At 41.6% G+C, this 144,179-nt stretch overlaps 5 protein-coding genes and 1 pseudogene across 14 annotated transcripts; 2 read left to right on the forward strand and 4 right to left on the reverse strand.

The window, feature by feature from the left end:
• Positions 1-667: 667 nt before the first annotated feature.
• On the reverse strand, positions 668-9,339 carry LOC117462552 (ATP-dependent zinc metalloprotease YME1L1-like; annotated as a pseudogene).
• A 258-nt stretch (positions 9,340-9,597) lies between these two features.
• Positions 9,598-19,029, reverse strand: LOC117462113 (acyl-CoA-binding domain-containing protein 5A-like). 4 transcript variants are annotated; one of them, XM_034104177.2, is made up of 14 exons: positions 18,953-19,029; positions 17,439-17,557; positions 16,324-16,447; positions 15,924-15,996; positions 15,474-15,624; positions 15,273-15,311; positions 14,722-14,916; positions 13,326-13,541; positions 13,057-13,148; positions 11,395-11,578; positions 11,054-11,268; positions 10,874-10,924; positions 10,370-10,485; positions 9,598-10,287 (listed from the first exon to the last, which is right to left on the reverse strand). In XM_034104177.2, the coding sequence occupies exons 1-14, from the start codon at positions 18,958-18,960 to the stop codon at positions 10,275-10,277; spliced, it is 1,596 nt and encodes a 531-aa protein (XP_033960068.1). In that variant the 5' UTR covers positions 18,961-19,029; the 3' UTR covers positions 9,598-10,274. The 4 variants fall into 4 exon arrangements, with proteins under 4 accessions (XP_033960068.1, XP_033960070.1, XP_033960069.1 ...); XM_034104179.2 differs by lacking the exon at positions 18,953-19,029 and adding an exon at positions 17,816-17,914; XM_034104178.2 differs by lacking the exon at positions 15,273-15,311.
• Positions 19,030-19,177: 148 nt separating this feature from the next.
• Positions 19,178-59,434, forward strand: LOC117462115 (abl interactor 1-like). Of its 4 annotated transcripts, XM_034104181.2 has the most exons (11): positions 19,178-19,294; positions 27,623-27,790; positions 41,221-41,397; positions 46,895-46,909; positions 47,376-47,479; positions 47,971-48,111; positions 49,118-49,218; positions 50,115-50,330; positions 52,553-52,642; positions 55,916-56,104; positions 56,335-59,434. In XM_034104181.2, the coding sequence occupies exons 1-11, from the start codon at positions 19,178-19,180 to the stop codon at positions 56,508-56,510; spliced, it is 1,494 nt and encodes a 497-aa protein (XP_033960072.1). In that variant the 3' UTR covers positions 56,511-59,434. The 4 variants fall into 4 exon arrangements, with proteins under 4 accessions (XP_033960072.1, XP_033960074.1, XP_033960073.1 ...); XM_034104183.2 differs by lacking the exon at positions 52,553-52,642; XM_034104182.2 differs by lacking the exon at positions 46,895-46,909.
• A 91-nt stretch (positions 59,435-59,525) lies between these two features.
• On the reverse strand, positions 59,526-88,527 carry LOC117462784 (amyloid beta A4 precursor protein-binding family B member 1-interacting protein-like). Of its 3 annotated transcripts, none has more exons than XM_034105103.2 (13): positions 88,499-88,527; positions 81,041-81,100; positions 77,764-77,851; positions 76,695-76,882; positions 76,539-76,601; positions 76,289-76,448; positions 76,079-76,200; positions 75,914-75,988; positions 75,110-75,253; positions 73,749-73,859; positions 69,896-69,994; positions 69,664-69,733; positions 59,526-59,781 (listed from the first exon to the last, which is right to left on the reverse strand). In XM_034105103.2, the coding sequence occupies exons 2-13, from the start codon at positions 81,098-81,100 to the stop codon at positions 59,657-59,659; spliced, it is 1,305 nt and encodes a 434-aa protein (XP_033960994.1). In that variant the 5' UTR covers positions 88,499-88,527; the 3' UTR covers positions 59,526-59,656. The 3 variants fall into 3 exon arrangements, with proteins under 3 accessions (XP_033960994.1, XP_033960993.1, XP_071062405.1); XM_034105102.2 differs by having other exon boundaries at positions 76,530-76,601; XM_071206304.1 differs by lacking the exons at positions 81,041-81,100; positions 88,499-88,527 and having other exon boundaries at positions 76,530-76,601; positions 76,695-76,907; positions 77,764-77,814.
• A 22,748-nt stretch (positions 88,528-111,275) lies between these two features.
• Positions 111,276-120,336, forward strand: LOC117462732 (uncharacterized). The gene is made up of 6 exons (XM_034105026.2): positions 111,276-111,810; positions 112,177-112,382; positions 112,740-112,910; positions 116,102-116,254; positions 117,220-117,286; positions 117,735-120,336. The coding sequence occupies exons 1-6, from the start codon at positions 111,627-111,629 to the stop codon at positions 119,309-119,311; spliced, it is 2,358 nt and encodes a 785-aa protein (XP_033960917.2). The 5' UTR covers positions 111,276-111,626; the 3' UTR covers positions 119,312-120,336.
• Positions 120,337-123,601: 3,265 nt separating this feature from the next.
• On the reverse strand, positions 123,602-132,767 carry LOC117462260 (annexin A13-like). Of its 2 annotated transcripts, XM_034104399.2 has the most exons (11): positions 132,602-132,767; positions 130,504-130,579; positions 129,336-129,430; positions 129,082-129,252; positions 128,597-128,630; positions 127,690-127,769; positions 127,078-127,146; positions 125,766-125,867; positions 125,582-125,657; positions 125,371-125,483; positions 123,602-125,276 (listed from the first exon to the last, which is right to left on the reverse strand). In XM_034104399.2, the coding sequence occupies exons 1-11, from the start codon at positions 132,614-132,616 to the stop codon at positions 125,157-125,159; spliced, it is 951 nt and encodes a 316-aa protein (XP_033960290.1). In that variant the 5' UTR covers positions 132,617-132,767; the 3' UTR covers positions 123,602-125,156. The 2 variants fall into 2 exon arrangements, with proteins under 2 accessions (XP_033960290.1, XP_033960292.2); XM_034104401.2 differs by lacking the exon at positions 123,602-125,276 and having other exon boundaries at positions 125,314-125,483; positions 129,082-129,249.
• Positions 132,768-144,179: the final 11,412 nt, after the last annotated feature.

The following is a 144,179-nucleotide window of genomic DNA, read 5'->3' on the forward strand; positions in this document are numbered from 1 at the left end:
GAGAGTTGCCCATATAGGGGAGCACCCCGTTTCTGACGTCAGAACAATTTAAAATCTGTATCAGTCTGTATCAGCTCCGAATAATTGTTATACATTAAGTTGTGCATACCATGAACGGAACAAATACAAATGAAATGAAATGAGAAAGAGAAAAAGAGAAAAATTCCTCAAAGTTTGGCGCTAATAATCGTGGGCTAACCCTAATTTCCCCCTCATACATTTTGATACAACAAATTGCTACAGCTAGCGCTAGGTAAAGCTAGCATGGAGCTAACGGCTAGCTTTAACGGAGGTTCCATTAAGATACACACTGATGCATATATATTTTTTTATTCTAAGCAAATATTTAAACAAAATTCATTATTTATTTACTTATCATTTTAACTGTTTGTTTTACAATGACTTCACGACAGTTTAAAATATGTTTGGACAATTGTGAAAAGGTTAGCCTTGAGCCTTGCATGTATGTACTCTTTTTCAACACAACAATTAATCAGGAATCAATAAAGAAATTGATGAAGAATCTAATTTGTAAGAGGAAAGATAATGGAATCGGTATCAATAAAACGTTATCGATTCAAATCCTTAGCTGTGTTCTGTCCGTTCAGGGTGTCAGGACAACCAAACCAAGGCATACAAACAATCTATCTTCAAATAACATAGACCATCATTTGACCAAAATAATGTTTTGATAAGCAGATGCTGCTTCCACACCTGGATCCACTTTGATCTTCCTCAGATACCAGTTGATGATCTCCGTGCGTCCTTTCACGTCTGGTTTGGGGACGGTCACCTGCATGTCAAAGCGCCCCGGGCGGATCAGAGCGCTAAAAAAGAATCAGCTTGTCAGTAAAATACTGAAACTGTGTTAGCATAGCAGCTCTATTTTTTTTTACTTTTATGTATGCACCATGACATAAAGTCAAATTCCTCATACGTGTCAACCCACCTGGTAATAAACCTGATTCTGATTCTAGCAGGAGACACAGAAGTAAACATACTTATCCAAAGCCTCCGGAAGTTGGTTGCTCCGATGATGATCACACCTTCATTTGGTTTAAACCTACAAAATAATATGACATGGAGGTCAGTGTCTGGAGCACAGTAGCTCTCCCTCTTGCTTTGTGTTCACCACAGCAATTTATAACTCTCACCAATTATATATTTAACAACATGAACTACTAACTAACTACATTTATTCCCATGGAAACCAAACATGTAATGTAACGTGTGCACTTGTGATTATAAATGTTTATAGTGTTTTTTTGTATAAATTGTTAATTTACATACATTGCTATATATAAAACTACTTATGACACGGGTAGCTCGAATCAAGCAATCTGATTGGTTCCAAGTCATGGTATAATAACCATATACCACAGCTATGACGTCTAATTCCTTTTCACAGTATCTTTGCGTGAGGAAAAAAAACACGAGGCTAACGAAATGAGATGTGTTGTCAAGGTGCATAGCAACAGGTGTAAGGGGGGGGCGGGAGGGACTCACTTTCTGCCAACATGAACAAGTTACAGATACGATGCAACATAGTGACATAGTTGCTAGCTTAAATGCTTTAAAACTTCTTTTGCCGAGTGGTATGGGATAAAGCTGTTGTTATAGACGTCCAGACAGTGACAGACGAGCATGGTCATATTGTTCTTTAAAGATGCAATTGACAGAGTACATGTACACTGAAACCAACTCTGTATGTCCAGGCAGGGAGGGCCTATATGTTGTGAACATTACAATATCAATAAAACATATTTTAGATTGGATGTTTCTATATATTTGATGTTTGAAGACTCTATGCATATCAACCTCTACTGCATACACAAGCCTTGCAAAAACACCATCTGGTCAAATTTAGCTTGATTTGTTATTTAACAATGTCAAACTGTAAAGATTCCTCAGATAATGTAAGTATAGTCACCCATCCATCTCAGCAAGCAGTTGGTTAATAGTCTGTCTAGAGTAAGGGTGCATGGAGACTCGATCCTCTTCCCCCCCACGCTGTCCAGCTCATCGATGAAGATCACACAGGGAGCGTTGGCTTTAGCCTCCCCTGGAAACAAGCAGTGAGACAAATATTGAAATCAACACATGTCTCACAATTCAAAGCAGTCTTTTGCTTGTGTTTTGTTTAAGATGGCAGAATAAGTCATGTGTAGTTTTGTTATTTCGTCTAGCACGATCACCTTGTCCCTTCTTCAACTTCACTTGGTAATTTCTGTGGACATTTGCATTTTATCTGAGAAAAAAAACATGCACATTTCAAATCTGAGTCGCTAAAATAAATGGTTTCTTGTGCTATTGCAGCGTTTACGCCAGGGGGGCATCTTGCTGTCATTTGAATTAATAATTCGAGAGAAGATCGAGAGTTTTTTATCGGTTGAAATGAAGAAAAGGACATCCCTCTGTTGGAGGGGCAAAGGAGGTCTGGTGGGATTCTTTCGGAGTATTGAAGATCGTTTCCCCGACATCGGCGGTGCCTGCCACAGGACAACACGGAACGTGCGCGATTTGGTGGAGCACGGCGCGTGAAGCAACGGCGCGTGAACTGCGAGCGCCGGAGCCTCGCAGCAGGCAAAACTGAGGCTCCGTGGTTAACTGTGGTAACATTGAAGAGCCGCTTGGGAGCCGAAAGAGCCGGCGCTTTAAAGAGAGCCGAGCCAAATGATCCGGCTCACTAACGTAAAGAGATGGTATCTATACGGGACGGCTCCATTCCAAATTCAAGCCCTCCCCCGCTCTCCGGGTGGATTCTCCTCTCAGCCCTGGTCTGGCGGAAACACTGTTATCGTCTCCGTTCTCTCCGACTGACACAACAGGAGCATAACCTAGCACATTAATACAAATGTATGGCCTCAATAAAGCTGCCCTTACTGAAAAGATTCCTGATGCGGCTGGCTCCCACTCCAACGAACATCTCGTCAAATTCGGACCCAGAGGCGTAGTAGAACGGCACATCGGCCTCTCCAGCCACCGCTCTGGCCAGGAGAGTCTTTCCAGTCCCAGGAGGGCCGACCAGAAGAACACCTGAAGAAGAAACAAAGAGGAGGAGGGAAGAATGAGAGAAAGGACCACAGGAATGTTGCCCTAAATTGACACCACACTCTCATAGAGATAAGAAAGGACAAAGGTGGCCAGTACCTTTTGGCAGCTTTCCTCCCAAGACCGTGAACTTATCGGGGTTTTTCAGGAACTCCACACCTCCTGCAGCTCGTTCTTAGCTTCCTCGATCCCTTTGACGTGCTCGAACGTCACGTTCTTCACCGCGACCGGGTCCACAGCCGAGTCCAAGCCTGCTGTGGTTCGGAACCGTACTGTCAAAAACGGTTAGATTAAAGTTTGAAATCACACTGCATGACAGGGTTAATGAGGTCACACACCACACTCGCTGGCTCTCACTGAGGGTTCATTGGGAATAGTAGTGCCTAATGCTGCAGATTAGAATGTGTTGGCGTCTGCATCGAGCATGACTCGCTCATACCAAGCCTTCTTGTAGGGGATGATACACGCTCGATGCATAGATGAGTTAGTGGAAATTATGAGCTTTAAAATAAAGATCATATTTAAATAGCGATGCAACAAATGTCTCAATCTGCAGCAATACTGATGTTTGGAATAACAATTTGACCGATGTCAATTGTGCCGCCTATGGGGTGGCCAGTGGTCCAATTCATTTTGGCCTCAGAGTGAGTGCTCTTTGATTTGTTGCTACTTTGTGGGTGTGTCAGAGTGCTCTTTGTTTTTTTTGGGAGCTTTGCGTAAGGAGTTTAAAAATGTTTGTTCCCTGCAGTGAGAAGCTGCGGCAACAGTCAAATATGCACCATGCAAACTTGGATTTGTTTCCCTTCAAAATGACTCATTGGGAGTAGATTTCATGCATTTTAAAAACGGAGCATTTACCCGATACGAAGGGGGTCTTGGAGAGACCGTAAAGCCAGCAAAAAGCAGCACCAGCAGGATGAGACGAGTCCTCTTGAGGGAGTCTGAAAAGAGAGGAGAGAGAGAAAAACTGTTTTAATGGTTCATAATAAAAACGTTTAAGTGACTTAATGCGGGCCTGTGTATGTTGAACTTGCTTGTGAGCGTTGTGTCAGGGTTTTGGGCTTTCAGGAAACCCTCAGCGAAGCCTCTCTTGAAAGAATCCTGCTGTCCATCCGGTATGTTCTTTATCTTAACCAGGCTGTCTAGACTCTCAATTTCAACCCCCTTGTCTCGTGTCAGGAAACCCTGTAGTACAAAGTAGGGTTGGTTTGCAGCATTCCCAAAGCCCGAATACTGTACCATTATTACACTTTAGCTCTCAAGGCTATGACACTGGACTCACTCTTCAGGCCTGAACACTTTAAGGGCACCCTCTATGCCTTTATGTTTTAAATATAGAACTGCTGGAGGCTTCTTAAACAGGCAGCTGCTATCAATATCTTAGCTATTATATGATAGTTGTTTAAAGAAATGTTGGTGCTGATTAAAGCAGAGGCCCTATTATACTCATTTTGAGGTTCGTATTTTGTTACTCTACTGTGACATGTTTCCATGCTTTCATGTTCAAAAAATGTCTTTACTTTTGCCCTCTTTTCACCCTCTGTCTGAAACCAGAGCCCAGTCTGCTCTGATTGGTTAGCTGGCCGGCTCTGTTGTGATTGGTCAAGCACTTAGAGAGGTCCCTCCCCTAAGCACGTACAATGTGTTGGAGCGATAGCCAATAGCAGCGCGAGTGTGACATAGTGATTTCACTATTTTACAGAAGTAAACAAAGGCATCCAATAGAGGCGATTCAGGCTGGGGGGTGGGAGAGGAACTCCCCCTGGAGGGAACTTTGGTAATTCAGCCTTTGCAGACTATTTGCATACACAAACTACAACACATTACAGGAAAAGGGAAAAACACAAAAAGCATAATAGAGCCTCTTTAAATGATATCGATAGCATGTTTAAGGACTTGCTTAATCTTCTTAACAACAACTCTATGTACATACCTTCATAAAGGTGGGAGTGAACCCCTCAGACTCCAGGGGCCGGTCTAGGCCTGACTGCAGTCGTCTGGTTTTGCTCTTTAATGTTTTAAAGCCTCTGGTGGGGACCCACACTGAAATATACAGTAAGCATGAGCCAATAATTTCAACAGCAGATATATATAACTTAGATGAGCGTAAACATTGTAAATATACATTTAAAATATACAATAAAAATAAGTAACAATAGATAACATTGATGATTAACTGGAATATGAGTTTTTCTCTCAGTAACACTTAGCAACTGAATGCAACGTTTTCGATTATTAATAAACATATTGATCCATAGTTACCTGGCCAGTTTTTCAGCTCTAAGCAGACAGACTGGAGAGGTGAAGTGTGCTGCCTGGAATAAGACATGGGCATTGCACCACCTGAGAAGCCTGCAAACAGAGGTTGAACTGTTATCCCTGGCATACTTAACCTTTAAGAAAAAGTGGTAACAGAGGCCCTGGTTGCTTGTTAAAACGACTAACTAGTATCTAAGCTAAAGCTTCACTCACTAGAACTCTGATATTCTAGCAATCATAGAGTTTGTGAGGTCCTGGCATGTTGTTTGAAAAGCACCAGCCACAACCGTTTAAAGGGTCCAGTGTGTGAGATTTAGTGGCATCTAGCAGTGAGGTGGTATATTGTGAGCAACTGTATACCCGTCAGCTCACCATCTCTATCCAATCAGAAAGAGAACCATAAGTGGCCTTCAGGTAACATCAAAACATAAAAGGCCCTTTCTAGAGCCAGAACAATGTTTGTCCTTTCTGGGCTACTGTAGAATCATCTCGTAGCAACATGGGGGAATCCATAAAGAAAACCATATGCAGACTTGAGGGCTCTTTGTAAGCTAACAAGACCATTTAGGTGCATAGTTGCAGCTAAATATATACACTAATGAAAACTAATTTAGGAATAGACCCCCCCTAAATGCGACATACTTTTCCTGTGGGTGGTGCATTGTACACTATAGGAGGCCTGTTTGTGACAAAAGATGAGCATTCTCACCATGTTTGTTGTGGTAAAATGAGTGTGTAGAGAGATGTGACGTCCTCCACGCCGTCTGTCCGTCCAATGGAAGTGGCGCCTCCTGTGGACTCAGGCGTGGTAACACACTGTTCACCAGCTCCTCCAGCTGCTGCGCCCCCAGGTCTGATAGGCCGAGCTCACGCAGGTTCAACATGGGCTGCAAACATAGACACATTATACACTTTGGAGGATGAGATTGGATCTTGCTCTGCTGTCATAAGGACCGATCCATGAAATCTATTATGGAAGCTATGCTATTGCTATGCTAACAGCTATTTTTTTTAACCGGTCTCTACTGTCAATCACCCTAAATCATTCATGTATTGAATATATACATATAGATTTTGTATAAATGTATATACATATAAATATGTAATGAAAAATATATACATTTAATTAAAACACTGAAGTTACATAGCTGACTTGCATAAAGTAAGTAGTAGGGGTGCTCGATTATGGCAAAAGTCATAATCTCGATTATTTGGGTCAATAATTGATATCACGATTATTAAAAAAACGATCCTATCCTAAACGATCCTTTTACTTTGAAAACATCCATTTATTGAAAAAAAATGTGAACAGTATGTTTTTTAACAGGACACCTTATTTCAGGGTGTCATTTCTTAAAGCGTAAACAACAATTTTCGCAACGCTTTCAAACGCCAAAAGGCATGGGACTCATTAAAGGAGTTTCCCTAGCAGACATAGAAATGTCCCAGGAAGATGATGTACCTGATCCCTGTTTCAAACCCTTTATTTCCAAGGGCTTTGTTTCTTTAACAGGGGATCCTAAAGACCAGCTGCCAGTACAGGTACTTAGGGACACAGGAGGTTCTCAGTCCATTATTAGGGAAGGCATCTTACCTTTAACCTCCAGATCATCATGTGGATCAAGTGCTGTTGTTCAAGGGGTAGGCATGACACTAGTTGCGGCTCCTTTGCACAATGTTTATATTCACTCATCTCTTGTCAAAGGATTCTTTAAAGTAGCTGTCCTCCCTGCCTTGCCCATCAAAGGTGTTGATTTCATCCTCAGTAATGACTTGGCTGGGGGCAAAGTTAAGCCAGTACCTGAGGTCATTGATTCTCCTGATCTAAGTTTAGATGCAGAGAAATCAGCTGAAGTACCTCCCGAAAACGTTCCTGCTTGTGTTGTTACAAGGGCACAGTCAAAGAAATACGGAGAGGACTTGTCTGATTCTTTTCTTGCTACAGGGCAGTTTCTTGAAGACATGACAGTGTCGGACCGACTGCCAGAGGAGGCCCGGTCTGCTGGTGCTGGATCACCCAGTAACAGCTCAGAGCTTGTACAACTGCCTGCCACTCGGGAAGAATTCATGGCAGCCCAGTTAAGTGATGAAACACTTTCTAAATGTCTCTCTTCTGTTATCAGTCAGGAAGAGGCCAAGTCAAAGAAGATGGCCTACATTATGGAAGATCACCTATTAATGCGTCGCTGGATTAGTGATGCCTGTGAGGAGTCAGACTCCTTAGCAATTTATCAAGTTGTCGTGCCAACAACCTATCGTTCTCAGGTAATGTCCTCGGCTCATGATCATCCGTGGTCAGGTCACATGGGGGTAACAAAAACGTATCGAAGAGTTTTAAAACACGTCTTTTGACCAGGACTTAAGTCTGATGTAGTTCTTTATTGTCGAACATGTCATGTGTGCCAAGTTGTTGGTAAACCGAATCAGGTGATTCACCCTGCTCCTCTGAAAGGGTGCTTGTGGATTGTGTGGGACCCTTACCTAAAACTAAAACCAGTTCCTCTTAACTGTCATGTGTTCTTCCACTAGGTTCCCAGAAGCCACCCCACTACGGAAAATTATTTTTTTATTTCGATTACGTTGTTTTCGTAATCGTTGCAAGCCATAATCGTAATTGCGATTAAAATACGGTTAATTGAGCAGCCCTAGTAATTAGTACCCTAAGTTAAAATGTTTGTGGTCGAATATAGTGTTTACTAACTTGTTCTGTATATTTATATTGCGTATTATATTGAGATAGTGTATTCTATTGAGATATATTCTTCAGATATATATCTTTCCCTGTTAATATATATTTACTTGTTATGTTTATTTTTAATTCATGTGCAATGCCTTGTTTACATGCTGCTGTAACATAACAATTTCCTAAATTGAGATCAATAAAGTTATGTAATTGAATCCAATGATATTCCTCTCAAAGTTATTCAGGAACAGGCTTTTGTTAAAAATGTGTACTCTTCTTCTTGTATCTTGGTTGAGATTTGCCTATAGGATATGTACAAAATATGAGTGTATACTTTGAGCAAAGTGCATTATGTGAATGAAATAAAAAGTATTGAAAAAGGGGGGACAGGAAACAATGCTTTACCTCTGTGCCCCGTAGCTCTGAGTCTGAGGCATGCTCCTTGTGAGTGCTGGGTCTGCACGAGGCACTGAGGCTGCTCCCCACTGAGCTCTTCATGGAGTGGAGGACATTGATGAGGTGGCTTAGAGGTAATGTCACCTGTCATCACATGTAATCCAACGGTCAGAAAAGGTGGACTATTATACATGTGCAAAACATCATCACACACACTTAGGTTAGGTAGATCAATGACTTAGACAGTAGGTATGCACACAGGTCAAGTACATCAGCTTGATGGCGTTATAAAACCAACATGACCAAAAGCATACACTAGCTTAGGTTAGTTCTAAATAAGGTAACGTTAGCCGTATAAAGGTGATTATCACGAATCAGTAGATATGTTGATTGAACTGCTGATTTAATAGATTATAAAATCACCAGTAGTCAAACATGTCGCTCATTGACGCAGTTTCTCCATCTGGCAGCTAAGGACACACATCAGAACTGAAGTGTTAGCTAGCTAAAACTTCTCTCAACCGACCTCATAGTCTTTACTTCAGTTTATTTTAGGTAAATATACAGAAAACAATAGTGACACAATGTCCCCTGACGATAAAGTATCTCTTTAAAACAACATGAGGTCGAGAGCAGTCTGGCTAATGAGAGAACAAGCTAAGGTTAATTTAGCTCGCTAGCATGCTCAACTCCACAACCAAAACAACAACAATGCTAACGTTAGCTTGGCCTAAAGCTTCCTGCTTTCTTACCTGTGGTTGGACTGTCATTGATAGAGAAAACATGTTTGAATTCTCGCTGGTACACGATGCCTGTTATGCTACACAAGGTATTCCTCTGTCCCCGAGTTAAATGGCCGTATTATTTTACTTCACAGGCATAACAAATCAAACTGCGAACTTTAGGGACAGAGCCGAAAATAAACCGGATATGACGTCTCACGTGTTGTGACGACCTATGGTTGTGACCAGTGACCTATAGTTTGCATCCCTGTTGACATCTTGCTTATTCTCCTTTAGTTTATCTACAATTTTAATGATGCAATTATTTTTTAATGTAAAAAAATATGCTATATATTCAATCTCAGTTTATACAGACAGTCAACTCCACCTTTTCATAAGTAGCAACAACTTATGCTCCAAATTTAACATATAATAACATCAAAGATCGACTCTGCTTTTTCATATAATGATTTTATTGCATTAAAATGTTCTATGTACAGTATATTTAAAAAGCACCACATCTTTGCTTTAACAGAGAATGTTTCATTTTCAGTTTACAGCTGACAAGTAACACAAATAAATATATGGATTGTCCTTACTCTGTTCCTCACTTTATGTGTATGATAGTATTACACTGAAGCGATAAAATAAATATAGAATTTTACAAATGAATATGTCAATTTGGTCTAAAAAGAACAATACATATAAAAGTCCTTAGAAATTAGGAAAAAAAACAGTTTGACAAAAACATGAAAAAATGTGCAATAAATAAAATAACTGGCATGACAATGTGTCACAGATGACTGTCCACAGCTACTGTATGATCATGTTGATGCAAGTTATTTATATGTTGAGTTATTGGTGATCTGAGCTACATTTCATAAATAAGATCATTGCCTAATGCTACGCTCACTGTTAATGTGCCAGTTTTATAATGCACACATTTTAAACACCTCAACAGTATCCAGGAAGTCAAAATGCTACACTAAATTGCAGTTTCCTTTTACATCCATACCTGACCATTCATTTATCCAAGGTGGCTTTCCATTTCTAATGCTGCCCTCATTATACCCTGTCTGTTGTGGTGGCTTACAAAGCCACAACGCATGAAAAGTGCAACGATTTCATCCCAGCGTCATGTTGTGTGATTGAGGTCAGAGAATTCAGGCGATTTTCCTGTGAGGAGAAAAGATAAAACATTTAAAATGCCTATAAAGCAAAAGTAATTTGCGATGATTTTGATCAGCATTTTCCTCACCTTCTCCTCCGTTGTAAGTAAACCTGGACGAGCCAATGAGCAACCACAGGCCAGAGTGTAGTAAACACCACAGTGAGTGGAGAGAAGTCAAAAGGCCACCAAGCTGGTCTTAAGAACTGTAAATAGAAAAAATCCAATGTTTTCTGATTGGATACAACTTTGTCATAAAAAGGGCCCTTTTGTGCTAATTTTCAGGTTGATATTTGCATTTTGTGTCTCTACTGTGACATGTTTACAATGTTCAAAAAGCTCTTTATTTTTCTCATATGCTGCTGCATTTTTTGATTGGTCAACTGCTTGGAGATGTCCCGCTCGCCAATAGAAGTGTGAGTGTTACAAAGTGATGGCATTATGTTACGTAAACAAAGGAGTCCAGTGGAGTGTGTCACTTTGTGATTTTAGCCTTTGCAGACAAGCACACAAACCTATACACACTACAGGATAGTAAAACCTCCAAAAGCATAATAGGGCCCCCATTAAAATACAATGTTAAAAAAAAAAAACCTTTTGTGCTACAGCCAGGGCGTCCTCCTGCTTTGGCGAAGATGATCTTGACTTTAAAATGCAAGAACAAGAAAACATTGACATCCATGAATACATCTATGATAAATTGTCATGGAGACAGTCATAAACAATGATACATTTCAGTACACACTGTGGGTAACACCCACAGTGGTTTCTCACCTGTGACACCGTCAGCGCCTCCAGAGCGTGCAGCCTGTGCAACACCCTGGACATGTCATGCTGCAGCCTCAGCAGAGCGGTAGCTATTTGCTCGTTGATGTTTTCCCTGGCAACGCTGACAGGATATCTGCTATGTGACACACAACAACAAACAGCATCTACACTGGCAGAACGCTGAGAATCGCAGGGAGTCCCTGGCAACGGTGAACCTGGAACTGGAGTAAAAAAAAGATATCTTAATGCTTGTGAATGAGCGCTTAATTTGATGGTGTCTTATGCGTTGACATTTTAGGAGGAAGGTATGTGACAGTGTAAGTATGAATCACAGTCGACAGGCTCACCTCTCCCTCTTCTTGACAAGGAGCTGTTGTTGCTTACACTAATCCCTTCTTTAAAGTAAGAATCTCCCATGAGCACTTGATCCTCTCCTGCATTCAGGGTAGTGTTGCTCTCAAACCAATGATCCCTTTGCCTCACTGAGACAGCTGCTGATCCAGGGGAGCGTATTCTTGACGTTGACAGGCCCTTAGTGGGAACAAATAAAGGTCAGGCACGGTTTGAGTAGTCTTAATAATAATAATAATAATAATAATACTAATAATAGTAAAAGTTCAGAACCAAGCGGCACACTCTTGGTCTGAAAAGTGAAGCCAATGTTCCCTAACCATGTGTGTTTCTAATAGCCAGCAGGGGGCAGCTCCTCTGATTTTTGTGTAGAAGTCTATGAGAAAATGGCCCTACTTCTGACTTGATTTATTACCTCAGTCAATGTTTTCCTAATGAGTTAATAGTCTCAATTGATCGTTTTAAGACTTAGATAATACAGCAGGATGTTTATTTTATAAATAATGGTCTCATTTAGAGTAGAAAAGAAGATAAAGTAGCATATGCTTTAGGGTGGGGCAGGCATTTATTTACAACACTGTTGTCCGGTCTGTGTTCTCTTGTTTTCGTCTAACCACTTTAACATTTTCCTACCGTGTTTTTATTTATAAGAGTTCATTTTAACATTATGGTTGCCTTAAAAACTTCAGCGTTTATTTGTTTTCAGCTAAAAAAACATATGGCATTGGCAAACTAGAGGGCCAAATCTCAATGATCAGCCCTAAAGCATTAAGCCCTGAACCCTAAGGAACTTAAAGTGGACCTATCATGCTATATTTGAATAATATATTGTAGGGCCATACCTATATAAAACATGTCTGTGAAGTGTTTTTTTCAGATTACCAAACAGATCATGCATTTTAGCCATGCCTCATTTCGCTCCATTTGCTGTATTCCAGCCCTGTTTTTGCAAGGGCTGATTCTGTGGCAAATGAGCTGCAGCTGACCACGCCCCCCTGCAAAGGAGGGGGGCGAGGCATGAGCATCATGTTACCATGCTGTTACCATGCTGTTACCATGCTGTTACCATGCCACGCAACCTCGTATTCCCCTGATAGGTGGAGAGTTGCCCATATAGGCGGAGCACCCCGTTTCTGACGTCAGAACAATTTAAAATCTGTATCAGTCTGTATCAGCTCCGTTGCAGCCCCGTTTTTAGAGATTTGGGTACGGAGGAAAAGAGAGAGGGTTGTGTTTTCTGACACTTGGTGAGTTCCCTGGAACACCGGGGACACATATTCATGTATAAAAGACGTCGTACAAAAGTGCATTTTGCATGATAGGTCCCCTTTAACTTACTCCACCTGGTAAATGCCTCAGTGTTGACATCTTTCAGGGTCTTGCCTTACTAAGGGAACACAATGTAATTGTCAAATTATCAAGTATCCTTAAGCATCCTTATAGATACATTTCTCTGTTTTTTTGTACTGGACTATTACTTCAGATTGTTTCCATTTCACAATGATTTCCTGTAGTCATGTGTTGAGCCGAGGTACTGATAGATGAGCTCATTGGTTTTGATCATCTAGATTTTGTAAAGAAAGAGAATAGGCACATTTTCTAAAATGGTAAAAGTAATTATTTAATGTGGTGCATGCTATTGAGAAGGGACACCTCACCTCTTCCATGGCCAGATGCTCCATCGAGTCACAGAATTCCTCGTCCGAGTCTGTTGACCGGCGGTTCTTCTCAGGAACTACTTCACTATGACCTGAACATGGAAAATATATCAAATAATATAATTGTTCACTGTTCATCTACATCAAAAACATAATGTTTATAATAATAATCATATTTTTTGTAATTGTACTTTTGCTGCTGCCACAGGTTGAAATGTATAGTATTATTAAAAAATATGTACACCTTTTGCATTAGAGTTTCATCTTACCACTCGGGTGTCCATTAAAGTGCATGTAGGAGTTATACTGTTCAATGGAGGGCTCTATGGAGCAGGCCAGCTCCTCCTCCTCCACCTCGCTGTTGAGGGAGCTGTGCGTCCCGTTGGTGAAGGAGCACACGCTGGGCTCCATGCTGCTGCTGGAACCCCTGGCGTCAGACCGCCACCTCTTGTTCACCATCAGCAGCGTCGGGTCAGGCCTCCAACCTTAGACAGTAAAGAAAGAGAGAGAGAGAGAGTATGACGCATGCAGTGAGAAAAAGGTGCAGTTCTTTTTTTAATGAGCCCTGTGTCTTGCCATAACTTGCCGTGGATGTATTTGGTAAAAAATGTTCTTGTTTATATGAATGTATACACAGGGATAATACATCACATTCATTTGCTTTCAAAGGACACTATGTACATCTTACACCCTTGAAATGCATTCAAAGGTGTCACTGTCATTGTAGACAAAATGTTATAAAAAAGGTTCAAAAGAGTTTTTGGTAAACTGAAGAACACAGCACAAAAGCACAATAAAAAAGTTATTTTGCTACCACTACTTAAACTAAGAATAAAGAGGACAATTAAAAGAAAGTAGTGCATACGTTAATAATTCAAATGTGCTATAAAAACGTAGCATTCTTCAGAGATTGTTTAAGGTTGCAAATAGCTCACAAATATTCAAATGACTTTCACAACAAGGCGAAGTAGATTGCTAAAACAATCGAGGTCAGACATTTGTATTTGTTACTCATACAAGAGTAAACTGTATAATTGTAAGGGACTATTTTCCGCTGCGGCGTGATACACACATTTGGGTACATTTGTGAGTATTTCTGGTAGTAACGATGAATGTGGGATACACTTGCCTATTTCTGCACAAAATAAGTTGTTCTGAAATGGCACAACCCTTTGATCTTAATTCAGATATTAAACTTATTTGATAAAGTATGTCTTTGTAATTCCTTTCAGAATGTGTGAAAGAGAAACTTTGGGATTCTGGCCTTTGCAGATCATTGACATACACAAACAACTTTACAACACACTACAGGAAAGGGACAATTCAAAAAGCATAATAGGGCCCCTTTAATTTATCTTTCTTTGTTTAAGTGCTGTAAAAAAAAAAGGACATTTCTTGTTTGTGAAAATCGAATCAACAATAAAACGGATTTTGATTTATCCGATTCTATATCTGTACGAGTTAATGAAGAAACATGTTACCCAGTCCAACATGGATGTGATTTTGGTAGACTCATTGGAGCTCTAAAGAACAGATATTTATCAGGCATTGCGTTCGTAAAGGGAAATATTAAAAAACAGAGAATATCTCCACCCATAACGTAAAAACGACTCACTACGAACACATCACATTTCACATCACAACAACGCTACAGCTAAACAGTACCTTTTTCCTCCTGCCCCTCCTCGTCTTCGTCCTCTGTATTGTCTTCTTCATCTCCATTATCCTCTTCCTCACTTTTCCTCCAATCACTACTTTCCTCATTTCTCTCCACTTCACTATTTTCCTTGCTTCCCCATGCCTCCTCGCTACTGACATTTTCATGGACGTTCTGTATATCATCCCACAGATCCCCATAGCCTGAACGATGAGGGAAACACTATTGATTAACTCTTTATCAAAGTATTACATCACACAATGTTACTCTACACCAAACAGAGACAGTACACACAGTCGATGGACCACGGCTCCGACACACAACATCTACACCAAGCAAAAAGCCAACACACTGACCAACTACAGCACATACGTCACAAATTACACACTCCTTTCATTTAAAAAAAAGGTATTTCTTACATTTCCTCAGGTTGAATCCAAGGACAATGTACACTTTTGAGCTATTATATTAAACAATGAAAGCAACTTAATTAGGTTAAAATATCCTTGTACTATGGGATCTATCAACTCTAGAGCTACTGCGAACACCAAAGACTTGCCTTCCATTGCCGGTTTCTTAAGCTGCCTGTTCAGCTCATCTAGTGATAAAACACAAGTAAGACAGGCTCAGAATTTAAAAAGATGTCATCTGTGTGTCTAACAAAGAGGATGAACAGCAGTGCTACGTATCACTCGAGCAGCAGTGCTCTCCATGGATGGTATTCTGCTTTCATCGCGGCATGGCTGATTTTGTACACTACCTGCATGATTTGCAAAAGGCCTGGTGAAGGGTTTGCTGTCCACCTCATGATCTTCGGCTTCTCCTTCTTCTCTTTCTCCGTCTGTGTAGAAGTTGCCCAGCTTCTGCACCAGGTCGGACACTTCATCTGAGATTGGGATGGTCTCCAAAATCTGAAAACACACAAAAGTAATAACGGTAAAGCTCAACTAAGCAGTTTCAAGTTGTCACAAAAACACAAGCAAGATTTTCAATAAGGCAGCAGAAAAAAGTAAGGAAGAGAAGGAAAAGTAGCCTTATAGACCCAGAGAAATGGTCCGCCTATATACACATTATAAATAGACATACAGGGTGATAGGGCCGCACACTTTTCCCACTACAATATGTACAGACGTACAACGTAAAGAGAGGTGTGTACAGTAATGAATGTTGCCTTTTTTCAATTTGAGTTTTTTTTTTTTAATGGACTTACCATCTGGATATCCTCAATATAATTCTTCATGGCTTCCTCCTTAGTCATATTTCCTAAAGAGCTCCATGCATCCCTGGTAACACAAAGTGAACACTGAAAGACTATACATATGCAGTTGCAGCGATGTTCAATTTTGGAAAAAACTCACTAAGCTGTATTTTACTGCATCTCATGGATTATCCATGAGATATACCCACACCATTTTGCAGTAGCAAATGGTTTTCTAAATGAGCTATGACATTGGAAAATTGGTATTGCAGGCTTGTTAAACCCCTTTGCAAATACACAGGAAGTGAGACTCTGATAGTATAAACTGATAGTGTATAACATGCAAAATACACAAACTGTCATTCTACTATGTGGCATGAGCAGTACCTCTTAATTAAATCAAGATAAGTACCATTTTTCTTTTCCATGAGAGTCCCAGAATCCATTAGGCCTGGGGATCTCGCATGGCCCTAAGGTGGCCTGCTTATAGTAACTGCAGAACATCAGCAACATGTCATCAGAGGGCTGGAATGGACCTGAGAAATGAAGAGAATTATAAAAGATGTTAATTCATGTTTTTAGCTTATTCCTATCTATTAGAATATACATACATTAATATATTCAAACATTAGACTTTAGTGTGTTAAATAGGTTTTTGTGCATGTAAATGGTCTGCAAAGGCTAAAATCCCTAAAGTTCCCTCCAGAGGGAGTTTCTCTCCCACATACTCCCCCCCTGCATGAAACATCTCCATTTTACTTGTTTGTTTTCCTCTGTAACATAGTGACATCATAACACTCACACTTCTATTGGCTAGCGCTCCAACACATTGTACTCGATAGCCTATGGCGGGACATCTCTAAGTGTTTGACCAATCACAACAGACTGGTCTAACCAATCAGAGTCGACTGGGCTCTGGTTTCACACAGAGGGTGAAAAAAGGTGCTGCAGTACAGGCAGTTTGAGAAAAATAAAGACCTTTTAGAAAATGTAAGCATGTAAACATGTCATAGTAGAGGCACAACATACAAATTAGCATATGGTAGTTGAGTAAGTGTACTAATCAGGTAAATATGCAGATCCAGGAAAGGTTGGGCAGAACTCATGGCATACAGCCTATACACTTGTTCCCTTGAACAACCTTTTCATTAAAACCAACCAGCGTCGTAAGACATTAGTTCCGTCTTCCAGCATCCCTTTTTTTCTTCTGTCCAGTAATATTGCTCAAAAATTATTTCCAACACAAAAGGAAAAATAGATTTGCAAGGCAGCTTGACTTTTTTTTTCTTCTGAGACACAACATGAGCTACAGGAGTTGTTATTAGACTTGAGAAACTACATGTACAGTTAATCAGCTCTTATCCTTATAGCAGCTTTGTCAATAGAGGGCCAGACAGGAGCTCTGCATGTAGGTCAATCACCTGTAGTGTTTACACACAAACAAGCACCGACACAACATACAGCAAATAACTCAAAGGAGAACCCTTCATTCATAGAATTGGATACAGTGACAAAATAAGTCCTCACCATCTTCAGGCAAACTCCGGATCACTTTAACTGCTGCAACAAATTTCGCCTCCAGGCTGTGTCTGTCCTCCTCCGCCATGCTGAGTCCCAATACGGAGGAAATTAAGGAGTCCTCACATCTTGAACATAAATATAAAGCAATTAATGAGGAAATAGTGCAAAAGGTCTACAGGGAGGGACACTTGCACACAATGTGCCATCACTGCAGCTGGTTGCCACTTGTGTTATCTAAGGAGGAAGACTGTTTCCTCTGTAACCTCGGAGATGTTCGGATACATCTGGTCTATATAATTAGCCCTTGTCGGTTCAGCAAGAATACACTATATTATGCTTTAACATGAAGGATTCCTGATGTGTTTGATTTGATAGATACTCACCACAAAGTTCATATTCGCCGGTGCTCTAATTATTCCATTAGCCCGGTGTTTGTCTGCAATATGTAGCAGAAAGCCAATTCCGACTCGGGTCAAGGATGAGCCAAGCTGTCAACGTCATGAATACTGAAGATATCTGGGACATGTAGTTTTTATGAAACAAAGCTTCGGTGAATTGTGTTTAAAACGTGACGTTGAATCCTTCATGTCCCACAAACCCCTCTGTACCAGGATTTAAACCGCGGTGGTTTATGGGAAATGTAGTGTCGTGAGGTTTTTTCTTGTAGAGTAAGCATAATAGTAAAATATTTTAACACAACATATGTTGAAATACTCTACACGGACTTAAGTACATATTTCAATTTTAATTGTGCACTTTGAATGTTATAATTATCGAAATAAATCACATGAGTCTTCTGTGGGTATTATGTAGGTTGATATATAAACGGTAGTGTAGAAGTTTTATTGTAAAATGTTATATTTTTATTTGATACAAATTACCACAGTTTAAAAATAGTCATTCATAATTTAATAGGCTAGTACTGTTCTGTTTATACCATGTTCAAGGCTTCCAAAATGTTATTAGGATATATATATATATATATTCAACTTAAGTTTATTAATTGTGATGACTATTTAAAGGACATATGTGATGATAATGTTGGTGTAAGTTATTACATTACATTACATTACATTGCATTTAGCTGACGCTTTTATCCAAAGCGACTTACAATAAGTACATTCGACCAGGAAGACACAACCTTGAAGAAAACAGAATCATATAAGTACATCAGGTTTCATAGAGCCAAACATTTCAAGTGCTACTCAACTGGCTTTAGATAAGCCAGTCCTTTATTAGTATATAAGTGCTCTGTTAGCAGTTCTTTGTTAGTAATTATTAGTTATCGTTGTGTTGCTATGAAATTATCTTCAATTTACCAGATATACACTTTTCCTCAGTGCCACAATGCAACATACAATATAATTAAGCCATGAAAAGAAAGATACATAGAGTTCTGCAAGAAATAATTTTACACAATTTATATTTAAATAATTATATGAAAAATGTCATGCCAATAATAGAAAAACACATCGTTAATTAATGCCATTATTATAACATTATTTGTTATGGACTCATACGTCATCATGGTGAAATGTCATTGGTCTGTTGCTCTTCTCCTCGGCCTCTCGGCCAATCACCGGCCGACGTTTGTGACGTAGCTGCCATTTGTCACAGGCTGTTGTGAATCGAGGCCAGCGGCCCCACAATGCCAGGCGGGGGAGCCCCTCTCGACACACCAGAGCATCACCGCCTCGCCTCAATGAAAAGGACAGAGAGAGGAGAGAAATGCAAAGGGATGTAAGATGGCAGAACTACAAATGCTATTAGAGGAGGAAATCCCTGCCGGCAAAAGAGCGCTTGTGGAAAGCTACCAGAACCTGTCCAAGGTTGCGGAATACTGTGAAAACAATTATGTTCAGGTAAGAGATGCCTAACCACCGTTAAATGTGGTAATTGTATCCGCTCTCTCCGTCGTGTCTGCGGTGCTGTAGTAGAAGTGAGTAAAACCACAGGGACAGGAAATGCTGGTCGTAACGAAAGGGATCCTTAAAACAGCTAACTACACGTAGTGGCCTTTTTTCCCGGTATAATAATTCAGTCGTGGCTTAGTGCAGTGTTACCAGGCATGGCTGCATTTCGGTATTTTCTCTTTTTTAGCTAGTCCTTGCGGTTTACCGGAGACGTGCTCACATTTAAAGGCTGTGTGTTGAAGGCTGCTGGTGGCTTACAGAGGGTGTGTCGTTGTTATGACCAAGTGGTTTTGTCACATTCTCTGATAGGTACATCTGACAAAATAATATTCCCCCCTGCATTTTTATACAGTTCGACATTAGCGTTCATTTTCCTTTTTTGCATGACAGGCGTTTGGTCCACATAAGGGCGTTATAAAGCAAACACCGCCAATGCCATCTTTAAAGAGACATTTTTACTCGTGAAAAATGTAAAAACTAACACTTCCAACACTGTAAGTAACATGTTGTGTGTGTTATTAGGTTATTACCCTCGAAAAGCATTTACCATACCATTAGTCCCGATAAACTGGTTTGAACTGTAGCATGTTTAGTACAGACCATACTACCCTACTCACTAGTCATGCTATAACGATTTCCCATGAGCCATTAACATTAGCATCTGTGAGTTGTTTATTATTAGTGTATATCATTATGTGGGCCAAGTCCTAATAGACTTCTAGGGGGGGGGGGGGGGGGGAAAGACCTATGTGTAGTAAAGCTGCTCATGATGCAGACATATCATGTGTTTGCTGCTACAGTGCTGAAAACATGGCTCCAGATCATGTTAATGGATCATTTGCTTGTAATCAAATGCATTGAGGTGCAGGTGTCTGCTGCTTTTTGCATATTAGGATTGAATGCTAAATCAGGGTTAGGGAAAGTATGAATCAGAAGCACAGTGTGAACACGTTTGATTAATGATCTATTTATTTAATGCAAGTAACTGTTTTAAAGAGTGTAATACACCTTCAAAAATAATGTTGTGTAGCAGCAAACACCAACATTGTCCAGTCTTCTTGGGACAAAATCTCAATGATCCATGGCCTAGCGCGTATACAATATTGAAACAATTTGGAAGATTTCTAGCCAGAAGAGTTCCTCACGATAAATCTCATCGCTCTGTTACATTGCCACAGTGAGAATGTGTTCAGTTAAAGTGGAGTGTGAGCTAACATGTATCATCATCACTAGGTTAAATGATGCGGTGTGAAGTTGTGAACAGCAGCGTCTGTTGACAGAAACCCTACTGTGCTCCAGCATGGTCTTTTTGCATGGTCTGGTGGTGAGAAAGCAATGTAGGTTACACTGCTTATATACTGTATTATTGTGCAGAAAGTTATCCGAGAACTTTAATATTAAGCTCAAAGGTATTGCTGTTATGACATTTTATTTAGGTCTCACAGTTACTTCCTTTGTGGTTAGTTCGGTGGAAATGTCACATCTTCTGTTGCTAAACGTGTCTATTATTAGAAGCAGTGGGAGGTTAAACCATATGGCTGATGTATTGATTTTTTGTTTACATGTTCCCTAGGGAATGTTTAACATTTCAGTCATTTTGATGATTGGATGGAAATTCAATTATAATCTTGGTTGACTACATCTTGTGAAAACACCTGGTGAATAGCTGACCCTAGGGGGTTAGCACAACTGTCCAAAAAAAGGATGGCTTTCCGTCGTAGCATCCTGACACAATGTCTCTTCTCATGACATCTGATTACCCATGTCTGTAACCCAACATGTCATAAAGCCATACATGATACTGTGTATATTGTATGAGTGCCATGATATTATTAAAGGTCCAGAATATCCAGTTAAAAAAAAAAGAAGAGCTGCACTCATGCAAATAATTCCAAATAAGTTTAATTAACCCCATTTAAATCTTGTAAGATTTGTCAGGAAGATATACATTTGGGGATTGCCCACAGTGTTGAGTATGTAAGTCGCTTTGGATAAAAGCGTTGAACACGTGTCATGTAATGTAATGCATCTCTGGTGATTTCCAATACCATGTAATGTAGTCTCATTCACGTTCTGCAATATTTACAATATTGCCTGGAATATTGAAGATGCTTGTATGTTAGTGCTGCAGCATGACAATTTCTTCAGGGATAGTAAAAACATTAACTCGGATTGTGCATGCATAAGAACACACTGGACCATCACAACAGGGAGTTAAGAGTGAGGAAGCGGTACATTAGTGCACTATTGGATGTATGTAACTATATTCTAAACACTCTTCTTAGTTTAACATTTAAAAAACGCAGTTTATGCATTCACCATTGACCTGCATATCAAAAATTGCTCAAAATAACACCCAGGCCGCGCATGCCTTGATATGTAAATAAAAAAAAAAAGACGAGTTTTATTCTTAGATTAGATATTTGAAGTAATCCATTTGAAAAGCTGTCGCCGACAAAATGATTGGTGGCATGAAAGAAGAACTCTGCTTTGTTAGTACCCTTCGAAATGCCTTTGTATACCAAAATAACACCTCTTAGATGATATCTGGTGTAACATTGAACAGTGCTGTTTTCTGACTCGTTCAAAAATGCTAGATCTTAAAATGAACACCACTTTAATGTTATTCAAGTATGAGCTTTGCATATCAAAACCACAAACGTGCAAATCAATATGTATGAGTGGCACTTTTTAGATGGACCAGCCAGTATCAGTTTTGGTTTCCAAGTTAAAGAATACAGTTGTTCCTCTCAATTTAGTGCTTCAGGGATGATGTATTTCTGTTGGCAGTTCAAGTCCTCTTCCATTGGCTTTTGAATTTTATCAGAAAAATAGCTCAATAGCAAACAAGTATTCATACTTACACTTTTTGATCGGCACGATAATCTCAACATATTAACAATACCTTATGATTTTTTTAAACGAAAATGCAATTTTCAGAAGTAAAAGGCTAACGTTTCAAGACAGTCACATGACTTCACGTCACCGCTGAGCTAAATGCTGCTAAGGTTCATCTTTATGACCTTTAGTGGTCTCACTTGGCACATGTTAGCAACCATAGTTTTTTATGAAACATAGGCTTTGGATATTGTCGTAAAACAAAAACATGAACATCTTGTAAGCTTGTAAAACATTATTTTAGGAATCTAACCAAAATCTTTTTAAAAAACAGTTGACAGTTCGGGACCAGGGAACCTGAAGTGCCAACATTCCAACATATGTCCGCATTATATTCCTACACCACTCTATAAAAAGTTGTATGAGTAAAGGGGTGTTAGATGGAAACCCATGGATGTGCTTAATAATTCCCTGATGTTGACCCCCTCAGAATTCCTCACCCCCGACCGGCTGCTCACATGATACCCCTCTGACTCACAGCCATTCATCATGACTCATGAGGTTCAGGAAGGTGTCAAACCTGGAGCTCAGTGTGACCTGGCACCCAGACATTGCATTACTTCAGTGCACTGTTAAAGTTGAGTCTCACAAAAAAGAAGTTCCAAGTGAAGCTCTAAGAAGAAGCCTTTTGTGAGCTTAATATGAAACCTAATATCTGAAAGCAGGAGAGAGAATCAGTATGCAGAATCAAGTATTCACCTAAGCCGTGTAATAAGCATGTTTATATCCTTCAGTCAAGGGCTCCTTGCAATCAGTTTCAGTAGTCTGTGTACATGGCTTTGGAAACATTACTCAGCATACCTGGGGATTTCTGCAAACCACACTAAAGCTGGTACATTTGTGTATTTTTTCCCCCTAATTTTAGTATGCGATGGCAAATAAGTCAGGATAAGGTGGCACAGTGAGCATATTTACTACATTATACAATAAACAGGCATTGTGAAAGACGTCACATTCAGTAATATTTACGATACTAACGACTTCTGGGCTGCAGGTGGTTTCCAGGTGGGCAAATGGCCCTTTTTGGTGACATGATGCAGGCTGGTAACCTCCTGTTACCACACACGGACCAAATTGTTGCTAGGTAACAGCTGGTAGATCATGGTTGATGTCTTTGTGGCATTCATATGATTTCAGTTTAGAGCCTATGGATATGAAAATATTCAAAGTGACTGATAAGCAGTTATAGATCAAACTATGTGCAGGCTTTTAAAGGAATAGCTTGACATTTACATTTGTATTGACACGGCATCGGTCCATTAAGTATTAAACTACAGCCAAGAGATAATTAGATAAGCTTAGCATAAGAACAGGAAATAGTAAGAATTATTCAATTATTATTAGAAATTAGTAGCTGCCATGTGTCAAATACAGAGTAGGCTATATGGCATATATATGTTTTCCTTATGTTGAAAATATCAATTAAAAAGTATAGATTATAAAAGGTTGGGGATTACATACATGACATACACATTCCATACAACTTGATTAAAATGAATACATTTTAACATACTTTGTTAACTTTTTTTTTTATTATTAAAAACACGTAATGAGGAATTTATCAATGAAAAAACTAAATTTATGGAATTATTCATATTGAAAATAATAAGTAGGGTGCTAGTGGAGCCTCGCAGATGGGGGTGCTGCAGCCCCCCTCAGCATCCCCCCCTTCCCGCGTTCATTCGCGATGTCTCGCTGTCTCGCAGACCCCACGCAGCAAGCAGGAAATGAACCCAGCTCACATTGTCCGCTCCGCGCAGCAGCGAGCCTCGCAGCGTCCCGCCAACACGGCACCCAGACCCCACGCAGCATTCTCATTTGTTTGTCATTACTGGTGTCATTTTATGTTTGCCAACGCCATTGTAACACATAAACACTGATGTTCCGCTGTAACGGTGGTAGACCATAGTGGTGGACTCATCAGAACAGAGTGGGCGAGCTGACCACTCTGTTCTGATGAACAGAGTGGTCTCACAGGGAGGGCGGGGCAGGAGTGAATACACATAGTATACAGAGATACTGTTTGAGAAACCAATGTGATTTTGGAACATTGAACAATTTATATCTATTCTAGTAGACCTCAACAATGGAATTATGATCAGTAGAAATGGCCATGACATGGGACCTTTAAAACAAATACAAATAATAATTTGAACAGTATATTTTTAACTGTTGATTACCCTGAACGTATAATTCAACTGAAAAACCAATACAAAAATAAAATAAATAAATGAGATATTGACATTTAAATAAATAATATCAAAATAATAAATACCAATAAACAAGATCAACAAATATTTTGGAGCGCATTTCCACAAGCTACTAAACACATATAAATATGATAAATACAAATAAATTAGATCAAATATGTTGCAGTGCACAACCTAGCAAAGCAAAATTATTGTTTGTTTTTTTCGATTATGTTGTTTTCATAATTGTGGCAGGCCAAAATCGTAATTGCGATTAAAATACGATTAATTGCACAGCCCTAGTTGTAATACTGCTTCATGTTTTTTGCAAAAGACCAACTGTACCCTGTTGGTGTGGCTCCATTTGCTCCATTATCACTGTTTTGTTTCCAAACTATAAATATGTCCATTCGGTCCCTTCGCTATTTAAAGGCCTCCAGAAACAGATGGTTCACGCAGCCGGGTGGAGATTTGGGATCCTAGGAAATGTCTTGGCATTCCTGCTCACTGGGCACAGCTCCCACCGTGCACCTGTCCCATGTTGCCCATCTGGGTTATTCAAAAGTTATTGTTGTCCAATTTAAGGCTGCTTTGCTTCCACAAAGAATCCTTTGAGAATCGTGAACTCTTGTACATTTTCCCTTCAGATCTTCGCAGTTCAAATACAGCTGAGAATAAACATGTCAAATATAGTTCTCTGTGGAAATCTGCCCTCTCAATCACTGCTCACACAACTGATTGGGATGATATTGTAGCATTTCCTTTTGAGCTTGATAGAGTGGTGCAGTTTTGTAGGCAAACACATTTATGATACTTACATGTTTTGTTTAATAATAATAATAATAATAATAATAGCTTGGATTTATATAGCGCCTTTCAAGGGACCCAAGTTCGCTTTACAAGTAATAGGGCAAAAACAAACATAACAAAACAAAAGTCAGACAGACAAAACAACAGATCGATTTAGGGGCCGAAAGCCTTGGCAAACAGATGGAACTTGAGGGCCCTTTTGAAGGCTTCAAGTGTGGGGATGTTGCGAATCTCCGCAGGGAGAGCGTTCCAGAGGGTGGGGGCTGCCACACTGAAGGCTCTGTCCCCGAAGGTTCGCAGTTTGGTGCGGGGGGTGGTAAGCAGGCCAGAGTCTGAGGACCGCAGGTTCCGGGGTGGGGCATGTGGGTGAAGGATGTCCGATAGGTACTGGGGGGCAAGGGCATGGAGGGACTTGTAGGTAAGGAGGAGGACTTTGTAGGATATGCGGGACTTGACCGGCAACCAGTGTAGGTGGATGAGGGTGGGAGTGATGTGCTGCCACGGCTTTGTGTGGGTGAGTACCCAAGCAGCACCGTTTTGGACATACTGGAGCCTGTCCGGGGTTTTGTTGAGTCCAAGTGGGTGGTGACAAACGCATGCACTAGGGTTTCGGCAACCGACTCCGAGAGTGACGGTCGGAGTCTGGCAATGTTCCTTAGGTGGTAGTGGGAATGGAAGGAAAGGGTGGAGTCGAGGATGACACCCAGGTTGCGGGCTTCAGGAGATGGGGAGATGGAGCACAACCTTCTGGAGCAGGACCTTGGGTGCCACAACCATGAGCTCTGTTTTATTGCTTAAGATAGTTGGAAGACATCCATGTTTTGATGTCATGCAGGCAGTTGATGAGAGACTGAGGGGGGAGCTGGGAGGATGGAGTGGTGCTGAGATACAGTTGGGTATCATCAGCGTAGCAGTGGAAATTGAGTCCATGATGTCGGATGATTTGGCCGAGGGGGAGCATGTAAATGGTGAACAGGAGGGGGCCAAGCACAGAGCCCTGGGGTACACCGTGGTGGACTGGGGCCGGGGATGAGTTTGAGCCACTGATGGAGACAAACTGTTTCCTGTTGTGTCGGTAGGATGTCAACCAGGACAGCGCTGTGCCAGTGACACCTAGGAGGTCTGAGAGGCGGGTGAGGAGGATGTTGTGAGAGATGGTGTCAAATGCTGCAGAGAGGTCCAGGAGGATGCTGAGGCGGCCAGAGTCAGCAGCAATGAGGAGATCATTGATGATCTTGATGAGGGCGTTCTCAGTGCTGTGTTGCTGTCTGAAGCCGGATTGGAAGTGCTCATAGAGCTCATGGTTGGACATGTACAGATGGAGTTGGCCGACGACCACTCTTTCCAGAGTTTTGCTGAGGAAGGGAAGGTTGGAGATCGGCCGGTGGTTCTGGAGGTCGTCGGGGTCCAGGCCAGGTTTTTTGAGTATGGGGGTGACTGAGGCCGTTTTGAAGCTGGTGGGGACTATACCAGGAGCCAGAGAAGCGTTGATGATGACCACCATGTAGGGACAGAGGATGGGTAGGCAGTCCTTGACCAGAGCTGTGGGCATGGGGTCCAAGGAGCAGGTGGAGGTCTTGGCCGAGCTGACCAGTTTGGCCACTTGGAGAGCATCCACAGGGGAGAAGGAGGAGAGGTTGGCGTGGGAGAGGCGCGGCGCTTGGGGTGCGTTACCAGGTGGCTGTGGTGCAGGTAGGGGGGAAGGGCCAGTCACCAGGAGCTGCTGATGGATGGCCTTGACTTTCGCCTGGAAGAAGTCGAGGAATTTGGAGCACAGATCGGGAGCCCCTGAGGGCTGGGGGGCGTCAGGGGGCCGTAGTAGGCGGTTGATGGTGGAGAACAGTCTTCGAAACCAATTCAAAAATATATTTAAAAAAATAATAATTAAAAAAAAAAAAAAAAGAAATAATCGCTTTATTTAGATTATGTTGTTTTCATAATCGTTGCAAGCCAAAATCATAATTGCGATTAAAATACGATTAATTGAGCAGCCCTAGCTTAAGGTGGACTTGTGTTCAGCGTGATGACGTTATCTCATTTAGTCATGCATTTTTATACGACACGTAGTAGCTTTGGACATTAACGAGTGGGGTATTTAACGAAACGTAAAAGTCTATGAAGCTTGTGTCAACAACATTTGAAAAACACGTTCAATAAAACGTTGACTTCAAGACGAGGTAACTGAATGTGGTAAAAAGCTAACTCCCATGCTAAATCATTTCTTGGTTTTAGGGCTCATTCCTGCACTACTCTAATGGAGCTTATACCTTACTTCCCTCTGCCAACTCCCTGCCAACTTCCCTCTACTCCTTTCTTCCACCAACACATCCCTTTACATATTTTTCCAACTTTCTGTGTTTTTGTTTCCTCTCTCCGCCAGGCTCAAGACAAGAAGAAGGCCCTGGAGGAGACCAAGGCGTACACCACCCAGTCTCTGGCCAGTGTGGCCTACCAGATCAATGCCTTAGCTAACAATGTGCTGCAGCTGCTGGACATTCAGGCCTCCCAACTGCGACGCATGGAGTCCTCCATCAACCACATCTCCCAGGTATGGGTGTCACAGTAAAGGATTTCCCCCCTGAGATGAAAGATATTGATTGATTTTAACAGTATTGGTTTTGTTTTTGGATATACTTTTCAGATTTGTGTTTAATATAATAAGGTTTGTTGTTAGGCTATTGGTATGTATATTGATGACATTTAAACGACAAGTAGACACAGTTTTAAGATCGATTGAAGAGTTGTGTATTGTTAAATGCAGAAAACAGAAGAGAATTAAAGGTGCAGTGTTTTTCTTTTTCAGCTTAGATGCTTTAAATGTTCCATACTTGCTTTGGCCCTTGTTTGGACATAAAAGTCCGAAGTTCATAGGTTTAGACAGAGGTGCCCAGTACGTCGATGCAGTACGGGGCAATGCTGGTAGATCGCGAGTCATTAAAAAAAAAAAAAAATCCAGCTCCGTTAAAATAGACAAAACAGGTTTTGATCCCTCCTCCCTTGGCCTCCCTGCCACTTAATTCAGGAGTTTACTTGATGGACAGAAAAAGCGACCTATCGCTTTCCAGTCTGTTAACCCAGAATGCAAAGTGATACAAAATCAGTCAAGTGCCGGGAAAACTATAGGTTACGTAACCCCAGTACTCAGAGTAACATGAAGTGAGATGTCTCACTATGGGATGCGCCTCATCGCGGAGCAAACCGAAGCATCAATCTCATTACGTCAATCCTGATTGGCTGGTGATCTTGACGTCAGGGTCAGGGAAATCACCCCCTATAAGTAGCTTGCGCCACAACGCATGCGTCATTCAAAATAAGCACCTCTTCTCGCTTCACCATAGCAAGGAGGGCCGTCTGGTGAGACATCTCACTTCATGTTACTCTGAGGCCTGGGGTTACGTAAGTAACCTATAGTTCTCATTCATAACACTCCGTTCGATGTCTCACTATGGGAAATTGTAGCTCCCGTATTGCCAGACGAGCTTATCTCGAAAATCACCGATCAACCAGAATTTAACAGGTAGAGTCCCGACTCAACAAGGTGCCCAGCACTGCTCGGGCCACGCTTGGAGCGGAGACGTCTAGCCTGTAAAAGCGGACAAAAGTGAGCGGCAAGGACCAGCTCGCCGCTGCACAGATGTCTTGGATGGAAACACCCTTGAACAAAGCCCAGGATGTAGCCAGGCCCCGAGTCGAGTGAGCCCGCAGACCCGAAGGTGCTTGCAAATTCTGACTCGTATAGGCCAAAGCAATTGCCTCCACAATCCAGTGGGAGAGCCGTTGCTTAGTAACAGGCTTGCCCTTGTGAGGGTTAGCCCAGGACACGAAGAGTTGGTCATTAAGACGAAGCTCCTTTGATCTGTCCATATATGTGTGTAAAGCCCGGACTGGACACAACAGATCCTGCTGCTGCTCCCCGGAGGAAACCAGCGGCGGAGGAAATGCCTCAATGTCAATTGGGGTACACGAACCAACCACCTTTGGTGTAAAGGCAGGGCTGGGCTTCAACAACACTCTCGTTTGCCCTGGGGCGAACTTAGTGCATGAGGGATGTACAGACAGTGCATGAATATCGCTGACCCGCTTGGCGGATGCCAGGGCCAGTAACAGCACTGTCTTGAGTGACAGATGTTTCATGTCAGCTCCTTCCAGGGGTTCAAATGGGGTCATTCTGAGCCCATTCAAAACCACTGCCAAGTCCCATAAGGGCACCAGCGACCTGGAGACAGGGAGGAGCCTGCGAGCTCCCTTCATAAAACGGCAGACCAACGGATGTTGGCTAGCCGTCTTACCCTCAAAGCCCACATGGCATGCAGCAGTAGCAGCCAGGTACACCTTGATCGTGGAGAAAGCTCTGTGTTTATCGATCAAGTCCTGTAGGAATGATAAAATCACCCCGACAGGACATTGAAAAGAGATGTGTCCTTCTTGAAGGCACCACTCCTCAAACACCCTCCACTTACAGTCGTAAAGAGACCTGGTGGAGGAAGCTCTCGCACTCTGAATAGTGTTTATCACCTTCTGAGGGAGTCCCACTGTATTCAGATTGTACCACTCACGGGTCAGGCCCATAGTGCCCCGCGCTCTGGGCGTGGGTGAAGGATCGCCCCCCACCCCGCCTGGGACAATCTGTCCCTGCGTGGTGGAGGCTGCCATGGCTGCCCGCACAACAGCTGATATATCTCCGCCAGCCCGTACTTTGCGGGCTAGGGCGGAACCATCAGGATAAGTGTGTGGCTTTGCTCCTTCACTCTGGCCAGAGTTGGGGGTAACAGAGCCAGAGGACCCGGAGGTCAATCGTGTACGAGTGCGCCCCCGCCTAACAGTGCGTTTTAAATCGTGCATTAAAGAGAACAGCTGTCATTGAGCATTTTTTCTTTATGCGAACAGATTTAACGCGGCTCTGCCGTAACGCACCCACAGCGGACTCACGATCCTTGGATGTGGAGTCCAGTCTGCATAGAGTGGTGCACCTCTGGACAGTAGTTCTGTCCCGAGGTGCATCACTCCCGGTACCTGTGTCGCTCTCAGAGAGAGGAGACGTCTGCCGCTCCAAGGGATCAGTTTGTGTGCCAGTGTGTGTGACTGGAGACAACGCAACCTCCCTTGGCAGTTCATACACGATATCGTGTTGTCTGTCCTCACGAGGACATGGTGTCCTCTGAGAGAAGGCAGGAAGCGTTTTAGGGTGGGGAGTCGACCACCACTAAAAGCTCCGGGTGATTTACATGCGCCCGCTGGAGGTCTCTGCTCTGGAGACCTCTCACCGGACGGCCTTCGTAAATACCCTATCAGCCTGTCTGACATGCGTCCGTGGTGACCACCTTCCGTGAAAGGACAGCACCCGTAGGCGCTTCCCGTACTAGAAAAGTCGGGTGGAGTGCCACTACGCATGACATAATAACCAATACTCTCCGCACGCCGTGGCGCGCGGGGTTTAGTTTTATGATGAGACCCATGTTGAGCGGGTGCTTTACGAGGACATTTGTCTGCGTAATCTGACTCTGCTCGGCAGGCATTATAGATAAAACCCTTCTTTCTAGGAGAGAGTGAACCTCTCTCTCCAGAATATGGGTTGACTCTCACTGGGCTTGTGAAAACAGATAATGTGTAGCTGTTTTGAGAAGCCCAGGCAGATGTCGTGAGTATCTCCTGCTGTATGCTCCTTAGAGCGAGCTGAGATGTCACGCTTACGGCTCCAGCCGGCACTGCGCATGCGTGTGACGGTGGTGCCTTCACAGCCCCAGCCGGCACTGCGCCTGCGCGTGACGGTGGTGCCTTTACAGCTCCAGCCGGCACAGCGCATGCACGTGACGGTAGTGCCTTCACGACCCCAGCCGGCACTGCGCATGCGCGTGACGGTGGTGCCTTCACAGACCCGTCAGTAATCCGCCTTTTGAGAGATGCCGTAGCTGCTCTCAGAAGGGGAACAATTGACGGGCTGTTTAATGGCTTTATTGATTTTCTTTTCATGTTTTTGGAGCTGCGCCCTCGGCCTGAAGCCTGGATGCGTCAGCGGAAAATGTTTTATGACAGAGGAATCAATCAATGTGTGACATGTGTTTGTGCGGACTTGAGGATGGTGTTTAGGCATCTCTCGAGGCGGCGGGAACACATTCACGGAGGGGAGAAGGAGGGGCTGTCACGCCGCTCGCTTCTTCTTCCTCGACTGCTGGCCGAAATTCTGGGTTGGCTGAGCCTGAGCTGCAGCCGGAACCGGAGATTTTCTCGGCCAACTTGCCCTTGTCTCCAGCCTGTGTCCAGAGTGGCTGCTCCCGGGCTACCCGACAGGTCCTCGCAGAGCTCCGCTTGGTAGGCGGTTAGCAGCGAGGACACGTTCAGGGCCCTGGCGGACAGCGCTGCAGCTTTATAGGACTTTTCAGTCATTGTAGACTGAAAGCGGTCAGCCTTTGCTGGCAGCGTGGGGTTCCTGCTCGGTGAGGGGCCCACCTTTGGTAGAAGGTGGGCCGCTACCAGCGGTTCCATGGGCGGTATGCGGAGCAGGCCGAGCCTCTCCATTCCGTCGCAGTCCAGGGAGGAGGCACCCTGGATTGGGCCCTTGTTGCTGAAGGGCCGGTTTCTCCACGAGACCGACACTTCATCCAACATTTCTGGGAAGACCGGAAGGAGTTGCCTCCTTTTGCCCGCTGTTTGGGGAAGATGTTTCCCCTCGTAGCGGGACCTGAAGGTCTCCTTGGCCATTTCAGGCCACGGGACGTTGAGTCTGACCGCAGCGCGTTTGCACACGGCCTGCAGGTCCATGCTCAGACCGGGCGAAGCTGGTGTGCTGTCGCCCGGGAGAGCAGCCCTCACTCCAGGCTTTGCAGCCTGGGCCGATGACATGAAGGTGTCCTCTTCTTGTTCATCTGACTCGGACAGGAACGCCAGGGCGTCCTCCTCATAGTCCAGCTCGAGGACATCCTCCGCGGGTGAGACCATGGTGAGCTCTAACCGGGAGCCCCAGCTTGGTAAAGCGCGGGAATCCGTTCCCACGTGTCTTGTCGTCACCGGGTCCCGGCCTGCCAGGGCGCGGGATTCCGGTTCTGTGGCCATAGCGGATAATGAGCCCCAGACCGACACGGAGAGGGGTTCGCTCTCTGTGGCGGACGCCCCCGTCTCCTGACTGCCGGCCGGCGGGTCCATGGATACGGGGGGGTCCTGTTCCGACAGGCTAGCTTGTCTTGCTAACCTTCGGCGGAGGCTCTTGACGGTGAAGCGGACACAATGTCCGCATGAGCCGGGGTTGTCGATAGCGCCTCGGGCGTGTTCCAGCCCGAGGCAGGACGAACAGACCTGGTGTGTGTCTGTGCCCGAGATCTTCAACCCGCAGCCGCAGAGTCGAGCCACCGAGTACCTGACTCCTCTGGTGTGAGGGAGAGGGGCGTCCATCTTTGTCGCCTCGTGGCGTGGAGAGGGCCCGCTCTCGACAGGTGGGACGGGAAAAAAGGTAAAACCACCTTGTCCTTAATCCGGAGAAAAAAGGAAGGTGTGGGTCTTTTATTCCCGGAAAATACTGACTGGTGTGGCAGTATGCTCCTTTTTAATCCTTTTCCCCTCCGTGGGGAAGAGAAAAGAAAAACGTCCTCGCTACCGTGGTGTCGGTAGAGAGGGAGCGAGCTAGTAACAGGTGTGTTGCTAGCTTGAAAAAATCGGACCTACCTTACTTTCTCGTGTAGAGAAGGGCGAGGTCGATTTTAAATACTAACGGCGTTAGTACTACCGTCTTCCTGCGAAGCAGAAGGAGTAGCCGGCGAGCGCCGGTGACCGAAATGGGTATTTGGGTTCAGTCTGTGGACAGTGAAGCTTGCCCGGCTACTGTAGAGATGTGCTCTGAAGCGAGAAGAGGTGTTTGAATGACGCATGCGTTGTGGCGCAAGCTACTTATAGGGGGTGATTTCCCTGACGCTGACGTCAAGATCACCAGCCAATCAGGATTGGCGTAATGAGATTGATGCTTCTGTTTGCTCCGCGATGAGGCGCATCCCATAGTGAGACATCGAACGGAGTGTTATGAATGAGAAATTAAGTTAAAGAGACAAACAAGAGACAAACAACAAAATGAGTGCGGGACCGAGCAAAAAGCTAAAAACATACCACTTCCACCCAGAATGGGAGGAAGAATATTTGCCTTATTTGTAAAGCAAGCGTCGCTCTGCCAAAGAAAGGTAACGTGCATTATCGGAGTGTTCACAAGGCATATGACAGCGACTTCCCTCCGAGTAGCGAGTTGAGAAAGAGAAAGGTCATGTATTATTGCTACAAAAACATTATATCGCAGTCTGAGTGTCGCCAACTCGTTTCTAACATGCAAAAAGACAAAAAATGCATCTATGGTGTCGATCTTTCCAATCGAGACGAGATCTCTCCCCCCTGTCTGTGTGCGAGGGGGCGGGGCAGTTTACACACACACAGCTGCTACATGCAGCAACACACGGAGGAGATGGCGGAGAGAAGCGCTCCAAGGTGTGGTTAAATGTTACCCGTCTTGAGGTGGACAATGCTCGTTGTCAAGAGTGCAATAAGAGTTTAGCATGTAAGGGCGGTAACACGAGCAATTTGTCTAAACATTTAGCAAAAGTGCTCCACATTCAGACGGAGGAATGCACCGGGTTCGACTGTCTTTCTAGTAGCTCTGTAGCCCCGTCCACGAGTAACGTTTCCACGTCAGGTGTTATGTATGCTAGCAGCAACACACCGAGTTAACTCAATTATACAAACATGGGTTAATGATGAGAGGTAACAGAGTTACTCTTTAGTTTGTTAAAGTTTCAGCTATTCTGTTTACAGTTCTGTCATCAGATTATTTAATACGGTTTGTTAAAACATTGTTGTTTCTTTTGATGTGAAATATATATTTATTTTTTTGCAGGTCACCCTTGAAAAAGAGATCTTTTGATCTCAAGGGGCTTTCACCTGGTTAAATAAAGGCTACAAACAAACAAACAATTTATTTTATTTAAATAAAAAGCAATGTTAATTTTGTTCACAATTTGTTAAGTTAATTTAATAATATATGTATTTTGAATCAAGTATTCATCTTTATTGTCTTCATTGTTAGTTTCCACATGCCTAAAACAACCTCAAGCTAAATCTAAAAGTTGATGGCTAAATAAGAGCGTTTGAGAAATTGTGCAAGGCATACAGTAATAGTCCGAATAGTCGATTAATCGTTTCATTAATCGATAGATTAATCGGTTATCAAATCAGTCGTTTGTTGCAGCCCTATTATCCCATGTATAAATAAAACGTGTTATTCAGCAACCCTTGCCATTTGGGATTTTATTTTTGGTTGGTAGACCTCGGTGAGCTGGTCATTTCAAAAGTAGCTCACCAGCCAAAACAGTGTGGGCACCCCTGGTTTAGAGGAAGTAACTGCCAATCTGTGTGTTCGTTCCTCCACCAACGAGGATTAGGGTTAGAATGCGATCCTCCACTGTGATAAGAAGGCTGGGTAAACGGGGCAGTAGCAAATACAGTGTTTTACCTAAGTTCAAACAATTTCTAACTCTTGGCAACCAGAAAATAAAAATGTCAACCTCGTCTGCTAGATCAAAAAGGAAAAAATAAACTTGAAATTAGTAGTTGTGGTGAGTGCTTGTCATCCCTTCCTGTTGGCTTGTCAATCAATAACGTGGTATTGCAATATCGAGGTTATTGCGTCTGCATTAATGCATCATTTCCAGGGTCTTTATTTATCTCATCTGCCTATAGAACAAGGCCTTTATTCCAAACAAGCCTACAATAGAGGCAGGCCATTTTAGTTTGACATCCGTATCCGTATGAAATCTCCCTGTGTTTGCGACTTTACTTTGAATTGGCTTCTTGATGCGGTTGGATGTTACTGCAAACACAAAACCTCCTCTATTTTTACCTGTTATCCATAAATCATAAAGTACATTTCCATACCAGTCATCATGTCACACTGACCACCAGTTCCTCATCTCTGACAGAAATACTTTTTTTATTCACACACGATTTCCATTCCTTCCATGGGGGATATTGCTGGATCAAGGTGTGGGCTTTGGGGATTGTCATCTCCAAATGAAACCCATTCGAGTACAATCAAATACAAACCTGCTGGCATTAATCCGTGTCATAACACCAAAGAGCACAATGGCACATTCACGCTTTATAAAGACAGACAGGGGCATGGATCATGCTGGAGCTCCACAGCCGCTCTTCAGTCGCTCTTGCTTCATCAGCAGTCCTCTCTCTTTCTCTCTATGTGCGGCCACCCTGCCTGTCAGCCAGTGAATGTCCCGGTCCCCCCCCCCGTGTGCTTCATTAAGCCTGTGAAGTAAAATTCTGATGCCAGCTCCCTTTTGCCTGGTTAGCATTTCTAGCTCCTGCTTTACTCCACAGACTGCAGGATGGAGTACAATTAGGTGCAGAAGGATACCGAAGATAAAGTATTTTATTGATCCTTTAGATGGCCTTTTGATATTTCTGCTTCAGATCCTATAGCTCTATAGGGCTATGTATAATATCGCAGAACATAAACGGTTTAGTCAGTATTTGAATTGAAATTTGAAAATACACAGCCGGAAAAAATCTACCTCTTCCTTCAGACTTCCTTACAGAGCCCCTCCTCCAACACACACAAACGCGCACATGACCAATGAGGGCACGAGATAAGTTTGTGCACAGGTGGAAGGCTGACAGGCAGGTAGGCCATCCAGTTATTTTAGCCGGGCCGGCTAAAATGATTGGTCGTGCTTTTTACAGTACTACGGCTTCCACAGATTACATTTTTTATTTATTTATTGTCAAAACATTTAATATATTCATTGCTATCGGGATGTTAAGAGCATTCCATGGAATATAACAAAAAGTGTTTCTGAAATAAATTACATAGTTTTCTATGACCTCACTTTCTTTCTACTTTCTTTTTTAACTTATCCTTAGAGAGACTTACAGTACATCAAACAAGCAGCCATTTTAACTTGCCATAGCAGTAAAAGTAGAACTATACATTTACAATGTCTCCTTTCCATATGACTGTTCCAGTGAAGCTAAATTGCACAATACTAGAGCAGTATGAAAGCTAACAGGATGCATCATCAAAGTTTATTTTCTATTTTATTTTCCTTTCCGGATTTCCATCAACGCTTTGCACAAGGCAATCCAATAGATATGGTTCAATGAGCTTCGATAAACGCTGGCTGTCAAACCCATTCAGAATTGCATTGATTGCAAAGATAGGGGACATCTTCAGTGAAAATGTAATTAAAATAATAATAATTTAAATAAGCTTTGCAGACTATATAGGCTTAAACACACAAGAAACAATCATTTTGTCTCAAATTTGATCCTTCACACAGATGCGTTGGAATCAAGTTTTTAAATCAAGGGAAAAGTGAATTGACTTTAACATGCATTTCATAAAGGGCTTGAATGTATTATTCTAGTAGGGATATGTCCAAGGGAATGCATTCTAACTCTCGTGCTTGTGCCAGGTGTTTTCTTTAGCCTGGGTTAGTTCAAATGGGATTAGAGAGCGAAGGTAGCAGCCAAACCTTGCTGCCACATCCAAGCCCCATCTCTGTAGGATTTAAAAGCCTAAAGCAAAGGAGGCTGTCACAAACTCCTCCAAGAAATGTGACTAAATGCAAAACAACGTGTTTAATCAAAGCAGAGAAATGATTCTCCTCTCCGTGTGACCGACAAAAGTGCTTGGGATTCAGTTGCGATACCTTCCCCTGAGTCTCTTTTGGTCTTTTCCATTTCCTCCTTGCTGTTTGCCAGTTTGCTTTCTGATTCATCTGTTCACTTATTTCTCAGAAGTTGTCATCCATCAACTCAATGACCCACTTGTGCCTCTTTTTGCTTCATTTCAGCCCGCTAAATCCTCTCAAGTGCAGAATGTACCTAGAATAACATCCGAACGTTCACAAAACGATAATAGCACAGATGCGGACACTTGCGATTCATAACTAGGGAATATGATGTCTGCTGGCTGACTTGGTAGACTTGTTACAGAGCCACATGTGAGATCATTGATGTATGAAATCACACACATCTGCTGACAGTCTGACACATATAGACTGCATCATCATTTCCACTCAAAAAACACTCCAACAAGAGTAAACAAACTTGTTCCGACTCTACTGCAGAGACATACTATTTGCTGAAACACAGATTTATTTGGATGAAACTTCGATGTAGATCCAGCAGTACAAATAACAGATGTAGCATCTGCTCTCACAAATACAGTTCAGAGGTTGAGCAGATGTTTATTAGAGTAAAGATATTGCAAACAAATTAGATTGAGTGCAGAGGAAGGGCATAGAGAGGTCTGCCGTCCATGATTAGGTAACAGTTATTGCGTCCGATTCATTCATAAAGATTACCTCATTTTGATAACTTCCTTTTTCATAATGTACGTTAAAAGGAAATTCTGAAATAAAGCTGCCATGCTGCAGTCATCCCCAAAGAAATGTTCCACGCCTCCTGAAACGCTGCTTCAATTTCTCCTCAAGAGTCATTTGAGATGGTACTTTAATGGTATTTCAGTATTGACATAGGATGGGCAATGACACATTTTTGCATTAAAATGTCAAAAAACAACAAGACCTATGTTATATATTTGTTGAGTTTTGTACTTCCATTATCCCAAACTTTAGAATCATGGCGTCATATGCCATTGGTCTGCGCGAAGTGGTAATAAACGGACTCTTTATACTTTTTTAAAGCCAGCTTTTTGACAATACACATAGATTTGTTTGTGTTTTTTGACTTCATGTTCAGGATACACGTCATCTGACTTCTAGATCTTATCTTAATTTCTCGAAGAAACGATTAAAGCAAACATTGACATCTGCCAAAGTAGGTTTGATAAACATTGATTTGAAACATAACATGTTTTTAATCAGTGTATTTCATTGGTATAATCACCCATTATGTTTGTTTTAAGAGAAAAATACTTCTGTGGATAATTCAGCTCATAGAAAAAATATCCTCGAGGATAAACAATCAAATAATTCGCAAGGGAATCTGACTACTGTGACAAACTTCCATTATTCAACGCTACTTCACAAAGTCACCAAACTCAATTTCTTCAATTGAAAATTAGATGTGTGCATAGAAAGATGTCGTCTTAAAATTAAGCCCTAAAATGTTCTACTTTTTTCCTTTTTGATCATGACAGCCCACACAAATCAGATTCTAGTTTTACATTTCTCCATTTTGTCTTTAAATGTTCTCGTCCATTTCAAACAGTCAGTGCCTTTCTATCCTTTCCGGGTTTTGTTCTTCTCGCTTTCTCTAATCGGCACTCCACCTCTTCTCGCCTCTCAATGGCAGGAAATAGGCGGGTCTTTTATTTACTTCCCAGCTGAAGTTGGGCGTGTGTCGCTTCAGTTTCCTCTCCTTAAAAAAGAGCCTAGCATGTTCTCCATATATATCTCTCACATGCGGCACACAGACCTCACGTCACACCTACAGAGAGAGTCAACTAAGAGCAGGTCAACTTCACAACACCTGATTTGACCACATCAGACTTTCAATTTCTCCGTTGGACTCTTCGTCTCCAGCAGTGAAGCTGTCGGGTCGGCTGAATAAGATGTCTGAGTGGTGATTGATTTGTGACCTTGTTGCTGTGTGTGGGTCTCGCACTCACACACAGAAATACCCCCAGATACATTCACACACAGACTCATATGTTTCATTTCAATGAGTCTCTTACAATCATACAACCCAGTGTACACCAATTGTACTGCATGATTTGTAACAGTATGTGGTAAATGGTGTACATTTATATAGCGATATTCCAGTTTTGGTGACCCCTTAAATCGCTTTGAAATACGAATTACCATTCACATACTTTATTCTATAGAGGCAGAACCTGCCCTACGGTGCCATCTCAGTAATACTAACATTTACATACACTCACACACATTTACTCATCATTGGCATCAGGAGAAATGTAGGCTTAATTATCTTGTCCAATGACACTGCAACATTTTGACTTGACAGGGACCAAACTACCTACCTCCCGAACCAAACCCGCACCTTCACTATAATGGATTTATATTAGGACTGGGCAATATATTAGTATTATATTTATTTATTTATAAAATACGTTATATCATTTTTGATTTTGGGTGTCCTCAGTGTTGTCTTTCCTTGTTTAATGCAGCAATACAGTTAAGTGATGTAATTTTCTCTATTTACCAGCATTATCTGTTACATTCCCCAAATTCTAGGGGATAAAGGAAGTAACAAATAGTATATTAAATCAGGGGGAAAAAGAAAGAGAGGAGACTGAATTGTGAAAACCAGAAGATGTTGTCTAATAACTCTGAATATTCCATTATCTGTAGATTTCATCAAAAATACCACCATATATGATTTTCTTCATATTCACCCATCCCTAATTCTTATATGTCTCACATGAGCCTTAGGAACACTTGCACTCGTCAGCACACTTCTCCCAAGGGTGACCTCGTAGTCCAGATATGAAGCCGCCCGTAGTCCTTCATTCTAGCCCACCCTCTTTGCTCGGGTTCCCCTCCCTCCATTCCGTCATCCCTCACTTCTTCCTGTCTCATCTATCATTCATAAATTGAATGCCGGTCCGCAGTGCGCCTGCTGTGAATGGGTGCTGTGAGCAATAATGACAGTAATCCTAGAAGAAATGGAGGTCACTGGTATTTCCAAGTGCGCCCAGTGCGAGGGGTTAAAGGGGAGCCTCGTCAAATGGGCCCCAGGGTGTAGGCCAATAGAGCAGAGTAGTGAGTCAGTACAAGTTCAAAGGATGAACCCAGAGTGTGTGTTCGGACAGTGGGTGGCCAGGAATTTAAAGGCCATAGTGGAATAAACTGTGTGACATTCATAAAGCATAATTATCTTTTTTTAATACACAGTAAATACATGTTCTGATGCCAATTTCCAACAAAGACTAGAAGGGTCAAAGTATAAATGCTTAACTGTAATTGCAGAGTGCAGCAGATATTAAATATAGATTAGTTGTGCACAGGCCAACATCATTTTGCCCATGAACAGTAATTCAAGCAAATATGTGCTTGAAAATATAGGGAATATTGTAATAATAAATATGTTTGAATATATTAGAAAGGTAGCAATAAATATACAGCGAAAATAGTAAATATATCAGTAATAATAATGTGACGATGATGGGCCTGAAACAGAGCCCTGAGGGACCCCAAAGCTGTTTTTAATTTCAAATGTGACCATATTGTTGCCCCTAGCAAGCATTTTAAATTGGGTTTTGAAAAAATGTTAAACATAAAAACATGCTGTTCTTCTAATTTGTGAGGTTTTTTTTCACCAGTGTTGAAGTAAGGGGAGGGAGAGAGAGAGATAGAGAAGAGAGAGAGAGATATAAAGAGAGAAGAGAGAGAGAGAGATATTTGCGAGTTGCATAAGAACTGGTAAGATAGCAGGGTTTCCCACATAGACTCGGGCGGGCCGCCCAGGAATATTAACGGCCGCCAAAGTATAATTCGCGAGCCATTTAGGTTTAATTTTTTTAATCCGTCCGCGAGCTCTACCCCTCGTTATCGTGTGAAGGGTCTGCTTTATGCGCTCGGTACAGTAACCCTGCTGCGAGGCATGGGCGAACAGTTCATGAGCCTGCTCACTAGCGCACCCCCCCCAAAGGTCTGGTTTATTTCATTTTAAGGATGCGCACCAAGCAACATCTCCAGGTGCTCCTTTGAGAACTAGGGCAAAAAAGTTATGTGCACCCCTGATTATGACCCTGGGAGGCTTGTCATGCAAATCAGATGGCGGAAGTATGGGTATTCAACAAAAGCAAATCAGTGTAATACTCACTGGGGATGACATTTCATATAATTAATCCAATCTCTACAAAACAGGGAAAGGTTCTAAATCATGCATGTCCCTTATCAAAACCTTTTGCAATACATTTAGAGAATGTTGTGCAATATGAGGAATACACCCAAAAAGGTCTGTTTACCCAACCACTCATGTTTCCCTTTGTTTCTCTTTCTCCTGCAGACGGTGGATATCCACAAGGAGAAGGTGGCACGTCGAGAGATCGGCATCCTGACCACAAATAAGAACACAGCCCGCACCCACAAGATCATTGCCCCGGGTAACATGGAGCGGCCGGTGCGCTATATTCGAAAGCCCATCGACTACACGCTGCTGGACGATGTGGGACATGGCGTCAAAGTAGGACATTTATTGGTCATTATGTCGTGAAAAATCTATTGTTCCTGTATAAAAAACGGATTTCCGTGCAAGCAAACTTAATCTCAATGCATTCATTGACTTATATTTAAAGCAACCCTAACCCTAGTTTCTTTTTACTATTAAGCTACTGGTTTTCTAAAAGGCACCTCCACATTATTCCAGCATCACCACAAGCAGAGTGTTGCAGCCAAATACCAAAGTCATTACTTTGATGTATCGTCCTGATTTCCACTGTAAATCTATTTTGCTGGACGGGTAAACACACACTTAGTCGAGTCCACACTCGCCACTTCCATGTGAACAAGCCGACCGTCTCCTTTCATAATTCACTCACCCTGCAGGCCGATCAATACAATGGCCTTTTAGTTAATTAAGTACCGAAACACCTAGAAATGTTTCAAGCCCTCGTCCGAGTATTAGACCTGAAGTCTGAACCTGACTGGGGCTGAGCTTTTGTTCATGCCTAGTGCCTAATGTGTGGTATAGAACCAAGAGGGTGAGAGATCTTGGCCTCTTTGTAGCCCAACTCTCTCTATTGAATTGTGGGAACATTTTCTTTCAACCTTTTTCCGGCTCTTTCTTAAATGTTTTATTCTCTCTCCCCATGATCCATCTCGCCACCTCCCCTCTTCTTCTTCTTCTCCTCTTTCATACTACAGTCTGTGTGTTGTTGCATGTGCAGACACACCATAATGCGCATTGATTGCTGCTGTCACACATTTCCGCAGTTTGTTTGAGTCGCACTCCTCGTCCCACTGTCTGTCTCTATTGAGATAGTGGCTGTCCGCCAATGTTCAGACATCCGCTGATTTAATTCAAAAAGCCAGTGTTCCCTCCTCAGAGAGCTGGCTCACACTGAGGCGGGTTTGGCATGGCCCACTATGCAAATGAAGCATCATTCATGGAGCTGCAGATGATGGATCTGTGCAGAAATCAGAGCAGATCAGACCAGAAGCTGGAAAATATACACATGCTTAGAAAACAGCCGGTCATGCTGCCAATCCTTAAGAAAAACATGACTTAGACATCTGTGAAGTGACTTCTTTTGAGTCTGGGATAGAGTGGTGAAGAAATTAGTTCTTAACTTGAAAATAAGTTAGCATTTTCGCACTTCCAAGCTTCCTTATCTGTAAGTGAATGGTTTTTTGAATGGGTTTTTAGTTAGAGGCCGGTCTGTGGTTAACGCAAGCCAACAAGATTTTCATGTTTTTCTCTACTCTCCGGTTATCAAATGAAGTCAATGCGACCGTTAACTATTTACTTCCGACAAGTGTCATAAACGTGTTTGTGAAAAATATTGTAATCTGCTAAATCCAATGGAAAAATCCCATTTATTTTTGTCAAGATAACCCTTGCGATTCTAACTATTGGGTCAGCCCACATACGGAAGTCATCACTGCACCACTCTATTCAGTGTGCGAAAAAGTACACGTCCCACCGTCCGGGACGTGTTATTTACAATATCGGACAAGTAGATCTTTCAATTGACTTGTCCGGTGGACAAGTGACGTTTTTCGCCCCGATTTATTGACAAATGATTGATACATTCAGTTTACAAAAGGCAGAACTCATTCGCAAATTGTCCGTGTCCGCCATTGTTCGTTTAGAAATGTTAGTTTCGGTTCTGCTTGTCGATTCCTAAGGAAATGCATCTCGCCGCTTTCTGTACAGTTAGACGGGGGCGGGGCGGAGCGGGGCGGGAAGTGTAGCACCGTGGCAGGGTTGGGAAGCAAAACTCGGTTCCGAGTAGGAACAAATAACAATTGTCCGGTACCGGGATTAATAAGAGTTGTGAGGACAGGAGGCCGAGCCCCGCGGACTGCAGCTCTCTCTCTATGCTCCGTATCAGCTGATCGCTGCACGTTGCAGCTCAGCGTCTCTCTATCTCTCTCTTTCTACACACAGCGGATCTGCTGCCCGTTAACAGCCTCATCTTTGTCAAACGTTCTTATGTTCTCTCTCTAACACGTAATGAAGGTTATTAAGCGTTTTAGCTCCTGTGTTGTTAATATTGACCACCATTTCCTTTATGAAGTGAAGCAGCCTCCCTGTCTGTGTCCTCGCGCTGTCCTCACATCCCCGGACCCCCAGGCTCGGAGGAGCACAGGGATGTCAGTATTGTTTATGAAGCAGGGTATAGAAAGTACATTATTGAAATGCTATTTATACTATTTATTAACTTTTACAAACAGTGAGTAGCTGGGCAGCTGCAGCATGTGTATTGCAGGACATGTGTAAGCGTGCAAGTGTCTTTGAGTTGTAGAAAAGCGCTAGGCCTATAGGCTATAAATATAATAATAATAATAATAATAACTTTATTTGTATAGCACCTTTCATACAGGGGATTGCAGTTCAAAGTGCTTTACATCAGTAAAAAACAAGACATAAAATCAGTGTAAAACAAGCAGCAAGAGCAAAGCATAAAGTGGGATAAAATAATTAAAAATAAAAACATGGGGAATAAAACAGAGAAATAGTGCAATGTCAATCACAGAGAATAGTGCAGTATAATAGTGTAAAATCAGTCAAATGCTTTGGTAAAGATATAGGTTTTAAGCTGCCTTTTAAAAATGCCTAATGTATTGGCTTCCCTAATATTGTTGGGTAACATGTTCCACAGTTTTGGGGCGTAGTTTACAAAGGCTGCATCACCGATCTTCTTTTATGACTCTTTCTGGTGACCTCTAATAGACCTGCATCTGATGATCGCAGTGTTCTGGCAGGTGTGTAGTTCATTAGAGAGTCAGCAATGTAGCTGGGTCCTTGTCCATTTTTAGAGCCTTGTATATGAGGAGAAGTACCTTAAAATCAATTCTAAAAGTTACAGGAAGCCAGTGTAGAGTAGCTAAGACAGGACTAACGTGTTCCCTCCTTTTGGTATTAGTCAGTAGTCTAGCTGCAGAGTTTTGAATGAGCTGGAGTCTTTGTACATTCTCAAACTGCACCACTTAGAACTAACTAAACAATGCAGAGATTATTTTTATATAATTGTATTCAATAACCGTAAGAAATTCAACAGTATGAAGTGATTTGTAAATAGGAATACAGATTTGACTTAATGTTTTCATAAATATATTTTTCTCCCAGTTTGTCATGGGACTGATTTACCCTCTCAAAGAACCGGAATCGAGAACCGAAAATAACCAGAATCGAAAAGCAGAACCGGAATCGTTAAAATCCAAACAATACCCAACCCTATGTGTGATGCAGTAAAATGTTACCGCTCACTTACGTTAGCGGTGTTGTAAAAACTGTGGGAAAATGTAAAAAATACGATGAGGAAGAAGATTCCAGTGGCCCCAATTTTTGTCAATTCTGGACAAGTGAAAAATGTATTCGGACAAGTAAATTGCCAAACTCACTTGTCCATGGACAAGTACTCTCTAAAAACTTTTTCTCACACTATAGGACAGCACCTTACATTTGACCAAGTTTGGTAGTTTTTTGATGAAGGTCAGATCATCATTTTAGCCAGGAAGAACACATCTGAGGACTTGTGGTTGGTTCCTTTGAAGTTCTCTGTGATGTTCTGTCTGGCTTTGTATGTGTCTGTGGCTGAATTTCTGTTCATGGATGTGCATTTTCTGGCGGAAATGCATATCCATATTTCCCCCCAGAACACTTTCTCTCTCACACATGTCAGTGAATAATTCACAAGGACTGATATTATTTCATACTCACGACTGCATAAGACCCTAGTGAGAAGAGTACAATATTCTGAGAAGTATATTAAAGCGTTGTGCGTGGGAATGTTTGTCTGTGTTGTTGCTTTAGTGTGCAAGTTCAATACCATCTTATTAGAAGTCTATTTCCTCCTGGCATTTGTGGATTTCCCTCGATGCGTGACTCCCTCCCCTTTTGCCTTTCGTCAACATTACCAGGGGAACTCGCCCATGGATAGATGGGAAGTCCATCGAGCAGGGGAAAGACCCATTCACACATGTACGGATGACTGTGCTCACCCGCTCCACCTTAACAGCCTTTATTGGCATTACTGGCAGTTACCTAGGCGACATGGTTTCAGCTCCATTACAGCCTGAACACCTCACTGCTGTTATTTATGACCTCGTCATACTTTACTGCCCTTTAAGACACTTTAAGCCTCAGCACAACCACTTGCAGGTCAGGTACTGCTCATTATATCTAGTGTGTGTTGCTATTTAAGGGATTCTTATTCTGATTACAGTCTATAACGCAAGTCTAGACACTGACACAGAGTAAGGTCACACACACACAACATGCAGATGTCAGAGTTTGAATCGGAAACATAGACACATAATTATGAGCCCAGACCGAGTTTGTTTTTACAGATAATATGACAAATATTGAGTTTGGTAAACAAAGACTTTTTTTACAGACTGTTTTTCACTCTCTTTGTTGTTTATTAAGCTTCTTTAACTTTTGTTGTAACTGTATACAGTTGCAAGAAAAAGTATGTGAACCCTTTGGAATGACCTGGATTTCTGCATAAGTTGGTCATAAAATGTGTTCTGATCTTCATCTAAGTCACAACAATAGACAAACACAGTCTGCTTAAACTAATACCACACAAACAATTATATGTTTTCATGTTTTTATTGAACACACCACGTACACATTCACAGTGCAGGGTGGAAGAAGTATATGACCCCTAGGCTAAAGACTTCTTCAAGAGCTAATTGGAGTCAGGAGTCAGCCAACCTGGAGTCCAATCAATGAGACGAGATTGGAGGTGTTGGTTAAAGCTGCCCTGCCCTATAAAAAATACACACCAGTTTTGAATTTGCTATTCTTAAGAAGCATTGCCAGATGTGAACCATGCCTCGCACAGAAGAGCTCTCAGAAGACCTACGATTGACCTATTGTTGACTTGCATAAAGCTGGAAAGGGTTACAACAGTATCTCTGAAAGCCTTGATGTTCATCAGTCAGACACATTGTCTATACATGGAGAAAGTTCAGCACTGTTGCTACTCTCCCTAGGAGTGGCCGTCCTGTAAAGAGGACTGCAAGAGCACAGCGCAGAATGCTCAATGAGGTGAAGAAGAATCCTAGAGTGTCAGATAGAGACTTAAAGAAATCTCTGGCTCATGCCAACATCTCTGTTGAGGAATCTACGATACGCAAAACACTGAACAAGAATGGAGTTCATGGGAGGACACCACGGAGGAAGCCACTGCTGTCCAGAAAAAACATTGCTGCACGTTTGAAGTTTGCAAAAGAGCACCTGGATGTTCCACAGCACTACTGGCAAAATATTCTGTGGACCGATGAAACCAAAGCTGAGTTGTTTGGAAGGAACACACAACGCTATGTGTGGAGAATCCAAAGGGTTCACATACTTTTTCTTGCAACTGTATAAAAATGTTATAATGAAAAATAGGTTCATGCATACTGCTTACAATGGCCACTTCCTTTATATTAACTAAAGTTTACTAAACCATTAACCAATGAGCATGTCTTGTTTTCTGTCTTCCCTTTTACCCGCTTGCACTCAGTGGCTTAAGGCCAAGGTAAGATATAGTTATGTTTATCTTCTTGTGTTCGTCATGATACAACTCCTGCTAGTCTTTCATTTATACAAAAATAAACAATTATATCAAATGTTAAAAACAGTAGTTAAGGTTTCAATGATTCCAGAAAAGGCACATTTATTACGAGGAAACAAAGCATAGGATTATACAGAATCTCAATTTTTCCCATTTCACTTTAACAAGGTCACAAACTTGATGTGAACATTTACCATAAGTGTACTATAGGTTCAACTATACATATTTCTATGTCCTTTTTATATTTTCATCTATATACCAATTTACATCCTATTTTCCATGTACAATTTCTCCATGATACTCTTGTAACACAAATTGAAGTTTGGCTAGCTAGGCCATTAAAGGTTTAAGTGACTCCTCTTACAGTGATGTAATCATTGGCATGGTAAACATACAATATCAATGTTTTAACTTGTCTTTGCTCCTCTAGCAACATGGGAACAATGCAGCAGGACGAGGAGGGACACTTTCCAGGACCACCCCACCCACACAGAAACCCCCGAGCCCCCCCATGGCTGGTCGTGGTACACTAGGGTAAGAACATACAGCTAGCTAGGGGCAGGCAGTACTTCAGTCTTGAGGGACTTGGTTTGGGAACTGGATGGTCATAGGATGATCAAATGAAAAAATGTTTTCACCTGCCTAGGTGTCCTTGAGCAAGGCACCAAATCCCAAGTACTCCAGGGTGTCAACTATGGCAGCCACTTAACTCTAACACCTCTCTAATCAAGTATTTTGGGCCTTATGTGTGTACTTTAGTGTTTTGTAGATATGTGCAAGAATACTAAATATATTCCTTCACATAACGAAACATTTGTTATTTATTTCTTCTTCATTCTACCTCTTATAAATTATGTTAATACTGTCAGTTTAAGACAATTCTTACATTTCACAATGGTTGTTTATAACACCAGGACCACCTGACATAAACAGTGTCTGTAAAAGCCAGAAGTGGACCCTCTCAACTCATGGAAACATTGAGAATAAACGGTGTCCTCTTTGGCTCTGTTTATATCTGTTTCCAGGCGTAACACTCCCTACAAGACCCTGGAGCCAGTAAAGCCTCCAGTGGTGCCCAACGACTACATGACGAGCCCCGCCAGACTGGGCAACCAGAACAGCCCTGCACGCACAGCCTCGCTCAACCAGAGGCCCCGGACCCACAGGTAGCACACACACTCTGTCCTTATACCTGCATTTAACACAGAGTTAATGTACCTGGGAAAAACATTTATTATCACTAGGTATTTGGACAACTTTCTACTCTGATGAAAGCAACGCCATACACGCCAATAAGTGAATATCAGGGATGTAATGCAACTTATTACATTGGCTTAACTACTGCACTTAGGTAACATAGTTATTTTCAATTATTGACTTGATTATTGTCTTTTCATGTCATTGTATACCTCTTAGAAGACGCTTTTATCCAAAGCAACTTACATACACTTCAATACAGTAGTCGTGCTTATGGAAGCAATTTAGAGTTAAGGAACTTGCCCAAGAACACTTTGAATAAACTACCAAGCCATTCTACACCCTGCATTTGCAAACTATCCCACAGCTGTTTTCAATAATGCCTTACTATTAATTAGGGATAAACGTCCCTAAAAATGCAAAGGACTCCATTGCACACATTATATCTTACGGGATTTTATTGTGAAAGCATCGTTTTTTCTTGTATCTGTATTGCTTGTGATAAATACACTAATCCATCCATCTTCTCCCGCTTATCCGTGGTCGGGTCGCGGGGGTAGCAGTTCCAGCAGAGAGCCCCAAACTTTCTTTTCACTAATACACTAATATGTAACTCAAAAGCATAAATAAAATAAAAAAATTGCATTTAAAGGCAAAGTGTAATTACTCCCGCAGTTGTAGTTTTTGGGTTTGGAACTTGATTCCTCCAAACACGCCTTGGCTCTCGTGGTGTTTTTGTTACACTGTGTAACTGCAAATGTGACTCCCAGATCTGTGCCCAGTACTCATGTGTGAATGTGCCAGACGGTGCATTCACAGGAACTGCAAATCTGTTGCCACAGTGACAAGAGTACGAGACAGAATGACATATGAGAGAGTAATGGTATTATGTATAACGCTGTCATGTAATTAGGTTTGTCTCGCACATAATGATCACCACATTGACTCTTCTTAAATGTGTCTTTCTCCCTGCAGTGGCAGCAGTGGCGGCAGTGGGGGCAGGGAGAACAGTGGAAGCAGTTTAGTCGGTATCCCTATAGCAGTTCCCACCCCCTCCCCGCCCAGTATGGGGCAAGGTGAGTCCCAGCAGCCAGACACATTCATTTGTCCTCTAATGGCCTCAGTTGTCCACTCTGGTCTATTCTTGTCCTGAGCATTTTCTCTCACTCGAACATGATCTCATTTATCAGGTCAAACAGAAGGGAATCAATTCTGGACTGACAACACTATTAATAATACAATAAAATGTCACACAAATGTACCTCTATCAAATATTTAATTAATAAAGACATTCATTTAGGGAATTCAGGTCGGTAGATTATAGGCAGATAATAGCAATAGTTGTTGTTATTATAAGTAGTGTTAGTATTATTATATCCGATAAATGTTAGCTATTAGCTGTCATGGGCAAACAAGTATATTATCTCAACACAATAACAGTTTGCAAATCAAGGTTTTTTTATGTATTTGAGTCAAAACTGTTCCTTATGTTTGTTCTTAAAAGTTAGATGTGGTTAGTAGTATTAAATCATCCATCTTTGTTAACTACATCTTACTATCAGTAGTGCATTAACTAAGTTATTAGATGGTTTAAAATACAAACATAAAAAAAACCGTGTGATCTCATCTGGAAAACATTTCTTAATCTTTATATTTATGTAACTCCTTGAAATATGGACTGAATTTACCTTAAATTAATGTGTACCCTTTGCAGGAAGATAAGGAAGAAAATTAGAGCAGTGCATATATATATTTTTTTTAATTTAATTTTTTTTATATCTCTTAAGCCCTGTAGTGTTTGCAACCTGAATTTAAATGCTCTTATCATTCCAGCAGCCGCTTATTATTTTACTCCCAGTCTGCATGGAAATAAAGTGAAAATGTATGTGCAAACTACTGATAACCTTCTAAGTAAGTTGGCACTTAAAACGACTTATCATAATGAGTTTTTTTTTAACGTCCTCTCCTGCAGTGGTGACATCCTCGGCCTCAGTGCCTCAGGGCCCCGGCCTGGGCCCCATTCCAATGTCCCAGTTCGGCACCATCTCCCGCCAAATTTCCCGCCACAACTCTTCCACCACCTCCTCGGCCTCCATGGTGTCGGCCACCGGCACTTATCGACGTGCACCATCCGTCTCCTCCCAGCAGCCCCACATCAACGGGGGCCCCGCCTACCCTCAGAATCCAGGTAACTAGGATTAAATACCTTCTTTCTTCATGTATGTAATAAATGGTCTGCTTTACTAGATGGTTTGTATTTTGGAATAGTTCTATCTATCTAATTTGATCAAATTGGTCAATGTGTCGTTATTATATAGATATAGTGATATGAGTCTTATTATCATCTTAAAATGTTGATATCCAAATTTTGCATTAAGTGTAATTTCTTTTTAAACTTATTTGAACTCATTGTTGTTTTTTGTTATCTCTTGTTTTGTTAAGCACTTTGGGCTGCACAAAATGTGCTTTACAAATAAAGTTATTATCATCATTATTATTACAAATAATAATGTTATACAGTCCATTCTTGGCATCTTTCAGTTTCACTCCACGGCTTAAATCTCAATCTCTGGGTCTAAAAGATATTGCATGGGGCTAGCTCTTCCAGAAGCTAATGAAAAAGAATTATGAACCATAATTAATGAAGTCGGGGTTGCTGAACCCTCCTCACCTCAGCACTGCCTGCAGAGTCTTTCATTAGCATCTGTAATGGAGTTATCACTTTTGGCAGCTGCAGAAGGCTTCTTGTCCGGGAGAGACAGGCAGGCAGGAGACACAGAAGTAGCTGCTAGACGAGGGGAAACCCAGGACACGGGCATACTTTCTGTCAGAATGTATTTTGGCAGGCATCACTCTGAGACATTCTCCTCTAATGGCTTCTCCCTCTCAAAGGACAAGCGTCTTGCCTGGCACAGAAAGAAGAGGCTGTTTGTCTGAGAGTAGACAATAATGCAGAGGACTTTAACTAGGACAGCAAGTTATCTCTGTGATGTCTACTCATTGGAAATGTATCCAAAGAGCCAAGATATGTTTTGGGTTAGGAGTTGTTACAACACAAACGGGTAGTTCTGGTACACGAGGGAGCTCATTGATGGATGGATGGATGGATGGATGGATGGATGGATGGATGGGACTCTGCGTTGAGAGCAGGGTGGAATAATAAAACATGACTGCCCAGCCAGATTAGAGACGCCCTTCCATTACGTGTGATTTATGAGTCAGACCTGCCCTGTGTGTGTGTGACGAGGACAGCTGTGTTTCTCTTTGTTTGTCTGTTCTAAGGCTGGGCGATAGAGTGGTGCAGTGATGAAACATTTGTGTAGGCCAAATTGGAAGCAATGAGATTTTTTCCATTTCCGAATATTGCAGGTAATAAGATAAGTGGCAAACACAGGTTCATGTTACCTACATGGTTTTTTCAGCATGACAATCTCATGATCCTTGAAGCATAAATGTAATCCCCAGACGTCAAAAGCTAACGTTGGGCTATAAACAAAATACATCACTGCTGCATGTGAAAACCGCTAAGCTAAAGGCAGCTAATATTTAGCATGACAACGCTAATTATTCTCACTGGTCGGCCACCGCCATTTTTACATAAACCTGAAAACACCTTAAAAAAAACGTTGACTTTCAAAACCAAAAAACAGAAACTGTAAAAAGCGAACTAATTTCATGGTTTTAGAACTCATTCCTGAAAAACTATTATATATCGATATGGTGATAGGAGGCTAGATATCGTCTTAGATATTGGGTTTGTGTGGATCAACTTTACAACTTGTTCTACTTTACCTGTTTTATAATCTGCTTTTCCCACTAAGTCATTCAATCCATATTGCGGGTAATTATTAATAAAAAGTGTTATTATGTTATTATTTTGGGGAAAAACGAATATTAATTCCTGGAATATTGCAGCGGTATTTGGTTAAAAATTGAAAATAGTGATACTTCATTTTTCATATAGCATTAAATCAGATTAGCAGAGCTCTACCTGGAAATCCTTTTTCCCCTTAAAAGAGCACATGTTTCTGCTTTGTTATTCCTACCACACACCTACTACGCTGTCCGCTTGCTTTGCAGTCCTTCCACTGCAGCAGACACCTATTACTAGCTAAAGCGTTTTGCTTTTGACATCAAAAACGGCTGCTGATGAGGTGGATTCTCAGACGGAGATGAGACGAATGCCTCTTTAGCCCAGCTTGAAGAAGGCATCACAAAAGAACACTGATTGGAAATGTGTAAATGAGTTGCTCAGCAATGCTTCCTGCACTGTTTCGCTCACTCACAAGCTTTTTGTGTCTTTTTCCATCCTCATTTCTATCCCCGTTTGGACTTGATCTCTTCTCTATAATGTCTATTTGCTCTATCCCTCCATCGCTCTCTGTCTCTGCTGCTTTGTTGCTGCTCCAGTGTCTGTGGCTCCTCCCCCTCCTCCTCCCATGGTGCAGCTGACCCCACAGATCCCTCTGACTGGCTTTGTGGCCAGAATGCAGGAGAGCAGTAAGTAGAACTAAATCCATACGGACAACATGTGCATGCACTTTGAGATATGCATGCAGATATATGCACACTCACTGGTGGAAAATAACTGCTGTGCATTTCAGGAAATCTCATAGTTTACACTTCACACAATTTCAGGATCAAATAATAATAGGCAAATTCACAAGAAATGTATTGTGGATGCTTATAGCACTATGAATTGAATAAGTCGTATACATTATATTATATATAGGCATGTTTGAGCTCTCTTACTACTGAGAGCTCAAACATGCCTATAAAGTTTTGCAGCCAAGTGCAATTTGTACCCTTTGTTATTCTAATGGCATTATGCAAGTGGAACACAGAAGTAGGCAAACAAATGTTATCAGACTCAGAGCACAGGATTTGACTAAGAGGTGCAGAGGCATTCTTTTAAAGTTCAGTAAATGAGTTTGAAATAGAAGGGATACATTTTTTTTTTTTAAATAAATAAACCTCTGTCCATGCTGTTGGTATTTTTTATTTAAAGAGCCCTTTTCAAGCCAAATTCAAGTGCTTTCCAAGGTTAATAAATCCAAAACACATAAGCAATACTTTTGTGACAATTGCAAGTGTAAAATAACTTCATCACAGTAGATTGCATAATTAAAAGCGTGACTTCCCTTGCAAAGGTGCCAACGTCACCTCAAACTCTCCGGAGACGCTTATCATTTCTGCGTGTTGCAATTAGTGAGAATAGTGCTGTTTCTGAAATGAGGCTCATTTCCATAGAAAGGGGTGAGTTTTGTATTCAACCTGTTTTTAGTAAACGCAAAAAGCACAGGAGATCCAACATGCTTTTCACTTGGCGGCGCAGTCAGGGTTCAGTCAGGGTTCAGTCAGGGGTCAGTCAGGGGTCAGCTGCTTTGAAAATAATTCTTTTTTTTTGTCTCATTAGTAAAGTGTAACGGCCACACATGTGTAATCCTTTCTTGAATTCGCCCTTTAATGTATTATATTTCCTCAAAATCAAGTTTTTTTTTTTACTGACCATAAAGTGAAAATAATAAATACATCCACATACGTAAAAAAAGTGACATTTATCATCATCAAAGAGTTTCCTTTCAACCCCTCTTATCAGAGCTCTGAACACACTGCCTCACTTTCACATCTGCTCTGTGGCTCGCTACACTCGGCACACCTTCTCTCGCACTATATTTCGGGGTCGAGTGGGAGCTCACGGCACACGGACGACTGTCTGTTGCCATGGCGATGGATCACTAAAAGCTGTCCTCTCTGTCCACTGAGGAGAGAAAATGTGACCTGATGCTGTGTCCTGATTCCCCCCCCCCCCCTCTAACTGTCTGTAGACGTCTGGTCAAGCGTAGTGCAGGCTGCCACACTGATACACCACTGCATATCAGTCACGCAGTCCAATGAAGAGCAGATTATCCCTTCAGTCTTTAACCAGTCATTTACACAGTTTTATACAAAGGATTGAAATCAAGTCCATCAAGCAGTTTACCGTTATTTGTTGCTAGTTTGTGTAAAATCTTTCTTAGAAGAGCCCCTCTGCCACACAGGAAGTGAAGTATTTTACATTTCTGCATTAGAAAAAGGATTCATATGTAAATAGAAGGAGAGATATAAAGTTCAAATGAATAGTAATTTAAATAAAGGCATAAGTGTCACAGTTCAAATCAACCCGCTGAAAAGACACCAAGAAAAAGAAGCTCATTTTGTTTATTTAGAATCAGTATTTTTCCTGGTAGATTGTCTTTCAGTTCATTTCAGAATAAAATAAAATACAAATCTAAAATGAAAATGTTTATATAGATATAAGAAGTTCAAGTAAAAAGGTGCAAAAAGAAGATACAATTCAATATATATAGAATATACATTTCTTAAATATATATATAATATTATATAACATAATTGTTCAAGAAGTTAAGTACAATGTACTACAATAAATTACAAAAATAAAAATGTAAATATGAAGCTATCTAACAATGGATAACACTCACCAAAAGGTACCAACACATGCTTATCAAATAGTTTTTTAAATAGAGGATGTCATTGTAATTTTCTATGATTAAATTGATTGGTTAGTATTTATTTAGATAAAGTCCTTTCCGACTACAATTTGCCCAGACCTTAACGGGGTAATGGATGCACTAATAAAATGCCAGACAGCTCTTGTTATATATTTTAGCATCTTCAGCGTTAAACAGATTTAAAGTCAGTTGTTAGACCATCGGTAAAAAAGGGTTTTGAATCGAAGGGATGCATTCAATCCTGGTGCAGTCTGTTTAAGAGCAGGCTTATGAATGAGTTAGTTAAGAGGTGTCGTTTGTGTTTTATCACTGACATAAGATTGGAGCACCAGAGGGAGGGTCAGAATCGAGTCAAGCTTTTCAAATCCCACTTGATATAGCACTTGTAATGTAAGGGAATATTCAGGGTGGTTTTGTTCTGCTTAAAACGCCACTGCTAATACTTTTGGGGGGAACTGGAATACAAATGATAAAAGTTTGGGAATGTCTGAACAGGAGGCCATAGTAAAAGAGGATTTAAACATTCTTGATGAGAATTTAGAAAACATTGGGTTTTGAGTTGCTCCATTTAATATCAAATCAAAAATATTTATATAAAAAATGTTGCAGCTAAAGATTCAACTGGCAATAAAAAAGATAAAATAAAATATTCATCTTAACATATGTAAAGTAAAAAAGATAAAATATTTAAAAATATATATATAGTGGTGTGTAAATAGGGGCTGCTTTAAACAACAGCAAAAGTATATCAAAACATCTGATTACAAACCTTCAGTTTTTTGATGTATTTCTCACCTTGAAGACATGCGAGAGAAACAAAGCTTCTTAAAGAATTCAAGGTAACACAGGGTGAGATGTACTAATGTGAATACATGCAAATAAATGAACTATGAGTGTTGGACTCAATGACCTCAGTATTTTTTTAAATCCTGTCCATGTCCTCTCAGTTATAGCAGCAGGAGTAGAAGTAGTAGTAGTATTATGTAGTGATGATATTAGTAGTAGCTGTAGGACTACGGTAAAGACGAAAAAGTGTCCTACGTTGCCATCTAGTGGACAAATAAAGGTCCACAGTAACAGGGTTCATCAAGTTTTCTGTCCGTTGACATGATAGATTTCAATATAGACAAATATTTCACAATATGTATGCTACTTTAAAGTCTAGAACATTATTTTACTTCTATTAGTTCTTACTGACACATAATACTCATTGTATAAATAAATAAAAGATTCTCCATCTCTGCTCTCTGTCCTATTTCAGTAACAGACAGCCCCGCCCCGCCTCCTCCGCCTCCCCCAGAGGATATTGTGGGTGTGTTTGAAGAGCGCTCTCCCCCTCCTCCTCCCCCACCTGCAGACTATGAGGACGAGGATGCAGCGGTGGTTAATTACAACGACCCCTACGCTGACGGAGACCCCCACTGGGCCCCCAAGATTTATTTAGAGAAAGGTAAATGGCTTTTAAAGAGACTTTTTTCATTAAAAACACTTCAAATATTAAAGTTTAATTTGGTGACAATGATAATTTCTTTTTATCATATCATATTTGCTAAAATTGTCACTTAATGAAACAAAAAGTAAATCTCTGTTAGTCTTCCTCTTGATAGTGCTTTTAATGTCAAAGTTTACTATATCCGCCACTGCATCAAACCACTTCTGTTTGTTTGGATTTGTTCCCAGTTGTGGCCATCTATGACTACAGCAAGGACAAGGAGGATGAGCTGTCCTTCATGGAAGGGGCCATCATCTACATAATCAAGAAAAACGATGACGGCTGGTACGAAGGCGTCGCTAACGGCGTCACCGGACTCTTCCCAGGAAACTACGTTGAGGCGATCATGCACTATGCTGACTAAAAGAAATACAACACGGTTTTGAAAGGAGGTTAAAATGAACTTTAGACGTACTGCACTTCATACAGCCCCCATTTTGAATGAAGTGCCATTGTGGATTTTCAAATGGTTTTATTTTTGGGGGGTTTGTGCTTGCACGGTTTTGTTATACTCCCAAAAAAAAAAGTGTCGCACAATGAAGGAGCTAAAGCTTCGGACCAGGGTCTGTTAGTTTACACTGTTCATGAAAGGGAGGAGATTACGGCCTTTCAGATACCACTGTTACGGCCCGTCCACACAGTGGCGTGTGTTGAAGCTTCAACGCTTCTGCCCATTCACTTTGAATGGGGTGACGTCACGCATCACCGAACTGCATTGTGGGAGCGAAGCGTAGCGTTGCTCGCGTTGCTCGCTGCAAAAGTTGAGCAATGTTCAACTTTTGAAGCTTCGATGGAAGCGTCAGCCAATCAAATCATATGCCAGTACAAGCTCTAGCCAATCAAACCGCTGCTTGTGTGTCGGGGGCGGGAGATTCAGGTAATTGGTTGTTGGTCTAGCTTCAGACATGCCCGCCGGCAAGCGACAACGCAAGCCGCTGTGTGGATGGGCCGTTACATCTCTGGTGGTCTGCAGCAGTCTAAAGGGGACATATCATGTTCGTTTTCAAGTTCATTCATGTACTTTGGGTTTCTAGTAGAACATGTTTACATGCTTTAATGTTCGAGAAACACGTTTTTTTTCTTCGTACAGCCTGTGTAAAGATACCTGAATTCACCATCTGTCCGGAACACCCCGTTTTGGCGCCTGTTTCTTTAAGCTTCCTTCCCGAAAAAGCCCAGTCTGCTCTGATTGGCTTGCGGGAAAATATTGTAATGGTAGTTCTCAAGCCCGTGTGGATGGGGGTTGGTGTTTTCTAATGAGCATGAATGTGAAAGTTAATTGATTGGCACTGATAAAGCTTTTCATGATATGTCCCCTTTAGAAGTCACATTTTGCCTCAAAAGAAATTACATAATTAAAAAAAATGGCAAGTTAATTTAGATTTAGTGTTAATTTGCCGCCAACATTTTCAGTATTTAGAGTATGCAGTAGATCCAGACAGTGAAGTGTTGCAAGGATTTCATGAATAGATGAGGCAGTATCGCATTTTTAGGATAAAATGCCGCGCATATGCTCCTACCCCTTTATTTGCACTGTAGACCAGCAGACCAACCCTTCCCTTCCTTAAAAAAACATCCATCTTACCTTAAAAAAAACACCCGAAAAAGGACAAACAGACATCAACAAGTGCATTAGGACACCACTGAATGTTCAATGCCGTCGATGTCCGAATCACAAGCTTTTAAGGTGGAACAAAAGCAACCTCGTGTTGTGTACTTACTATGCTCTGTGTCAATGGGGATGCTGTTAAAAACTGAGTGTATAGAATGCATTACAAAAAAAAGGCAACAGTTTCTTGTTTCTGTTCTCTAACTTGTATATAAACTGTAACGTGAGAAGCTGCCAATAACAGTACCTTTGTCACTTAGTGTGTTTTCACCTGTTTCCATCCGTGCAGGTGATGCCAAGATTGGATTATATTTACATTTTTTATTTAACTTGAATATAAATTCTATTCATCACTCACAGTGCCATTTTTACTTTACCGTGTCAAAGTGGCCGTGTATAAACAGTTATTTTTCTATGTTTCGTCACACCTATATCCTTTTGGTCACTTATTCGGTGATGCTGTCCAGCTACTGTAGCAGAGCTTCTCAACACGAAGCAACGAAGGACTAAACTGTTTGTTTTCAAGTTTTCTTCCCATTGCGTTTGAATAGCTGCACTGATCAGGTTAACCATGATGACTTCATGATTTCCGGCATTGCAAGAGTTGCTTACAGAAGTATCGGCTAACCTTTACATGAGTAGTTTCTGGTGAGGGGCTTTACATTGGTGCTCAAAAAACATTATCACCAACACAAACAACCTCAAACCGAGACTTCTCTACACACTGTAAAAACGTAACAAGTGATGTTAGCGTAATTTCTTCGTTCGAAAAGGTAAACATCCATCAGATTTGATTGTAATCGTCTTCAATCACCTCTAGTGAATGTAGGCAACCCAGCAGTAATGTAAAACTAAAGTTTGTTTTTGTCAATGTCCACCCAGAAACAGATACAAGTCTGCGCTACAAATGAATGAGACAGTGCCGATATGAAGACTTCTGTGCTGGTTTCTACTACTTGTTCAAAGTAAACGGCCTGCTCTTACAAAGTGATTGTTGTTGCAAGTAAAACCCGCCGTCATATATCATCAAAGCTAATTGTTATTTTGTAATACATGTTTGTAACAAGCCACATAAACAAACATAATCATGTACTATGAGAATAACGGGCATTGAACACACTTTTATTTTGAAAAGGATACAGACAAACCAAAATACTTCAGTATTCATTGGGCCTTTGTGCATGAAAGCATGCAGCTAAAACGTCGTAACAGTGAATGATTTGCCACTACAATCCCATTATGATTGGTATTTATTCCATCAGGAGGTCAGTTTTTGTGAAAACTTTTCTACCTAATGTATTTCTAGCTTTGCATTCAACTTGTTTTTGTGTCTACTGAGGAAGGTTTGGATATAGCAGTTTGTATGTAAAGGATTAATTTATACTTTTTTCATAGAGAAATCATGAGACAACCACTGACGTGCAGACATTTGTAATGTTTACCACTTAAAGTTTCGCATTTCAGGGCATCACAGGTCAGGGCGCATTTCTTTGATGTGTGTTTTTTTAATGGTGAAAAGTAGGGTGGGGGGGGGTGGGGGGAATCTGTAACTTAAATGTTCATGGGAACAGAATCCAATATTTGTCTTCTCCTCTCAGTTTGTACATAGGATGTGTTCATTGAAATGTATGTACAGTCTTTTTGTAATAAACAGCTCATTGAAACAATGAACAAAATTACGTTTGGAGTGTGTCGTAAATGTGCGAAAAAGGTATTACTTGCAAAACCATACACAAATAAATATCCTCATATGGTAATAAATTAAATATGTTCTTTTGCATTATGACAAGTAAGGTTACTCCTATGTGCATTACAGAAACGTGATATTATTGGCACCAAGTTAACAATTTTTCCGGATTTGTGTTTTCCAATCAATTCATCCAGGCTAACTGAAGGACACCTTACACTTGTGTGTGTCCAGGAGGTGGAGGAGGGATGAAGTCAGGCGGTGCCTCGTGCGGGTAGTCTTCAACATTTGTAGTTTGGGGTGGAGCCTGTTGCGTGTTGACTTGTGAGTTATGTCTGTCTGTAGAGACAATCGAGTGAGACATTGAGTGAGTGTTATTCTATATTTAAAAAAATACTGCTTTCCTACAGTTTTCTACCTGGCTGATCAAAAGCACCAGTAACACGTCTTAAAGGTATAGTGTGTATAATTCGGCAAGCAAAGAAAGCAATTAAATTGAGTCAGATGCCAGCCTCACGGCAGTTTCTAGAGCTTGTTTGATAAATACGGGCCGTTTCTTAATCGTAAGTAAAACTGCTGCAGAGCAACTATTTCAAGTATACTACGTCATCGAGTGGCGCCGAAGGACTGTTTAAATGCATGTTAAATGCTTTTTTTTTTTATAAATGTTTTATTGAACATTTTTAAAACATACAAAAGCTCGGTGAGGATATCATCAACTTATCAACATAAGTGCAAGACATTCATTCACAATAAGACAAAAATAATACATCCAATAAGAGCCAGGGGGAGAAAAAAAGCATAAAGGCACACAAATATTTGAGAGGCATTAAGCTTACTTAAAATAATAACCATTTGGAAATGTCATTGCAAATCTTTATAGACATGTTACAATATTGTATTTTCCTAAGGGACAGAAAAAAGGACTTGAACTCATTTATGAAACCGGGAAAGGAGGGCTTGCCTCCTCTCCATTTACTACAATGTAAATGGTATTTACCCAAAATAATAATTATATTTACCAAATCAGATATGGGAGAATCCAAATTATCAATATAATATAAAATGTGATATATTTTGAAGGCCGAAGTGTTTGTTAATTTAAGTAACAACCAATCTCTCACATTCGACCCAAACAATTTAGAAAAAGGGCATGAGAAAAATAAATTTTCCAACGATTCATCAGATAAATTACAAAAGGAACATGGTTCCACTTCAAATTTAAATCTTGAATTTAAAAAAGTAGAAACCGGGTAGATTTTATGAACAATTTTAAAATAAGTTTATTTTGCTTTAGGAGAAATAGGCCATTTTATAAAATAAGATAGAGCTTTTTCTATTCCAGATAAAGTGTCTAAATCGTTCCCTTGTGGAAATAAGCCTCTGTTCAAAAGTGGGATTTCAAAGAAGAATTAATAGATTTGTTATTCTTAAGAGTATCGCCAATAAATTCCAAACTAGGTAAAACTGATACAACATACACAGTAAAATATTATGAATCATTTCAATAAGTGGTACAGGAATTGCTTTACAGATTTTGTTATAATCTTTAGCAGTACACGTTATTGTATTTTGTTGAAAAAGCCAAAACATCTAGCAGTTTACCATTGCAATCTAGTAAATCACTAACAAACAAAATACCCCTCTCATGCCAATCAATCCTAAACAAGGATTTTATGTTTATAATATCACTCTATTGTTCCATAAAGTAGATCCATGAGGAGAAAAATTGTGGGTAAATATCATTTTCCAATAATGAAGTATCTGCTTATGAAAATTTGACAATTTGGTCGGAATCTTATTAACCTCAAAATCACATTTTAAAAGAAAATCAAACCCTCCTAGACGTTTAAATATGGCCTTTGGAATATGGAACCACATGGATTCTGGCTGGGACAAAAAAGCTTTCAACAATTTTATTTTAATTGTTCCAATCATCGATTCAAAGTCTAAAGCTTTAATTCCGCCTTTATCATATTCTTTAACAAGCTGTGACTTTTTAATGTAGTGAGTTTTATTTCTCCACAAGAATTGGAAAATAATTGAGTTGTTTTTTTTAATATTGGCCGAAGAGACAAAACATGAGTGGCATGGATAATACGTTTAGATATACCTTCTGCTTTAGTAAGAAGAACTCTGCCAAAAATAGTAAGATCTCTAGTTAACCAACGACTGAGAGATTTCTTCGGTTACAAATATTAAGATTTAATCTCTCCTGATATAATTTTTAGATAATGTTATTCCTGAATATTTCACTTCAGGTACCACTCCAATAGAGTCAATAATGGAATCATCACATGAATAGATAGGGAGTAATTCACATCTTGAAAGATTAAGAGATAACCCTGATGCTCTCGAAAAAAAAAAGAGTTTCCTTTACCAAGGATTTATTCTTTAGTAAAATGGATGTGTCATCCGCAAATTGACTAATTTTAAATTCTTTAGAGAGCATCCTAATTATGTTGCAGAAATGTTCACCAACACCTAGAAATGTTAGAGTTTCCATTGAAAATGAATGTTCAACAGTATCTTAAGCCTTATAAAAATGCAGAAATAGTACGAGACCTTCAGTATCAATAAACTCCTGGTAATCGAGCATATCCAATATCAGTCTGGTATGGTTATGAATACTTCTGCCCTTAATAAAGGCTGATTGACATTCATCTAGTTGATTCAGACCTGAGTTTAACCTGTTAGCATAAACATGTGCTAACAGTTTGCAATCATTACATAGTAGGGTAATAGGTCTCCAACAAGCCAACAAAAGATTATTTTTATTTGGTTTTGGAATTAAGATAATAAGGCCATGTTTCATGGTTGGCGAAAGGTTTCCTGCTGAAATGCAATCTGTGAAAGCCTTATAAAGCATTTTTCGCACATCTGACCAAAAATATTTGTAAAAATCTATGGTTTTACCGTCCAGCCCTGGGGCCACATTTATAACGCCGTGCGTAGGATTCACGTGGGAAGGTTGCTTACGTATAGAAATCCAAAAAATAGGTACAGAATTGTTCCGAGATTTTCCGATTCACCAACCGGCGAGGAAAGTGCGTACAGCACTTCCTACGCCGGTTTCCCTTTATAAATCACAACCGACTCGAAATGCGGTGCAGCTTTTGCGGGCTTCACCTAACGCCCATATTTGCCTATAAATAGTCAAAGAAACGCCCATTTATTCATTCTGACTGACTTTATGAAGAAGATAGCAGGAAATGACGACAGAACAGCTAAAAAAGACATCTCAAACCGTGTCAGATTTTGGTTATTTTGGGGAGGTCGAGATAAATCATATTGTTTGGTGGATGCAGTTTGAACCAGAGTAGCAGCATGGAGGTCGGATCGTCACCAACATAAATAAATAAATGGCCCGAAAAAGGTTAATGACAAAAACAATACACATAGCCTTCCTCAGGCAGTGTGTTTGTAACGGGGACAGGAGACCCCCCCTTGATGAGAAACTATAAGAAGTGAACGGGGAATCCCCCCGGTGTGGAGTCATGACGACTGGATCTGAATTATGTTTTTGTATTTGGTAGTTTGTGTTCCAGCTGTCGATCAGCTGTGCGCAGCGTCTCCACTACAGGCTGTGCGTCCGCTTGATTGTTAGCAGCAGCCGCTTGGCTAACGTCTTGCATGTTTTGTTAAAGCTTCTTTATTTAAACTCAGCTGGTGAAGGCAGTGCTCTCGCTCCCGGTAAACGTATTGCTCTGATTGTTAGCAGCGGCCGCTTGGCTAACATCTGGCGTGTTCTGTTGGTCTTCGTTGTTTAACTCATCCAGTGAAGGCAGTGTTTTTTGCCCCCGCTCCTGGTAGACGTGCTGCTTGATTCTTGGCAGCAGCCGCCTGGCTAAGCTGCCCCATTAAGCTTCTTTATTTAATCCAGCTAGGTGAAGGCAGTGCTCTCACTCCCGCTCCCTCTGCCGGTAACGTGGGTGTATTTACATCCCTCTCTGTGTTGGTCGAGTAGGAACATTGCTCTACTCTTTCCGTTCAGCAGGTAGCTGGGGAAGGCTGTGTTCTCGCACCCGCTCCCGGGTACGCTGCACCTGGCATTCGTTATGAACTCAACCAGTGAAGGCAGTGTTCTCGCTCCCGCTCCCTCTGCCGGTAACGTGGGTGTAGTTACATCCCTCTTTGTTTTCGGCGAGTAGGAGCATTGCTCTACTCTTTCCGTTCAGCAGGTAGCTGGGGAAGGCTGTGTTCTCGCGCCTACTCCCGGCTACGCTGCATCTGGCTACCTATAGACTGGCTCATTCATGTAGCACCTGTATGGCATCTCTTGAGCCCGAGGCCGGCCATGACCGATGCCCCCCTCTGCCTTGGCCTCGAGCATTTGAGGGAGGGTCTCACGCAAAGCGCCTGCATGAGCTGTAGATTCATGCCTCGGGCGCTCAGAGTTGCTGAGGTGGCACCTCTCCTCGTCACAACTTCCTCCAGCTCAGTCTGACCGTTCCAGACGACTTGGTGGAAGGATGGCTATGGTTTCACCCCCCAGGTAGAGGAATAGAAACAGGCTGTCCTCTAAGGTGGGTCGGTTAGCTGCCGTCATGGAGCAGACGAAGTCGCTCCTGTTGGCCCTTCAGCCAGGGGCCGGTGCGGGGGCTACTAGCTTGCCGCCTGACCCTCCTTCGGTTGCCACAACTCTGCTTGAGGAGGCCATGTCGCTAGCGGCTCCGGATAAACCTTTTCTATGAAGGGGGGGGGGCGGGGCCCCGCTCACCCCCGAGGAGGCTTCCCACTCCTCTGCTCAGAGCTCTCTGCAGGGCACGGAGGACGCCTTTATGGCGGCCATTATTAGTGCGGCACTGGTACGCTTGCAGCTTCAGGTTCCGCAGACCAACTCTGCTCAGGCTAGCGCCTTTTTCAGGCATAACCCTGCCCCTTTTCACTCCCACTGTTCCTCCTTCAGAGGAGTACCTGAGGGAGCCCCATGCATGCTGGAGAGACACCAGGGCCCTCTCCCACTCTGCTGCCAGGCAGGATCCGGCGAGGGTGGGGCTCGGTCGCTTGCCATCCATTGAGCCTGCCATCGCCTCCCCGATTCGGGCTCCTGATGCCAGGTGCCCTCGGCCTCAGTGCAGGATCACAAACGAGCTACTCTGTAGGGCCTACGACACAGCGGCACGGGAACTCCCTCTCCCATCTGATACTGGCTTTCTCTACCTCTCTGCGGCAGGCTCCGGCTGAGCCTTATTTGCTGGGCCTCAGTGATGTAACTGTAAGCCTTTGCCCTAATGTCTAGGGAATGGGGACGAGTTATGTCCTTATTGGTGCAGACTCGTCGCCAGGTTTGGCCTGCTCAGTCACCACTGTCGGAGACAAGTCCTCCGTAGTGTGCCAGTCGAGCCAGGGGAGCTGTTTGGGGCAGCTGCCCTGTAGGCACTGGAGCGTGCTGCCCAAGCTAGGCAGACCAGGCAGCAGCTCTCGGGTCTTCATAGGCCTGTGCCCACTCCCAGCAGGCTCAGGGGTCCCTCTAGCAGCCGCTCTCAGCCACCAGCTTACAGTGGTGGTCTGCACAGGTCCCAGCAGCCCACTCATCCACCTCCCGGGGGCTTTCGTGCCGCCGGCCTTCTAGTCGGCCTCGTGCCTTAGAGCCTTACCGGCGCCCCCCAGGGGGCTCCGTAGGCTGGGGGGTTAGGCCCCGAGACTCTCGGGGACGGTTGTCGGCTGCTTTCCCACCAGCAGCTCAGTTACTGGGCTGTCTGTACTTCCGGCCCTTGGGTGGTTTTCACCTTAACCCAGGGGTACGAACCGCAGCCTTCGGCCGGGCCAAAGTGACAGTCGTCAGCGATCCGGCAGAGGCCCTAGCCCAAGAGTTGTCCGTCCTTCTGTCCAAGGACGCAATCGAGCCAGGAGACCCTCTACTCAGCCTCAGCGTACTTTCTCGTGAGCAAGAAAGTCGGCGGATTTCGCCTGATCTTGGACCTCAGAGGAATCAACAGATTCCGGAAGGTGCTGCCACTCTATATGCTGACCACAACACATGCACAGCCGTGGACTTGAGGGATGCCTACTTCCACGTGGGCCGGGCAACATGGTGCCCTTGGGCCCACTGTCGTTGCGCCCCATGCAGATGTGGCTGAACAGCCTTCACTTGGACGCCAAGTGGCACAGACACAGGAAAATCAGGGTGTCACAGCGTTGCCTCCACTCTCGGTCACACTGGAGGGGCAGGGCCTATCTCCTGATGGGCGGGCCCATGAGCGCCATCCCATCCCGCCAGGAGACCGTCACCATAGGTGCAGGTCTCTCAGGGTGGGGTGCAGTACCGCAGGGCAGGACCGTTCAGGGTCAGTGGTCTGCCCAGGAGGGAGCACGCCATGCCAACGTGCTAGAGCTTCGGGCTGTGCAGCTTGCACTCACGCACTTTCTACCCCAACTGGGGGGCAATAATGTGCGTGTTCCTTGGGACAGCATGTACGCTGTTGCCCAGACAGCAGTCCCTTCTAGAAAGTGGGCGTTCTCACTCCACTCTGAATTTATGTGGCTGCTATTTCTGCCCGACATATTCGGGTCGACGGCGCCACGGCGGGGTGCCACAGGTCTCTTCCTAAGAAGGGCTTTACGGCAGCATCCCCCTAGCACCCCGAGGGCTCCGGCTTGGGACCTGCCCCTGCTGCCGGATGCCCTATCATCTCCTCCCTTCGAGCCCCTGGCCCAGGTGGAGCTTAAGTGGCTGTCCTTAAAGGCAGCATTTCTGCTTTCCATGACTGCAGGGAAACGAGTTGGAGAGCTACATGCCCTCTCCGTGAGCGATACATGCCTGAGGTGGAACTCCGATGGCTCGGGTTTTGCCCTCTGGCCGAACGTGGCGTTCCTGCCCAAGGTGCTTCCACTAGCCCACTCCAATTGGCCTATCCAGCTGGCGCGCTTTAAGGTCCCACAGGAGAACGGCACGCCTGAGTTGCTGTGCCCTGTGCGTGCCCTAGAGGCGTATATTGGTGCTACGGCCCATATACGACAGTCAGAGCAGCTCTTCATTTGCCATGGCGGCACGAGAAGGGGCTGTGCTCTCTCCAAGCAGCGGCTGTTCCACTGGGTTGTGGATACAATCTCACATGCCTATGGGGCCAGTGGCCGCCCCCCGCCATCAGGGGTGAGATGTCACTCTACAAGGAGCATCTCAACGTCTTGGGCTGCCCTGAGAGGGGTGTCCCCGGAGACAATCTGCGCCTCAGCGTCGTGGGCATCGTCTGGCACACTCTCCAGGTTCTACCGGGTCAATGTCGCCACTCCCCATCCTTTGGGCGTGGTCCTGTTACCGTGCTCCGCTGCTTCCAGTAGTGAGCAAGGGTTTGGATTCTTCATGACATGGTTGGTATAGGTCATCCAGTGCTAAAAGCACCGCCTCTGGCGGTCAGTAGGGACGAAATAGAAGGATAGTTACGGCTGTAATTACGGTTCTATGAGTCCCGGATGACCGCCAGAGATTCCGGTCACTCAGAATTCTTGTGTGCTCGCGAGAAGATTCTGGGAACCGATCCACTAGTCACGTGGGTCACAGGTGACTTTGTTGTTATTAGGTACTCGAACTGCGCATGCGTGCGATAGACATATCCAGTGCTAAAAGCACCGCCTCTGGCGGTCATCCGGGACTCATAGAACCGTAGTTACAGCCGTAACTATTGTTTCTCGTCTCTCCCGTTTTTGTGCTTAGTGCGTACGCATGGGTTAGAGTTTGCGTGGAGGACCGCACATTTTCCCGTCAAGTTAGTATTTTATAAATCGCAAACATTGCGTAGAAACTGGCGTAGGCCATCTTTTGAGCGTATATCCCTTTATAAATGAGGCCCCTGATGATTTGCCACCAAACATTTGCAGTAATGCAAATTCTTCAATTTTTAGTCGATCGTCCATATACTGTTTAAAAGGATCATCTATTGTCTTTTTGAATTCTGTAATTTTACTAAAAAAGTTACCACAATTTTCTTTAGAAAACTTTGAGTTATATAAATTGCTATAAAAAAGTCTAATTTCTTTGTTTATCTGGTCTTGATTTTCAATAGTGACATCATTAACACTCAGTTTTTGGATTTTCTTTTTCACTTGTCTTTGCTTTTCAAGATTGAAGAAATAAGAAGTGTTTTTCTCTCCTTGCTCAATCCATCGGGCTCTCGAACGAATAAAAGCTCCCTTAGCTTTTTCCAAATACATATTGTCTAATTGAGTTTGTAAATTGTTCAGTTTAATTTGCTCATCCAATGATAACTCAGCTTTAAGGCATAAATGATTAATTTCACTTGTCTTCTCTTGTTGTTTTTGTTTCTTTAATCTAGAGGAGTATTTACTGGAATTTATCGCAATCTGTCTCACACTAAATTTAAACCATTCCCATTTACTGAGAGATGACATATCCAAAGCCAGAGTTTATTTTATCAGTTGTTTGATCTTTTTACAAAAATCTGCATTCTCCAAAAGACTATTATTGAATTTCCATATAGGTTTAAGATTGGGACGGAAGTTGCATTGTAAAAAGGAGAACGATGACACAGTGATCAGTCAGAGGTGATGCTGAAATGTCACACTTTGAGACATTATTAGTTAAACGAATAGAGATTAACCAATAATCGAGCCTAGAACACTGACCATTGTTAGAAGAGTTAAACCAGGTATATTGTGACTTTGAGGGATTATTTATTCTCCAAACATCAGTTCAATTAAGTTTAGAGGCCAAGTGAATAATAGAATCATTAAAATTATGACAATGTCCCCTTAAAGGAAGACGATCTAACCACTCATCAGGAACTACATTAAAATCCCCTCCGATTATAATCTTATCAGTCATATAAAGTACTTTCCATTCATCTAATTTTTGTTACAAGATTGAAAGAAAATTATTGTTTTTAATCTTTCTGTTATATCCATAAACACACCAATATGTAATTAGTCCCATTAACATCAGTCACAACCATTAGCCAATGACCGTTTGTATCACTCCTGTGGTCAATTATATTTCCAGGTAACCTGTTAATAAAATCATCACTCCAGCCGAATGTGATGTTCCATGGCTGAAAAAAAAATTGTACTCGCCACTCTATGACGTAGTATACTTGAAATAGTTGCTCTGCAGCATGTGTACTCGCGATTGAGAAATGGCCACGGTGGCTTTGAGGTAACGTAAAAGTGTTACGTGCCTTATCTAGTGCCGGAAATTGGTTTGTCCATTCTGGGCTGCTGTTGGATCGGTTTAAACATGGTGGTGCAACGTTGTGTACCCACTCTCTATATACATATAAATAGCTTACTCTAATTCAATAAAAAACAAAGATTCTTAGTTTTAAGAGATTTGGTCACGGTACAACTGGAGCAAAGGGGACCCAAATGCAGGAGACAGACCCTTATTCCTTTACCTTTATGCAAGACAAGGCAAGGCACACATCATTTCACAAGCTTTGACATACGAGGATCCAACAAGACTAACAGAGGACCAAAATACAAGTAGAACTAATCACATAGACAAGACACAGCTGGAGAGGGCAGGCAGAAAAAGGGCAGCATGGTGATTACACACAGGTGGAAATAATCAGGGCGGGGCAGACAATCAAAAAAGGCGGGAAACACAAAGACAGGAAGCAAAAGCAAAACCAGAAATGACAAGGGGAGAAAACCTTTTTTTTTTTTTAAAAACATAATGATATATATTACATTTCATTTCTGCTAATACCATACACTGGCCCTTTAAATACGTCAAATTCTCTGATTGTTAGGTTTATTGTTTTTAGATTTAACAATAAATACCATGCATGCAAATGTTTTATTTTTAGGTTGAGTTCCAAATAGCTTAGGCAAGGCAAGTTTATTTATATATCACTTTTCTGTACGCAACAATTCAAAGTGCTTTTTGTTTATGTCGTCATACCTTTGTGAAAGGATATAATTGGTTTGTATTTAACAAGTTGGTAAATGAATAGTAAGTTCAAACAACACTGCGGTTTGAACTTAATATAATAATCAAACATAAATGTTGCTAAATGTAACTTTTATTTTCTTGATGTAAATTCAGTGATCGGCTAGTGAGTTTTGTGGCCTGCGGACAAGGGTGCCCAGCAACTATTTGATTATCCCGAGAAAAATTCTAAAATGATTAACAATGGGAATTGGTTTTAATGTAAATGACAAGACACACATAAGTATAAAAATGGGAAAAGAGAGATAAGTATCGCGGTTCGAAGTCCTAGTTCTTTTTTTATCTAGCGGCCCTGTTGTGACGTGTAGACTCACCTTTGTGTGAAGCAGAGGGGTGAACTCTCTTCATCGCAGCCTGGTAGTTCTTATACAGGGTGGTCCCATACTGAACACACATAGGACACATGTTTAAGTCTTTGACAATGTTGCAATCTCTATATTTGCTATTTCTGTGCATAGAATTTTCAAATTTGAAATTGAATGTCATATAGATTTCTAATCTAACTGCCCACATTAAAGTGATTTTTGTTGCAGTGTTGAATCTGACCTTAGCTATCCTGATGGAGTTGACCCAAAGCAGCAGTATGTGCTCATCGTCACAGCACAGGAACTTGATGTAGTCAGACTCTTTCTGGATGCAGGGATGCTGTGAAAGAGACAGAACCGTGATGTTTAAGGGAAATACCATCATTTAGTATTTTACTTCCATAAAATGGTATGACTTGAGAGGCATATTAAAAGAAGAATTGTCAAAACTGATGCAACACAGGCCGAGATCTCCCAAATGTCACTCCCAAATATGGATCAAACTGTGGTAACGCTGTGTACTACACTTCCCATAATGCAACTCAGTAGTGTCTTTGGTAGATTCTTCCTTCTTGGTAAATGCTAACGTCCAGCAAACTCTACTGCCCCAGTTTGAAACACGAACTCTCAGTTTTAAACGTGTAGCCTAAAGCTAAGATAAACAGGATGACATCACTATGACATAATTGGGGTCATTTCCTGTTCCCTCATTTCTGTTCCCAGTTTCATGTATTTGTAGTACACATAAAAGCCAGCAGAGGGCAGCTGATACCAAGATGTTGCTGCACTGAGGGCCTTGGCACATACATTACAGTTTTTGACTGGGATTGTGGCTCTTGATTAACTAAATCAAAATGAAATAAGACAACAATTGGAAATGTGTATAAGTAAACACAATACTATATTTATTAGTATCGGTGAAAGAGGTATCAGATATAGCAAATGGCAACAATACATTGTAAAAATACTAAGTTACAAGTAGTCCTGCATACAATATGGAATAAAAGTATGAGCATCAACACATACTTTAAATACCAAAAAGTAAAAGGTTCTCAATATGTATTTTGGCCTATTTCAGATTCAAATTAATTACATTTGTGTACTATTTATTGATACATTATGTCTGTTTTCATCCCTTTTAATGTTGCAGATGATAAAAGTGTGGTTTATTTGAATTACTTTATATTCTGCTAGGCAGCTTAAACGATGATAATATATCATAATTTACTAGTTGAATTATATGTTGTATAAATAACAAAGTAGCTAGTAACTAAAGCTGTAATATAAATGTTAAATCATTACTAAAGTACTGAAGTAAATGCACGTAGTAACATTTCACCATTGTTTATAAGGCCAGGGTCACATGTTTGAGAAGCACTTGTTCTACTGTCACACATTTACATTACATTAACAATTCAAATGTTTTCTTGAGTCATCTTACTTCCCCTCAACATGACTCAGCTGTCACTGTCAACAATACTCCCCCCCCCCAGACAACATGATCTTAATCTGTTGCATTTAGTAAAGCAGTTGTGTTGAGCCCTTCTATGCTAATGTTTTTAAAGTAATAACATATGGTATTCAAATTGAAATACCATATAGTAAGTGGATGTATAATCTTTTAATGCCTATTATATTCATCTATGCAATATTGAACCAGCAGCTACAACTTTGGACTGTATTAAACAAAAAAGTATTTACTGCAGTCCAACTTCTGAATGAACAGAATGTATCTCTGCTAGCAAACAAGTGTGTGCATTGCATAGACTCTTAATAAAACAATACCACACACACACACACACACACACACACACACACACACACACACACACACACACACACACACACACACACACACACACACACACACACACACACACACACACACACACACACACACACACACACACACACACACACACACACACACACACACACACACTCTGTGTCGGAGTGACACTCGCAGCTCGACGAGGCTCCCTCCTGTCAGATGGAGGGAGTAAATACAGCGGCAAGCTTTGGGACGGCCTCCCCTCTCTCCGGGAGAAACAGGAAATGCCGTAACAACATCTCTTGGGCAAAAAATTAAAATGATCTAAAATAAAACATCTTTAATTGTGCTTTTTTGTAAAGCTCTTTTAGTTGTACACCTGATGTTTATAAGCTTCTTCGTTTTTGCAACAGTCTGTAAATATACCCGACTTTATAATAAAATGCACACATTTACCTTTTTCTAGACTAAACACAGGTATACGATCCTAAGTAAAAAAAGATGAGGTTATCATGAGGTTGTTAACATCGCAGTTTATCAGTTGATGTTTGCTGGAACTACTTGTAAACAGCGTGTTTCCTGACGGACACACACATCGTTGAGTCCGGTCAGGTAGTGACCGGTTTCAAGCCAGAACTCAGCACCGATGCAGACTCGCTGTTTGAGGGGTAGTGTGTAGGAGTAGGGTGTAGGGCGTGGTTTGGGATTGGGCCTTAGTTCCACTGTTCTCTCTCTCTCTCCTTTATTCATCGACAATGAAAACCGTATGGTACCCCAAGTAAGTGTTGACATACTGCAAGAGTTCCTCGAGTGCTCAGAAAAGTTTTGAACAGAGACAACACTGACCCTGTTGTGGAGAGACTCTTTGTAAAGAAGAAAAATAGCCTAGCCCTAACCCTGCACAATAACCCTAATGGTACGTCCACACAGCAGCTTCAGAAGAATCTTCCACCGCTTCCAACGCTTCTCTGCCCATTGACTTTGAATGGGGATGACGTCACTTTGCCTCGCTTTTCGCCGAACTGCATTGTGGGGGAGTGAAGCGAAGATTTCCAGGATGTCCAGGATTTCCAGGATTCCAAAGTTGAGCAATGTTCAACTTTTGAAGCTGAGCTGGAAGAGCCAGCCAATCAAACACGTTTATGCAAATCTGACAGTAGAAGCGCTAGCCAATCAAACCGTGTATCAGGGTTTCCGTTAGCCGGTAATTACCGGTTTTTAGCTGGTAAAATTGAATAAAAACCGGTAAATTCAAAACCTGACGGTCAAAATGTCCGATGCTCCGATCGATCGGCCGCCGGTCATTATCAGCCGATATTCACTCTTAATAGTTTGATCGGTGCTCTCTATAAAGGCCGATCAGGAGAGCTGGATCTGATCGATATGGACATAAACGCGAGTGAAGTGTAACCGGACCGAGAGAGAGATCAGATCAGCTGCTCCATGATCACCTGAAGCCCCGCCCACTGTTTAGCGCGCTGCATGAGAAACTGACGGGCTGTCAGGAGAGAGAGGGAGGGAGAGGGGAATCCGTTTCTCCCGTGTTATTATTCAAAGTTCATTTAAACTTTTGAATAATGTACTTCATCTACTACAAGTAGTTTGTTTGAATGTAATAATTATGTTGTTCGTTGTTTGTGGAATCATTTATTGAAAAATTAATCTGAATTTTTCGATCTGTTACGATTATAAACTGAAGCAATATAAAAATGAGCCCCGGGAACTGAGTTTTAAACATCAGCATATCCGGTCCTAGTTTGGTAATTACCTGCTAACGGAAACTCTGCTACACAACTCTTATTCCTCTTATTATTATTATTGAAACATGACCGGTAAGTTTCAGATTTGTCCGGTAAAATAAATGCTGTTCGGACATTTGACCGGCGAGAAAAAATCCTAGCGGAAACCCTGCCGTGTATGTGTCATATTCCAAACGAGAAATTACGGTAGCAAATCACTCTTTACGACCAGAACTATTAACGGGATACAAACCGGAGGAACCAGGCATGGAGGGAGGTGGCAGAGACAGTGGGTGAAACTGGTAGGTTTTCGCCTGTTTGGGGAGTTTATATATATATATATATTGCTCACATAAAATCCCCGGGTTTTTTTGCTTTGTATGTCGGGGGCGGGAGATTCATGTTGTTGGTCGCATTGCTCGCAAAAAATCCCCAAGCTGTCAGACACGCCCAGCTTCAAGATTTTCAAGATTTTTTAAAAGCTGCTGTGTGGACGTACCGTAACCCTTTTTTAAATGAAATCCGATGATCATTACCAAGTCTGTAATTTTCTCCCAATGCCAAGGGTGATTCGTTGAGCTTACCTTAAGCATGAAGCAGAAGTCGGTGGGAGCTCTGTATTTCAGTTTGAAGTGCTTGGTGTTATAGATGTTGAATTTTTCAAAATGGACAAAGCAGACAAGATCGCTGGAAGACTATCGGAAAGAGAAAAGAAAAAGCTAATATTCAGAATGTCAGGTACAAATCTTAAAATGACGAAATAAATGACAGTTTGGATTTACGTACGTGCGTTTTAAATGGGTACAAGATAACTTTCAAGATCTTTTACCATTAAAAAGCTGCCAATCAGTTTTAAGATGTAGCATATGTTGGAGAAGTTGCATTTCTTGTCATCATTTTGTGAAGAAGTACTTGTTCTCAGCCTCGTTGTGTGGTTGGTATTACAAATAAAGACACTTCAAAGAAGTGGAGGGCCAATAGTTTTTTTTTCATTTTCAAGGGAGGCAACAATGAAGCTTCACATCAAGGGACACATTTGTTTTTTCTTTTGTAAAGCAGTTCAACTTTCCTTCCCTGTTTTGGTTTTGAGCAGAGATATTGTGTTCACACAATAAACCACACTGACAAAGGTTTTTCGGAAATCTACAAAGGGAAGCTTCAAGGAAAAGGAAGTAACCCGCAGACCTCTGGCTTCTATTTTCTTTATCTCTCATGTTCTTTCTCACTTTATCTGGCACCTTTGTCCATTTGTCTTATTCCATTAGCCAACACTTCCTGCTTTATGATCAAAGCTCCATCCCCCTCTTCTCGTTCTGCTGATGATTTTTACTCTGCCTTATTCGGCCATTTCTATCCTTTCCAAATCTTCACCTTCTTCCTCCATGTGGCCTTGGCGTTGGATGATTGCTGCAGCGATTTGCACATCTGCTTAGCACAGTTTCCCCTCTTGGATGGTTATTCGGATTTTTTTAATTGTTCAGCCCTCACTCACATGCTGCTCTTCAACAGCAGCTTGTACTCAATTCACACTGTCCATCTTAATTTCTCGCTCTTTCTGCCTCTGCTACGCTTGAGCACTCAGATGTAAGCCATCATAGACTTCACACAGGGGGAAAACGTATCTTGTCTCTCTCTGTTTAAAGACTGCTGCTGTACTTTTCTAACTAAGAATAGTTAGGCTCTTTACTGCCTGGTGCCAAAAATGACCTAACCAAATGAGTAATAACCAGTTTTACTGTCATGGCAACAGCTCACTACAAGGCTTTTTGTGTAGGAGGAGGTTTCAACCACATAGGTTGCTAAATAGCTCATCTCTAACCTACCTGTTCTCTCTTGAGCAACAACACATTGGTGTCAACAGTGCACTATGAACATGCCTGCATTTAAAGTGAAATATGATGTAGAATTCTTTAAATGCTCAACATTTGTATTTGTTTAGCCATACCTTTGTCTTTCCCTTGGGTACATAGTAGATGCCTGAGGCCCTGAGCACAAAGTAGCGAGGTTTCCAAACCTTTTTCCCATCTTCTTTGAGGTACAGGGTACCTTCAAGATCAGGAACAATCAGAGTGGAACCTCCAAAGTGCTCCTGCAGGGTCCCGGAATAGAGAATAACATTAGTAGGTAAGTGTGAGGTAAAGCTGCGTGTAGTCTGCTTAACATGACCAGCAATTTGTCTTCAGATAGACCTCAAAGGAAGCATATATAGTGAAAAAGGGGGCCTGATATGGAGCCTTGTGGAACTCCACAGAAAATGGGTGCAGAAGAAAAGGACACACATTTCAATTCTAACAAAGGTTAATTTCTCTTGTAGTGTTAGAGTTCAAGGGCAGTCTTTGTGGGTAGAGTAATTTACTGTGTCAAAGGCAGTATAGAAAACTAATTGAAACTGTGTGACTTCTTGAGTCCAAAGATAAGAACAATCCTTTTTTCACTCTCGGGAGAACAAACTCAGCGCCATGGTGACTGAAATTGTTCCAATGCACTTCATTCAGAATGTTGGATATTATTAATAGTAATTATTAAGAACAGACGGATCAGGTTGGGTTTTATGACAGCTCGTTTAAAGCAAGATGGGACGTAGAAAAAAATTATCATTGACTTATTTATTATTCATAAATTATATCAACTAGTTCCAAAACCTGTAAAGGTTTTATGAATTTCAACTTTCTCTCGTTTTGTGAAATGACACACATCAACTTGACATATAGTCTCATTAATAAGATGTGAGCATGGTACTGTAACTGACCTGAAGTAAGAGCTGTTTGGCATGCTCATTAATTTTGCTCGAACATTCTTTCTTCTTTTTCCACATGTAAAATACCTTCAGAGGAGAAAAGCATGGTTCATTATACCGACTAAGCAGAAGACAGTTTAATAACATTTTTGAAAAGGCAAGAGCACTCTTACTCACTTGAGGGTTTGTGAACATCACATACTTCTGAGGTCTTGAGACAAAGTACATTTTGTTTTCACTGAGACGAGTCCACGAAGACAGGGGCTCCACTACGTGTTCGTGGTCTTCAAAGCCTCTTTCTGAAATGTTGAAAACACATGTATATCCTGCCTCTGTGGAGATTATGTTTGGCATTGGTGTGTCTGTGTGTGTTCTTGTTCATCTCACCAATTTGCAGTTCAGGGTTGGTCTCACACAGGCTCCAGTCAATGCTGCAGTCACAGTGTGTCTTCTCAAACAGCATGTCCAAAACCTCTCGGACTGTCTGTCTCTCATCCACCATCAGTATTTTGGAGCTGCCGTCACTCATCAGCACTTTTACTATTAACTAGGATAGGCAGCAAACTAAGTACATGTGTCTATCTGACTGAAAAGTGACTTAATACATAAACAGACCTGATCATTTTACCTTTCTTACTTTGGCTTCTTTCAGCTTTTCCAGTGCCAGTTTAATTTTGTCTGACTTTGTCTGTGGTTCGCTCTGGAAGCATAAAAAGAGGAGGTTATCAGTTATCCTTTATTCTTTGAAATTACAACTTTGTTTTTCAAAAATAGTGACTGATTCTATAATTACCGTTTGCAGCCCTCCAGAGGATTCAGCAGAGTTTGAAGGTGGAGGAAGGGCAGATGCTGCCATTTCATTATCTGCACAGCTGCCGGCCTGTTGATATGTGGGGAGGCTACATTCTGAGGTGGTTGATCTCGATGCTAGGTCAGCCATCAGAGCATCCAGGTCATGGTCCTCCAGTTCTTTAAGAGACTCTGTAAGGAGATAAGGAGTTGTGGCCTAAAGGTCAGAGAAGTAAAGGTGCCAGTCAAACTTCCCTTCCTGGTAACCTCACACAGATAACAAAACCTCCGTAGCCAAGCTAGCTGTTTCCCCCTGTTGACAGTCTTTGTGCTAAGTTAGGCGTCTCCTGGCTATGCGTGTCTTTATGATACGCTATGTTTTTTATGTTAAGTTATGTTATGTTACGTAATGCTTCGTCATGTTAGGTTACGTAACATTATGTTATGCTACAGTATGTTTTACGTTCTGTTACAGTATGTTATATTATGTTTTTAATGTTACGTTATAATAATACATTTAATTTATATAGCGCTTCTCATTTGCCAAGACAAATCTCGAAGTTATGTCATGTTATGTTACGTTATGTTACCTTATGTTACGTCATGTTACGTTATGTTACTTTATGTTACCTTATGTTACGTTACGTTATATTGCGTTATGTTACGTTATATTGCGTTATGTTACGTTATGTTACGTTACATTACGATATTCTACGTTATGTTATGTCATGAGCCTAAAGCTCTGCAGTGGGACGCTATTGAATCTATTTGTATTTCTTAGTCCTAACAACAGATTGTTGGCATCCTCCTTTATTTCCCAAACTGATTTATCTCAACTTGTATCCAACCTAGTCTTCAGAGGTTGGCTTAGTCTTCTGGCACAAAAAAAAACAGACTCCCCCCATCTCCTAACAGAAACATAACATATTGAAAGACTGCCTTACCTCCCCCACTTGCATCATTTCTACATCACACATATTTTCAGGGCAGTGTGACTCTTGGTTATGTAACACAGTTGAACATCTACAGTTCTTGCTTTGAAAGAGAGCATTGTCATTTGAATGAGCATTTACCATTCAGGTCTGTGAAGCCAATGGAGAAGGTGCGCTCTGTCTGTAAAGCGCTGTCCACTTCAGTTCTGTCCGCTGATGGCATTAAACTCTGTAACAAAGCAATGAGATAATACATTAACAAAATCTCACACCATATGACCTTTGTATATTGTACAGCAAATAAACATTATTGCATCAAATGTTTCAAAATACATTTTACACAGAAGTCATTTGTATGACAGAAGCTTTTAATTTCAAATCAAAGAGCTGCCAAAATGGGCCATAATATGTCCTTGAACTGCTCTGAACTGTTGTTAGAAGAGGTTACATGAGCCTGTTTTGAATTGGTAGTTTTTTCCCTGTTTTTAATGCTCTGTTTTCAAGTTGGACAATTAACAGGGAAAATACCGCACTTGGCTTCTGCAACAACATAAATAACACTTCAGTAAGAAACACTTATTTGTCAAGTGTGATGTTGCAAATTGTCTACATTTTCTTTTTTTGGAACAAGCTGTGCATCCGGTGCATACATTGCACACTGGTGTCTCTATTAAAGAGCTTGAATATCATTGGAAAATGGCCGATATCGAGACTGCAATGTCTTAATTATTAACAGAAGTCTCTACAGGCTCAATCATATTCTTTAAACATGCTGGGATAACTGCCAACCTGTACACAAAATGATTGCTGCCAGCATGCAGTTCAACCCGGATCATTTCTGTCTGAACACACAACAAACTCTCCTTTTTGTCTTCTGGTTTCAAGGCGAGGAGTGGAATCACTTTAAATGCTTTTGTTTCTCAGACTCTGAGAGGATCAAGGCTTTAACCAAAATGCTTTTCTTGCTAACACTGGTTATAGTCTGTTGGATGGTGTTTGTCACTGTGGTGGCTTTTCAAGAAGGCGCATGTCATAGTGACAGAGCGCTTTTCTGGTATGGCTGATGTAATGGTCCCATTCTCAGGGTCGCAGCTTACATAAAGAGATTTGAAAGGGCAAAAAATTGATTGAACCTCAGGCTGAGGTTGCATCAGTTGGGAGTGTTTTGCTTGGTGAGCCGTAGTCATATGATGAGCAGATTATGTGTGTTTAAGGAAATCTGCAGCGATAGCCCACGTCCAATCCAGATGCGATGACTTCACGTCTCAGTCTCTCCTTACATTTTTTCCGGTCAGAAGCTTCAGTTTCAACACAGAGACTGCCATGTGTAATCAGATAATGCACAGATTAGAGTGATTTGTCTGATTTACTTCCAGTAACTGGTTCCTACTTCAAAAGCACTGATGGAGCAGTCCTCCAGAATGTGAGAGTCTCAGCTCATCTGGTCATGTTTTGAGAAAGAATGCGACCAAAGATGTTTGACATCAGCTGTTGTTCCTTATAACTCCAGATTAACTGATGCATGATGTCTTGTCCGAATATCACGGTAGATGGAGTTCGAAACTCATGGATGATTTGTACAAACTTTCAAACAGACGTGTTATGGTTCTCAGAGAAATAATCTTAATTACTCTGATGAGCCCTTTTCTTTTTTCCTAGCACCACATGGAGTTTGACAGTTTATAGTGGCAACTTCTGTGTCTGAAAAGTAAAGACAATTCGGAGGTGCCTTAAACCTGAATGATCTCTTATATCCATTTCCTATCTACAGTCTATGGTTTTGAGTGAAATATCTCAAAAACTCTCGTAAATTGTTAAACATTTTATGATCCCTTCACTTTTCATAGCGCCACCTTGTTCCTGTCTAATTACCTATTTAATTACATAATTGGCCAATATGTGTAACATGGTTGCTTAACAAACAGCATTAATGGTGGATTCAACATTCCTTTGTAAATTGCATTTTACGTAACATAACAATTGTTTGTGGACACTGTTTTCACCCCACATCATTTTTTATATATGCATTTGTTTATAGCCTGTATTTAACCAGGTGAAGCCCCTTGAGATCAAAAGATCTATCTTTCAAGGGTGACCTGCAGGACATTAGTTACACATGTAACATAAAAACAACAGAACAACAATAAGGATGACATACAACATAATGTACAGGGTACAGTTTACAAACTCTATTTACAGTGACAGGTACCATGAGTATTAAACAGCATGTCACCCAGCCGAGTTTTAAAATGATGCAGGGGAACCAAAGTGCTCAGTTTTAAACATGTTTGCAGACTGTTCCAATTTAGTGGAGCTGCACATCTAAAAGCTTTCTTCCCTAAGACAGTCCTAGCACTTGGCACATTTAATAAAACAACATCATGAGATCTCAGGCAATAAGTACTTTCAATTCGTCGAGAGATCAGAGATCAGATATAAAAAGGTAGTTTACCCAACATGGCTTTACAGATGAACATGTACCAATGACTGAGCCTCCGTACAGTTAGTGAAGGCAGACCTGCCTTGGCGTACAGGGTACAGTGAGGAGTAAATGCTTTACAGTTAGTAATAAATCTCAGGGCACTGTGATAGGCGGCATCTAACTTGTTCAGGCAATGGGCAGGTGCATTCATATAGATCAAATCACCATAGTCCAGCACAGGTAAAAAGGTCAAAGTGACTAGCCTTTTCCTGGCCTCAAGCGAGAAACAGGACTTGTTTCTGAAAAAGAAACCTAGTCTAACCCTCAGCTTTTTAAGCAGATTAATGACCTGAAGTTTAAAAGTAAGACAATCATCAAGCCAGATACCAAGGTATTTATAACAGGTAACCACTTTGAGTACTTGTCCTTGCATAGTAACAATATCCAAAGCAGTGTCTGTAGTCTTTTTAGCTTTAGAAAAGAGCATTACCTTGGTTTTATCAACATTTAAAAGAAGCTTAAGCTCAGCGAGCTGAGTCTGAATAATGTTAAAAACAGCCTGTAATTTAACACCAGCCTCCTTAATGGTGGGACCTGCACAGTACATCACGGTATCATCCGCATAAAAATGTAAAGTAGCTTCATCCACATTTTCACCTAAACTGTTATATATAGAGAATAAAAGTGGACCTAAAAAAGAACCTTGAGGAACACCATTAGCAATGTTTAACCACTCAGAAGACAGCCCATCAAAGTGAACACATTGGGACCTTTCAGAGAGGTAGTTCACAAACCACCCACTGCATGGCTGGATATGCCAATACTGAGTAGCCTCTGCTTCAAAATGCGATGATCAACGGTGTCAAACGCTTTGGAAAGGTCAATAAATAGAGCTGCACAACTCTGCTTATTATCTAAAATACTCGTAATGTCATTCACCACTTTCATTGTCGCAGTGATGGTGCATTCATCTTATAGCACTAGTGTACAACTCACCTGAGAGAGAGTATTCATCTCTCCAAGCAGGTCACTAAACATGGCGTCTATGTCGTCCATCTGAGAAGGGAGAAGAAGACATTTAGCAGGAATACAAACACAATGAGGACAGTTTACTATGGCAGACCACACCAGCAGGAACTGAAAATGTGGGATATTTTCAGTTCTCTTTGATTCAGTTTCTAGCCAGTTCTTGAATGGATTGTCGTGCAGAAACTGGAAAACTTGGTATATAAACTTTATTGAAATGCTTGCGTAAGGTCACCAACATCTCCATAACAACATTTTTGCGGTAGACAAACAAACACTTTTGGACACATGCATGCTCAAGCACAAATACAGTTTGGATTTGTCTGTCACAGCTCTAAAAACCAATGAACAATATGCAAAAAACAGCTTAATCCCTTCATGTAAAGAACCCGGAAATGTGATATTTGTTCTCCGTCACAAGCACTGCAATGTGATGCCATTGCCATTTCCAAAAAAAGTCACAAATGAGTGTGTGTGTGTGAGCTGGTTAAAATGGTTTCCATGTTTCTCTGGCTGTGCTGTCTGAACATGTTGTTTGTATCGCCGTCTAGCAAAACCGATGAATCTCACCTTCAATAATCTCTTGAGCAAAGAGATTGTTGAATACAGTGCTATATTCGCGAAAATATGTCCCAACGGGAGAAAACGAACCCCCCTAAATATGATTCCAAACCATCTCTGTAGTATTTGTGTGTATTTTATCTTAAATTAAAAGATGAGTATCACTAAAAAAATATGGGTGGCAGCTCAAATATAAATAAATCACACTTTTTGAATTAATAATTGAAGAATTAAAAAAGAGGGGCTTTTTTTAAGATCAAAGATGTTCTCTAACGATACAAAGGAGAACCCAGCGTCTGGGTTTGTCCATATGGAGACGGCACTTCGCCAGCTTTAGAGTCAACAATACATTGTGCATGTGGAGTGGCATAAAAAGCTAACCGAAGAATGAGCTCAGTGTTCCTTGCCAACCCTTTGAGACTGTTGCTATGCACAGGTATCAATACCAATAGATACATGATAAAGCCACAGCAACATACATAGAAACAAGAAACCTTGCATACAAACAAAGGAAACAACAAATTTAGAGGCTGTATTAAGGTTTATATATAGATATGCTCAACTGCTTCTTATCGGTATGTTAGCTTCTCACTTAACATTTTAGAGTTTTTTTGTGGACATGGTCCTACAATAAGCATAATAGCTGGAAGCACATGATTGGACGTTTAAACTGATATTATGTTCTTTGTTTGCATTGTTTTCATGTCTTTATACTTGTAATTGAATGTATGTAGACATGTGTAATGCAAGTTCTGTTTGTATGGTACCACTTGATAGAACTTGCATCTGTGACACATTTGGTTTTCACATTTGTATCCCTGTATCTCATCAAGTTGTTTTGTTTTATTCCTTAAATCTGTAATTCATTAACCACGATCTACTTGTGTTCGATTCTTGCTCAGTGGGTGCTGGAAAAGGATCCAACTCCATGTGACCAAAATTAAAACTAAATACATAGCAGGCGTGTTAAGTTCAGTGAAGCCAATTCACCTAAAACTAAGAATGGTTGTTTTTCCGTGGGCTTAGAGGAGATTTTCACATTTTCCCTGGAATGACAAAGTTGCTTTTGTACTCGTTGCCTTCATTGGTAGGATGAGTTGGGTGAGATTGGTTAGGGTTAGGGTTAGACAATGGTAAGTTGTGTCATTGTTATGTTATCCTACCACATCCACATAGGAAGCATGTATTTTACTACTATTTTGGACCTACATGTTTTCACAGTAGCCAAGAACAACAAACCAAACACTGATTCTAGAGGGTTAGGGTTAGGCCTTTTCTGTTTTTAGGTTACTTGAAGGCGAACTCAGTATCTCTTTGTTTTTTTTTCTTCAAACTTCCAATATTTCCTCTCCTTATTTTTGAATAATTCTGTTTTGAATTGTACCGCTTTAAAAATATAATATTGATTATATACTGATGGCTCCCACAAGATTGCTGACATCCTCTTGGATTCATCTTCTTCTTATAGACACATGCATTTCCAAACATGTGGACTACCTATGTTGTAAATGTATTATCTTTTCAATTGACACACGGCATCTATTGCACGTCTGTCCGTCCTGGGAGAGGGATCCCTCCTGTGTTGCTCTCCCTGAGGTTTCTCCCATTTTTCCCTTTAAACTGTGGGTTTTCTCTGGAAGTTTTTCCTTGTACGATGTGAGGGTCTAAGGACAGAGGGTGTCGTATTGTGATAATGATATTCTGTACACACTGTGAAGACCACTGAGACAAATGTAACATTTGTGATATTGGGCTATATGAATAAACATTGATTGATTGTTTGAATATTAACTACTGCTGCTCTATTCTTTAGCTCATTTAAATCATTCAAATTAATGATCACTAAATGAAAGATACATGGTTTTGACTGGGGAGAAAGGGTATAAGAAGTTACATCTAAAAAATGAAGCAATCAAAAGTACAAAATCTGCCAATTGTGGTATAGCTGTATATATCGGCTCAGAAAGAGTGAATACATTCTCAGAAGTGAAATTCTAAATATGCGCCGGGCAGAGTAGACATCTGTTTGGCATTGTTTAACTTTACGCTGATATATTTTACACATTAAAGCTGCAGACCGAGGTATGCAAAGTGCATATTCTGGCCTGTATACATTAAGTCATCTGTTGTGTGACGTATATCACTTCAGAGGCTCTGTCCAGGTCTTTATCCCTTTAAGTACCACTTGTTCTTCTTTATATAGGTATACATATGCAGACTAATGTGCATACACACAAACAGAAATACATACAGTGCTGCTCAGTCTCATTCTGTGTTTATGTAAAACGGTAAACATAGCCTCCATTAAACTGTAATGAGGTAAAAGGGAAGTGGTAGGGCTAAGTATTGCTTCCATATGAAAGTGACATTTGTTAATGTGAACTTTACCGTTGTTGCCTCTCAGGTCTTCTGCCACATATTTGAAGGTCAACTTCTGTAACTTATTTCTCATTCTTATACATATCTATTTAATTACTTATAACCCCAAGCATTTGCCCATCAAAGAAAGCATTACATTTGTTTATGAATACCATACTTTCATAGGCCATGTCACATTGTTGCTGCCGTCTCCCACTGTGGTCTCACACATCAACAAATGGAGGAGACGCCAGCAGACCATGCAGCAGACAGGCAGGCTAACAAACAGGCGGAGGGACAAAAGCCTGAGTACAAAAGGCTATTTATTAAGACTTATATTCATGAAAGGAATCAGAAAGCATTTCCTGCTGACAGTTAACCAACATTTATGGTATTTTCCTGTGGTTGACAGCTTCTTACTGTTTTCTAATTAGTTGCATAACCGTCCATTGGCGTTTGTGGGGAGACATGTGTTTGTCCTCAACAAAGCTGATTTCGCTGCTCAACTATTTAACTGTTACAGGAAGTAACACAAGGGAGAAAGATATTAAGGCTGCAACCAATGATTACTTTCATTAATCTGATGATTTATTTCACAAATATTTGATAAAGCGACTTATATTGGTTTATCAAAATGTTGGATAGGGGCGCCGTAAAGCTCAATTTGTAGAGCTTGCGGCTATTGGGAGGAACGGGTTCAAATCTGGCCTGGCACCATTTGCCACATGTCATTCCCTCGGTTTCCCTTTTTCAGTTCTGCCTCTACAATAAAAGGCACTCAAGTTTCAGTATAAAAATAAGGAACTCTGACATTTTGAATAATTAACTGTATTAAACAGTTAAAAACAAACCACAAACAGAACCACACACACTCAGAGGGCCATAGTATCTATAATGGCTGATGTCAAACAAAAAGGTTTCATTAAGCTGTAAAACTAAAAAGAATGTCTTGAAAATATTACATCATAAATAATAAGAAAGTGTTTCAAGAGCGCAAAGTCGTTGAAAAACATATGCCAAAAGCTTCCGTTATTTATTTTGGTCTCACCGCTTTCATGTCTATTGGTTTCTTAAAAACACCGGGGATAAACTGTTGAACTGCTGTTGTCTTTTGCCGGGCTCCGGTGATTGGCAAATCTGGGTGATGCCTTCTGACAGGATTTAGCATGTTTGGCTTGTGTTCTTGTGAACAACGCCGACACACCGTCCTCGTCCGATCCACCACTCGCTCACTTCATCGTTATTGTAGTCCACAGGGAACCCGAAATGTTCCCACACAGCTGATTTAAAAGAAGCAGGTGGGTTCTAGCTTCTGTGTGTTATCTGAAATCGCCATAGGCCTACTAACTTTTCTTCTTCTTGTAATTTGTTCGTTTTGTTGTTTTGTTTCTTCTTGTTCTACATTTGTTGTTTAAAGGAATGGTATGCTCATGACACTCATTTTTAAATAATTATCATCCGATAAAACAGACCAGTCTCTGCCAGTCTCTTTTTTTTTTTTTTTTTAATCCGATGACATTATCAGTGATTTTAAACTGATTATATACCGAAATAACATCAACACTGTGGGCGCCGCCATTTTCCGGACGTGACGTAAACCATGCGTTTGGTTTTCGAAGACACGTTGACCTCCATGTTATTTACTGTAGTTTCTCTCTTCAAATATGCCTCACTGTATCGCGAAATATTGCCACAATTCTGATAGGAACAATCCACGGAATGCTCGGTTCCATCTGTTGCCAAAAAGTAAGCGTAAGAAGTACATTCGGAGGCAGTGGCTAGCGAAATGTGGCCGGCCCGAACCGAAAGATTCACAGGCTCATGTATGCAGCGAACATTTCAAATTTCCGGACGACTACTCTGAGAGTATGATAAAACATAACATGGGATTTATGGAACAACCATTACTTAATGGAGATGCAGTACCATCGGTCTTTCTGGTGTCATCACCGACCAGGACACCAGTTCGGCCAGTTGAGAAATCGCCCTCTGCAAGTGTGAAGCGACGGAGGAGCAGAAGTAGTGCTCGGAGTAAGAATAAGGTATGTTATAGCGCATTTCCATTGCAGCGGCTAGCCCCGTTTTAACGTCCTTTAGCGTCCAGGCCAGTTTTTGGTGGCCTTTCCATATAGCGTAGTACCGGCTAGTGTGTATTTCCCCCCAGTTTTTTCCGGCCCCATAAAATCGTGATTCTATGGCCAGGGACAACGAAGCTGAGAATGCTAAACTAGAGAGGGAATCGCTAGCAAGGGTGGTACTACATGCATACATATAGTATCTTATATCATCTTCCTATTATACACACATGCATTTCCAAACATTTGGACTACCTATGTTGCAAATGTATTATCTTTTCAATTTACACACGGCATCTATTGCACGTCTGTCCGTCCTGGGAGAGGGATCCCTCCTCTGTTGCTCTCCCTGAGGTTTCTCCCATGTTCCCTTTAAACTGTGGGTTTTCTCCGGAAGTTTTTCCTTGTACGATGTGAGGGTCTAAGGACAGAGGGTGTCGTATTGTCATACTGATATGTATGGTTGAATTCCCCCATCCAATCTCTTCACATTGGTCAAAACTTCTTCCTCTGCTGACGAGTCCGAACTCAAATACTCCGCCATGTTTCCGTGTGTTGACAAAGTGAACGCATGGATGACGTCACGACCATCACGTGACTACTGAAAATGGCAAAAATGGCGGCGGCCAGACGGAATATACAGGTTTTGATAAAAAGAGCTATAAAATCATTATTTACCGGGGAATATCGCAGATTTCTTCAGGGTATGATTTAAACATAATGTTTCACTAAATACTGAAGTTTGGAATAATTATCTAATGAGTGGACCATTCCTTTAAGGGCGGCTGGAAAACAGCTTTTAGGCGCAATACCGCCTCCTGGATTATAAATAGTGTAATGGATACTGCCCCGAATGACAGACTTTTTTCCCACTCGTAAAAAAAGGCGTATTCGTTGTGTGACTGTATGTGCCGAACCATGATGGTACGGGACGAATACGGATACCGTTACACCCCTACAAGGTAATGTCTTGTTTTGTCAGTCCCAAACCCCAAAATATTTAAATAATATAAAACAAAAAAAGCAGCACATTTGTACGGAGCCCTGGAGGGTTCATAGAGAGAAAAATAAATAAAACGTGGCCACGCTTTAGTAACTGTGCGCACGAGTTACTAAAGCGTGCGCACGAGTTACTAAAGCGTGCGCACGAGTTAATAAAGCGTGCGCACGAGTTACTAAAGCGTGCGCACAAGTTACTAAAGCGTGCGCACGAGTTACTAAAGCGTGGCCTCGTTTTGTGTGTGTGTGGGCATTTGTTTATGATAGTATCGTTCGTTCCGGTGCACTCTGGCAGGACTATAGCACATCGAGATTAAGATTAAACGAATTTTTTTCACTTGGGACTACATAACTATGGAGAACCCGATTTGTGTAAATTACTGTTCGTGGTAATTTGAAAACAAATGCCGGGGGTGTCGGACACACACACACACACACACACACACACACACACACACACCGAACACGCACACACAGAGCGGAGCTGAGCACACACACACACACACACACACACACACACACACACACACACACACACACACACACCACACACACACACACACACACACACACACACACACACACACACACACACACACACACACACACACACACACACACACACACACACACATCATGCGCCCCGGTGACAGGACATCTCCTTCGTAATAGGCACCGCTCTTTGCAGCTGGTGCTGCTCTTCTCAGATTCTCCTGAATTACACGTTACTGCCTCCAGTGCCCTGTACGATTTAACTAACCCTAACAAACGCGATGTCGCTAAACGGTCCTACGACGCTGGTTATCAACTCAGTAAATCAACCAGGGTTTCTCTGTCCGGTTGAGAGTGCGTTCACGTGAAAGGGACGGGGTTACCAACATTTGACCAATCACAAACATGGAGACGCGTGCTGACAGCGCAGCGTCATACTTCATGAATGAATAGTGTAAGTAGCAAATCCTGCTTCGTAGTACAGGCCACTGGTGCCACAGAGATTTCATAAAGTGAAGGATGTTTTCCTTCTATAAAACAGCTGTGGGCAGCAGATTCTGTGAGGGACAGGAATCCCTCAATTTAAATAAAACGAGGCCATGCTTTATTAACTCGTGCGCACGCTTTATTAACTCGTGCCCACGCTTTATTAACTCGTGCGAACGAGAAAGTAAAACGTGGCCACGTTTTATTTATTTTTCTCTCAATGAACCCTCCAGGGCTCCGTACATTTGAGAGGCTGATAAAGTATTTTCTTTTTTGAACCAAATGTATGGATCATCAAAGTAGATCATTTTACTGTCAATCGACCAATGGATAGGTAGATATGGTTGCAGGTTTTTAAGTTATTGTTCTAGATTCAGCATTAGCATATTAGTATTTAATTAATTTACTATGTAGTCCCCCACAAAGAAAAACATTCACTTTCATTTCAAGTTCTTACCTTTTCTGTCTCTTTCACACTTAGGAGCATCATGGAGTGTCTTAGTTGACTCAACAGTCAGGGATCAGTCTATAGGTAACCACATGATCACGTGACGGCACATGCACTGCCTCTAGCTTCCGATTAAATAAGGAAGTAGGCTAATTTGCATTTCTGGTGAAGTAGAGTGAGGTTTACTATTCTAATTATATTTCTGCACATATATGGTACTGACCATGATGTTCTTGCCTCTTCACTTGTTTTCTCAGAGCCCTACACCGTGATGGTAGAGTTGTGGCATTATTGATTTACAAGTTCAGGGAGTTTGGTGATATCAGCAAAAAAGCATGTCTTTTTAAGGTCAGAGGCTCAACACTTTTTTAAATGGCTGAGCTTTTTAATTTTTTTTTAAATATAAAACTTTTTTATCTCCTACATTATACTGCTCTTTTAGTTGTGTTTATTTCATATCTTGCCTAAGATGCAGTTTTTTGTAAGGCATAAGTCCCTTTGCATTGCAATGTTATTGTAACCCCCTGATCCCACCGGAAGCGTCTGTGCTGCGCTGCGCTGCGACCTCCTCCTGCGTCATAACCCACCAGGCGCGTTTCAAAATGTTGCGGAAGCGGAGCGTCGTGTGTGCAGCCTCGCAGTTGTTGGATGAACGTTCCACTTCCTGCCTGCGCTGCGCCGCGTCAAAAATAGGATTCATCCTATGTTTTAGAAATTCCTTGCGGCGAAGAGCTTCTGGGACGCTTCGAGCCGTGGTGCAGCGCGGTGCAGCGCGGTGCAGCGCGGTGCAGCGCGGTGCAGCGCGGTGCAGCGCTAGTCTGGTGGAATAGCACCCATTGACTAGAGTGGCCGCGATCGCTAAAAACGCCGCAGCCGCAGCACAGCGCAGACGCTCCTGGTGGGATTAGGGGGTAAGGCGCTATAATAACAAACCGGCCTTGGCTTAATGAGCTCTAATCAATCAGCTTAACAGGAAACACCCGTGTGAGTTACCATGGTTGACGTGAGGTAATGCAGCATGTAGTGGCCTTCTGAACAAGAACATTGGGTGCAATTTAAAATAAGATAAACTTGCTCTGTGGAGAAATTAAAAGTCACAACAGAGTACATATAAAGCAAGAGATAGGCCTACACAGGAAGACAGCTTTTAAACCAGACCTTTGGTGTTGCGGTTCCTCCTATGCAGGCCCGCCCCTCCCTACAAGCAGATCACACAGACTGCGTGGGGCCTCACCTCCGTCGCGGAGGGGGCCTCACCTCGCGGAGGGCGCCTCACCTCCGTCGCGGAGGGGGCCTCACCTCGCGGAGGGCGCCTCACCTCGCGGAGGGCGCCTCACCTCGCGGAAGGGCCTCACCTCGCGGAGGGCGCCTCACCTCACGGAGGGCTCCTCACCTCTCGGAGGGGGCCTCACCTCGCGGAGGGGGCTTCACCTCGCGGAGGGGGCTTCACCTCGCGGAGGGGGCTTCACCTCGCGGAGGGGGCTTCACCTCGCGGAGGGAGCTTCACCTCCCGCCGCAATTAAGAGCGCCGCAGTTTCACCGCTGCGAGGCTCCACTAGCACAACGTTCACGACACAGAGGTCCTCATCACATAACTTTGCGTGGGGCCACAAGTTGGCCAGGGGCGGCTCTGCTCCTATGTGACCCATGACTGCATTGTATGAGTTTGTTATTTATTTTTCGTTGCCTTTTCGTATGAATGACTAGGTGATTCGTGCTGCACCTCCCAATGCGAAGTATGGCTACATTTAGTGTGCTAAGATTACCCGAATGGAGCTCTCAACCGGTCAGAAAGTCTCAATGGCCGCCACTTTGGCTACGTAACGTTTATGAGACCAACTGTGGTTGCGGTTGTTTTGGTTAACACAGCACTATACGAATAAAAGCTAAACATGTGGGGTTTTATTCGCCATTTAAGTAACTTAGTACTTGGTACTGCAAACGATCGTTGCTAGCTAGCTCAACCCAGTCTCACGGCATTTTGTGTTATAGTCACGACATTTAATCTATTGATTTCGTGTTCACCAACACAATTTTCCCCTTTTTTTTCGTGTCACACAGAACGATTTTAAAAGCAATGTATTTCTATTGGTAGTATGTTTCGTGCCTGCAACACGTCTTTTTGTCCAGTCGGGTCTTGGAAGACCGGAAGCTGTGTGGCTCATAAAAACATGTTCTTACTAAATATCAAGCCACGATTATTGTTTCTATTTTAAATCGTATAATGTCGGACCTTTTTTGCCGTCTGTGAAGAAAAGAAATGGGGCTCAGAGCCTCAAAATACTGAAATCTTTTTTTAATCTTCTTTTCCTTCTAATTTGTTATTCTTTTCTAAATAACACACTGTTATCTACTCAACAATAACACACAATTATCCTTGTTTTTATTTATTAATTTAATTCTATCATCTCGGGTTTTTTAGCCGTTCCTCAGGAACTGAATTTCAAAATAAAGTCACCGTAAACAGACGTAGGCCTATAAGGGACATTTCGAGCATCATTGCTATACACACCACACGCCCACTGAACTGATTACCCAAGATCCTCAGCTAGAAGCTCGGTGATTGGATTGTTTAGCCGCAATGCACGTTGGGATATGGTGTTTATGCGATATGAAATCCGAAAAACATTTATTAAAAAAATTAAATAATGCTTTATTCCGAGTGTTCTTGCTTTTCTCTTTGAAAGTCATCACATAACGGCATTGTAATACACGGTTCGGCTGCATTACATATTACACATCTGCCGTAGTTCTCTATTTATAGAGCCCTGATTAGAAGACTTCTAGACAAACTGGAAGAACTGCCACGGAAACTGAATATGTGACGTGGGTCATAAATATATCAGCAATTAAACAACATCTTCAATTTCTCTTCACACAATATGTCTCCTTGCAGTATCGATACTAATTCGGCTGACTTTTATATTTGATCCAATTGGTAGATAAGTTATATTTACACCATAACGGTGCACAGCTGCTAGAAAAGGACTTGTAGTTTTTAAAGATATTACTAATTTTCTTTGAATATAAGAATGTAAACACTGAGTTGAAAGAATAGTCAGGGGTTTTGGGTGATGGGAGACACACCTATAGATTCAGAATTTTAATAGCTTACCATTAAATGGCGGATATACCTTTCTGTCTGTGAGTTTTTACAAATCAGTTATTAGAAGTAAAACATGTGAAATAATATAGCAATATCCTGTACAATTATGTGAAAACATGAATAAAACTACACATCTTCAGATGTTATACATACACAAGTGTCCTACACTAATAATACAAAGTTATTATGGCATTGTATGCTGTGTGTACCTTGTCTGCACCGCCTAGTGGTTAAAGCACGTTATTGAATTAGTTGTGTACTGATTTGTCAATAAACCTTAGAAAATCTTGAAATCTTGAAAGGGATGTACAAAATAGCCATTATATACAGTCTTTAATTAACTATTAGTAGAGAATAACAAGTAATGAATATGCTTTATAAAGAACTGCAGATAAATGTTTAGTCTTCTCAAGCACCAACTATCAAATATCTCTCCTGATTGTTGGCACTTGACAATCACCTTCCCTGAATTTTACTCGAGTGCAACTAAAGCCTGATTTAAGGGTTGTTTATGTTTCACATCATTAATCAGAATCTGCAAAGTAACTCAAATAAATGTAATGGAGTAAAAATACCAGGTTGGTTAACCTCTGAATTGTAGTGGAGTAGAATTACAAAGTAACAATGAGCTGTCATGTGGGTATATATTAATGCTGCGTATTATGTACACAAGCGATTTTCACCCATTTATTAATTATATGTTTTAAATTTGTACACACCAATTTGTTTCCTATCGCCTAAACCTCCAGGGCTGTACACAGTTTAATACTGTCAACTTCTAATTTTGGGGAAAACGTCTTTTAAAACTACAATTCCCAGTAGAGACGTGCCATAGAACATGTTGCGAAACACAATAGTCAGCATGTGTAGTTCTGTGGTTTCGTAATCTTTCGAAGATTAATCACGGGGGCTGTAGTCCCAAACGATTGCTGGGGATTATGGGTAGTGTAGTGTCTTCGGCCATCCTAAACTCCGAAATGTTTTTTGGATTTCATATCGCACCATATCCCAACGTGCATTGCGGCTAAAACATCCAATCACCGAGCTTAAACCATAGCTGAGGATCTTGGGTAATCAGTAATCAGGCTGTGTATCGCAATGATGCTCGAAATGTCCCTTATAGGCCTACGTCTGTTTCCGGTTATTTTTATTTTGAAATTCAGTTCCTGACGGACGCCAAAAAAGCCAGAGATTATGGAATTAAACAAATAAATAAAAACAAGGATAATTGTGTGTTATCTTTTTAGAAAAGAATAACAAATTAGAAGGAAAAAAAGATTAAAGGAAATACAGATTTCAGTATTCTGAGGCTCTGAGCCCCATTTCTTTTCCTCACAGACACAAAAAAAGTCAGACATTATACGATTTAAAATAAAAACAATAATCAGCCTCAGTAGCAATGATGTTGTCATGCAGAGAAAGCACATGTTTAAAGAGCCTGTGACACCATCCCAACAACTGTTGTGCAATGAAATATTGGGCTACTAGTAATCTCGAACCGTCAGTTTAAAAAAGAAAAAGCGATACCGTTTCGTTAAATATCAATAATTTCGAACATCGCGGGGAAATTCCTTGACTCATTTTGAAGTTTTGGGGGAAGCCGGAAGTGACGTCAATGCGGGAACGCTTCGAGAGCCAAACACGGACAAAGTGTGTTGTGTCATGCGTAGAAATGGTGAATTACTGAGTTTAGGCACGTTAATAACGTTTTAATGAAGTTGACTACAGTATATTCATATTTGTCAGTGCTTTCATGTCAATTCGGCGACATAAACATAAATGATCGTGGTGAAGATGATGATTACATTAGGATTAAAAATCGGGAGTGAGAGCTGCTGAATTTCCTCCCGTCGGATGTGATATAAAAACAAATCGATTATTTTTGTGGTTGTAAACTCAAGTGGATGAAACTACATTTATTAGTGCTTTCATGTCAATTCGGCGAACATATGATACATTAAATGATGAGTGAGGATGATGATTAAAAATCGTTTGTTTGAGCCGGTCTGCATTTACTGATGAGAAAACAAACCGATGCTTTTTGTAATTGTAGTACACCAACAACATGGATTAAACGTGTGTTTTTTTTACCACAATGTTGGGGAAATTAATGGATAAAATGCACGGATTATTATTATTATTATTCCCACTCCGATCGGGACACTAGGTCCACCGTTTCCCCGCAGCGAGGCTCCCCCCGTTGACAGTTTACGTGGGCTGGGTGCAGTGGCGGACTGGCCATCGGGACGAATCCTGATGGGCCGGTACCGAAGTGGGCCGGTCGGATAAGTAACTAGCACATCCCCCATAGGCGGCGCGTGAGGCTCAGGTTTGAGAAGGCTAAATAACTTCTTTTACCTGACGCTGCCCGCCTCCGGCGTCTATAGAAAAGAGATCCACTCAGTGTGCGGAGTTTAAATCTCTCAAGTCATATTACAGGATAAAGAAAATACAGTTTAAACTGCCGTATGCAGAGAAGACGCCGACGTGTCGCACTTATCATTCATATTACATCATCAATCAGATCATCGATCATATAATATCATAATATATCATATATTTCCTTATCTGAGTCAGCTTCTCCAGCCTCATCTGGCCGTGCAACACTCACAGTGTCACAGACTGTATGCAGAAGTATTATTTAACACATTAAGTTGACGAAACACTTGAGACAAATGTAATTAAAGTCAGATCCACTCGTGTCTTAGACGTGAACGTGCTCTCAGCTGGAGAGAGAAACCCTGGCTTGATTTACCGAGTTGATAACCAGCGTCGTCGGACCGCTTAGCGAGATCTCGTTTGTTAGTTTGTTGTTGTTAGTTTGTTTGTTACTCAAACATATCCAGGGTCTGTTGAACTGGCTTCGTAGTACAGGGCACAGGTGGCGAGCAGCGCTAATGTCAAAGACACAGACATTATACATTATATTTGTATTTTACATCCCCCGCTCCCCCCGTTGACAATTTACTAGCGGTACCGAAGTGGCCCGGTCGAGAGTCCCGGGATGATTTTTAGTCCCAGTCCACCACTGGCTACATGACCGTATGATCGCCCATATTGACGCACCTCATTCCTAAACTTCTAACAGATACAACATAAACCGATCCTTCAGCCTCATATGAGCTCTCAGACACGTTCAACATTAACCTGTCATCGCTGTCTGAGCTTGCTGCTGTGTGCGCCATCGTGCGTTTACATCTGACTGTATATATATAAAGGTTTACATGCAGATGCTGGGATCCTGGACGGTGCAGCTGGAGCGCTGTGCCCGCAATGACGTCACCCATCATTTGGCGGGACTTGAAGAATCCGCGAGAAGATCCAGAAAATTGTCAACATTGAAGGCAGATTAATGGTTATCAAAGTACAAATATCCAAAATCAGTTCAGTAACGGTTTTCAAGGGGAAAATATGTACTCAAATTGATGGGTTTGGATGATGGGGGAAAACCGTGTCACAGGCTCTTTAAGGTAGGGTAGGTAAGAATGAGGAAACCAGCTCAAGTGCGCTAGAATTTGAAAGTACACAACCGAAAAAAATCTGCCCCTTCCTTCAGACTTCCTTACAGAGCCCCTCCTCCAACACACACGAACGCGCACATGACCAATGAGGGCACGAGATAAGTTTGTGCACAGATGGAAGGCTGACAGGCAGGTAGGCCATCCAATTATCTGCCGCGGGCCGAGGCAGATAATTGGACTTGCATGCTTTTTATAGCGCCACGGCTTCCACAGATGAAATATTTGTATATATTTATTGTCAAAGCATTTCATGTATTCATTGCTATCGGGATGTTAAGAGCATTCCATGGAATATAACAAAAAGTGTTTCTGAAGTGAATTACCTACCCTACCTTTAAAGAAACATTATTGACTGATACATTTCGTTTGGTTGTTCGAGTTAGTGAGCTCACATGCATGACTTTTTAGGGTTCTCCAACTAAATTGAGTCACCTTTAACATTTTTGGCCCTGGCTGCAGTTTATGTGGAATATTATAGCAACGTTGATGGGTCAGCAGATAGGGCAATATATTGATAGTAGCAGCCCTATAAATATTGCAAACAATAAAAGAAATGGGTGAGGTCCCAACAAGAACAGTAATGTTCTTACTGTCACTTAGTCTTTGCCAGTGGGCTGTTGGTTATTTTGAAATATATTTTTTACAATAATATTTTTTTGTTTTGCAGTACAATGTGCTTCACAGATGGAAAAAAATGAAATAAATATGTCTTGTTTAAAAAAGGGATATATATGAGATAGAAAAACAAATGAAAAGACTAAAATACATACACGTACATACATAACAAAGTACGTGATCTGAAAATAAACAATTTTCTCCTATCTCATAATCCTATTCCGGACTCTTCTTAATTGTCACGATCTGTCCGTGTTGGGTTTTGTCTTGTCTTTTTCTGTCTTTGGTTTCCTGTTTTATTTTGTAAAGTGTTCACCCCCCGTTCCTGCCTGTTGCTTTCTGTCTGTTTTCCCTCCCTGATTACCCGATTGTGTTCACCTGGTGCCCCTGTGTTTTCTCCTCCCTCCTCACCTGTCTGTTGTTTGTTTGATTAGTCCTGTGTGTATTTAGGTTCTGTGTTTTCTGTTAGTCTTTGTGAGTTCCTTGTCGTATTTGGACGTTGTTCACGGGGTGAGAGTACTGTTTTGGCCAAGTTTGTGTCAGTAGCCTTGAAATAAAGGTATTTCTTCTGTTCATCTGCATTTGGGTCCTGCTTGCCTCACTCAGCCCTGACAGAAGGAACTCACCAAATATGGGCCCAGCAGATCCTTTTGAGCAGGAATTGTTGGATTTTACTTTTTCTTTGGCTACCTGCTCTGATCGATGGATGGGAGCGTCCGGGGTTCAGCAGCGAGAGTTCTGGCAAAGGCGCGCCAGATAACTATGGAGAAACCAGGCTTGGTGAGATTCTTACCGGGCGGGATTTTGGATTTCCTCATGGTGTGTTATCCCCTGCCTGGCAGCCCCAGGCCTCCCAACTCCGTTATGACACCACACACATCGGTGTGGTCCGTTTGGAGTCAACCCTGGCTTCTGCCCCATTGCCTGCTCCTGTCCAGGAGCCGTTCTCTGGAACTCGTCTGGTCTTTGGAGGTCCACGGAGCCTCCAAACAGCTCCTAAAGGAAGGAGTCGCAAAGGCCAGGTTAGCAGCCCGAGCCCAAAGATCCATGGTTCTGGCCCCAGCAGCCATGGTTCCAGACCCAGTTCTGGCCCCAGCAGCCATGGTTCCAGACTTAGTTCTGGCCCCAGCAGCCATGGTTCCAAACCCAGTTCTGGCCCCAGCAGCCATGGTTCCAGACCTAGTTCTGGCCCCAGCAGCCATGGTCCCGGCCCCAGCAGCCATGGTCCCGGCCCCAGTTCCGGCCCCAGCGGCCATGGTTCCAGACCCAGCTCTGGCCCCAGCTGCCATAGTCCCATCTCTTGTCCCATCTCTGGTCCCTTCTCTAGTCTTTTCTCGAGTCCTAACTCAAGTCCCTTCTCTAGTCCCCTCTCTAGTCTCTTCTCTAGTCCCTTCCCTAGTCCCTTCCCAAGTACCTTCTCTAGTCCCTTCCCTAGTCCCTCCTCAGGTCACTTCTCCAGTCCCACCTCTAGTCCCTCCTCTAGTCACTTCTCAAATCCCAACTCTAGTCCCATCTCAAGTTCCCTCTCGAGTCCCCTCTCCAGTTTCTTCTCAAGTCCCCTCTCCAGTTCTCTCTCGAGTCCCCTCTCCAGTTTCCTCTCAAGTCATCTCTCGAGTCCCCTCTCGAGTCCCCTCTCCAGTCCCAACTCAAGTCCCTACTGAAGTGCCGTTGGAGGTTCTGCTGGGGGTCCTGCCAACTCCATGTCTTGTCCCGTTGGGGGTCCCGCCGACTGCTCCTCTACCGGGGGTCCTGCCAACCATGTGTCCTGTGCCGTTGGAGGTCCCGCCGACTACTCTTCTGCCGGGGGTCCTGCCAACCCTATGTCCCGTCCCGTTGGAGGTTCCACTGGGGGTCCTGCCAACTCCATGTTCTGTCCCGTTGGGGGTCTCGCCGACTACTCTCCTGCCGGGGGTCCTGCCAACCCTATGTCCTGTCCCGTTGGGGGTCCCGCCGACTGCGCTTCTGCCGGGGGTCCTGCCAATCCCGTATCCTGTCCCGTTGGATAGTCTCTGACTATCAGAGATGTAACGTTATCTTTGATAATATTTCGTCTCCTCCTTTTTCGTCAACGAATGTAAAGAGAGATTTTGGCATAGTTTTTAGTAAACTACATTTTCGTCTCGTCACTTTTCGTCAACGATATTGCATGATGATTTTGTTACAGTTATTGTTTACTACCGTCGGTGCCGTCTCGTCATCGTCTCGCTTTCGTAATGGAAAAAAAGGTCGTTGAAGAACATATTTCGTCATAGTTTTAGTCAATGAAATTAACACTACCTGAGAGCCGCGGTCTTCGCCCTCGAGCCCGGCCCCCTGAGAGCTGCGGTCTTCGCACTCGAGTCCGGCCCCCTGAGTGCCGCGGTCCTCGCCCTCGGGCCCGGCCCCCTGACTCTTCCTGCCGCTGCCTTCGCCCTCGGGGCCGTCTCCCTGACTCTTCCTGCCACTGCCTTCGCCCTCATGCTCGACCCCCTGAGTTCGCCCGCTGTGGCCTTCACACCACCTTGGACACTGCCTTGCCCCCGAGCCGTCCGCCCGAGTTCCCCTTTTTGAACTCTGCCTTGACCCCGGGCTGTCCGCCCAAGACCCCATCCTCCAGACCCCCTCCACCCACCCTGCTGGACATTTTTTGGGACGTCTGGGAATCCGTCCCTTGAGGGGGGGTGTACTGTCACGATCTGTCCGTGTTGTGTTTTGTCTTGTCTTTTGTCTTTGGTTTCCTGTTTTATTTTGTAAAGTGTTCACCCCCCGTTCCTGCCTGTTGCTTTCTGCAACACATCCTCACTCCCAGGTCGGCCTATGTTGACGTTATGTCAAGTCCCCTGTGTCGGCTGTTTCCAACGCAAGGGGGGGGGGCCTTAGCGTCCATTTTCAACGCAAGGGGGGTGCCCTTAGCGTCCATTTTCAGCTTTCCGGGATGTCCATATGCTTCTATGGACGCTCATGGAAGCACGGCATTGGTTTGTGTCGACTGCCCTTAAAGGCAATGTGAGCGTCCATTCTCATTGGATAACGGAGAATTGTACACCCGGAAGTAAGTATTCCCCTTACTGTCGATTGATTTTACAGTGATATCTGCACTACTCATCGACTAAAAAACACCAGATTATCCTTGTTAATTACACAACATTGATTGGTTTAAATTGTGTGCAATGCTTTTGTATTTTCCCCCTTCGATTCGGAGAAACAAATATTTTTTCAGAGTAAAGGATGGCAGAAGACACTACACTACCCAGAATCCCCAGCTATCGTTTGGAATACACCATGTGCTCTGTTTGACAAACCCTGTGATAGTCCTCAAGCTCTGTGATTGGAGAGTGTGCTCCGAGGGGTTACGTCGAGCCTCGAACAGCACTTGAAATGGGATGGAACCACGGCAGACTGTCCAAAACTGGATTTGAACGGGTCCATGCCGAGAGGCAGGAGAGAGGCCTGCAATTTGGAAAAACCCAGATATTCCTCAATCTGGCAGACTATTCAGTACTGAGTGTGTCAGAGAGGAATGGGAGACATCCCTCAAATAAAAACGAATAAACGAACAGGGTGAAGACCAAGATGCAGCAGTGCAAATGTCTTCCACTGTCATTCCTCCGAACAATGCCGTAGAAGTTGATATTCCTCTGGTGCTGTGCGCTTTAATGTTTTCCGGTGGATCCAACCCAGAGGAAACATACGCCTGTGACACCGCCTCACCCAGCCAGTGTGACAGGCGCTGTGCAGACAGAGGCTGCCCTAATGAGCGCTCTCTATAATGCACAAACAGATGCTGGGATTTGCGTAACGCAGCCGTGTGTGTAACATAGCATGCCAGCGCGCGCATGGGACAGAGGAGATGAGATGTGGCTTCCTCCTCTGATGTGTGAGGCGGAGGAAAGAAGCCCTCCAACGTTATCACTCTCGATCTGAACGAGTTTGTGATCACCTTCGGCATAAACGCCGGGTTCGGGCGTAACACAGCTGAGCTACCGTCTCCTTGGATCTGGAGACATGAAGGAGCCAAAGAGAGAGCAGACAAATCACTCACCCTTTTAGCTGACGTCAGAGCCAGGAGCAGCGCTACCTTGGCTGACAGAAACTTCAGGGGAACTTGATCCAGCGGTTCAAAAGGGGCTTTACTTAGTGCGCACAGCACTACAGGCAAATCCCATTGAGGCGCTAAAGCGCGTGATACCGGTCTGAGTCTCTGTACTCCTCGTAGGAAACGTTTTGTCAGCGGGTGACTAAACACCGTGCTGACCTCAAACCCTACATGGCATGACGAGATGGCAGCCGCATACGTTTTTATCGTGCTATGGGCCAATTTCCTGTCCAGCAACAGCTGGAGAAATGACAGCACGAGAGGCAGGGGACACACCACGGGGTCCACGCCTTTTCCTACACACCACCGTTGGAACGCCGTCCATTTGGTTGTGTATAACCTGGACCCCTGAATAGTCCTCACAACATCTTGAGAGAGGCCGAGCTCCTCTAAGTGTTCCCGTTCAGGGGCCATGCCCACAAACGTTGGCCAATACTGGGTGACCGCTGATTGCTCCCTCCACCTGGGAGAGAGCATCCCTCCGCCACGGAATTTCCCACGGTCTCCCTGACAGCATCCGCTGCATGCAGGGAAACCAGGACGCTCCCGTGCGTTCCGGGGCTATTAAAACCGCTACCAGTCGCTCCTCCTGCACTCGGTCCAGGAACCGAGGGATCAGAGGGACTGGTGGGAAAGCGTACAGTAACACCCTGGGCCAAGGTCTGTGTGAGAACGCGTCCACCCCCAGAGGGGGGTGATCCTGCCTTCTCAGGGAGAACCAGAGAGCACACTGCGCGTTCCCGCGAGCAGCGAACAGATCCACCTCTGCTGAACCTGCTCCACACTTGGGAGACCAGCTCGGGGTGGAGGCTCCAGTCCCCTTGTCGAGGACCTCCTCTGGACATGAGATCTGCCCCTCTGTTCAGCTCGCCGGGAATATACACTGCTCTGATCGAGAGCATGTGTGTGCGCGCTGATAGAGATTTTGAGGGACAACTGGTCCGCTTTCCAAATCTCCGCGCGTCCCTAACAAGCTGGTTATCATACAGGAAGGAATCCAGAACATACAAGTATCCGTTAAAACAATAATCTATTTTAATGGTAATATAACAATGCAATACAATCAATACATTACCATACAAAGCCATATCATATCATATGCGTAATGTCAGGAGTATGCCTACTCCTGGCCCTTGTTCACGGGCTGCCACGACCTTCCGGTCCGGGCGGCGCGAGAAGAGAGAGGCAGAACAAAAAGCTGAATAGGCTTTCATACCAACAGAAACAGGAAAGGGTGGAGTTTACTCAGCCTCCACACACACACACACCCCCCCACATTCCAGAGACCTCAGATGTGTCTTAAAGGATATTTAAGATAACACAAATATTTCATCTCTCATATCTCCATCTTCTGGTTACACAGAATACAAAGTAATTAAACCCACACATATACTATTCAAGATATATAGACTTCCCTGAAACATGACATGCTAGAGATCTTAAGCAGAATATACTCTTCCCCCACCTAGCACCCTGTCATGCATGCCTACACCTCCCCCACAGGGCAATAAAACCCTGTTTACTCTAAACAGCCCTTGTTTAGAGCCATTTTAGTCCTCACCTTTATGAAAGGATAAAACAGAGAAATCAATATAAAACACAAACACAAGTATTGTTTGAACAGTATTCACTTAACTGCTACTATTGATAATTACCAGAGAAACTCAAGGGACCTCTTTTAATATCTGGAAATTGCAACAAGAGTTTCTGCCATTTCAAATGTAACACACTTCTTAAATATCAGATGCTGCAATCCCACTTTTGCACTCTTTTAAAAGAGTGCAACTTACACAAGGCACTTAAAACATATCTACTGTGTCTGTCCCCCAATATCGTATAAATCCATCAGAAACTGAGATCCAAAGTACTTGAAATCGTGAAGGAACAGAACATCACTTCCCATGGCAGTGAAGGAACCATGAGGGGGCAGCTGAGTGCTAAGAAGCAGTCTCCTGATGGTGAATCATCAGCCCGCCTGCCCGCCCCCCCCAAAGGAATAGCCCACAACGACAGCTGATAGGGAGGGGGAGATGCAGCTTTCCCTTCACGGGTGGAACTGATCAGAGAGAAGTAGACTCCTCTGCTGCCTCGACAAGTCCCCCAGCCCACTGCCAGCCGCTTCCAAGTCATCTGCTGCATGGATGTCCTCGAGGTCTTTCTCCTCCAGTCCGCTGATGACAGCATCCGTGTCGACCTCCATGACGAGAGCCAGATCCGTCCTGATGTCATCCCCTGGTCCTAGCAGGTGGTTTCCCCGCCGCACACTGGCTCCCGTGGTACGAGGTGTCCCCCTTTCCTCCTATGCGGACGGCCTGAGAGATCCGCTGGGTCACTCGGTCGGGGCCGGAGAGTCTGGGGTTGATCCACTTTGTCCTGATGAGCGTCAGCCTCCTGCGTCTCGGGTCCCCCTTTTGGCGTCAACAACCTGTGTGGAGAAATCTGATACAAATCCCTCAAGCCTACGCTCCAGGCTCTGGGGCCCTCGGCTGTTTGACCCACCACTGCGTGGCCACTTGGAGCCTGTTGGTGGGGTGTCTTAAAACAACAGACGTCTGTGAACAGGTTTTCTAAATTAATTGTGCAGCTTCAGAATCTTAATACTTGGACTGTGCCAACTAAATAAGAACCCCAACATCTTTAGGTAAACTAAATAACATATTTCAATAGCTCTGAATTTCTGACAAGCATCTGTGTTTATTTTTAAATGAAATCCTTGAGATCCCATTACAAATCTAAATATGATTTGAACTGCTAATGTTTCTGGTAAAGAAACACACTAATGTTATGGATTCAAAAACAACCAAAATCACAATACTAACAAAGTGAATGGCTTCCTGGTGATACTGCTTCTATCCGTCAGTGCTTAGATATTATCCCGCTGAAAAAATGAATACAGAATTCCAACAAACTGTCATCAAATGTCTTTCTATTATAAATGTAGATGAAATGTATATCCCCATAATGACCTAAACAATCAAGTCTATGGCTTTTACTTCTTTACCAGGCTAGTTACATGATGTTGTGTCTCATTACATTACTATGTTTTAGCTTTAACTGTAAATATGTTCTTTCTACATTTCAAACCTCAGTTACTTTAATACCTGTTGAAACATTAGTTGAAACATTACTCACAGGTCAGCTTCTTCAGTATTCCATTCTGGACTTACATCTCTCACAGCAGCCCCTTGGCCACTGATTCTTTATCTGTGTTACCTGCTATAACTCAATCAATATTAGAGACATGTCAACATTCATCAAACAGTATGTTATCCCCAAATATGGAGCAGGTCAATTCTAAAACTGTCAATCAATGGTCAGATTGAACAATCGAGTTGGGGCAGCCGGTTCCTTTCAGTCCCTAAATGAAAAATGTACATTGTGAAGTTTACACTCCCCCTTTTTTACACATTAACTCATGTGTAAACAAAATCCTGTATGGGAAGAAAACCTTCAGGTCATAATGGATTATAAGACAATACCAAACATTTTTCCCAAATGTACATCCATCATTTCCACAGTAAACACTTCAGTGAAATGAAGTGTTTCCCTCCATCTTTCAGTCCTAAAAGAAACAGAATCTTCATGTTTTAGTTTGAGTTTCACATTCTGCAAACCGCCACCTCCTGTGGGAGTGAAATATCAAGCAGATTAGAAACGGGTCACATGTGCGGTTTCCCCTTTTGTGGAATGTTAGGAAACCTCTCATTCCACATAGAGTCCCAGAAATAATGTGTTAGTCCAAAAACATGCTTGATTAGTCATTGTTTTAAATCATGCAGTTGCACTGATCAGATGCAGACATACACTCACTCACACTCACACCGTCAGGTTGTAAAGTCAAGTTTGGTCAGGTACACCTCAGAGTCAGTCATTGACAGTGCCTTCTCAAGTTACCCTGTCGGTCAGGGTCAAAGGTCAGTTGGTCTCAGTCTTTTTGGCCATGTGTCGTGCTCTGCAGAGATGTTCCAGCACAGGCCAGCATCCTCCGTCTATAAAACTCTGTATATATGGAGCGCCATCATTTATTAATTCACAATTAGATATCTCCAACCCCTCATTGCCGTTTCCCACATTCCCTGAAAAGTGTCTAGCCAAAAAAATGTCACTTCCTTAGACTACTACTACTACTACTACTACAATTCATTTACACCTAATTAGTATTAAAATGACTAATAGATCTATTTCAGAAACTTGTGTACATCACTATTATCTTGTGTCAAAACATTACTAGGATCTGTAAAGCTCTGCTATGTATTCCATAACTCATTCTATTAATTTATCTTCAATTCTGGTGCACTTAAAGAACAATGTTACCCTCTTTAACAGTGCGTAGAACCCTGGGTGTCCGAACATGCAACAATTACTCCCTACTTTATCAAGGATTTAAAAACAGAAGTCATTTCGTATGTCCATCCGAAAGCCCTCCTATGGTAATAACTATGCCACAATGGTGAAACCAGTACCTCAAATTAAAATACTATATTTTGTTTAGAACCAGCTTACCCTTCAACATGACCTATATAAATACATATTTGTCTGATCTTATAGAGCTGTTACTAAAACTCTCCCTTTGAACTGATCAATACTGTAACAAATTAAAACACTACCAAATTCACACTTGAATAAAAACTCTAAAAGAATAATTTGTAAACATGATGAAAAGATTGAAGAATATGGTTCTACTCTGTACTCCTAACTCCAAAACACCCACTACTTAAAGTCTAGTGCATACTTCCATCATGCCCCCCCCCCCCTTTTCTATCAGTGTGTTTTAGAATGATTTTTCACTTCACTTTAATAGTTTTCCTCTTTACCGCTATTTTTAATTTACCAATTGATTAATTTATGGTTAATACATCTTCTTATCTTCACTTATTTATCAAGTCAATTCAAGTTCTTTACAATACATTAGTAGATACCTTGTGGAGTATTCACAATAACTAATCCCCTCTAGGATATGAAATCCATTCATCTTTAAGCAGATACTATTTCCTTATTTATCTTTTGTTCATGATAACAATGGTATAACAACCACACGTTTTACCCATAGCTAGTTTCTATAACAAGATTATTATGTGTGACATAATAATCAGATGTCTTGTTTGCTAACCAAGAATATTCAACTTTAATCTTTTCAGCATTCCAGACCATCAATTGAACCAACAGCCTCTTATCTAAACACTAAGCATTAAGGTTTCTACACCACCCCCTGGGAAACTCTTGCACAATTATGCTGTAAAATCATTGCATCATTCCTCCAGAACAATCTGAGACAAGCATGTCTCAAGATCTTGTCATAATGAGCACAGTCAGTGATGCAGCTGTAGTCAGTGGCAGGGTCCCCAAAAAAGCTAAGACCGGCCCTGGTCAGTGGGCTCCAAGGAAATTCTCCCTGGCTTTGAGATGAGGGAAGGAATCACTTGGCAGACACACGTTGTCCTCTGTACGGCAGAAATCCCCCAAAACCGCAGTACCTCTTCACACCACTGTTGCCTTGACAACGAGGCACAAGCATAATGTCAATATCTCCTCAGAGATGCGTTCTTTGCACACTTCTTCTGTTCGCAGTGAGCAACTCTTCACCAACACACTGATTCAGAGAACCCAAAAGGTGGTGCAGAACTATCCAATGCTGCTGTAATCACATTCAGCTACTGAGAAAAACTCAATTTAAATCTCTCTCCCAACGGGTTACAAAATAAAACGGCTGAGGTCAGGAATGCTGAAACATGTGAATGTTAAAACAAACTAATGATAGTAGTCTGCCTATTCCTTATTACTTCAGTTCTAAGTTAATAGGCAAAACAAAGACACCCTCCTTAACCACTATACTAATCTTTTATCTACTTGGTTAATTCTATTCATTTTCAAATTGTTTATCTAAGTTGTGTTACAAGCATGGTGAGGTTACAGAATACACAAATAACTGTATTCAATCCGTGCCGTATTTGAAAACTGTAATGAATTAAAATCAATATTTAAGGACGTAATATAAGTTAAATATATTGTTAAGCTAATTACTGTTTTATTGTGAAGGCATCTCTGGCGAACAGCGGCCTTTGGCTTTTATTTTGAAAGGCCGTTCCGGAAATATACACCGTAATGTGAACAGTGAGTTCGACTTCTAGAAACACGGCAAGTTACGATAACAATCGTTCTAATGCATTAACGAAAGAGACAAGGAGGGGGAAAGGCGTGTGGAAGCAAGCAATGAACTGAAAATGCCACCAATCCTCTGTTTTAACGTGATGGCGCACATTGAAAACCGAAGCGGGCATAAGCACCCCTGTCATATAAACATTAATAGATTCCTTCTGACTGACAAGCGTTCAAAAACCCTTCTGCTTATCACTTAGGCTACTACTTTTTGTTTTATTCATAACCTAAAAATACAATTGTGATGAATAGCTTGCTCTTTTTCTGATTGAAACAAAGGGTCTACTCTTCTACAGAATTAGAAAGTACAAATACTGGCTCCGGCTGGAGCTCTCAGCCTTTTCAAGAGAAGGGGGGCTTCTTTCAACAACTAACAACAAACTATTGGTCTACCAAAACATTTACCAACATAAAACAAGGTCTTTACTAATCAACAATGACAACCAACAGACAGAACAATCAAGAAACAGATCAATACAACTCCTAAATAACATTACAATATATATTTCTTACAGTGAGTTCGTTATCCAATGTTTAACAAATTCTCATCTTTCTATGTGTAATGTAGGTGGAATAATCCACTATTATATTCAATTTGAATCAAACTTTAACCTGCATGTACTACATATACTCAGCAAACTACTTTCTACTTTCCCTCAACGTTACTGTATGCAATTAAGTTCCTCTGAAATATATTTGAGTAAAATGATCAGTTAATGACGAATAATACGAAATTCACAATGCAATGTTTCTTATTTATTTAAATGTACAAGCCTTTTCTTTAGCCCCCTATTTGATTCCACTTAAAATCAATCTCTTAATCTGTTCCCATTGCTCCCGGTAACTCCCTGGAATTTCAGAATTGTCTTAACCATTCTGACGTTCCATATTCACTTCGCTTTTATTTATCTGACTTAATTAATATGTGTTCACTTGTATTAATATACTGGGCTATTGTCGTTGTTACTATTAATGTGCTTCCCTTGTAAAAAAATGCCAGGGTGTGTAACCCCCTTTCAGCCACTAGATGGCAGCAGCAGAGCACAAATGAGCTTCACTCTTCTGAGTGCATTGTCTGAGTTCCACAGACAATCGCTCACACAGGTATTTTAGGTAAAAATCACACAGATGTATTCCCCGTACAGTTTGTCCAGCTTGATAATGTGATGTTTATTTCAACAGACAAACAAGACCTCGCTTCGACACCCATAAAGAATGTGACCATTCCATGGGGCATAAACCCAGGTCTTAGCGAGCCCTTTATCACACGTTAGCTTTTCAAATTAAGTTTACAGACAAAGGGAAACGAGAGCCGGTCCCGTCACAATTTCGGTGAGGTTTGCGTTCTCTTTCCCCTCGATTGAACATATAACAGACCGGTAGCTTTTAGCTTTCAGCCTTGGTCTGTTACTTAACCCCAGACAATCCTAAATTTGTAGTATATCCAATTACAGACAGTTGATTTTCTTAACAGGCGTCTGGTACCTTTTGTCTTGTTTTGCAGGGCCCTGCTGATTGTCTGAGATGTTTGAAAGCGTTTGTTCCCGACCCATTCCGGTCGTCCGGATTCTTCCACAGCTTTGTTTACCAGGCACGTCGGGTCACCATTTGATAGAGATTTTGAGGGACAACTGGTCCGCTTTCCAAATCTCCGCGCGTCCCTAACAAGCTGGTTATCATACAGGAAGGAATCCAGAACATACAAGTATCCGTTAAAACAATAATCTATTTTAATGGTAATATAACAATGCAATACACCATACAAAGCCATATCATATCATATGCGTAATGTCAGGAGTATGCCTACTCCTGGCCCTTGTTCACGGGCTGCCACGACCTTCCGGTCCGGGCGGCGCGAGAAGAGAGAGGCAGAACAAAAAGCTGAATAGGCTTTCATACCAACAGAAACAGGAAGGGGTGGAGTTTACTCAGCCTCCACACACACACACCCCCCCCCCCCCCCACATTCCAGAGACCTCAGATGTGTCTTAAAGGATATTTAAGATAACACAAATATTTCATCTCTCATATCTCCAACTTCTGGTTACACAGAATACAAAGTAATTAAACCCACACATATACTATTCAAGATATGTAGACTTCCCTGAAACATGACATGCTAGAGATCTTAAGCAGAATATACTCTTCCCCCACCTAGCACCCTGTCATGCATGCCTACACCTCCCCCACAGGGCAATAAAACCCTGTTTACTCTAAACAGCCCTTGTTTAGAGCCATTTTAGTCCTCACCTTTATGAAAGGATAAAACAGAGAAATCAATATAAAACACAAACACAAGTATTGTTTGAACAGTATTCACTTAACTGCTACTATTGATAATTACCAGAGAAACTCAAGGGACCTCTTTTAATATCTGGAAATTGCAACAAGACTTTCTGCCATTTCAAATGTAACACACTTCTTAAATATCAGATGCTGCAGCGCCCCGCACAACAGCCGCCTGGCTGTGTCCAGCAGCTGCGCTGATCGTACACCTCCCTGACGATTTATGTAGGCTGCCGCCATTTTGTTGTCTGTCCGAATCATCACATGATGATTCCACAGCAATGGGGCAAAGTGCTGAATTACTCTCCATACGGCGAGTAATTGCAGCGCATTTATATGAAGGGACATGTGCGGCGGCCACTGTCCCCCCACTGCCTGCGACATGCATGTTCCTCCCCACCCTGAGAGCGATGCGTCTGTAAACACCGAGGTGTGTGACGTCACTCTGCCGAGGGGAACCCCCACCGACAGGATGTGGGGATTTTTACAGTAGGTCAGATCTAACCCTACGGATGGAGGAACGCACACCATGCGTCTCCTCTCCTGCCTAGCCCCAAAGAATGCCGTGAGGTTCGGCTCTAGCGGAGGCACGGTCGGGAAACCCACGCCCGTGAGTCCCTCCACTCTCGTGAGAGGCACGTATGTCCCTATCGGAGACCTCATGGCTCCAGGGTCCGCTGCCGCCCCCTCCTGGTACTTCCTTATGGCCGGGAAGCGTGGCCAGACCGGGTCCCTCCTGACCCTGTGTACCCGGGAGAACACCCCGGACATATCATCCGGCGGCGAGCTCTCCTGAGCTAGGGGAACGGGGAGATTTCTCCAGGCGGCCGCCTTGGATATGATCTCTGGCAGTTCCAGGAGAATCCCGCCAATCGACGGCAATGCCGTGTTGGCGGAGATAGGGATCACGGGATCATACACCGGACCTACACCGGTTTCCCTATCTGTCTCCTCCGTCCGGAGGGGAGAGATAATGGGGGAATCACCCGTTGATCCCTGTATGGAGGGGACGTAGTCGTCCGACTCGTGCGAGAGCGTCCGCTCTCTGCTGTCTGAGGGCCAGCGGGAGACGGGCACAATGCGAGCATGCTACCCCGGGAATGAGAGCAGCGTTCGCATGCTCTATTCCCAGGCAGGACTCACACTGTGAGTGCCTGTCAAAGCTCATGATGTAGCCCGACCCGCACACGAGGCAATCCCTGACACAGCCTTGACTTTCCTGTCCAGTCTCCATGTTTAGAAAAACAAAGCTTTTTAGGAGGAATCTTTGTTTTTCAGAGGTAGCTCTCAAAAGAACCGTTTTTGCCTGTCAATGCTTCTGCAACGGAGTGCTGAAGAAAAGTAGGAGCGGATTGTAGGGCCTACTTCCTATTTATACGGAAGTGAGCCCGGAGGTGGGGCCCACGTCGTAGGTGGGCGTGGAATAAGTCTGTCAGTGCTGCACACGTGCAGTGGGGTTTACCCAATAGCGATAGCCTTAGAGGGCGAAGCCTTATACGAAATAGAAGTGTTGCTTTCTGTCTGTTTTCCCTCCCTGATTACCCGATTGTGTTCACTTGGTGCCCCTGTGTTTTCTCCTCCCTCCTCACCTGTCTCTTGTTTGTTTGATTAGTCCTGTGTGTATTTAGGTTTTGTGTTTTCTGTCTTTGTGAGTTCCTTGTCGTATTTGGACGTTGTTCACGGGGTGAGAGTACTGTTTGTTTCAGTAGCCTTGAAATAAAGGTATTTTTTCTGTTCATCTGCATTTGGGTCCTGCTTGCCTCACTCAGCCCTGACATTAAGTACAGAGTACATGTCGGTATAGCTTCCCTCAGAACCATGTGAGGTCCCTCTTTAGCGTAAGTGGGTAAATTATTAACCATGTCTAAGAGCGACCCTGCGTTCACCTGCTGCTGGTGCACATGTGTGTGTACCCTTCCTTAAACGGTCTTAAAGAAAACCCAAAGGTCCCGACTCAACATATACATGAATTGTGTGTTTATAAGCCGATGATTTATTATAAACTACTTCTGAGAGATGGAGGACATGAGTAAAGACTTGGTTATATTCAGTTTGTGTTTGTGTGAGTTCCATTTTGCCCTAAAGATAAGACAAGGAGGAAACATTTAAGTGTTTCTAATGTGGGTACAGGCTTTAATCAAGGCCAGGTGGGGTTAGTGAAGGGAAATGAGTGGCAAGAAAGTGTAATAAAGTACTCATTTTACAGGAGAGGCAGAATTGACTTCAGAATATCACAGGGTCCCACTACTGCACTCTAATCTAGAAGAGATCAAAGCTTGGGTGCCATATAAAGCACAGATTTGTATTCTCACAGTGCTTGTTAAAAACCCACAGGGCTGATTCTGTCATCAAAATGAATGAAATAAAAGGGGAAAAAAGCTAATTTCCCTTTGAAAAACATGTGTAAAAAAAAACCTTTTAACAAAATATTTGTGATTCCACTGGACCATTTGGAACTTCCTATAACTCCTGCTCCAAAGCTGCTTATAAATGAACCACAGGAGTGTGAGAATAAAAACAACATTAGAATCGAAAGTCAAAATATGTACCATATGCACAACTTCAATAGGAGTGACTGTGCGGAGTGGTATGTCCGGGAAAGCTACGGGTTAATTTAAGACTAGAAGCAAAGCCTGTTGCCAATTAGGAGCAGTGAGCGCCACATGTGGGCTAGACGTAGCTATCTCCAGAAGGGGCAAAGGGGGCAGAAACCGCACTGCGCGCAATGGGGACAAGCTAAAAGTCCGTGGAACCACTTGTTCGACATCAATTGGAACCTACGTGGATAATTTCTCATTTAAGGGATTTTTCTCTCTCTCTCAAGACATGAACAAACAGGAGTGAAGGATTGGTGCGCAAAAAGGGCTTGATTACGTTTTTACCTTTCAGCATTGTAACATGGCGCGTGTTTCAACCTTATTTTTACTCTGTGTAACATCTTTGTTTAATCGGGCTGCGAGCGAGATTTGCCGGGGCGCGCGCTGCTTTTCTGGCCAGGACTGGAGCAGACCGTGCGTCGGAGCACACTGCCAAAGGCGCACGGAGGCTGCAGCACCCAGGAGACAGATTCCTCACTCTGCACAGTCCAGACAGGGACATGTGTACCCGAGTTACCAACAGGATGCTCATTTTAGTCACCACCAAGGCCAGAGCGCGCCTTTATCCCCGTACACCATTATCCAACCTCAGCAGGGAGGCTTCGTGCAGCCAGCAGGGACGGATGGCATAAGGAGGACTAACCCCAGGACCATCACGGCGGAGGTGTTCCATCCTGGCTGCGTCGGTGGGACATGTCCGACGTCTGTCTCTCATCGTCCCACGGGTGATGACGGTGCAACGCATGGGTGCAAAGGGATCGGATGTAAACTTCCCCTCCGGATGCGCCAGACGCCCAAGCCTTGCGTCGGGGAAGGATGCGGGACGCATGGAGGAGACGACGGGAGAGGAGGGCACTCGTCCCCGGTTCATGTGACGGACAGAGCGGCGCAGTTTCTGGATGAGCTTCCAGACGTTGGGACGGATCGTGGTGCATGGATACAGTTGACATGTGACATGAAACCAGGTCAGTGTCAGTCTGGGAGGAATCTGCCAAAAAAGTTACATTTTAGATAAAGACATCTAAGTGAAGTTGCAGCTTTCTCAGTGAGAAATGAAAAACACTTGAAGTAGCAAACTTTACGATTTCAGTCCTGGTTGATTTAAAACGTCTAATTTAATAAAACAATCCACATTTTCTTAGAATCAAGCAGTATTTTGCAAAGTTTTCAAAATCGTATGCATGTTTAAATGTTATTGTGTAATGGGGAAAAACTCCCCAGAATAATGGCAGACACCAGATTTGTAATGCAAATATAGAAATGTAGCATTTCATCACCATTGTGTAACCTCATTCTGTGATATATGTACTAGTTGTTTTTCTCTGCCACAGGCAACAATGAGCTTCCCTCTGAGGACGCTCTTGTGCTGCAGCTGTCCCTGTCTAAGAGCCAGGAGAAGCTGGTTGAGGCCCTCAGGGGCCAGCAGGACGAGGTCAAGGAGCTGCAGAGGCTCCTCAGCGAGCAGCAGGGGACGCTGGTGAACCAGCAGAGAGAAATACTGGAGCAGCAGAGGAGGATGTACGAACAGATGGAGCAAGTACGGCCTCTGTGATCGATGATGAAAAAGAAGATGTTGATAGTTTGTGGTTTTGTTATTAGGCTGTGATTATAGCATTGAACAATTACTAAGAAGGGGTGGATGGAAAACACCTGACATGCAGACGTGTTGGATGACAGATGACCTCCCTATGGAGGAGCTTTACCATAATGTGGAGCAGAGGAGGAGAAGGGTCTGCACCACAATTATAAGCAGAGCAGACTAATGGGGTTGCCTGGAATAAATAATCATAGTGTTTACTTTGTGTATTCATCGTGGTGAACACACAAGTCCTGGTGATTATTATCATGATCATACTAAAAAGAAATGTGCACTTGTATTTGTTTCCACTTCCAGGTTAAAGCCCAGTACAGCATCATGATGGACAGCATCAAACAAACGTCTTTCCAGAGCCTCCAGGCGGAGATGGACAGTCACATGGAAAGCATGAACGGGCAGGTTCGAGCCCACCAAGCTCAGCAGGCGCTCTCTCTGCACAAGGTGGACATGGAAGCCAGCGTGATGGAGGTGAGCTGCAGGATAAATCAGGCATCGAGGGTTACTAACGGTCCTGTATACTGTACACTGCTTTTGTGAAAAAAAGACAACAGTTCTTCTTCTACTCCTCTCTCTGTATTTGGTCCATTCTGGGACTTGAACCAGTAACCCTCTAGGTCACAAGTCAAGTCTCTACAGACTACTTTCTATACAGCTACTGCCAACCAGTAGCCAATCAGATATTTACATCATCAGACAAACTAAAAACCCTGGGTTAAAAGTTATTTGTACTTGAATGTACAATACAGTAATGTACAATTGGCTTGACTTACATGCCAGCCATTGGCTTGCAAGAAAATCTCAATTTTTGGTTTCAAATTCTTAAAGGTCCCCAATTATACTGTTTTTAATTAATATAGTACGTCTCAGATATATACAAAACATGCCTCTGAAGTGTACCAAACAGATCATGCATTGCAGCATCCCATTTTCCAAAGTGCTGATTCTCTGTCTGTTACTTCAGATGAAAATAAGAAGCCCCTCCCCACGGCCCTCTGAGAGACATTTGGTTAAAAAGAACACAATGGTGATCTTAAAACCTGTACTGACTTTAACTCATTGTCTTATGGTGCAAAAAAGAAAGAAGATATTAAGCAACTAGTCATGCCAACATTATTTACACTCTAATCTGAGTTTTCCAATTTGAACTGTATTGTAATATTATATTTGAACTGTACTATGTATTATTTATTGACCTGTACTTAAATCTTGTTTTATAATTGTTTGTGTGATAGAGATTATGCAATGTTTTTAGTGTTTGTTGATTGTTATGTACCTGCGTGAGGACTGCAGATCTGGCATAATTCATATCTTCTCTTTTCTGTGACTAATGTATTTGTATGAATGGTCCTTGTTGAAATAAATACATAATAGGAGGGGATTCAGGTGATAAGGTGGGCGGCAGTTACCGTGATTGGTTATCGGTTTATGGTTATACAAGCCAATAAACCGTTATGACATCATGAAGTGGCCAAATTCTGGTCAGCTCATTTTCAGACTGGTTTTTATAGAAATGGATCAGGACAAAAAGTGAGCAAATGTTTTTTCCTGACATTTATAGAATCTCTTTACACAGATGGGATGTTGATGTAGAAAAGACATGAAAAACTGGATTTTGCATAATAGGTGATAGGGCTGTACCCGAATATTCGACTATTCGAATATTCGTTCGTTGGCCAACTATTCGGGTTTCAATTTCATTATTCGGATATTCGTTTTTTTTTTTTTTTTTTTCAAACAAAAAAATATTTTTAAAAATAAAATATTTTTCAAACAAATTAATATATTTTTCTAAATGTATGCTATTAATAAAGGCGAATTGCCATATTCTTATACTATATTTATACTTTTGAATTGCACTGTTAAAATGCGGAAATATATACAATCTCAGCCTGTGCTCCTGACATTGCGTTCACTGTTCACAGTCACGAACGCAAATGGCACGCTTCACCTCGCTTCACCTCGTTTCACCCATAAAATGCCGAAGACTTCAGCTGTGTGGGACCATTTTAAATTGGACGACGGTAAAAAGAAGGCAGTGTGCCAAATATGTGATAAGAAACTGGCCTACCACGGTGGCACAACAACTCTGAAAAGTCACCTGGATGCTGTAACCTAGCTTAGTTTAGCTGTTGTGAAGTTGCCATGATGAAGCTGCTTTATCCGCCGTTTAAACAGTAACGTTAAACATGATAAAAACGTGCACTTACTTTGCTTGGAAAATAGTTGCAAGCAAGCAACCGAATTATTTTTTTATATTAGTTTTTTAATTTTATCAGCATAGTGAAAATAATAGGAGTAATGTGGGAACATCTGGGGCTAAGGCAATTATTGGCATAAAGTTGAGTAGCTCAGCCTAATAATACATTGTGGCCATAGGTGCATCCCCACGCATCCCAGCCATCAACATCCTCAACAATACAGCAGACCCTACAGTTAAAAAAAACGATAACGGAGAAAAGAAAGATAGAGATAACAGATGCCATAGTACATTTCATCGCTATGGATATGAGACCCATTTACATAGTCGAAGGCGAAGGCTTCAGAAAATTAATGAAGAAGATGGAGCCCGGCTACACTGTCCCCAAACGCTCCAGTATTTTAGATGCCATGTCTCTGAAGTACAGCGATCACCGAGACCAAATTGTAACTCAGATTGAAAACTCAACTGCCGTAAGTTTTACAACGGACATTTGGACCACCTCGGTGCGTATGGAGGCGTATATGGCTGTCACCTGTCATTTCATAACTCGCGAGTGGAAACTCTGTAACTAATGGAAGTAAACCATACGGGAGTAAATATTGCAGAACAGCTTGGAGAAGTGGCGGACGCCTTTGCCATTCCGAATTATAAGCGAGTAGCCGTTGTCCACGACAATGCCAGCAACATGAAGCTGGCAGCTGAAATATGTGTTTTGTATCTTTGTTTGACTGTTCAGGTTGTAAAATGTTATAGACGGAATGTGGAACCAGATTTGGTCCCCGGGTGCTGCGCTGGGTTAAATGCAGAGGACACATTTAGTTTTAATGTTTGCGAGTACTGATACAATAAATACATATAAATCGTAATAGTATGCTCTATCTGCGCTTCTGCTTAACAGCGTGTTGTCAGGTGTCTCGGATTCGGAGCGTGTTATGATGAAACCTTTTGGGGAAAAAAAAAAAATGTGAAAAAAAAAAATGTGAAAAAAAAATGTATTAAAAAAAAAATACAAATCTCTCCGCACCGAATATTCGAATATTCGCCCTAATAGGTGACCTTTAAAAGATCTTCTGCGAAAGCACAAACTACTATAGAAGAATCTGGAGTCATAATATAAATGAATATACCTTCTACAAACTTACTTCTACAAAATGTTAAAAGATTTCGACTAGTTAAAATATAAGCAACATCTGACATCTGGTTAGCCTCTCTGTGTATCCTACTTTGAAAAAGAAGAAGAAGAAGAAGAAGAAGAAGAAGAAGAAGAAGAAGAAGAAGAAGAAGAAGAAGAAGAAGAAGAACTTTATTAATCCCTCACAGGGAAATGTCTTTCTCCACTCTGTTGTGTTTACACACATTACACACAGGGAGTATATGCTCAAACACAGAGGAGGATATACATGCACATTTGTATGATTTGACTGTCTGTGATGTTTAATAAAGTATTCATTGCTTACAGGTGGGGCGCCCCCTGATGGCTTGTGAGAGTTGCGGTCCTGAGGAGTACTGCAGCTTCATCAGCGGTCATCCTCGCTGTGAGAAATGTACCGTCTGTCCCGCCGGCTTCTTCCTGGTCGCACAGTGTTCAATCCACGCTGACAGAATCTGCCAGGTAAGCATTATCATCTTTATACGTAACGTAGGCTTGTTATTACAACTTATTTTGTTGGATGATATATCGTCCAAGAAACATGCAATATGATAAATTATATTTTTTTCATTTAATGGTCTTTATTTGACACTGATTATGAATGCAAGTACTCCTTCTCAAAAAGCAACACATCCATGAGAATATTCACACATTTCAATAATCAAAATGTACTTAAATTAAATATAGGGTTAGGGTTGTGGCTATAAATAAATAATCAAAACAATATATGACAGATGAAAATCCCATTGATAATTCTGCATCATGCTGGCGAACATGTTGGGGACATTCTTTTGTTAACTTGCACAAATGTAAACACAACGGGCAATATGATGTCTGCAAAAAGGATCAAGGTCATGTCCATAGATGGTATGATAAGACTATTATGTACATCATTTTACTATAGGTTGATAATGATAGTATTGTCATAGACTTGCAATTCAACTATGACAAATACATTAAGGATGTGGTCACACATGCACAAAATGAACGATTGCCCCCTGTTCAATTACACTCCGTCGATGAGACGAAGAAACATTTAAGAGGAACAAGTGCCTCTTCGCTTCACATTGAGTCCAACTTTATAGCATTGGAAACAAAAGCAAAGCTTGTGTCGGCGGTGGGTGTTTTACCACTACATTCTCTCCAAAGTAGAATTGTCATAAAAGACAGACGAGAAAACAAATAACGAACAAAACAGCAAGAAACTTGTGTCTGTGTAATAGTTTGGGTGTGTGGAATTTACTCTGTAAAACAATTCCCGCCTCTCCAGAACAGTTGGTTCCGAGGGATGTTAATGCCAAACAAAACAATAAAGTTGTGGCAGGAAAAACATTGAGCTGACTGATGGGGAACCACAGAGGAGGGTGGCTGAGTGATTACCATAGATGCTTTAACATTGAAAGTGTTCATTTGTGTTGTCGTTACAGGACAGAGATGAATGCCTTGAAATATCTGATCTGTGTGGAGATCGACAGAAGTGTCTCAACACTCCAGGTAACATTAATTATCAGAATCTGAATCAGAATACCTTAAGAGCCACAGACAGCTTAATGTTACATATGTTAAAAAAAGTACTAAGTTATGATATAATACAAAATATAATAAAAAAATAAAAGTAAAAAAAATACTTTTCAAAATGCAAATCCTGTAACAGTTCTTAGGATTTAGCAGCCAGGTATATATTACACAGTTATTAATGGCATATGTATATAATAATGTATATATTGCACATATAGCACATATTGCACATAGTCTGATGGTAATTACTATCTAACCCTAACCCTAACTTTTGTAAAGAGTCTACATTATATTACAACAAAAAACATTCCTACATTGGCCTTCTTTTCCATTCGCTGAACTAAAAGAATGATTATTCATAACTAGAGACACTGCTTTTAGAATAAAATGTTCAACCATCATGTCTTTGTTTCTCTATCGTCAGGTGGCTTCAGGTGCCAGAGCATGACGGAGCGTGATGGCAACTCAGGAATGTGCGGCCACGACTACTTCTACCACTCGGACATGGATGAGTGTCAGGCCTGCAATGAGTGCGATGGAGATCCCGTTGCTTCCCCTTGTACCTTCACTGCAGACGCCATCTGCTCTGGCCCTGTTCCTGCTGGTGACAACGCGCTCTCTCTCTCCTGGGCTGGAGAGGTCAGTCTGCCTGGCGCAAAAGGCAACTTCCTGGCTCATGCCTTCCCTAGCGTGCAGCTTCAAATAACGGGAAGAGGCGACGGAGTGCTACTGTCCGCCGAAGAAGGCCGCCTGGTGCTCAGGCAGCACGGTCTGGTCTGGCTTGATGAGAACCTGTCGGTAAGCCACGGTTGCCGTAGCTTCATCCAGTTGTGCCTACGTATGAACAACACAGACAGTTCTGAAGGTCGTGACCTCAGTGGCATCAGGGTAGAGCAGCGGGAAGAAAGGTCCCTCCAGAGTGTCAGCATCAGCGGGGTAGCAGAAGTCGCCCCAGGTAACAAGATATCCCTCTTCCTCCGGAGTGCCAGCAACCACTGTAACCAAAGCAACGATGGTCTGCAGCTGTACGACACTTCAGCAGCTTCACTCAGTCTTCTCTGGCTCTCACATGACACCGGGGCTGTTGCCATGACAGCACAGGCAATGGTGTCCCCACACTACCATACCAACTATCGCCCGGTGTTCCGCACCAGCTCCACGTCTGACCCTTACGTTGTGGGGCTGACGCATGATGGCCGAGGGATCCGTTTTTCAGAAAGTGGCACCGTGCGGTTCGTATTTCAGCAGGCGTTGTACTCCATGGGCCAGGCGTGTGTGAGTGAGGGCTTCCAACTGTTAGCGTACCTGAACCGCAACGGAACCAGCTCTGAGTTGGGGCGTTCCTTCAAACCAGGCGTCCACTATCGAGACACGTCCTTATCTCTGACAGGAGTGGCTAAAGTTGGCTCTGGGGACACCCTAGGTTTTGAGATCCTCTCTCCTGCTCAGTGCAATGTACGCTTCTTTGGAGACGAGACCGGCATCAGTATCCTCAGCTTGGTTTGGGTCCCTGCTGCTCTGTCTTCCTCTCTGACGGCATCAGTGTCCAACTCCGGCCTACCGTCAGGAGCAGTCCGGAACAAGCCGCTGTTCTTCCGCCAGACCAGTGCTCAGCTTTCTCAGATGGGGCTGTTAGGGAAAGGTCCAACAGATCAAAAGCGAGATTTTGTTTTCAAGGAGAGCGGCACAGTCAGTGTGGCTATGGATCTCAAACTCATACATTCCTGCAACCTGGTCAAGGTGACTCTTTTAAAGCGTAACGATCCGGATGGGTCAGGAGGAGGCCGAGAGGCGGAGGGAGTGCGACCGGTCCCTCTGGCCCAGCAGGTGGCGGGTCAGATGCCTGAGGGAAGTCGTTGGGCCAGTGTTAGCCTGCGGGCGTCCTTCCAGGTTCATAACGGTACAGCTGTGTTCTTCACACTTGACTGTGTACGCGGACGAGTCAACCAGATCAGCTACCAAACAGGAAGTGGAGTGTCGATCCTCTGGGTAGCAGCGTAACATCAGAGAGACACAGCTTCACCGTGTTGTTCCAGTTCAGTGGAAGCTAAGCCATTTATATGATGGACATTTTTGATTAGTTTGATTTAATAGGCATACAGTAGTTAGATTGTTTGGGAAAGACGCTTATTTAGTTTCTTATGGGGAGTTACATGAGATTATCTATATCATTCTTATATCTGTGTTAAATATCAAGCTACTGCCAGCATCTTGGTAGCTTAAACACTAGCCCGGCTCAGTCCAAAGGTAAGAATACCTTTGAGAATACAGGTAAACATATGCTTATTAGCACTTTTACGATCTTGAAACCCACTGGATATCGGTCTGACTCTCGATCTGGCTATTTCTCGGAGAGACCAGTGTAGCCAACAGATACAGTATCTTGCCAACTTATCCTTTCTGCACTACACCTTGTTTACAGTCAGATAAGCATCTTCAGATGCAAGACTGCAGTTGAGAGAGCCAACTTGTATGACTCAATTGTAAATAGGCTATTTCCAAAATGTTGAACTGTTGCTTGAAGCTGCTTGATGTTGTAGTGAGTAGCCTACAGCTCATTTGATTTGTATTTGTATTTTGTGCAAAAAAAGTAGCATTATTCATCAACCTTATTTATATCAATGCAAGTTTAAGTGTAATTATTTCGTAATTGATGGCTCTAAACTATTTTCTCACACTTCCGAAATTGTATTTGCTGTATTTCTCCCTTTATTTATGTAATAATGTTACTCTGTTGACTCTAATAGGTCTTCAGCTCATTCCCACTGTGGCTACAGCATTGTTTGCTGTCACTAAAAGCAGTTCGCTGCTGGTTTCATTCAGGAGTGTTTTTTAAGAGCATGTGTTTCATGTTAGCCACCATTTTCTAATGTGAATTTCTACTGCATGCCCTGTTTAATGACCACTTTTCTGCATATTATGGACTTAAAGACAATCATATGTTTCACTAAGGCCAGGTGTAACCGTCCTGGAGAGATAGTATACTATCTTCATTATTTACACCGTAAGATATAGTTAATGTTTACTCAAAGCAAACTGTAATAAAGTGTATATTTGATGTTTTATTTGAAATCCAATAAATAGTTTTGCCAGATTGTGTGTTGCTGTCTCTGTGTAGAACCAGGGTGTGAGAAGTAAAGCCATTGTGGAAGTGACTTGAAATGAACTGGAAGGGGCCGCTTTGACTGTGCGCTAAAGCAGGTCAGATTGAATAGAGGACTCTGAGAAAATGACCATAATTTATATTTTTTGCACCTTTTTTATCTGTTTGACAAACTCAACCGCTAGTCTAAGAAAACGGGCCTGGAGTCTATCTCATCATGTATCATCCGACTTGTACAATTCTAACAACCCTTTTTATTTTTGTCAAAGCAGAATCTGAATTTCAACAAAAGGTTAATACAAAATATTTCCTCTTTAGTAGTTTGTAGTTATAGTACTTAACTGTACAACACAAGCAATTTGACTAATCACTATAGCCTATGCAAAGATGCAAGCTAAAGCTAAAAGTAGTTCAAATAGTAGTAGGCCTACGTGAATTTAACTACCACCACTAAGCTAATGTTATGTAATGTTAGGAAAGTTGTAGCGCTGGGACTGACATAGCTGAGTAGTTGTTTTTAAGACTTTCATCTACTTGCCACATGCTAATTCTACTGATACTATAATCAAGCATTGACCTTTATTAGCAAGCTTTAGCATTAGCTTTGAAAGTATTTGGCTAATTAGGACGTAGCTGAGAGTTATAGCTCGGCTTTAGTAGTAGCCAGGCCTATTTTGTAACCACAGCTAGTCAAAAACTGCCAACTGACAAACCTTATCACAGTGTATGTTTTTTGGATTAAGATGGACTTTTATTAATCCCTCGTGGGGAAATTGTTTCTCTGCATTTGACCCATCCTAGTGTTAGGAGCAGTGTGCTGCCATTTTGAACGGCGCACGGGGAGCAGTGTGGGGAACGGAAGCACTTGGTCTTGCCGGGACTTGAACTGGTGACCTTCCAGTTGCCAAGCCAAGTCCCTATCGACTTCGCCACCACCGCCAATGATGGTATCTTGTCCTAATAATGGGCTTTTCCTCACGTGCCACAGTTAGCAACATGGTGACTGCATTGGATAAATGTGCCCTAGCAGAAGCTGCCAGGTGTTTCCTATTAAACATCAAAGAACAGATCCTTTATCATGAATTTAAACAGTTGAAATTATATTAGCCCGGTAGTTAACCTCAAAATGGCTTTCCTAAACACTCCCAATGACAACCCCTCTCCTTCCTAGTGTGCTGCTCTGCTTTGGCACAAGATCAAAAGCATATTACGATCCAGGGCATATGTTCTATGAAAACCAGTAGACCAGTTGATGTTGTTATTCCAGCCTTAGAAGTTATGACCCCCAGGTTACTGTGTGCTATAGATTATTCCATAATCATGACTTTTAGGGGATTAGTCCATTAATATGCAGGTTTGTGTCATGAAGGTGTAGGGATCAAAAGAGTGCCGACGCGACCATTTCTACATTGTCCCACTGTCTGATTTTCTCTAGTTCTAGGTAGCTTGACCAGACCTTTGCTACGAATAAAGCATGAGCAGCACAGTGAACTAAGCCTCAGTCTTGTCAAGACAGAAGACAATAAGCAGAGGTAGGTCGACAAACAGAAGAGAAAGAAAGCATAGCTTGAGACAAATTGAAAACACCCCCAGGCTGATGGATGACTTGCTGGGTGAGGTACTGTGGTTTGACAATGATAAACGCTTAAGGAAAAAGGTCAGCGCCTACAGTATAGAGAGTGGAGCACTGTCTGGCAGGACAAGTTGCCCTTACGCATTAGCACTCTGGATAATAGAGTACAGATGGAGGAAGGTGTGTTGAGTCGGTGTGGATGTGTCTTTAAGCAGTGAATAGGTTTGCCTGTAAGAACAAACAGAGGTTTATGTTTAAGCCATACTTGTTCTTCTAGATACTTTATTACATGGCTTTTAGACTTTAGTTTAGGATTTTAAACAATTTCCCCAGCCTCTACATGCCAAAGCAAATGTATTTAGTGTCATTAAACTATTTTAACTTTCCATAAGAAATCATTTAAAGATAAATGGTCAATATTTGCATCATGGTATTTTTGGGACTGTGCAGCAATTGGTTTGGAAGGACAGTCAGGGAGGGTAGTTTGACTTATTTATTGATATTTTATTTCTAGAAATAATTGTAAAAAGAAAGAAAAGTATTTTTTCCTATTGGTGCTGTGTAATGCTTTTTATTCTAAGAACACGGCAGTTGTTTTCCAATAAGGGGATTGTATTTTCATTCTTTTAAGATAAGGCACTTTTATTCTTATCCGGGGGAGGTTATTGCAGTGTTTTTCTTATTGGAGGAGGGTAAGGCATGTTTTCTGAAGGGCGGGCGTTCGAGATATTCCTTACCCTGTCGGGCCTGCTTTGGAAAACAGCTAAACTGAAAATTCTACCCCCCGACCCACCCAAATAATTTTCCTCCAATCCCTTTGTTTCTATTAAGACATTAATCAGGAACATGTTGTAATAGAATTTGTTTCCTTCCAAAAATCACAATATTTAGAGACAAATATTTCTCAAAAGGGAGTCTGACACGTCATACTTGAGTCCTTACACTGCATGGAATCCACCCCCCACCTTTGTCTGAAATGAACAGGCATGTGTGGTGCACACCGCCTTCAGAGCATGAGCAAGCAGCAGGGCTACATATGGCACACAGACCGTGAACATACAGGTAGCAAGAATGTGCAGGATGCAAGGGTACTCCTAACCTTGCCCTTGATACAGAAACAACCATTACATCAAGGAATGTGAGGGGAGAGGAAGATACATAGAGAGGAGTGGGAGAAAGAGAAGAAGAAAGCCGTGGGAATGAAAATGAGAAGCTGCTCCTGTCAGTGCATCTGGAAGCAGTTCTCACTTGTTGTGAACTTTTCTTCTCCTCTACCTGCTTTACAGTCGCCCAGAGGCGTCCCACTGTTTCTGCGCATAAGTCAGAAATCTTTTGGGCTAGATATTATAAAAAGCAACTGTTATGTTGCTTTGGATCATAGGCCAGCACCACACACATTATAAAACAGAAACACATACATTTTAGTTGACATAAGAGCAAATGGTTATTTAAAATGAGTAATACACGTCATAATACGTTACAAGCACAATACAATTATAACATAAGTGATTTCACTGTGATTTTAATAACTTGCATGTCATTTCTTCCTGAGATGCACCATGTACTAAATGGTGGTGCAATGCTGCCCCCTACAGGAAATAAAGATAATAACACATTTTGGGTGAAGTTATTTTATTACCACTGGATAATAATGCCATTACAACAGGTTAATAACAACCTCTTTCATATAAGTTAGTCTTCTTTTGCTATATGGCAATACAACAATGTATCATATTTATTTATAATGCTAGAGTAATATAGTATAGTTGGTTTTGAATAAAGTGTGTTGAGATACAATTCCATACATGTAGTTCATTATCAGCATTTGTACTATGGGGTTAGAGCAAAACCTATGTTTTTTTTAAATATTAAGATCATCTAATAATCTTTAAAGCACATTAAGTCAAGTTTTACACATGTATTATTTAGGAGTTTAACTGTAGTAAATGTTAATGCAGTAAATGAGAACAGGAAACTGTCTAATAAAGTGTGTAAATGTAAGAGGCAGGATGTTAGCTTTGACTTAAAAATAAGACTACAAACAGTTAAAAATCCCTAATAAAAAACTAGGGATGTAGCTACAAAACCCCGACACTGCATACTTGAAGAGTTGAGGCTTATGAAATCAGGGTTTATTTATGTATATTAAATCCTCTACTTTTTAAAAATTCGGCACTTAAGTGTTGCAACAAAAAAGAAATTGCATCGCCATCATCTTCTGAAAGGCATCTTTGAGGCTATTACAGTTATTAGAAATGAGTAAGGCGACAAATATAAGAGAACATGTCGTTTATGCTGACCTACAACTTAAATGTGAAATGTTTATTTAAAGCTGTCGAGTGTGAATAAAGAACACTATTTATTTAGATAAAAACATTAACATTAACACATTCCACGATGCTGTCATAATATTGTCAAAAAAGGATAAGAAACATTCAAAGCACCTTGACAGTAAGAGTGTAATGTTGTTGTCAAAACTGTGTATTTAAACGCTATGAATGTAAGTTCACCATGTGTGAATGAGTAAAACTGGTAAAGGGGTATACACAGGAGGAGGAGGAGGAAGAATGAGTGGGGAGAGATGTTGTCACATTGGTTAAATAAGGCATTGAAACCACACATTATGTAATAATTCCACAAAAGGTAACACATTTTATATTGATTATGTAATAATATCCATATTTTTCTAAACATTTTCACACATTTTGCAATAACTTAACACATATTGTATTGGTTATTACAAAATGGAGGAGTTGTAACTTTCTTTAATGAAAATGTAATATGTGGATAATATAATAACAGACCAGTCTTCCTCCTTCCTGCGCATGTTTCAAGGAGGATTGGTTTGATTCATACTTGAATGGATCAAATGGACATTGTTGTTATGATTGTATACAATTGTTTATGAATGAAGACATCCATTTTGTTTTGGTTATTACATAATTATTTTTAATGGTAATTGCAACTTCCAGATGTTGCCTTAACCCCTGCAAATCTGTCGTAAATCATTTTGACATGTTTGTAATATATTTTAGAAAATTATTCTTTTCATATTGTGTCCAGATTGCAGCAAATAATTACAATAATTTCTGCAGAGTAAAATGAAAATGTATTAGATTTTGTTTAGTTATTACATATGTTGTTCCAGGCCTGTAAGAAGAAGAGATGTTTTAGTGCAGGATTTCGATGAGGAGGCGTTTAAAGTCTCCACCGCACTCTGAATCCAGAGCGTCTTTCAGGGTAACGTCGTATTTCTCCAGGTACATGTCCTTCACTGTCTCCAGGTCGAACTGTGGGGTTAACAACATAACACTGCAGTCACAACAAATCCTTTCTTATTGGTTATTTTGTTTTTAAAAAATTGAGCACATTTTTTTTACTTGCCTCAGAGCGGCCTACAATGATGCGAATGAGCGTGTCCTCGTCAGTGCCCGCCCCCTTCATGGCGGCATTCAGGCGTCGGGCAAAATACAGCTGCGGGTTCTTAGCACACCTGACTATAAAACAAACACACAAGCAGCAGGTGTTATTAAAAATACTGACTTTTGATTGGATAAGTCATGGCTTGCGAACATCGCGTTAAAGTCCAACCTACCTAGAGTAATGTAGCATTCTTTGAGAGTTCCTGTTGCTTCAGAGTTAATGGTGTCCAAAATGTCAGTCCCTGAAAGCTGCAAGGGAACAAGTAAGGTGAGAAATGAGACGTACAACAGTGATGAAAGCCCAGATGAATTGTTTAAAAAGTAGCTTGTTATTGCAGGAATGTGAGCAGTTCCTACCGACTCGTAGATCTTAAAGGTGGCCTGAAGCTGCATGTAGTTCCTGTGAGTCAGGATGAAGTTGAAGGTGGTCTCATCAGTGCCAAACCTGCCTTCTCCTGCCTGACAGGGATACAAAAAGAGTACATTAAAAGACAGCATTGGCGTGTTTTAATGCCATGTCAAACAAACTTCATCTTATTTTTGTTAGTTCGGTCGTTGTTCCCATTAGTAATACAGTACGTTTCGAAGGGCAGTCAGGAGAATGGGGTAAACACATGTTACTTATACAGATCACCATGGAACTTCCCCAGTTTTCACTTAAATTAAGACAATCACTTTTGTATTAAAACTTTTCTGAAATACTCTGTTCAATGCAAATGAGGCATTATCTAATGCAATTTTTAGGTACATTTTTAAGAAGTCTACAGGCGAACTAGACGGGTTTGTAAAATAATCACCCAATGTTTAATTGGATATATTCCTCCCACTAGTCGGAAAAAACACATTATTATCCACACAAAATAGCCAAAACGTTTTAGTGTTACAACATATGGAACCTCATTATGATATGGTAACCACATAGTATCCAACCATGCTAGCAGCTCTGTGATGTAGCCTACTAAAAGAAAGCAGCCATTTAAGCTAATGCTAATGTGTTTTTGCTCATCAGGTATTATTTGTATCCAAGTCCCCATCTTAGGATGTTAGCATGAGCACCAAACACAAAGCCTAGAGCTCATCATTGGAATGGCATTAGTTTAAAAGGTAGTTTGGTTGAAAATACCAAAGAAGTCAACAAATCTAAACAATCGGATGATTTCAAATGATTTATCCTCTGGGGAACGAGAATGTGCGTCCCAAATTTGGTTACAATCCATTAATAGTTGATGGGATATTTCCGTGTCAGGGATGAAAGATTGGGGCAACAGACCACAATTTCCATCCCTACATTCCAGATGCTAGCGTGGTTAAGAGAACTGCCTCGGGGGTTGTTTGTGAAGGACTATAAACCTCATTGTAGTATGTAGTGAGAAGTGAGGAAATGCGGTCAATCTCGCAGATTCCTGTTTCTGCACACACTCGCTATTGAGAGTGATACTTCAAATATGAAGCTCCATGCTTAAGGAGTGAATGTTCACGAAGATCCAACAATCCATTCCTGTAGGAAAAGCCACACTGCAGCAATACGACAAAAACAAGCTTGATTTATTCAATCTTGCCGTCTAAGCCTTAGATCACGTCACATTGCAAACACTGGGGTTATTCAATGGGCAAACTATGAATAAGGCTACTAGTACAAAGGGGAATTACGAAGCATCTGGGAACGTACCTCAACCAAAGATGCGGCATCCTGTTCGGCTAACTCCTCATCCACCTCATAGCCTTCGTCTCTACTCGCCTTTAGAGAGGAAAAGAGGGGGACACGGAGAGGAAGAAGACAGGTTTAAGAGGAGGGATCAACGAGGCGAGGCATGTAAAGTTATGGAAAAGTCAAAATGACAGGTTGCAAATGTAATCTCAGGCATTTAAGGTATAACAATCATCTGCTGCACATCAATGGGACATATGTGAAGGCCTCTTTGGATCGGAGGTCACGCTGTGAACGTGAGTCACACTGTGTTTGTCTTTCCCTTCTGCGGGAAAGGAAGAGAGAGGGGAAGCAGAAAGGGTGGGAGGGCGGAAAAAGCTGGCACGGGGCCAGCAGCATGCCGATGATGGGATGTTTGACAAATGTCTCAGTGGGCGACCCACAGCATGCAGAACAATGGGGCTTCCATTATCAGAGGAAGAGAAGTGGTATTGTTCTTCTCTTCATGGCTTCCATCCAAATGTAAGACTTCCACTTAATTGTTTTTCAAAACGCGGTCTCTTTGTTTACTGCAACCTTCCTTTGGTGCTATAAATGTTGCTACGTTTTGTCGATGGTTAAACTGGACTTTACCTGCAGCAGTGACGTCAGCAGGTTCCTCACGTCTCCACTGGTGTCGTCTTCAATGTCTGCATCCAGTTCACGCTCATGCACTGTAAGGTAGGAGGGAAACAGTCGACACTTAAAACACACTGTGAAGTGAAGCTAAATGAAAACCGCACGCCGTTAGGACATTTTTAGATGACCAAAAGGTTACAATTAACTTTCCTGAACAAAAAGAAACCCGGTGAAAGGGTTACAGTGTTAAGACTAAACAGACCCTTATTCTAACACCCTGGTCGTGACTTTTCAATCACAAGGAAGCCCCGCTCTAAAGCATTCGCTGCCATATTTTCAACTTAACTAAAAATGGGACTATCTTTTACAAAATGAACATCATGCTGTATTGAAGAAGACTTTAAACTAGTGATGGAGACCATACACTTATTGAGGTATCAAATCAAGCAGAAGTAGGGTCATTTTCTCATAGACTTATATTGACTTTTTTTTTTTTTTTAAACCCCTTTGTCAGCCCCTGGTGGCTATCAAACAGAATGTAAGTTTAAGACACTTATGCATTAGCTTCTGGAAAAAATATATATGAAAAAGAACTACAAAATAAAAAAGTGTACGGTGAAAATGTGTCTTAACACGGGATAAAAATAAGGTTATTGAGAGCTTAGTTATTTTGCAATGAATCAACTGTGATTCTGACGAGGATAACATCGCACTGTTTGTGGCCAGTGAAAAACATGAGGAAAACATATCTCGTGACTCCATGACTCACCCCCAAAACTGAAAACGCCCACAACATTAGGACAAATATAAAACTTAGTATGTATCTGTTCCGCATGCTGGTTGAATTATCGCTCTTTCCAGTATGAGAGGAACCTCAGATTGGTCGCTGTATATAAATGATTCAGACTGAAAGAGAACTCACCAGCGGCGTAAGTCTCCTTGTAGCTCATAATGTCCTGTAGAAGAGGCAAACAAGAGCATCAACATTTTTACATTTGAAATGGATCATATGACTGTGTTATATACAAATAGGTCACTTTGAGTTACAAACCCCAAGATAATTATTCCCCCATGACTGGAAAGTCATTTATACAACTTTGGATTTAACTGTCTGTTATGGCATATTTTATAAACTAAGGATTTAACAAAAGGTTAGACAGGGCAATTATGTGGAGAGCTTTTGAATTACAACATTGGATATCTGCTCGAAGCTCTTTCTCACTTTATGGATTTTGTCAAAATGGAGGCCAAGCAGTGTTCTCAGAAAATCAGAAAAACTGCCACGAAGATAGACTCCATGTTAAATAACGCATACAGAATATAAATAGTTTCTAATAGTTAACCTGTAGAAATTGGGTACAAATAAAAACATGTAGTATCAAAGGATAGTATCACAGATTGACCGACCTCATTGGTGGCCGTGCACAGGATCTCGACGAGCACGTCTTCGTCCGTTCCCGCCCCCTTCATGGCCTTCCTCAGCTCCTTGGCGAAGTAAACATTAGGAGGCTCCAACATGGCTATGGTGGCCTTCTCAAAACTACCTGTCAGCTCCTTCTTAAGGACTTCCTCCAACTCCTGAACAGAAAAAGGAACAACTGCATTCACGTGTATGTGTAAATAAATGTAGGAGCATGAGAGAGCGAGTGTAAGGTACTTACGTCATCATACTTCTCAAAGTAGGCCCGCTTGATCTCCACACGCTGAGCTGCAGAGCGATTGGCCAGGATCTGAACAATGACTTCTTCATCCGTCCCTGCAGATTATAAAGCAGTACATATCTTTTAGTAATCAGCCCATCGAATGGCCATTATCATTCATCATAGGGAGCATAGATTTAAAGTGGTATAACCCTACACTTCCGCCTAATTGGTTCTATGGGCTGTTATGTTTTATTGGTAGGCTGAATGACCACCAGAAGGTTGGAATTAAACCATACACTCTAGCTTGTGTACTTCGCTCTTCATCGGCCAATCGAAAGGGCAACAAAAACACTCCCGTTTGCTATCCTGGCTGTAAAATGGTGGAACAAGAACCCCATTGATAAAATGGAGAGCCAAAAGTTTACAGATCTTACTTCACAGAATGAAAATCCACCTGGTTTGACTGCGAGTTGCCCAATAATTTAAAAAAACTGCAGCACGTAGAAAGGTTTCGCTTGGCTGAATGCACTTATTGTCACTTGCTTCAGCTAAATGAGATGTAATACAATTATGGGAGCTTCACCATCAAGGCAGTATTTTACTATTAAAAGACTTCTTAGAGCCTAACATTTGAAGGCAGTTTCTATGTCTTGTCACCTAACCATAGAAGTATATTATTAAAATGGCAGCAAGGCAGACATGTTTCTGGTAAAATCAGAAATACAGTTTTTCTGCTTTGAAAATTATCATTCAAATATGTGTACTAAACGCTAATGGTAAGGTAATTAAATACATACAATTTCTGCTTTTAATTTTAATTTGTATAATTGGTCATTTGTTTTATATGCTGGTTATATTTGTCTCGCTACAAGGACAGTTGTAATACAAAAACAACTGATCAAATAAGAGGGAAGTATTGCTGATATTGATATAACAACACTGCTGGCCTTACAATGTTCTTTGTGCTGTGTGGCACCAGTCTGTTAATGTCTATCTTCAACTTATCTGATAACCTTTCTGATTAATTCAATATATATTTGTGGATCCATTGTAAATGCACATTAAGTAATGGATGCAATAATCACACACAAATAGAGAAACCAAGAGACTAAATAATATAAATGACTGAAGAGAAACAACAAATTGCACAGTTGAAGAAGAATGAGACTACACTATTCATACTTACCTAGACCTTTACAGGCTTTTCTGATATTCTTGATATCAGCAGTGACATCAAAATCCTCATATGGGACAAGGGTGGGCTAGAACAAAAAGTGATATGATCATTACAAAAAAAGAAGATACAAAACATAAAATAAAAGCAAACATATACAACTACACAAACTGTTAGGATCATGTATCCTATAATTACTGACAGAGGTGGATAAGTACTCAGATCATGTAGTTTAGTAAAAGTAGAAGTACCAGAGTGTAGGAATACTCTGTTACAAGTAAAAGTCCTGCAAAAGTAGACAAGTATTAACATCAACATATGCTTAAAGTAATTCTACTCATTGTGCAGATTGGTCCATTTCAGAATAATATTTATTATATGTTTTGATTATAAATGTTGATGCATTTAAGTGTAATCAAAGCTAAAGGTTTGAATGACTTTGTATACTGCAGGGTAGATTGTGAATTTACTCCAGGTGGAACTAAAGTCTGATTTAAGAGATGATTATATTTCACATCATTTATCTAAATCTGCAAAGGAACAAGAGGTACAAAAAACTGTATTGGAGCAAAAGTACACAATTTACCTCTGAATTCTAGTATTCTACAAAGTAGCATAAAATGGAAATACATGTATCTCAAAATTGTACGTAAATGTAATTCACAGCTCTGATTACTGATTCTATACACTGCAAACTGATGTAAAATGTAAAATGAAATAACAAAGAAGCTAGAATCCCAGTGAAGCATGATGACACAGTGAGGTTGTAAGGTATGAAGGTAGACATGGTGCAAAATGCGAGAGCGTGTAAAACCTGATGTGAGCACTTGCAGAAGAAAAATCTGAGTTTGTGTGCATACATTTACACTTGTATAAAATATCCACGTAACTGTGAACCAAATTTACACTTGTAAAAAATATCCACGTAACTGTGAACCAAATTTGAAGTCACAGAAGAAGAAAAAAAAGTTTTGTAGCTTGTAGAAAAAAATGAACTTAGTTCACTTGCAGAAAAATACATATTTTTTAAATATATTTTCCATTACAACTGCAACTTTATTTATTACAACCTCTCAAATCAGTCATTACAACTTGACGAATCTGCTCGGTGGCAGTATAAATCGACGAATCTGCGGTCTTGACTTTTGCTACACTTCTTGCGATAAATGTGTCGCAAAAGTAATTTTCACCTGTAGATGTGGGGGAGGGAGGGGGGTTGGAGCGAAGGGGCGGAGCTATCAGAAGGACGAGGCTCGGGTGACTGGAGACTGCGGGGCTAACGGTTCGTGTCGCTACCAGTCCTCTGACATGGCGCATCAATCAACGGTACATTTTGCCCATTACTTTCCCAGTATTACTTTGAATATTATATACTGTAATAAATAAAGTTGCAGTTGTAATGGAAAATATATTTTAAAAAATATGTATTTTTCTGCAAGTGAACATTTCATCACTAAGTTAATTTTTTTTCGACAAGTTACAACATTTTTTCTTCTTCTGTGACTTCAAATTTGGTTCACAGTTACGTGGATATTTTTTACAAGTGTACATTTGGTTCACAGTTACGTGGATATTTTATACAAGTGTAAATGTACAAGCTCAGATTTTTTTTCTGCAAGTGCTCACATCAGGTTTTACACGCTCTCACATTTTGCACCATATCTACCTTCATACAAGGGATCATCACAGGGCCTGTTAGTAGGCCGGTCTCCCGCAGGAAAAGGGTGCAGCAGCAGGCTGATCGCTGAGTCATGCGGCAGTCTGTGGGCAGCCTCCTCTCCTCTCCCCCCCCTCCGTTAGCACAATGCAGCCTTATTGATCAGCCTTTCCGAGAAATGCCTCGTCCCTTTTTCTGCTGCTGCCCAGGCCTTACAGGACTCACTCCCTTTGCTCAAATAAACTGCGCAACTTCTGCCTCGCAGCTGTCAGAAAGTGTTGTTTACATCTCCTGAAGTAAATAACACCCTTAGAATAATCTCCCGGACGCTGCATAAGTGATCATCACAGTACACTGGATCGTTTCAAAGCATTAAAAGTGGCTGATCCTCCATTTTACACTAATTACAAATCTAATGTTGTTTTTAAAAGTTGGGAAATCCCGTTTTCTTACCTGCACGTTCCCCATTTTAATCCAAGATCGCGCTGTCAAAAGTGACTAAGTGATAAATTAGTGGAAAGCTGTGATGTTGAGCGGCTTTGCAGTGGATGTGTCAGTCCGGACGGTTGTTCGGTTGTTCCTGGAGGACGCCCTGTCCGGTGCTGCAGGGTGACGTCACTGCCGCTTGTTCATTTAGTGTGTGGGTGGGGGGGGGGGAGATAATTGTTTGCAGCTTGAGAAACTGTGTCATCATAACATCATGTGATCCTGGAGTTGTAAAATAAAATAAGATGGACCTTTATTAATCCCCGTGGGGAAATTAAAAAAATAATAAAAATAAGAGTAAAATAACTGTCAGCATATATTTGGTCATATAAATTATGAAGTACGAAATGAGTTAAAGTGACAAGTGAAAATGGACATCTGTACATATAGTGACATACATATCTACATATTTGGTCTACTACTAATATATTAACATGGGTTGTGGAAACAATGTATATTTATGTCCAGTGATTTTTTCTTTTTTACATTATTGACCCCTTGTTGTGCAGCCTGATGGCTACGGGCACAAATGACTGTCCGAGGTGCTTGCACTGTAAACATTTACCAGCATTTCACAACATTTAACAGTATTATTTTACAGTGACATATTGTAATTAAGGCCCCCTGTAATATCCCAACAAATGTAAAAAGGACTGTATCCTTGGATTTCACAGCATTTAACTATTATTTCACAATAAAATACTGCAATCAAAATCCTCTGTAATATCACATCAAATGTTGTAATATCACAACAACATTGTAAACATTGCAAGGATTTTACAGCATTTAAGAGTATCATATTACAGAGAAATATTGTAATCAAAAGCCCCTGTAATATCACAACAACATATCTATAAAAATACAATAAAATTGGATTTCACATTATTTAACTATTATGTAACATTTGAATTGTGCAGCATTGCACATATGCAGAATAGACTATTCAAACCGGCGTTTGTCCTACATTATAGCCTCTCTAAATGTACTATATAATATTTACAGTATTTTTGAACTTTCAGAAAATACATGCAGATGTACGTAAAATAAAATTGTTATCTGTAATTAAATATGTAACTCATAATATAAAAGTGTATTACTATTATAAGACTTTAAGATATTTCTTTGTAATTTTAAGGTAAACATAAAACTGTAAAAAAAAGTGTCAAATAAAAAAACCGTAAAACGTAAGTACTTTTTTTTTACATAAATCATTTTCTCAATATTCGATTGAATCCACCACAAACACAACATATCCAATGATGAAACAAAAGTAAATAAATATGTTTTCATGAAATTCCTAACTTACTATATTGTAAACATCTACAGTTGACAATATCATTACAAAAAAGAAAAATCATAGAAAGTGGAGAAATCTCTGCAGGGAGGACCAAGGTTTAAAACACACACTGTAATTTACTCAACAATAAGTCACAGTTATCCTTGTTTTATTTATGTTGCTGTGGTTTTTTTCCATTGGTCAATATACAGTAATAAACCTTAGTTTTACAGTATAATGTATGGTTTTCGGATTCTGGCCGACAGCCAGAGCGCTGGCACTTGAAATAGAATTCAGCCAAAACACGGCAGACAAGTCAGGTATGTTTGGAATGAGTCCACAACACTCCTGATTGGTTAATATAAACGTCATCGAAAAAACCTGCCAATGAGAACTGCACCTGTCGTTCACATTTGAAACATCCACGACTGTAAACATTTACCACCATTTCACAACATTTAACAGTATTATTTTACAGTGACATATTGTAATCAAGGCCCCCTGTAATATCCCAACAAATACATGTAAAAAGGACTGTATCCTTGGATTTATTTCAAAGCATTTAACTATTATTTCACAATAAAATACTGCAATCAAAATCCTCTGTAATATCACATCAAATGTTGTAATATCACAACAACATTGCAAACATTGCAAGGATTTCACAGCGTTTAAGAGTATCATATTACAGAGAAATGTTGTAATCAAAAGCCCCTGTAATATCATAACAACATATCTATAAAACTACAGTAAAATTGGATTTCACATTATTTAACTATTATTTCACAGTAAAGCACTGTACTCAAAATCATCTGTAATAGCACAAACCATTACTGTACAATTTGAATTGTGCCGCATTGCACATGTGCAGAATAGAATATTCTAACCGGCGTGTGTCCTGCAGCATAGCCTACTTCTCAAACCGTCTGCAAGATTTGAACTGAGACATTCTATAGCCTATTTGATTTGACCCAACTGGACTCACGGGTTTGATGCTTTTTGTGCATTTTTGCTTGCTGTATGCGACGAAGCCGCAGGCAGCGAACGTCTTCGCTAGAACGGCCAATCATATCGCGGTTTGTGGAACCCTACCAGAGATTTGAAAATGTGCACGCAGGCAAGAGGCAACGTGAACATCTGTGAGGTTCTCCAAGGCGGTTACCATCGGTAAACAGCAAGTAAGTACTGCCCATAATGTGGATTAGTGGTGGATATTATGTGCTTTCGATTGCAAACGCCAGTGGAGTAGTGTCGTGTTGGTTTGTACATGGTAGCGAATAGATAGCTAGCTAGCGTTAGCTAGTAACGTTAGCTTGAAAGCAGCCATGTCCATCTTCAAGCCGGTGACCGTAACGTTAGCCTAGATGGTGCTAGCCAGCCGACTGTTCCATTCTATTCTTTCACACACACATACGGGTATTGGGCCGAGGGCGACACCGTACTTCCGGTATCCGCCGTTTTACGCGAGGTTCAAGCAGCCGTACACCGTCTAGGTGTTGCTAAGCTCCCTGTACTGAATATCATAGTCTATTGCCTTAATCAATATCTAGTGAACTCTAAAATACCACATATATACAATGGCATGATAATATTATTGTGACAAGTGGGGTATTCACCTGGTGTTTCCAGAAATTAGACGTAGATGCAGCCAAAATCGACGAAGGCCACTGTCGTTTTTCCATACATCTGCAGGCAGTCTGTAAGGGCAATCCGACAACCCACACAGCTCTAATTTACGCTGGTAACGACCTAGAGCACACCCCTCAAGTCCAGAGATGTAATCCGAAGATATGCAGCGATTTCTTCGGTCGTTAATTCAGAAAAAAAAACTAGTGCGCTCTGCCTGGCTACGTTAGCTAGCTGTTTATATTCAATCCAGTCTCACGGCATTTCGTGTTCACCAACACGATTTTTAATCTATTGATTCGTGTTCACCAACACGATTTGCCCCTTTTTTTCGTGTTGCACAGCACGATTTTAAAAGCAATGTATTTCTACTGCCTGCAGCACGTCTTTTTCTCCGGTCGGGTCGTGGGAGACCGGAAGCTGTGTGGTTCATAAAAACATGTTCTTACTCAATATCAAGCCACAATTATTGCTTTTATTTTAAATCGTATAATTTCGGACTTTTGTTGCCGTCTGTGAGGAAAATAAATGGGGCTCAGAGCCTCAGGATACTGAAATCTGTATTTTTAAATATTTTTTCCTTCTAATTTGTTATTCTTTTCAAAATAACACACTGTTATTTACTCACCAATAACACACAATTATCCTTGCTTTTATTTATTGGTTTAATTCCATAATCTCGGGCTTTTTTGGTGTCCGTCAGGAACTGAATTTCAAAATAAAAATAACCGAAAACAGACGTAGGCCTATAAGGGACATTTTGAGCATCATTGCGATTGTCAACATTTCTGAGTTTAGGATGGCCGAAGACACTACACTACCCATAATCCCCAGCTATCGTTTAGGACTACAGTCCCCGTAAGGTTACGCAGAGCGTCAAACAGCTGTGTGAAATGGAACGAAACCGCCAGACTATCCAAAACTGGAATCGAACGCCCCCCCAGAACTACACATGCTGTCTATTGTGTTTCGCAAAATGTTCTATGGGACGTCTCTACTGAACGTTTTCGTTTTTCCCACAATTAGAAGTTGCCAGTATTAAACACATTGGTGTTATCAAATGTAAAACATATAATTAATAAATGGGTGAAAATCACTTGTGTCCATAATGCGCAGCATTAATATATACCCACATGACAGCTCATTGCTACTTTGTAATTCTACTCCACTACAATTCAGAGGTTAACCTGGTATTTTTACTCCACTGCATTTATTTGAGTTACTTTGCAGATTCTGATTAATTATGTGAAATATAAACAACCCTTAAATCAGACTTTAGTTACACCTGAGTAAAATTCAGGTAAGGTGATTGTCAAGTGCCAACAATCAGGAGAGATATTTGATAGTTAGGAAGACTAAACATATATCTGCAATTGACATGAATGGAAACAAGTAATAAAGTATATTCATTACTCGTTATTCTCTACTAAAAGTTCATTAAAGACTGTATATTATGGTTATTTTGCACATCCCTTTCAAGATTTTCAAAGGTTTATTGACATATCATACACAACTACGGTGTAGTTATGCAATGAATGAAAAACTTGGGTCACAGCTTCCTCAACAGTGCATTACAAGATATCTATCAATATGTGTGTACCTCCACCATATTCTGCACATTTCTTATTCTATCTTCTACATACATAAGAGTATAATTAATGTGTATAATATCAGTTAAAATAAGTGCTTCAACATAGTTAACATTGCAGGAAAGCAATATATTAGACGTTAAGTACTTTGTCAGGCTTAATATTTATCTGTAGATAGATACCCCCAAAGACCTTAATCTGTTATTTAATGTTTAAATGAAGGTTAATCCGTTTTTCTGTTTTGCACCTCCTCCTATTAATATCTTTGTACATCCTGCACTAAACTGTTTTATTGTAGAGATCACTTATAGTATCTTCTTGATTTTTATATTCTATATTTCTATATTTATACTTTCCCCCTATGAAAGTATGTACTCTTAATATTTTTTTAATCAAATATAACACATAAAAACAATAATTCAATAACGTGCTTTAACCACTAGGAGGTGCACACAAGGTACACACAGCCATAATAACTTTGTATTATTAGTGTGTATGTACAACATCTGAAGATGTATAGTTTTATGCATGCTTTCACATCATTTTACAGCATATTGCTATACTATTTCAGACTCAGTATTTACATTCTTACATTCAAAGAAAATCAGTAATATCTTTAAAAACTACAGTCCTTTTCTATCAGCTGTGCACCGTTATGGTGTAAATATAACCTATCTATGAATTATCAAATGTAAAAGTCAACCGAATTAGTGTTGATACTGCAAGGAGACGTATTGTGTGAAGAGAAATTGAAGATGTTGTTTAATTGTTGATATATTTATGATCCACGTCAAGTATTCAGTTTCGGCGGCATTTCTTCCAGTTTTTCCAAAGGTCTTCTCATCAGGGCTCTCTAAATAAAGAACTACGGCAGATCTGTAATATGTAATGCAGCCGAACCGTGTATTACAATGCCGTTATGTGATGACTTTCAAAGAGAAAAGCAAGAGCACTCGGAATTAAGTATTATTTTATTCTTTTAAAATGTTTTCCGGATTTCATATAATATAAACACCAAATCCCAGCATGCATTGCGGCTAACACATCCAATCAGCGAGCTTAAAACCATAGCTGAGGATCTTGGGTAATCGCTCGAAATGCCTACGTCTGTTTCCGGTTATATTTATTTTGAAATTCAGTTCCTGACGGACGCCAAAAAAGCCAGAGATTATGGAATTAAACCAATAAATAAAAGCAAGGATAATTGTGTGTTATTGGTGAGTAAATAACAGTGTGTTATTTTGAAAAGAATAACAAATTAGAAGGAAAAACAGATTTAAAAAATACAGATTTCAGTATCCTGAGGCTCTGAGCCCCATTTATTTTCCTCACAGACGGCAACAAAAGTCCGAAATGATACGATTTAAAATAAAAGCAATAACTGTGGCTTGATATTGAGTAAGAACATGTTTTTATGAACCACACAGCTTCCGGTCTTCCACGACCCGACCGGAGAAAAAGACATGCTGCAGCCTGCAGGCACGAAACACATTACCAGTAGAAATACATTGCTTTTAAAATCGTGCTGTGCAACATCAAAAAAAAAGGGGCAAATCGTGTTGGTGAACACGAATCAATAGATTAAAAATCGTGTTGGTGAACACGAAATGCCGTGAGACTGGGTTGAACATAAAGCAGGGAGGCGAGACGAGAGGTAAGAATAATATAGTTTATTGTTTAAACCAGTCTATGGTTTAAACACAACAAACTAAAACACCAGCATCAGGTCCCCGAAGCTGGCGCAGAGAGAGTGCCCAGAGGAGTGAGAGAAACGTAACCGGCTGGGCTCCTCCTATAGAGAGGCGAAGTCACGCCCATCTACTTCCGGCCCATGGGACCCCGGAAGCGAAACATTTACATTGAATTCAATGGAGAGAGAAAACGTATCTTTTGATCCCGTTTGAATTGTGCCACGAACTACACATATGATGTTTGTCAATCTTAAACAATAAGTTCCATGTCAAAAAAGTCACATTTTGTCGTAAAACTGTTGAAATATAAGACTATGAAAAATACGCGACTACAAAGACTACAAATCCCAAATCCCATTCTGGGTCGCGTAAGTGATGTCACAGGCGATAATGCTCCAAGTGGTTGCGACTCGTAATTAAAGCGAAGAAGAAGAAGAAGAAGATCTCATAACTGATTTATTCCCTCCAATAAATAAGAGATTGCTAAAAATAAATTCACTTTTACAAGATGCATGTGTGCTTTGTACCAGGGTGTAATCACATAAGTGATCATACCACTTGCTCGTTCTATCGATTTCCGTCTGATGAAAGGACCAGGAGTCGCTGGATCAGACATATCAGGTAATATCATAGGTAATATACATGTTGTGCATGGAACATATATAGTCAAGTTAGCTACCTAGCTAGTAGCGACGAGTAGCGAGCACGTTAGTTAGCATTACATTACTTAGCCTTGTCACTTTTAGTAGCCTTACCATGAAGTTATTATTTTATTACATGAAGTAAACCAACATTTTAAACAGTAATCTTGAGTAGTCATGATGGTAAGTATTTCGTGAAACATTTGAAGAGTAGCCTACTGCGCCATCCACCGGGTCCTATGGAAGCAGTCAGGGAGAGTCGAAGGCAGGCAGGGAGCTTTGCATGACATTCTTCTGGACGTGTTTCATTGTGATGACAGTGAGGGTGAGTCAATCTGTTTGTTGGAAAGACAGTAGTTGAGTGATTACTGAGAGAAAATTATTAGAAGAGATAATTATTCAAAGTGTTGTTACTTTAAAGTGTTGTTACTGACCTTTTTCTCTTTTATTTCCTTTACCTCACCTGTAACTGCTGAGACCCTGAGGAACATGCACACTGGACTGACCTGGCAACCTGATTTCCACTGTACGTAATAGTATTTGGTTATGGTATATTATTTATATACATCAAAGGCACAATGCACCCCCGAGAGACACACATGTATTGAGTGTGATATTGTGCATAGGTCAAGTGAAATCATCTTTACATACTAGAAAACTGTAGGAGCGGCAACTTGTTTTGAAATTGAATTTTTAATATTCGATAATAAAGTTGATCTGTTTTCTTTATTCTTCTCTCTTCCCAGCTCCATCCATCACCATTCTCTGTTCCTGCAGGTCCTGCTTGCCAATCAATGCTTTATTTTTTTACACAATTACAAATAAAGTCAATGTATTGTATGACATGAAGTTGTGCTTCATTCGGAGTCAATAATAAATTCATTCTGCCTTCAACTGCACAATGACTGTGGACTGCACCGACATCCATGTACAGTAGCTGCCCCCCAGTAAGATGAACCAAGCAAAGAGGGTCACCATCATGACCAAGGACATCCAGCTGGCCCGCCGCATCTGCGGAGAGAGGGCTTAGACTGACCTGAGACCAGCACACCCAAACACAACGGCTCTTTTAAGAGCCACCTACAGTTTCAAAGAGTTGCAATCCTACGTTATTATAATGATTAAACTGGTTCATGTATCACTTAGTTTACTGAACCGTGATGAATGAAAGAAATGAGTGAGGTAGTGGTTTACTGAAGTTACAAAGACATTAATATATGAGTAACAGGTCAGTGTAAACACAAGCTTCTGTCAATTATGGATCATTCAAACTATATACAAATAATATGTAATAAAGTTCTAAAATAAGTATTCGGTATATTCCTTGATAGCTTTTGGAGAAGGTTGTTTTTAAGTTTACTAAAATCTATCGTTTCAACTGTTTCACTTTATAAAAAGGAACAGGTGAGCATTATTGAGTTTCTTATTCTGTCAGTAAATTATCCAAATGAAATGTTTATCATTATTTTAGTCAACCCTAAACAAATTGATTGTACCTTTTTAATAATGACCTTACATGGTCGGCAAAGTTAAATTAACTTCAGAAAATCAAATCTGTTCTGAGAAAAAACTAATACATGTTTAAAGATAGGAACTTGCCATCCCACTAAAAATCAGTCCGTAGAGATTTATAGGCGTAGTTGTAGTTCAGTCCAACGTTTCATTTGGATTCATTTCTCCAACAGTCAACTATTTTCATAAAGAATATATATATTTTTCAAACTCAACTTTATTGTCAATCTTACTCAGTTTGTGTTTATAGACAGAGAGATCAAAAAGACTTTTAAATCAAATAAAATTATACAATTTACAGATATGTATACAAATATATATATATATATATCCTATATACACCATCATGTATAATGATGGTGGACACTTCACCTCCAGCAGGGCAGATGGCTGCACAATTCCATCGGGGGATACTCCCAAAACACCGACTCACTCACAAAGAGACCAGACTCGAACACTGTCACCTGATAGGCCTGCACAAAAGCCTTCACCCCTTCGGCCTCGTTTACAACCCTCCAGTTGACAGCCATGACTCCATCCAAGTTGTACCCCCCGAGCACCCTCTTCATGAGGGACGCGCATGGAGTGGATGAAAGTCCCGACCGCAGCACAGCACCAAACTTGCTGGCTGTCAACCTGCCCCGCCTGTGTAACTGCCACTGGGGATTTGTCTGCTGTCCTCCGGTGGCTGTCTGGATGGCAGCTTCCTGGTCTCTGCTCAGTCGCATTGAGGCAAGAATTGCCTCAAGCCCCCGACCCCCATGCCCCTTCACCAGCTCGGTGACAATGGCCTGATGTTGAGGCCGCGGCTCTGGCTCAGGTGACAAAAGCCATGCCATGCCACACTGTGCGCCCCTCAGTGCAGACCTGAACCAGTCTACATCCTGAGTGGCGATGTCTCTGGCCAGTGGGTTGTATGTAGTGCTGCGTACCTGGACTCACATTCAGGTTCAGGTCCGGACTCAAGTCCAGAGGTTCAGGTTCAGGTCCGGACTTATAAGTCCGGACCTGAACCCATGGCTTGTGTGAAGTTGTGTGAGTAACTAAAGTGAACTTATTGTGAGCTAATTATCAATTGAACATTAACTCATAATCAACTCAAATTCAAACTCGTCAGGTTTATTGTGCTCCCTTCCGTCTACATTTCTCTAAAAAGTACAAATGTAAAAAAAACACTTTTTTCCACTTAGTCTACAAATGACTTATGACAGCAACTACAGTGAACTACTACAAAGTTCAAACATGTATTTCATTTACCAAACTAAAGTAACCAAACAGTCCCTGAGCTGACTGAGCCTCAATCCCTAAAACGTTGCTGAAAGGTAGAGTGTAGAGTAGACTATACGCATTACACTGTTACACACCTACTATACAGTATACACTACACTGTAGTGACTGTACAGTCAGAGTGTACTGTACTGTCTGTACACCATGTCTTTTCTACAACTCTACATGTTTACATTAAACAGTACATACTACATACATAGTGATGTACATACTGTTAGAAATTAAAATCAATGTTGATATGGCGTAATTTTGAATTAAATACACTATTTAATTTAAATCAGTTTTATTCTGAAAATCCGGAAGTTCACACTATTTACTTAATACTTTTATTCTGAAAAGTCTTCACTTCCGGTTAGCATTAGCATGTGGCGAAACGCTACGTTTTCAAACCGTGAATCGAAGGTGAAATGACATGTGATGTTGTACACTGAGCACACTGGGATTAGCACTCATTTATTGACACTGAATAACGTTTATCAGGGAATGTTTAAATAACCACAGACACCAGAATATACGTAAGTGCCAGTTTTTTTGCGAGTCCAAGTACCGGTTCCTGACGTTCCGGTTTTAACCGGACTTGAACCGAAACTTTTTACAAGTCCAGTACCGGTTCGGCGTACCGGTACGCAGCACTAGTTGTATGTCTCCTCTCACTGTTGGTAAAGTTGAGACACCGGCTGGACTACTTTGGAAGTGCCAGGCTTCCTCCACTGGCACTCAACATCTGTGGAGCTGATCTGCCACATGGCACATATTGCCAATGCTGCAGCGTGGCTGCATTTGTACATCCCCCGTGCACAATCACAGACAGCGCTCTGCATCGCGCCATCGTCTCCCATGCAGATCTGTACAAATAAAGTAAGTACCATGTTTGTTAGCATGCTATAATAGATTGAATGAGCAATAATACAAGGATGGTCTGGATCTGGGGGTGGGAGGGGTTATTTTTCCATAGTTTTGTCCTCTTGTCTGATTGTTGTTATTGTTTGTTTTTTCTGTATTTTTTGTAATGTGTGTTGTACTGGTTGTGATTATACATTGTATTTTTCTAAATGTGTATGAATACATTTTTGAAAAACATTTGATCAACAATAAAAAAGGATTTGGTCAGGATCTAGACTCAGTGTGTAGTTTATTAATTAATCAATGCTCTCTACATTAGGAAAACATATACCAGTGTACCAGAGGGAGTCACACACAGCTGTGCCTAGATAACCAAACAAATTGACAAGATAACCAAAACCCTTGAATCTACACACAGCAAATAAACTCAAATGACACAACGAGATGTAAAAGAAGATCACACATACAGTATAGTCGATATACACAGAGACCACGAAGTTCTTAAGGAGAAAACTAGTTACTGAAACAAAACACGTTAGTGTACCTTGTTAGCTGATGTTAGCTAGCTGACATTAACGTTACACATTGCACTCATATTACTCACCAACATCTTGTAAAGCCGGTCCCTCTGCTCTTACAGAACCGACTAACTCCCCTTAGCTGTATGTACAGCTCTCAACGTGTCCAGACTTGTAGTGATGTTCACCTCGTTTTATACTTTTATTCTCATTCTGAAAGAAACAGGTGAAATGTGCTAACGTGACGGCCGTCTTTGTGATGGTGACGCGTATTGTGCGAGACCAGAGACCTGTAGTTCACTCAGCGGTTTCACACAAAAAAATGTGTAACTTCACAGTTTTACGACACATTTTTATTTTTTTGACTTGCAAAATATTCTTTTAAATTGACAAACATCATATGTGTCATTCGTGGCACAATTCAAACGGGATCAAAAGATAACCTTTCTCTCTCCATTGACTTCAATGTATAATTTTACGCTTCCGGGGTCCCATGGAGGCTCCCGGAAAGGGAGGGACTTCGCCTCTCTATATCCTGTTTAATCAGGTGTAGCTCATCCGG

This window comes from Pseudochaenichthys georgianus, chromosome 17 (genome assembly GCF_902827115.2).
Source record: "Pseudochaenichthys georgianus chromosome 17, fPseGeo1.2, whole genome shotgun sequence".
NCBI classification, from domain to species: domain Eukaryota; kingdom Metazoa; phylum Chordata; class Actinopteri; order Perciformes; family Channichthyidae; genus Pseudochaenichthys; species Pseudochaenichthys georgianus.

Bases quoted from the DNA above. Each gene is read 5' to 3' on its own strand.
- LOC117462113 (XM_034104177.2), bottom strand. The intron at 15,997-16,323 runs GTACTTATCTTG...TTGTGTTACCAG, and splicing joins TCTCATGGAAAAGAAAAATG to GGATGCATGGAGCTCTTTAG. The intron at 13,149-13,325 runs GTAAGATGAAAC...TTCCATGTTCAG, and splicing joins CTTTAATGGACACCCGAGTG to GTCATAGTGAAGTAGTTCCT.
- LOC117462115 (XM_034104181.2), top strand. From the start codon at position 19,178: ATGGCAGAACTACAAATGCTATTAGAGGAGGAAATCCCTGCCGGCAAA. The intron at 50,331-52,552 runs GTAACTAGGATT...TTGCTGCTCCAG, and splicing joins CGCCTACCCTCAGAATCCAG to TGTCTGTGGCTCCTCCCCCT. The intron at 52,643-55,915 runs GTAAGTAGAACT...GTCCTATTTCAG, and splicing joins GGCCAGAATGCAGGAGAGCA to TAACAGACAGCCCCGCCCCG.
- LOC117462784 (XM_034105102.2), bottom strand. From the start codon at position 81,100: ATGGACGACATAGACGCCATGTTTAGTGACCTGCTTGGAGAGATGAAT. The intron at 73,860-75,109 runs GTATGGCTAAAC...TCTTTCCGATAG, and splicing joins TACCCAAGGGAAAGACAAAG to TCTTCCAGCGATCTTGTCTG. The intron at 69,995-73,748 runs GTAAGCTCAACG...TCTCTTTCACAG, and splicing joins ACTTCTGCTTCATGCTTAAG to CATCCCTGCATCCAGAAAGA.
- LOC117462732 (XM_034105026.2), top strand. From the start codon at position 111,627: ATGCGCCAGACGCCCAAGCCTTGCGTCGGGGAAGGATGCGGGACGCAT. The intron at 116,255-117,219 runs GTAAGCATTATC...TTGTCGTTACAG, and splicing joins ACGCTGACAGAATCTGCCAG to GACAGAGATGAATGCCTTGA. The intron at 117,287-117,734 runs GTAACATTAATT...CTCTATCGTCAG, and splicing joins GAAGTGTCTCAACACTCCAG to GTGGCTTCAGGTGCCAGAGC.
- LOC117462260 (XM_034104399.2), bottom strand. The intron at 129,431-130,503 runs GTAAGTATGAAT...TATAATCTGCAG, and splicing joins AAAAGCCTGTAAAGGTCTAG to GGACGGATGAAGAAGTCATT. The intron at 129,253-129,335 runs GTAAGTACCTTA...TTTTCTGTTCAG, and splicing joins ACTTTGAGAAGTATGATGAC to GAGTTGGAGGAAGTCCTTAA.